We start from the raw sequence: 144,179 nt of genomic DNA, 5'->3' as shown, positions 1-144,179 counted from the left end.
CTAAAATTAATACATTATTTTACTCATTTATTCATTCCTTCTGTGTCCATTTCTACTAGAATATAAGTTCTGTGAGGGCAGAATCTTGATTACTATATCTTCAGTGCTTGAACAGTGTTCAACAAAAATGTGTGTTCTTAAATGAACGTTGTACGAATTAATTAATTCATGAATATAAATTACCATTCACTTCTTAAATTATTGTAGTATTACTTCTATCCACACTACTCTAGAGGTAGTACTCTGGCAAAGTTTACCATCATCTCTTGGATATTTCTGTTAGATTTATGTTTCTCAAATGTCTTACTCTCTCTGAGACCAAAATCGGTGTCAAAGGACCAGAAGCCACTAGTGAGTGTCCTGTTCTTTGGATCGGAGGCCTGGGTTATTGGCCCTGCCACAACACATCTCGACATCTCTGTGCTCTCCGGACACGGCGTGGACTGGGAGGCCTGTATGGGACTCTTTTTCTGCCACAGTGATATCTTCACCTATGTTTTACTTCATTGACTCCATTATAATTTTTCCCCAGAAGCATGAAATTCTAGACTCTTGAAGCCAGGGGGAATTGCAAATTCTAGGAAAACAAGCTGTACTCAACTTCATGACTTGTTATTTTCCCCAGCAATATAAAATGGCAATCTTTCCAGGTATTTCCAAGTCCTGTTCTGTAATACTCCTAATAAGGTACCTTTTGTTTTTCATTCACATATATAATCATTTCCTATAATAAATACTCAATAATTATTTCTTGAATAAATTAATTAATTTTAAATATTTATTAAGCATGTATATTGTATAGATACTTGAAATAGGACAATGGCAAAAAAGGACAAAAATCCCTGATCTAATAGAATAAACGACATTTTCTATAGATGTATACCTGTATGTGTAAGTGAACCTTAGCTCATTAGATTTCGAATATCTCAGTCTTACTGAGCTGAGTGACTCTGTCTCTGATCACAGCTTCCTCTGAATCACTAATTTGTCCAAATCTTATGGCCATTATAGGCAATTTGTACCTAAACATTGCTTAAAGAGATATTTTTTTACCAAAAATTCCATAACGATAATTTCTGCCATATTAAACTATATTTGCATGGGATATTGCCAAATACTGATGATTGAATAAGCATAGAAGAAATGCTTTTGCAATTGGAATTCCCACAACTGCCATTTGAATATCAGTAGAACAAGATTTGAAAACAAAACAGCATAAAACATTTGAAACATTTTATCCACTTTTAAAATGGTTAATAGCTTTTGAAAATAATGAACTTCTTGATATAATTCATAAACTTCATAATTTCCTATGAGATTTTATTTTGTACCAACACAGGTGAAAGCAGCTATATGATTTTTAATATATTTTAAAATAAGTTCTATGGAATTGCTACAGAGAATGCTAAGGCTAATTGGAAGGTCCCATAATCAACAATCAAATATAGTCAATCCTTTGCTGTGAGGCAGCATTAGACTTTTATAAGTTTAGCAGAACCATTTTTTTTTCCTACTACAAAATCCTTTGCTGCAATGACTTGCCATTAGTTTTAAATGAAGAAGTACCAGTATAATTTTTAAGGTAAAAGAAAAAAGTATAATAGTAGCTAACATTAGTCAAACACCTCTAGTACATTAAGAACTTTTCTTACTTTGCTAGTGGCTTTCTTACTTTTTTTAGTGCTTTTCTTACTTTAGAGAATAGCCTATGGAGGAAAAAAAAAAGATTCAGATTTGGCTTTGCTTCTTCCTAGCTGTGTAACTTTGGGAAGGTTTCATTGGTAAAGTGGAGGTAATAAGGACTTTAAATAATTGTTTTGATAATTCTGTAGGATGTCTACAAGGCACAGTGGTATACACACAGTTGGTACCCAACACTTTTCTAATTATTTTTAATGAACCTTAAAGTAGGGTATTATTTATCCTTATTATAGATAAAGAGACTGAAGGGCAGAAACATTAGGTAATAGAATCAAGCAAACACAGCTACTAAGTAAGAAAGTTGAAATTCTAACTCTAAATATTTCCAGTCCCCAAAGCTGCCTTCAATTACAAGAATTGAGTCATTTTTTACCACCTAATCTGAAAGGTAGAATGGGAGGTCACTTAGATTTAACTAGTCTGATTTGAAATGGTAAATTTTTAGTGACCAATGAATTCAAACCTAGTCTAACACTAAACACTTCTAGAGTCCCCAGATAAGTCAGCCATACTTGCCACTGACACATTGTGTTATAGGAATTGTACACATACACATGCACATGTTTAACATTGGGCCCCCACATGTGTTTAGTCACTTAATTTCCTTCGTTATGCTTTTAAATAAAACATTTTCCACATCATATTCAAATTGGAATATAAAGTTCACTTAGTTACTTATATATTTTTAATGATACTAAAGACTGATAACTCTAGAAATGATGGTTTTTATGCACATATGGAAGTAAAACATTCATCAGGTGGCGGGCAGGTGGCGGGGTGAAGGGGGTGTGGAAGTTCACACCTGATGGGTGTGGTGCGCACTGTCTGGGGGATGGACAGGCTTGTAGCCATGGCTCAGGCAGTATGCTACCACAGCATCTGTACCCCCATAATATTCTGAAATTTTTTTAAAAATGTTTTTTCATGCATTTAATCTTTTAATTTTAAATTGGCTCACTTTCAGAATACATTGTGTCTTATTTATAATATACTGAATGTTTTTCTTCAAATATTATTGTAGGCAATTTAGAGATCTCTCTTTTGGTTTTAACCCATATGAAAAGAAAGCAGTATATTATGCTACCAAATTTTTAATACAAAAGATGAGTAAGGGCCGGGCTCGGTGGCTCACACCTGTAATCCTAGCACTCTGGGAGGCCGAGGCGGGTGGATTGCTCAAGGTCAGGAGTTCGAAACCAGCCTGAGCAAGAGTGAGACCCTGTGTCTACTATAAATAGAAAGAAATTAATTGGCCAATTAATATATATAGAAAAAATAATTAGCCGGGCATGGTGGCGCATGCCTGTAGTCCCAGCTACTCGGGAGGCTGAGGCAGAAGGACTGCTTGAGCCCAGGAGTTTGAGGTTCCTGTGAGCAAGGCTGATGCCACGGCACTCACTCTAGCCTGGGCAACAAAGCAAGACTCTGTCTCAAAAAAAAAAAAAAAAAAAAGATGAGTAAGAATCCTCATCAATCTTCCTGTCCCAGTAGTTCATTATAATAGTTTTCTACTTGGTTCACTAGTGACCCCATGTATTCATTTTTAAATTGAAATTTGAATCCTTCATATTAAATCATTTTAATAGTATAATTTTTTTCCTTTGGAGATTAAAGAACACAACTCTTGACTCAGTTGAAACAAATAATTCTCTTAATGAGAAGATACACTCAGCCACAGTATTTCTTTGATTCTTTTCGGTACAAGTATGTTAATTAGAAATGAGTCTAAGGCAGCAGGAGGAGTTGATATCCAATTTAATTACATTTCCTTGAAATAATAGCAGTGGGTAGCTGATACACTGTATTCTCTTAGACAAGCATTAAGAACAGTTTTGTATTATTAAGAATTTAAGATAGCACAAGTAATAGTTTAACTTGCATTAGATACATCTTTCCAGGTTTATTTTTTAAATTGAAGCATGGTAAGAATAACATTCCTTCAGAATTTGTCTGTGTTTAAAACTTTTTCAGAAAATGAGAAAAATCTTTGTTAAAACCACAGGGAATTTAACACACAAAAAAATAGAGTAGTAAATAAAGCAGCATCTTATTTTAGCACTGATTAGAAAAATAATCTTGAAACATCTTAAAAGTCTTAAGGAGATTAATTTAAGAGTTGTTGCTTAAACAGGTGCTAATATAATTATGTTTTCATATGTCCAAATATTACATATATTCTGAATTGCATTTAGATTGCATTTGAGCAAGTTACCTAAGGTTTATACTCACCTATGAAAGTTTTTTAATATCTGAATGTCATTGGAATATATCTAGTTCAGTGTCCTTAATTTGATTTTGTAAAACTTTATGGGCTCTCTATACTGTGGCTGTGGAGCCAGCATTTGGGGCAGTTAGTACAAAGTCTGTTTCTCCGATATACTTCCAAAGAAATTGTAAGGATATAATTCCATTAGATGAATTAAATTCCTTTCTGATTAAATGATCTAGGATAGATTTTGTAAACTGTAAAGATCCATACTTTATAGAAACCTAAATACTCTCTGATATGGGAATAGTTGAATGAACTGTGGTATAATTATTCTGTGGCATGCAATGTAATATTACAAATACTGTATTAAAGTTATATGTATTGATGTGCATACAGGAAATATATTATTATGTTAACAAATGATTTGTAAAACAATAATTGTTTTTAATTAAAAATAGCAGTGTCAACAAAGCTACAAAGCTGCGTGTGTGTGTGTGTGTGTGTGTGTGTGTGTTTGGAAGGATTCTCACTTTTATTTTAATAACGAGTTCTTCTGGATAGAGAAGTGCCTATTGAAGATTATGAAAAAAGCGCATGAAAAATTTAGATTTTTTCCTCTAAAGTTGTATGTTATTTTTTACAGTACAGTCACACAAAATACTATTTGTGTTTAGTAACTTAAATATTTACTATTTCATGAGAGATGTCATATTGTACACACCTCTTGCCATCCTTCTAGGTCTTCCTTTATTTCTCTCCCAAATCATTTTTTTCACCTGTTTCATTGTTAAATAGTTTGACCTCCTTCTCTAGAGGCTTGTCACCGACACCCTTAGATAGCCCATAAACACTCAGCGAAGAAATACAGGTTTACCACGGCATTTTCTCAGCAAAAGTGTTTCTCCCACTAACAGGAAGCCTCTTAATATTTTAGGCCACATGATAAGAGAGTAAAACTCTTCCAGCGGACAGTGGTGAGCGAAGAATTTAAGATACAACCACTTAAAAGTTATATCTTTAATTCAATCAATATAAAAGTTAAGTAAATTCTCTGGATCAAGACGAAGTTATATTAGTGTGTATCTACCACTGCCAGGGATTTCTTCAAGGCTCAACTCTGTTGTTCATAACTGCATTGTCAGCATGCTGATCAGTGCTTGGCACATGATTGGTTCATAATAAATATCTAATAATAAACTCTTGAATAAATTATTGCCTTTTGTGCCAAGGTATTTTTTTCAGATCGATCACTTTCTGTGAGATGCTTCACTTATGAACTGATTAAGCACCCAGAGTTTTCCATGTAGTGCTGTGCCTGAATCACAGTCGTGCCTTCCAGCTATATAATGAATGAATGAATGAATTGATGGACAAATAGATGGAGTATCGGTTGATGAATGTTTCTTATAACTAGATCTTTATACTATTCCATTTAAAACTGATATAAAACTACCAAAGAGAACGTTTTTGCTGCCAAGCATCTAACCTCATGTTATATTTATTTCATTCAACTTTTTTAGTAACTTAAGTAAAATTAATTTTTTATTAGAAAACTCTCTTATATGTATTTATTTTTGGTAAAAAATACTATTTTACTATGGCATAGATAAAAATAGTATTTGTATTGAGCCTTAATGATGATGGCAACTTTGACTTATTTCATTGTTGAATAAGGCTCTATAGAGAAATTATTATTGAACTTGCTCATAAATTTATGCTACTTTTAAGTCTTAGAAAATGTTGTGATTACAACGTAACAAACTAATTTTTCCACAAAAATGTTACATGTTTTTAAAAAGAAAGAAATTTTGGAAATATAATGCTTTTTTATTATTAGTTTGCCTTTTGCATAGTGGGCCCATAATCTTTTAAATTTCAGAGGCATCCATGTACCTCTAAGGAACTACTGGATGGCTATCAGATAGTTCAAGAGTACAAAATTCAGTATTCAGGAACTTGGAATCTATATAGACAAATGGTTGGAAGTCTGACCTTGGTAAAACTATATGCAATTTTTTCCCTACTCATGCCCTAAGGGACATTTAATTTTATTACAATCCAGACAAATATCATGATTGATCAGGAATTAGGAGATAATAGATAGAAAATATCTGTCAGAAAGGGAGGAATGCTTGAATAACCCTTTAATACTGTAGGTTATGGGGAAAGGAAAGAAGTTGGAGATAGGAGAAGCAGGAGGTGACCATGTCACTGGTTGTCTTGTCTTTCTGAAGTAGAGCCCTCCATGACTTGATCTTTTAGATAGATTGAGGGAAACTGAATGCAGAAGTGTTTTGAACCCTGGGAGGAGATGATCAGCAGGGAGTAAGTGAGCACAAACACGGTGTGAGGAGGTACTGAATGTATCTGTGGTGGAGGAAGATGATCAGCCAGACTAACCTTAATTACTTCCATGTGACACTGCAGGGACTGAGCCTTTTCTTCTAATTTATTGTGAAGCAGAAAAGAAGAGGTTATATTAAATATTACCGAGAATCTGGTTAGAGGCACGCAATGGCCTTGCATTTAAATACTTGAGGGCAGGCTGTCTAGACTTGACACTCACAGTCAGACCCCAGAGCATCCCAAAAAGCAGAATAACAAAAACAGTCTGAGTTTCCCAGCCATAAACTGCAGGTGCAGAAAACAATAGGATTCCCAGGACAGAAGGACGCTACCCACACCCAGTGAACTCCAGATGGCACTCTCCCGGAGAGGTCTCCCTGTGCGCAGCGGAGTCCAGCACTAGAGATGCAGGGAGACACACTGTAGGACAGAGGACAGGGAGGACGGACTCTGATCCCATCCTTTTACTTTATTTCTGTGTATCTTTAAATGAGAATATATGTTAAAGCTAGGAGAACCTGAGATACTATTAAATGATAAATGCACACAGTGGGATAATTAGGTCACTTAGAATAAACTACCACTTCTTTGTGCATCTGAGTAGCACTATTAGAAAATTTCCAATTTCACTGTAAAAATGATGATAAAAATACATTACTTTAAATAAATAAATATTTGGTTTTACAATCACAGTTTTTTGTCTGTGTATGTGTTTAAGTAGACCCTACGTACAGCCTCGTGGATAAGAAAATTCTTTGGTTTCAAGTAAATTTAGTAATTATAAAACAGAAGAAAATAGATACAAAAAGCTCTTTATGATAGAAGATAGTAATCGTAGTAAATATCAAATATACAAAAAATTTAAAGAAAATCAATGATTATGGTTCCAAATGTATATATTTAAATTTATAGCAGCAAAACTGCCATTTTAAACATGAAAGACTTACAAAATAACATTGTTTTAATGCATAACTTATAGATGTAGTTTTGTTCTATAGTTTTGTTATGTAATTTGAGACAAACAAGCATAATGGGAAAATACACTCTGGAGCTAGAGTGATCGACTCAGTCCCTTAGTAGTTGTGTGAACTTGGTCATTAACTAAATTTTTTTTCTTCAATTTCCCCATTTGTGAAGCAGTAACAGTACATACCTCACTGGATTATTTTGTGGTCCAAAATTAAAAATTATTCTAAGCTAAGTAAAGTGATGAGAATGGTATCTGGCACATTGAAAGCACTATACGAGGCTTGACTTTTATTATCTTCAACCAGTGGTCAGAAGATATAGTCCATAGCCAACAAAGGATAATGCAAACTTCTGAAATATTAATTTCATAATCATGCATATTTACATATCCTTTCTCATTTCTGACCTTAGAAATATTAAAATTCTAATTTTATATGTAGAATCACCAGGCCAGTGCATTATCGTCCCAATTTAAATTTTCTTCTAAGTGCTTTTGGCTCTGAGTTTTGAAGCAACTTATTAAAAAATAATTAAAAAATTATAGAAATTTTTGATAAGCTGTGCTACCTGTTTTCCGGAATGATTATTAAATATATTACTTAGAATTCCTCAAGAAGATTGTGAAATATTCCCATGCATATGGTGCTGATTAAAAGGTAACATATGCTTTCATCTTTAGCTTAGAGGTTTTATAAATACAGCGCATAATAACGGGCAGAATCTGGAAACTGATGCTCATTGCGGCATAGACAAACTCACATGTCTCTAATAATTAAAAGTTGGCAAATTCATATTTTAAAAACATTTCGAAGCAGAGACTCTGTTTGATTTTGATGGTATAGAAATGCTTCTCTTACCTTCAGGGCTATGTTTGGCTAAAATATATTCATTAACTTAATACTGAAAATTGGCCTCCGCTGTGACTGCTTCTGCCTCTGCTACAGAAGAAGGAAGCGGAAGAGAGCGTCGCTTCTGCTGAACCAGTCGGGACAGTTAGATGGCCTATGACACCATAGTTGCTTACGACACCATAGATCCTTACGACACCATAGTTGCTTACGACACCATAGATCCCTTACGACATCATAGATCCTTACGACACCATAGTTGCTTACGACACCATAGTTGCTTACGACACCATAGATCCTTACGACACCATAGATCCTTACGACACCATAGTTGCTTACGACACCATAGATCCCTTACGACACCATAGATCCTTACGACACCATAGTTGCTTACGACACCATAGTTGCTTACGACACCATAGATCCTTAGGACACCATAGTTGCTTACGACATCATAGATGCTTGAGGTCTCCCGAAGAGCTGAGGCCACGAAAACTCATAAATGAACAGGATCCATTAAGTAAGAAGCCCTCCTAGGAGAGAAGAGACCGAAACTGCTTTTAGCCGTGGTAGAGCAAAAGGAGAAGAAAAGCCTTGGTCGATGAGGGTAATAAAAAATAGGAGGGTTTCTGAAGAGTTTGATGTTTTAGCGAGGACGGGGGTGAGGATTTAGGGTCTGCGGGCAGGGCGCGGAGTCTGCACTCGGCTCTTCCGCGGCGGGAGGGGCAGGTGCGGCACCGGCGGGAGGAGACTGGGAGGAGACGGGACAATGGCCCCTGCCCGAGGGAGGGCGCGAGGAGACAGCCGACGGCCCCTGCCCGAGGGAGGGCGCGAGGAGACGGCCTACAGCCCCTGCCCGAGGGAGGGCGCGAGGAGACTGGACAATGGCCCCTGCCTGCGGGAGGGCGCGAGGAGACGGCCTACGGCCCCTGCCCGAGGGAGGGCGTGAGGAGACGGGACAATGGCCCCTGCTCGAAGGAGGGCGGGAGGAGACGGCCCACGGCCTCTGCCCGAGGGAGGCGCAGCCACGTGGGCGACCCCAGGCATGCGCAGGGCATGGCAGAGGCTGCTGCAGCAGGGATGAGTTAGCCTTGCAGAGAAAATCCCTAAGTTACAGGCGCAGGGGTTTCTGCTGAACTCTCAGGGTAGACAGAAGAAATGCGAAAAAGTCTTGAGGCCCTCTGGGGCCCACAGAGCCATATGACTGCCGGGGCTGGACGTGGACCGGGAGATCTGGGAGAACGCAGGCAGGCAGGACTGCTCCTGGCTGAGACAGGGTAGGAGAATTAAGAGGGCCCTCCACGCCCCCTAGGTCTGAGCACAAAGACGTAGCCTCTTGGACTTAAGGGTAGGTCAGGAGGACAGACAGACTCCAAAATTCACACGTTGAGGTTTGGTTCTCTGGGCCTTCTGAAGTGTAAGGGCAGAGCAGGAAAGCTGAGAGCACCCCCGCGGCACTCGGATATTGAACTTTGCTGAAGGCTCTAATGCATTAGCCCTAAATGCATTTGGAGCCGGTGGTGAAATAAATCATGATAAGCAAAAGGAAGTCCAGGTGCAGCTCCTCTAACAGAGTAAGTTGACTCAGCCATTTACACTAACACCTTATAGAAAAGGGAGTTTCTCTTTTTGTAATACAACTAAAGTTTTATTTAGTCTCTGTTATTCTTTTAAACCAGTTCCACTCCCATGATAAACCATTAATCCATTAATCTATGAATGGACTAATCATGAGTGCAAAATCTTGAACCAGTCACCTCTTAAAGACCTCACCTTTAAATACTGGGGCTTAAGTTTCCAACAGATGAAATTTACAGGACATATTCAAACCATAGAACCAGCCTTTCAAGATTTTATTCATAAAATATTTATCATGCACCTGTTCTGAGCTGGTATCTGTTATTAGTGCCAGTTTATCACCACTTATGTTATAATTTGAAGACGAAAATTTTCTCTCTTAAGAAAGCTGTTATCTAGGTTAATTTTGTGCCCTTTTTTATTCTTGTTCATTTCTTCCTTTTAACACATTTTTAGAATTTTAATACTTTTTAGGATTTTAAAATGTTATTAATTGATTATTTAAATTGTTGTATCTGTGGTATATAATGTATTTTAGGATGGAATTATATTAATCACTTGAATATCTTCATATTCTTCCCATTTTTCTTGATATTTGTCCATTCATGTTGGACTGTTCTTACTGATATATAGCCAAAAAAAATCCAAATGGTTCATGTCACGGAAAAGTGTGTACATACATATAAATACACACACACCCCAAGTCTAAAAACTGAAATAAAAGAATAAAACAAAAAGTGAACTTAGTCTATAAATGCAATTCACCTCATAAATAAAAACAAGAACAAAGACCACATGATTCTGTCAATAGATGCAGAAAAAGCATTTGACAAAGCCCAACACACCTTTATGCTAAAAACTCTTAACAAAATAGGCATAGATGGCTCATACCTTAGATATATCAAATCCATTTATGACAAACCCACTGCTAATATCATTCTGAATGGGGAAAAATTGAAATCATGACAAGGAGACCCACTATCTCCTCTTCTGTTCAACTTAGTGCTCAAAGTCCTAGCTATAGCAATCAGGCAAGAAAGGGGTATTAAGGGCATCCAAGTGGGGGCAGGTGAGATCAAACTCTCGCTCTTAGCCGATGATATGATATTACACCTAGAAAACCCCATGAATTCATCCAAGAGACTCCTAGTTTGATAAATGAATTAGGTAAAATTTCAGGTTACAAAATCGATATACACAAATCAGAAGCATTCATATATTCCAAGAACCATCAAGTAGAAACTCAAATTGAAAATGCAATACCCTTTACTATAGCCCCAAAGAAAATTAAATATTTAGGAGTATATACCAAATGAAAGATATGAAAGATTTATATAAGGAGAACTACAGAACACTAAAAACAGAAATTACAGATGATGTCAGCAGATGGAAAAATCTATCTTGTTCATGGATTGGTAGAATCAATATCATTAAAATGTCAATATTACCTAAAGTGATCTACAGAATTAATGCAATCCCCATCAAAGTACCACCAGCATTCCTTACAGATCTAGAAAGAATAATTCTTCACTTTGTTTGGAACCAGAGAAAACCTCGTAAAGACAAAGCAATCTTAAGTAAAACAATCTTAAGTAAAAAAAAAACAAGCTGGGAGGCATCAGTCTTCCTGACTTCAAGCTGTGCTATAAAGCAATAATAGTAAAATCAGCCTGTGACTGGCACAAGAACAGAAGCATCGATGTTTGGAATAGAACTGAGATTCCAGAGCTGAAACCATCTGCATACAGTAACCTAATCTTTGATAAAGCAGACAAAAATATACAATGGGGAAAAGAATCTGTCTTCAATAAATGGTGCTGGGAAAACTGGATAGCTACACGCAGATGATTGAATCAAGATTCCTACCTCACACCTCTCACAAAAATTCCCTCAAGATAGATAACAGATTTAAACCTAAGGCATGAAGCCTTAAGAATCCTAGAAGAAAATGTTGGGAAAACCCTATCAGACATTGGTCTAGGCAAATAATTTTTGAGGAAGACCTCCAAGGCAATCGCTGCAGCATAAAAAATAAATGGGATCTGATCAAATTAAAAAGTTTTTGTACAGCCAAGGAAACTGTCATTAAAACAAGTAGACAACTCACAGAATGGGAGAAAATATTTGCTCTCTACACTTCTGATAAAAGTCTAATAACAAGAATTTATCTAGAACTCATAAGAATTAATGAGAAAACATCAAACAACCCCATCAAGAAATGGGCAATGGAAATGAACAGAAACTTCTCCAAAGAAGACAGAATAATGGCCTGCAAACATATTAAAAAATGCTCAACATCTCTAATCATTAGAGAAATGCAAATCAAAACCACAATGAGATACCACCTAAACCCAGTGAGAATGTCCTGTATCAAGAAATCCCAAAACAACAAATGCTGGTGAGGATGTGGAGAGACAGGAATACTCTTACACTGCTGGTAGGACTGTGAATTAGTGCAACCTTTGTGGAAAAGAATTTGGAGATACCACAAACAGAAATAGAAATACCATTCAACCCAGCAATAGCATTGTTAGGCATCTACCCAAAAGAGCATAAGACATTCTATAATAAAGACATCTGCACCCAAATGTTTATGGCAGCACAATTCACTATTGCAAGGACATGGAAACAACCCAAGTGCCTGTCAATTCATGAGTGGATAATCAAAATTTGGTATTTGCTCCCAATGGAATATTACTAAATTCTAAGAAATGACAGTGAGCTACCACTGTTTATGCTGACCTGGAGTAAGCTTAAGCCCGTTATCCAAAGTGAGGGGACACAAGATCAGGAAAATGGGCTCCACATGTACTCTCCATCAAATTGGTACTGACTGATTAAAACTATGGTGCTCAAATGGTGGGAGTGCTCACCAGGAATTCAGGGGTGGGAGGAAACCCACATCTTAGGAATATGGAGAGCATTGTGGAGGGGGTGAGCTTACCTCTAACCCTAGAGAGAGGCAAAGATATAAAATGTAACCAAAATGTCAAAGAAAACCAAAACGTTTATGGGGTGGTGGGCAGGTGGGAGGGGAAAGAGGGGATGGGTGTATACTTACATGAGTGTGATGCGTACCACCTAGAAGATGGACACGCTTGAAGCTTTGCGGGGTGGGGGGTCGACAAGGGCAATATAGGTAACCTTAACAATATTTGTGCCCCCATAATATGATGAAATAAAAAGAGAAAAGTGAACTTAATGAATTTACAGGTTACTGGAACAATTTTATTATGTATTAATGCATAAGTACATGCTATATTAAAAATTTCAAATAAAGAATCCTAAATATAGTTTTGCAAAATAAGAAATAAAACATTAAAATAAAATTCTTTATACTGATCAATTCCCTTGTGAAACAATGAATTTATTACTGATAATGAATTTCTGATATTAGTTGCATTTTTATTACATTTTTAGCCATATATTGCTTTTCTTCCAATTAAGTGGGAAATGTATAGGAAGACAAAGAGGTTTCTTATATTCTTGGAAATTATCTAAATATACAAAAGCAAGGGAATGATTGATAAATGTATCTTTAGCTCACATATTTCCTGATTCATTGATAAGACCAAGCTTTGTGTGTCTGTTCAAATCTCTGTTCTGTTCCCAAAGATTTACCATCCTGATTTGGGGCTATCTCATGTGTGTGAGTTTCAGAGGTTAGGCTGAGATTTTGCAGATAGTTCAAATGTCAATTCAGCTCTCAAAGCCTTGTTGTGCTGATTTGTATCTATCCAGAGAATGTGTGATTTAAACATTGGGCTGGGAATTTTATGAGTTTCTGGACAGAAAAGCTGGGTTCTGTTTTCAGACTCTCCCTCCTGTAGTATTTCTTCCACATACAGCACTCTAGCCTGTCCTAGCTTTTTTCATTGTTCCCTCGGACAGAAAGATCTAGTTCAGACTTTTTCAGACTTTTTCAACAGGGGGCTAGTTCACTGTCTCTTAGACAGTTGGAGGGTCCAGCTGCTTGGCAGAAAGTAAGGTTGTGAGACCAACTTTCATGTCTGCTCTTCAAAATTACCCATACCTATTATTTTGGAATTTGAGCAGCTGCTATCTCTTCTGAAAATTGAATAAACACATCTGTCTAGGAAAGCTGCTAGATTCAAACAACAACAAAGTTTCTGTTAGAGTAAATGTTTAAAAATAGATTATATCCTATTGCTGCTACAGCTCTATCAGGTACTCTCACATAATTTACTTCTTTAACTAGAAAAAAATTTTTACTGAGGTTAACGCACATTCTTATGCTTTGTAATTCATTACTGAAGGGAACGAAAAATAATAGAATTATTTATTAGTTGAGTTTCTAATTTTTAAGTGGGAATGGCATAGTCAAATATAAATTAATGATTAGACTTCCAAAAAAAGATTTTTTTAAAACTTACTGATGGCAGTAGTTCTGGCATCCTGTATTTGGACACTGTTCTTAGATATTTTGAGCTAGCAAAATATTTTAAAACACACAGCAGTAATAATCAGTATTGATTGAATTATTCATGTTTATTCCCAGGATGCAGATAGGGAGAGTAGCATGGCATCAATAAATACAGGATATGATTCTATTTTGGTTATCCTCTGAAGGTCATCCTGCAAGTCTGTAACAATTTTCTCACTAATTCTCCCTTTACTTAAATGTTACATCCCTTGTGTTGGGTAAGTGGGTGTGTAATTGATTTTAGTTTGTTATAACATCACACATTGACTTCTCTGCTTTTCTCATTCAGAGACCTTTTATCTTTATTTATTTTATAGTTTATCAACACTCATGCCCTTAAATTGAATATATTATGTATATAAATTTACAATTGTTAGAATCAAAATAGCACTGCCATTTTATGTTGTATAGAATGTGATAATGAAATGAAGGAATTTTCTTTTTTCTATGAAAACAACACTATTTTCAGAAAAAAACTTTAAAAATAGAAACAGTCTTACAGTTACAAATAAAAGCATATTAGAGTGAATGAGATATTTGTAACTTTTGAAGGATTCTTTTATTCCTAAAATATAGCAGTTAATTATGTCATAAAGAAAATAAATAGTATTAACAGCAAAGTATCCTTATCTAGAAAATGATCAGGTCTGTAGGCTCCTGTATTAGTTTGCCATGGCTACAGTAACAGAGTGCCACAAACTGAGTGTCTTAAATAAGAGAAATTTGTTGCCTCACTTCTAGCCTTCTGTGTGCTGAAGGTGCAAGACCAAGGTGTCAGCAGGCTGCTTCCTTCCGGAGGGCTGTGAGGGAGAAACTGCTGCCAATCTGTCTCAGCTTTTGGGGGTTTGCTGGCAAAGGCTCGCATTCCTTAGCTTGTGCGTGCTTCCGCCATTCTCTGCCTTATTGTCAAGTGCTGTTCTCCCGGCATGCAGGCCTCTGTGTGGAAATGTCCTCTTTCATAAGAGGACAAGACATAGCAGCTTACGTTGCACCCTAATGAGTTCATTTCAAATTGATTACCTCTGGAAAACCCCTCTGTCAAGTAAGTAAGTAAGCAAGTAAGTTCACATGCTCGGGTACTGGCAGTTAAGACTGTAAATATTGGGTGGGGAGTTTGGGGAAAAACAATTCAAGCACTAAGATTTCAAAATAGAACCGCATATCAGGGGCCATGCTAGCTGGAAATTTATTTATTAGTCATTCCCTTGCTTTTGTACATTTTAGGTAATTTCCAAGAATATAGCAACCCATTTTGGTTTGTCTTTCTATTCAGTTCCTACTTGTTTTGGGGAAAAAATATACTGCTGAAAATTTAATAATGCAAATTATTTAGTTCTATAAGTGCTTATTTCAATATAAGAATAATTCTTTTTTTTGTCTTTCATTTAAATAACAAATATTTCTGAGTACTCTGGGCAAACAGACTTTCATTTAATTAAGAAGAATTCAAAGGGGTCCACTTACTGGTGTGTTGCTGTCTCTGGATTTCTGTTTGACCATAATTCATTTCTGTTTAACATAATAATAGGTAAGGATTTACTATTACCATTTTTTAATTGCTTTCTGACTGATTGTAGTTTCTTTGTTTCATTCTTTCTATCTTGTTCTCCTCTATATTTTATTTTATTATTTTTTTTTGAGAAAGAGTCTCGCTTTGTTGCCCAGGCTAGAGTGAGTGCCATGGCGTCAGCCTAGCTCACAGCAACCTCAATCTCCTGGCTCAAGCAATCCTCCTGCCTCAGCCTCCCAAGTAGCTGGGACTACAGGCATTTGCCACCATGTCCGGCTAATTTTTTGTATATATTTCTTTCTATTTATAATTAATTTCTTTCTATTTATAGTAGAGACGGGGTCTTGCTCTTGCTCAGGCTGGTTTCGAACTCCTGACCTCGAGCAATCCGCCCGCCTCGGCCTCCCAGAGAGCTAGGATTACAGGCGTGAGCCACCGCGCCCGGCCTTTGTTCTCCTCTTTGTAATTTGATTTTTTTTTTCAGTAATGGTATGCTTTGATTTCTTTCTCTTTATCTAGTATAGGTTTTTGTTTGGTGGTTACCATGAGTTTTACTTAACTATCTTATTGTTGTAATAATCTATGTTAAGTTGATAATAACTTAACTTTGATTGCATACAAAAATTCTACATTTTAACATCTCCACCACATTTTATGTTATCGATGTCACGATTTACTTCTTTTATTTATTATGTTCCCACTACCAAATTATTATAGTTCTAGTTATTTTAAATACTTTTGTCTTTTTAATACTAAAGGTAAAGATGATTTGTGCACTATCATTATAGTTTTAGAGTATTTTGAATTTTAATATATTTTTACCTTTGAAGTGAGTTTTATACTTTGAAATGCATTCATGTTGTTAGTTAGCATCCTTTTTGTTTTGACTTGGAGAACTCCTTTAGCATTTCTTGTAAGGCAGTTCTAATGGTGATGAACTTCCACACTTTGTTTGCCTAGGAGAGTTTCATTATATATTTAGCAAGATAGACTGCATGCTTGATAATAAAATAGATCTCCATAAATTTAAGAGGCTTGAAAACATAGAGACTATGGGTTTTTACCACAACAAAATTAAAAATCTACAACAATATAATATCTGGGAAAATTCAAATATCTGGAAATTAGACAATATATTTTAAAATAATTCACAAGTCAAAAATGAAATAAAAATGATTATTTCAGGATATTATGGAGGTACAAATGTTGTACAAAATGTACAACATTTTGGTTACAGGTTACAACTTTGCCTCACTCAAGCCAGGGCTAGAGGCATGCCCTTAAAATGCTCAACATCTCTAATCATGAGGGAAATGCAAATTAAAAAGTGATATTAAAAGATTTTTTTAAGTGAATGGCAAAAAAAAAAAAAAATTCACTGAATATAGGGAAAGAAAGCAGTTCATAGAGGGAAACTTTAAATACTAGCTTTAATGCTTTTGAAGCCAGTGACCTAAGGACCTGCATTAAGAAGGTAGTGAAAGAAAAGCAAAATGAACCCAAATATGTGGAAGGAAGGAAATAATAAATATAAGAATATAACTCAATTTTTAAAAAGCACATGGACAATAGAGAAAGTTAATAAACCTAAGAGTGGGTTCTTTGAAAAGCTTGACAAAATTTACACACTCCTCAAAACACTGACCAAACAATAAAGAGAACACAAATCAATAACATCATAAATAAAAAAACAAGGCTATCACAACAGAGAGAGTGAGTGCAGTATAATTATTAAAATAGCTTTGACTTCAAGAGCAGGATATTTTTAGATTTGATGAACCCAGAACAGTTTTTTTGAGCCTTTAGTTTGTCATACTATTGGTTATAAAAATTATTTTCTTCTTTAAATCCTCTTAAAGGTTATTTTCAGATCAAACAAATCAATCAAATCATGCTATTTGCGTTTATTTCCATTTTTCTTCCACAGACTGATTCAGTATATTTTTAAATATGCATATTATTTAATGACTCTCAGCTGTCCACTTTAACAAATTGTTTGCTAGTTTAAAATATGAATAATATGCATTCACATCATTTTACTTTTGCCCTAAAAAATGTTAACTCCTATTTAAGAATAATATCAACATTAAATCAGGTTATAAACTTTTGGAATGCCTCCCTCATCTCCTCTGTCTTATGTCCACTAATTAATTACCTCTGAGACCCATCAAACACTAAGCTGTATCCAACCCTCTATATTTATTCCTAGAGATAAAACTATTCAGAATCCTTATAAATTCTCCTTCCCTGGGATACTGAACTAGACTACCCAGATGTAGATCTTTAGGGTTTTATTAAGAGACAGGGTCTTCCTTTGTCACCCAGGCTAGAGAGCAGTGGCATGATCAGCTCGCTGCAGACTTGAGCTCCTGGGCTTCAGCAATCCTGTCACCTCCTGAGTAGCTGGATATACATGGGCATACCACAACACCAAGCTAATTTATTATGATTGTCATTATTATTTTAGATATGGGATCTTGCTGTATCATCCAGGCTGGTCTTAAGTGATCCTCTTGCCTTGGCCTCGCATGTAGCTGTTGTTACAGGTAGGTGGGAGCCATGGCACCTAGCTGGATTTTTATTTATTTTCTTTCTCAAGTAGAAGGCAAATCCCTTCAAAAAGCCTTAATATTTGTAAATTATGGCATAACCAATAGTAAATAAATAAAATTATTTTTAGTTTATCCATGTGTTTAGAGACTTGTGTTTAGAAAATGACAAAATCTTCTAATTTGAAAAGCAAACATTTATTGAATAACATTTAATCTTTAAATATTGTTCTATGCCTATGACCTTTTCACAGTATAAGAATTGTAACTTCTCTTTGTTTTATTTGTGCTCTTCCATGATATTGTGCTAAATGTATCTCAAGAGAAGAAATTCATAAAATCTCAAATTGCCTCTAACCCAAAAGAGCACAGTTCAGCCTGTCCCACCTTATATTCTTTATTAAAGATGAAACCCTGTTGCCCTGGCCACAAACAATCAGGTCAATGATTCATGTAGCTGTCAAGACAATTATATATCAGCTTGCTAAAAGAAAGAAACCAACCAACTCGAATGTGTGAAGTGAATACTTTCCAAATGTGTTAGTCTTTGCTGAGTAGTGCAACTATGAATTATAAGTGAAGAATCTGCTATTTAAGCTTGCTTCTTTGTATGTTAAGTTTATATTTTAGCTTTGTTAGATGCAAACAATAAATCTTAGAACATCTCAAACCCAGGATTTCTAAGTGAGTGAGAAAGTGACTTTCTATACTACCCTTATGCTACTTTTTTCTGGATTTAAACCAAGATGCCAGAAGGTGTTATTATTTTCTTACACTTGATATACTTCTGGTTATCTATCCATCACACAGTAGCTTCCTCATTTGTGTAGAATGTTCCTGGCCCACAAAAAAGTATTTTCACTGGAGTCAAAATTGGATTTAATAATTATGTGTGTTTATATTAAAATTATATAATGCTTATTATTGTTAGTATAACTGAAGTCACGATCAGAAATACTTGAAATAGCTGAGAACATCTGAGACTAAGAGGCCTCATTCAGAATCTGATACTCTTGCTGAACTGCATCAGTGAGGTAGGTATCTGGAAGGATAGATGAGGGTAATTGAATAGGTACATACATAATGATTCACGGTAACGTTTTCTAGATATGTATATATATGCCAGCCATTGTGTTAGATGCTTTATATTCAGTACATGGAATCCCCACTGCAGACTCTGGAAGTGGCACTATTTTTATCTGAGAGAGGCATGGCAACTTGCCCATGACCATAATTATGGTAACATTGGAACAAGTGTGCAAGTGTACTAACCCTCACATGGACTGACTTCAAAGGTGATAATCCTAATTTCATATCTACATATCCATGCACTATCTTCATCAGAAGCAACTAGGTGCTCATTAAAAATACATATTCTTGGTATCCATATCAGATATTAAGTGCTTCAGTCTTTGAGTTCCAGTTTGGAAGTATAAGTACCTAACAAGTAACAAGAATCTCAGGTGATTTTGATACCGAGATTTGTAGTAAGGTATGTTGGTTCTAGACAATGAGACAGGATATCAAAACTAAGAAGGGAGGCTTCAAAGGTGTGTAGAGAAATAAAGCAGTGCAATTTTCATTTGAAAAAGGCTCTATGAGAGAATCACTTGGGGGACTTTTAAGAAGCACCCATGTCGCAGCTATACCCAAGACCCGTTATATCTGAGTCCTGCACGTCTGTACCTTAAAAATGCTCCCCAGATGATTTTTAATGAGAAACCAGGTTTTTCACTAGCATAAAACTCTAAATATTTTTGGAAGAGTTTCTATTATTAAATGTGATCCTTTCAAAAAAATTTACAACAGTCCCTCTCGTCTTGTCCGTTACACCAGCAGCGGGTCCCGCGGGCGGGTCGGAGCGGCGGCCGCTGTTCCCGCGACGGTCGCTGGCACGGCGAGTGCAGTCCACGCGGCCGGCAGGCTTATTGCTGTTTAGCAAAATGACGCCAGTTAATCACGATAAACTTTATTTTCCTATCTGACTTTTGAGGGTGTAAGAATAAATGATCTTTAATTAATGTTTCCTCACAAAGATTCTCACTATAATTTCTTGTCATTGCACAAATTCCTGATAAGATGATGGTATATTTTACAAATGGAAAAGTCAGATTAAAAGCAAAGATTGATCTAAGAATTTTTAGATAAACTAAGCTTCATCACCACAGCAAAACCACTTCCTGCTCTCAAATAAACACACGTGCCTACATCCAGGACACACAGGCCTTGAAATGAGCCATCCTAGTTGACTGCAAGTTACCAAAATGTTTTCTGTCCTCTCCTTAGAAGTTATAAAGAACATTTATTGTTTATTTTAAAAATTATGTATTTTCCTCATGAGGGAAGGAGGGAGAAGTAGGAAAAAGTAATGTAAGGCAGCAAAATATACTTTAGAAATTATGTCTTTATTTAGAAACTCAGTGTTAAGGCATATGAAATGAGTAAACAAAGTATGTAAGAAATTATTCAAAATAATTTGGTTCTACCATACTTTACTGAAAAGTCTGGCAGGTACTCTGTTTCACTGATTCCTTTCTAGAAAACTGCTAGAACTCTTAAAGAAATAAAATTACCCTTTTAGATAAATATTTATGTGCATAATTAATGCAATATGACTGTGAATGGAAAAATATCATAGACTTCCTTTTTACTTCAATAACTTAGAATATTTACACCTTAGTTTTCTAAATGTATTTTGCTACCTGAAATGGCTGCAATTGCTATATTATTATATTTGCAAAGTAGATAATAAAACTTAATGTTGAATCTTAGACTATTGATACTTTAAAATAATCAGAGGCTAGAAAACTTATATAATTTTTGAATTTATTAAGTATTGCAACATTATTGGACCTGTTTCATAGAATGGTTATGTCCAGAGCCTCCCTAGAGGAAAATCAGTCTTTCTCCGTAGGCAACCATCATCACTCCAGAGTGACTGCTTATAACAAATGCTTTTCTGAATCTCTTGCTGTGGAAAGGACCAGCAATACCAAAGTTATCTGCTGACTTGCAATTTTTTCCAAAGATATATGAAATTCTCCATTATTAAACTGAAGTTAAAATTACTTTCACAAAAATACTTAGTAGTTTCCTTTGCAAGGGAAAAGGTAGCAACAGACCTCATATTTTCAGAGTTGAAGATGATATTAAAGTTCAGTTTCAAAATTTGTTAAACAAAATTTAAGGACAGTTTTTAAAAATCTGGTTTTAAAAAGCAAATGAGTATAAGGCTTTAGCAAATTCTTTCTGGGAAAACATTCATCAATTAAGATAATATTCAAATATTTTCCTCTATTTTCCATAATGCTATTTATGTTTTCATTGTTTTGGTCAATTCTCAAAAGAAATCAATCACTACTTGGCAGTTTCAATGTATTATGTATTGCATATTTTCAACTGATTTTAGTTCTTTGGATGAATTTCAAGAGAAATAAGGCATTATTAATTGATCTACATATAACTGAATTATCAATTCCTTTTTTAGTGTCCAACCTATCATTATATAACATGCATAGTTTACTACCATATACAAATGTTTCATTGTTTCTTTCTAATCATCACCTGCAACCTGATATTCAGGTGTCCTAGTTTTGTATGAGCCTTTACATTTGATCAGTAGGGACACACTTTTAGGAGACAATTGACTATGATTTGCAACAGAATGAGTTTAAACTATCAAATAGGAAATAACACATCATTGATGAGACTGATTATATTTGTTGTTAAATGAACTGGTTGAAGCTACCTCAGCAAAATCCCTGATTTTAAACGTATATATAAAATGCAACTAAATATTTGTTAACTATAATATTTACATACCAGTAGCAGATTTAAGTACACTATTTAGTGGTAGCTAATATAATCTCACCCAACACAATCATCTATGTAATTAATTTAGCTCTTAACTTATTTTTACTTTATGATAGTCTATACATGAACTAGTTAATACATTATAATGGTAGAAAATATTAAAAGTATGAAAAGATATATACAGAAAAGTTTCCCTTATAGTTTTGCCTTCCATCAACCCAGTTCCATCTTCCTTTACACCTTGGTGATCAGTGAGCCTAGCATTTTGGGGGGAATGACTCCTTAAGAACATTTGCTGCTATTCTTTGGCACTGTCTGTTTAGATTTTTCTGTCTCTATATATGAGATTTATGGAATATATCTCCATATATGTGGTTTCATTTTGGCTTCTTTTTCCAAGGTTGGAGATCTTTTTCCCTCTTACTACAAGGAAAAATATTCCAAGACCTAAGTGGATGTCTGAAACTGTGAATAGCATTATATACTACATACTACCCTATGTATACTATGTTTTTTCCTATACTTATATATGTATGATAAAGTTTAATTCAAACATTAGGCACAATAAGAGATTAACGACAATGGTAATAAAATAGAATAATTCGGTAAAATAAGGGTGATCTGGACACAAGCATTGTGATACCACAGTAGCCCATCAATAACTGGGAGGGCTACCAAGTGACTACTGGGTGGAGCGTGCACAGTGCGCATGTGCCGGACCAAAGGCTGACTCACGTCCCGGGGGGATGGAGCACAGCAAGTGCGATCTCAGCACGCTCCTCAGAGCAATATGCGGTTTAAAACTTTTCAATGGTTTGTTTCTGTAATTTTCCGTTTAATATTTTTGGACTGAGTGCAACTATTTGAAACTGTGCAAAGCAAAACTTCAGATGGGGGTGGAAGGACTAATATATCTTATATACAGAAGAGAGTTGGCTTAGCTTTGTGACCCACACTGAATATTTTTTTCTCTTTAACACAAGAGGTAAGCCCTTTACATTGTCCATATGGCAGAAGTTGTTTGTCATAGCTGTTGTCATGTTGTTTTGTCATCTTCTAACTGCTATCAGGCTCGGTAAAAAGTCTTTCACTGGTGAGTCACCTAGTACTTTACTTCTTAAGCCAGTTATCTTTTTTTTCTTCACATGAGCATTTGTAAAATTAGTTTATGTCTTTAGCAATATTTTATTTCTGCTTTTAAACTTATCTTTTAAGATTTTTATTTTTACTATTAATTTCATAAAAGTATTGCCTGATTTGTTAGCTTTACATAACATTCCTTTAGTCTAAGTTGTTATACGTAAAGAATTAATAAATATATTATCCTTACTACTGTCTTTTTCCTTCTTTTATCTCTAATTTTATTACTGTGGTTAAGAAAACAACATTTATATTCGTCCTCGCTAGTCCTAAATTCCGTGATTGCATAGTCACATCTGGAGAGCGAGATTCAGGCTCTAGAGAAATTGCAGGTTTGGTTTCAGACCACCGCAATAAATGGAACTCTGAAATAAAGCCAGTCACACAAACTTTGATTTCCGAGTGCATATAAAGTTATATTTGCCCTACGTTGCAGTCTATTGTTTAATAGCATTATGTATAAATATGTGCATACCTTCAGTTAAAAATAATTATTGCTAAGGAATGCTAACAATCATTTTCACCTACAGGAAGTCGTAATCTTTTTATTGGTGGAGAGTCTTGCTTCGATGTTGATGTAGCCATCAACGGCTCATCACCACTCATCATCGTGGTGGCTGCTGAAGTTTGGGATGACTGTGACAATTTCCTAAAATAAGACAAAGAAATTTGTTATATTGGTTAACTCTCCTTCCATGAAAGATTTCCCTGTAGCATGTGATGCTGTCTGATAGCATTTTATTCACAATAGAACTACTTTCGAAATTGGAGTCAATCCTTCAAACACTACTGCTGCTTTATCACTTTTATGTAGTATTCTAAATCATTTATTGTCACTTTAAAAAGTTAACATCTTCATTAAGAGTAGATTCCACTTCAAGAAACCACTTTCTTTGCTCATCCTAAGAGGTAACTCCTCATCTGTTCAAGTTTTATCACGAGACTGCAGCAATTCAGTTACATCTTCAGGCTCCACTTCTACTTCTAGTTTTCTTGCTATTTCCACCACACCCACAGTGACTTTCCTCCACCAAAGTCTTGAACCTCACAAAGCCATGCTTAAAGGTTGGAATCAACTTCTTCCGAACTCCTGTTTGGTGACATTTTGACTTCCTTCTATGAATCACAAATGTTCTTAATGACATCTAGAATGCTGAATACTTTCCAGATTTTCAATGTACTTTGCCCAGATGCATTAGAGGAATACTATCTATGACAGTATAGCATTATGAAATGTATTTCTTAAGTAATAAGACTCGAAAGTCAAAATTAGTTCTTGATCCATGGGCTGCAGAATGGATATTGTGTTGGCAAGTATGAAAACATTATTCTTCTCCTTGTACATTTCCATCAGAGCTCTTGGGTGACCAGGTGCATTGTCAATGAGCAGTAATATTTTAAAAAGATTTTTTTTCTCTTGAGAAGTGGGTATCTACAGTAGTAGTAAATATTTAGTAAACCATGCTGGAAATAGATATGCTTTCATCTAGGCTACTAGTTCCATTTATAAAGCACAGGTAGAGTAAAATTAGCATATTTCTTAAGGACCCTGGGATTTTCAATATGGTAAATTAACATTGCCTTTAATTTTAAATCACCAGCTGTATTAGCCCCTAACAAGAGAGACAGCCTATTCTTTGAAGCTTGAAGGCAGGCATTGACTTTTCCCTAGCTATGACAGTCCTAGATGGCATCTTCTTCAAATAGAAGGTGATTTTTCTGTATTTAAAAATCTTTCCTTTACTGTAGCCATTTTCATCAATTACTTTGGCTAAATCTTCTGGACAACTTGTTGCAGATCTGTTTTGCACTTTTATGATATGCTGATGATTTTTTCCTTAAACCTCATGAACTAACCTCTGCTGGAGTCAAACTTTTCTTCTGCAGCTTTCCTATCTTTCTTAGCCTCTATAGAATTTGAGGAGAGTAAGGGCCTTGCTCTGGACAAGGCTTTGGCTCTAGCAAATGTGGCTGGTTTGACCTGCAGTGTAGACCACTCAGACTCTCTCCATATAAGCCATCAGACTGTTTCACTTTCTTACCATTGTTGTGCCCACTGGAGTAGCACTATTAATTTTTTTCAAGAATGTTTTCTTTGCATCACAGCTTGGCTAACTGTTTGGAGCAAGATGCCTGGCTTTAGGCCTATCTTGGCTTTCAACAAACCTTTCTTATTGAACTTAAATAATTTCTAACTTTTGATTTGAAGAGAGAGGTGTGTAACTCTTCCTTTCACCGGAATACTTAGAAGCCACTGTTGTGTTATTCATTGACCTACATTCAGTATTGTCTCTGAGGGAATAGTGAGGCCCAAGGAGAGGGAGATGTACGGGAGAATGCCCAGCTGGTAGAGCAGTCAAAACACAGAACTTAGGAATTAAGTTCACTGTCTTATATGGGCATGGTTTGTGGGTTCCTGAAACAATTGCAATAGTAACATGGAAAGTAACTGATCACATATCACCATAACAGATATAATAAAAACAAAATGTTTTAAACATGGCAAAACTTACCAAAATTTAACACAGAGACATGAAATAAGCACATGCTGTTGGAAAAATGTCACAAGTTGACTTCCTGGTGGCAGGGTGGCCACAAACCTTCAATGTGTAACAATTGCAGTATCTGCCAAGCACAATAAAAGAAAGCACAATTAAGGGAGGCATGCCTGTATATTTAATACCCACTCTTAGTTCTGGTATAACAATTTTCCTCATCATCTTTCTTGAAATCTGTACTCTTATTATTTCCTAGAGAAGGATGAAAAGGAAAAATATTTTCTGAATTTGTATATACCTTAGTGTTTGGCCAGTGTCTTTGTTCCTTAAAGATGTTTTATTGGGTTATAGTTTATTTTTCTAAAGGCTACATAAATGTTATTCATCAATGTTCTAGCATTAAATGGAGAAATCTGAACCTAGAATGATTTTTGTCTGTGAAATTGATTTGATTTTCCTCCTTAGATACTGAAAAAACCTTTACTTTATATTTAAAATAGGTCTCAGTAGAATATCTTTGCATTAACTATTTTTTTTATTTATTCAGGGTATTATGGGGGTACAAACATTTTGGTTAAAACATGCACCACATGTACTTGCATTAACTATTAAATCTCAAAATTCCCTATACTATAGTGGTTTCTTTCAGTATGTAGCACTAACTAATCTTTTATTTTAGATAATTTTGTATTGAATTATAGCTTGATTTTCTTCATTGGAGACTGTTTTTTGCATATGTTGGCTCTTTTGTATATTGTTCTACAATTTCCTTTCTGGTATTTATTAACACTGCATTTAAATTTTTATTTCTTCTTTCCTTTGATTCATTTCATTGATTCCCTTTTTATCTTTCTTTCATTTTTTTCTTCTATTTCTATTATTGAATCCCTTGCTTTGATTTCCATAGTGACAATTATTCTTTCCTTTTTTTTCAATTCGATGTTTTTGTAACTATTTTTTTTTTAGGTATTTCATACTTTATTTCTGTCAGCTCATATTTTATCTGCTTCTGTTTTCTTCATTGCTTACCTGAATTCTCAGAATTCTCCCTTGTGATATTTATAGAGCCACTTACTTTGTAAATTATATTTAAGTTCAAAACAAAATATCTGTTAACCATATTTTGGACATTTTTTTTTGGTAAGTGTTCTTCAAAGAAGTGTGATTTCTTTTGGGGATGTTGAAACAGCTGCCCAAAGTGATTTACAGATTCAATACACTCCCCATCAAAATACCAATGTCATATTTCACAAATCTAGAAAAAAAATAATTCTATGCCTCATTTGGCAGCAAAAGAGAGCCTGAGCAGCCAAAGCAATCTTAAACACTTCGGTTACAGCTCTCACCGGCTATGAAACCTTGCCCACAGCTGGCACTCACAGTCCGCACAATAGCTTGTGCTGTGCATTGACGACCAATCCGTTTTGCTCTTGTGTAATGAGGAAAGCTTTAAAGCACTGACAGCTTGTTTTACTTTACAGGCAGATTTACTTGTAATTTAAATCACAATGGGTAACATATACATATATGTTTTCATTACATTATTTTTAAATGTTCACAATTTTATTTTGATAAATGAAAAATTAGAAAAGTCATATCACGGCTGTCAGCTAAAGTCGCTGTGCGTGTTCATCTGTGACTATTGACTATAGTCGATGTTCATACTGAAGTGGTTTAGCAGAAAAGAACAAATATGGAGGCATTACATTACCTGACCACAAATTATGCTATAAAGCTTTAGTAACCAAGACAGCATAGTATTGGTATAAAAGGAGAAACATAGACCAAAATAGTGAACCCAGAAATAAAACCATCTACCTACAGTAGATGGTTTTATTTACAACCAACTTATCTTCAACAAAGTAGACAATAATACACACTGGGGAAAGGAAGCCCTATTCAATAAATGGTGCTGGGAAAACTGGATAGCCACATGCAGATGAATGAAACAGGACCCCTGTCTCACACAATATACAAAAATTAATTCAAGATGGATAAAATGCCTAAATGTAAGGCATGAAACCATAACAATTCTAGAAGAAAACATAGGAAAAACACTTCTGGACATCAGCCTAGGCAAATAATTTATGGCTAAGAACCCAAAGGTAAATACAACAACAAAATAAATAAATGGGACTTAATTAAATTAAAAAGCTTTTGCACAGCAAAAGAATTAATCTACAGAATTAATAGACAACTTACAGAGTGGGAGAAAATATTTTAAAACTATACATCCAATAAGGGCTAATATCCAGAGTCTACAATGAACTCAAAAAAATCAGCAAGAAGAAAACAACCTTATTAAAAGTGGGCAAAATACATGAACACATTTTTTTTCAAAAGAAGATAGATAAATGGCCAAAAAATATGTTAAAAATGCTCAACATCACTAATCATCAGGGAAATGCAAACTAAAACCGCAGTGTGATACCACCTTACCCCTATCAGAATGGCCATTTCTGAAAAGTCATAAAACAATAGATCTTGGTGCAGATGTGGTGAAAACAGAACATTTATACAGTATTGGTGAGAATGTAAATTAGTACAACCCTTTTGGAAAACAATATGGAGATTCCTCAAAGAAATAAATGTAGACTTACCATTTGATCTATCAATCCCACTACTGGATGTCTATCCAAATGAAAAGAAGTGATTTTATCAAAAAGGTACCTGCATTCAAATGTTTGTACAATTTGCAATTACAAAGATGTGGAAACAACCTAAGTGCCCATAAATTCATGGATGCATAAAGAAAATGTGTGTGTGTATATACACCATGAAGTACTACTCTGCCATTAAAAGGAATGAACCAATGTGTTTTTCAGCAACTTGGTTGGAAACAAAGACTGTTATCCTAAGTGAAGTATCTCAGGAATGGAAAAAAAAAAAAAAACAGCACATACAGTCTCTAATAATCAGGAGCTAAACAATGGGCACACAGGAGCAAAAAGAGATGTAAAAGATATTGGAAACCAAAAAGGGGACAAGGTGGGAGGTGTTGAATGGTAAAAATCCACCTATTGAGTACAATGAACACTATTCTGGTGATGGGAGCAATAAAAGTTTCAACTTAAGCATTATACAAGGTAGCCCCTTAATATTTTGAAATTTAGATTCTGTGAAGAGACTCCTGGAATTGATAAATATTCAGCAAAGTCTCAGGTTACAAAATCAATGTACATAAATCAGGACTCCTATACACCAACAACAGTCAAGCGGAGAATCAAATAAAAAAAATCAATACCTTTCACAATAGCTACAAAGAAAATAAAATACTAGAAATACATTTAACCAAGGAGATGAAAGAACTCTACAAAGAGAACTACGAATCACTGAGGAAGGAAATTGCAGATGATGTAAACAAATTGAAAAACCTATTATGCTCATGGATGGGCAGAATCAACATTGTTAAAATGTTTATACTACTCAAAGTTATTTACATATTTAATTAAATCCCCATCAAAATACCAATGTCATTTTTCACAAATCTAGAAAAAATAATTCTATGCTTCATATGGAACCAGAAAAGAGCCCTAACAGCCAAAGCAAACTTCTGCAAAGGGAACAAATCTGGAGGCATCACTTAGCAAACTTTAAGCTATACTACAAGGCTACAGTAACCAAAACAGCATGTTAATGGCACAAAAATAGACAGATCAATGGAACAAAACAGAGAACCCAGGTATAAAACCATCCACATATTGCCATCTGATCTTTGACAAAGTAGACGGCAATATACACATGGTGCTGGGAAAATTGGATAGCTACACGTGGAAGATTGAATCATATCTCTCACCACTCACAAAAATTAATTCAAAATGGATAACAGACATAAATGTAAGACATGAAACCCTAAAAATGATAGAAGAAAATGTTGGTAGATATCGGCTTAGGCAAAGAATTTATGAAGAAGACCCCAACATTCAGAGCAACAACAAAAATAAATAAACAGGAATTGATTAAATTAAAAAGCTTCTGCACAGCCAAGGAAACAATCAACAGAGCAAATAAACAACCTACAGAATGGGAGAGAACATTCACATGCTACACATCTGATAAAAGGTAAGTGAACAGAATCTACAAAGAACTCAACCAAATTAGCAAGAAAATAAATCAAATAACTATTAAAAAGTGGGCAAAAGACATGAACAGAAGATTTTTAAAAGACGATAGATTAATGACCAATAAAAATATGAAAAATGTTGAATGTCACTAATCATCAGAAAAACGCAAATTAAAACAACAATGAGAAATCACCTAACCCCAATGAGAATGGCGTTTATCAAAATGTCCCAAAATAATAGATGCTGGTGTGGATGCAGAGAGAAAGTGCTTGTACACTGCTGGTGGGACTGCAAACTAGTGCAACTTCTGTGGAAAATAGTATGCAGATTCCTCAAAAAACTGAAAGTATACCTATCATTTGGTCCAGCAATTCCACTACTGTATATTTACCCAAAGGAAAAAACGTGATTTTATCAAAAAGACACCTGCACTAGACTGTTTATTGCAGCAAATTCACAATCACAAAGATGTGGAATCAACCCAAGTGCCCATTAAATCATTAGTGGATTAATAAAATGTAGAATATGTACATAAGAGAGTACTACTCAGCCACTCACAAAAAAACGAATTAATATCTTTTGCAACAATCTGGATGGAACTGGAGACCATCCTAAGTGAAATATTGTAAGAATGGAAAAACAAACACCTCATATACTCAATATTTAATTGGAACTAACCTACTAGCACTCATGTGCACAAGCGGCCATAAAACTCAATGGAAATCATACAGGTGAGGGGGGGAGGAGTGGATGGGCAAAACCATAACTAATGGGTACAATGTATACTATCTGGGTGATGGGCACATTTATAACTTTGACTGGAGAGTATAAAAGCAATCCATGTAACCAAAACATTTGTATTCCCATGATATTCTGAAATTAAAAAAAAATATTTTAAACAAAGAAATGAAAAATTAATAAATAAAGTTAAATGTTAAAATATAATTTTCTGATTTCTTTTTAATTTTTCATATAATATTCTTCTAAGTGTGCTGTGTGACTTCCTTTTTGGTACTCATATTTGACTGTGGAAATTTTCCTGGGTAAGCCATTATGCCAAGATTCCTTAGAGATAGTGCTTTCCTCCAGGCTATCTGGTATTCATAACCCACAGTGTCTCTTCTCATTTGATGCCTCAAATGCAGATGACTTCATCAAAATATTTTTTATTTTGCAATAGCTTGATTCTCTAGCTCCTCTCAGACTCTGAAGACAATTCAATCTACCCGTTTGTATACCTTTTACTATAAACAGTAAATAAATATTTTGTACATGGGTGTCTTCTCTGTATCTTTAGTATGTTTATTTTTGCTAGTGTTTTCTGAGATTCTCATATTTGTTCTTCCCTTACCTCACTCTGTGTGTGTGTGTGTTTTTTTTTTTTTACTTCCTTTCCCATTGTTTCTACCATCTTTTAGTTGTGACACATTAAAACTACAGATTGTATGGGTTGACTATTACCTAGATACACCAAAAATATAATGTGTATTTTTTTATATTTTTATTTTGGTTATATTTTTATGCATTAAAAGTACTTCCAAAATGTTGAATTTTGAATCCATGTCCCTGTTGAAAATCAAGAAATGTAGTATTAATAATATTTGTTGTACACATGAGGCAATTAGAGCATATAGAATTTAAGCCATATGCACCACATTAGGCAATCAGTAAGGAGCAGAACTAGGATTCTACTAAAGGAATCTGGTCCCAGAAACCACACTCATGGACATATACAATATTTCTGTAAAGATCAAATATGATTCTAGTTCTAGGTTAAAATGATTACTCTAAGTAATGCAACATATTTTTCTGAAAGGAAATAGAAAATATTCATACAGACTATAATTTATTTCAAGAATTCTCTCATTTCTCATACTTGGAAATTGCATTAATATGCAGTCATTGAATGTTACACAAACTAGAAAAACTAGCTATATATATGAATATATACCTACATTTTAAATTTGTATTTTATATAAATTTAAATTTTTTGACAAAATATTAAATGCACTTATCTTTTGGCAATGGATAAATATTGTTTAAATGTGGTTTCAAAGGAAATACATTTTGTTTTTACTCAGGTATCATTTTTATAGCCCTACTGATAACCTAGTCTTTTTATTTTGCTCATTTTTTCATTGAGAAAAAAATATCACTAAAGTTTTTTTTTCTGTTTATCATTTTCTACATGTTATGTTCTCTCTCTGTTCTATTATTCAATTTCTTTTTCAACTCTTTCTCTTCTATGTGTTCTAAAAAGCTGATTGAGAATTCTGTCACAAGTTTATGCTATTTCTTTTAAAAACTCACTCCTTTTTTAGTGTTTACATTTGTAGCTACTAGGAGAATGTCTTTCCATTTATTGCCTTTGATATTAAAGAATAAAACTTCTGTTTATTTCACTTTACTGTTACTTTTTTTCTTCTTTATTACTTTTGAATGGATGTCACCTACGGGCTCTGTGAGGCAACTTTACATTTTTTTTTATTTCCTATATCTCATTCTACTATGACAGTTTACTTTCTTATGCTTTGCAATAGAACTTTCCTATAATCAAATACAGAATAAGTAAGTTGCAAACATTATTTTATACTTTTTAAAATAAATAGTAATGAATATTTTGAATTTTTAAAAAACTTACACTCATATTTCTTATTTTGCTTTCTATAGTTAAATGTATTATGGAGTGACAGAAAACTCAGTGGGATTTCTTTAACATAAGGTCTTTTTAAAAAATAAATGTTAGATTCAATCAACTTTAAACAGCTTGACTAAATATTAACCACTTTGGGACCAGCGTCCACTGTAGGTGACAGCCACAGATGAATGCGCACAGCGACTGTAGCCGACAGCCGTGATCTGAAGGCACACAGCCAAGAGTCAACTTTAGCCGACAGCTGTGATGTGACTTTTCTAATTTTTCATTTATCAAAATAAAATTGTGAAAATTTAAAAATAACGTAATGAAAACATATATGTCTATGTTACCTATTCTGATTTACGTGACAAGTAAAGCTGCCTGTAAAGTAAAACAAGCTTTCAGTGCTTTCAAGCTTTCCTCATCGCACAAGAGCAAAACAGACTCATCAAGGCGCAGCGCAGACCCCCGTGCGGACTGTGCGTGCGGCTGTGGGCGCGGTGCCATGACCGTGAGCGCCTACCGAAGTGGTAAACAATTGACCAGATTTTGTTAGCTCAATGTACATGCTAAATCTTCTTAAAGACATTTTCATTTCTGGTTCATCTTTCCTAAAAATGAAACTCCTACTAGCAGCATTGGTTTATGTATTTTTCTACTTGTTTATAATATTTCATATATAAGTAAATTTATGGGCATTTATTGAAACCTTAAAATCTGTACCCCCATAATATGCCAAAATAAAAAAAAATTAAAAAAAAATAAATAAAACATTATCCATCATAAAAAAAACATTGTTATTCTCAAATTCCACAAAAGTATAATTTATAATAATTTAGCTACTTTTGTCTAAGTCATTACAAAATTAATTATTATTATTGAAAATGTCACAAATGCCATTACTAAAACAATCATGTATATTTATTCAGTTTGTGTGTAGAACATTTTGGGGGGGTTGGAATTATAAGAGAGTTAGAATTTACACTGAGATAATTTATGCATATTTAGTGGTAAATGATTCTTTATAAGGAAAACTCATGCATATTAAAACTGATAGTGTAGAATCCCCATAAGACATATATGATGCCTCACATATAGCCATTCAGAAAAAGTGAATTTTGATCTAGATTTCTGAGGTAAAGGAAAGATTCAAGACTGTTTTAACTTAATGATAACCAATCTTGTATTTTCCCTATGACAGTAAATTCATTACGAATAATAATCATTATAAACCATTTTATTTTAGAAATAAATCTTCAGTCATTATTAAGTTAAATTTCTAAAATTGGGTAGATGCATTATTTTATTAAATCTTAATCACTTAAAGATTTATTTCTTGTGGTAGTAATTGCATTGGGGTAAGTGAAGTTTCAGCTATTATTTCAGAAATCATATTATTAGCATGCACTGCCATTTCTGACTGGAATACTAGGCTTCACTACACTTTTTTTAAAAAAACGAAACAAGATATTTTCAATTAGTATATGGTTTGCCTGTCTTTGTCTAATAGTATTAATTAAGCAGTTAATATGACTAGCTCCTTAATATATTTTTTAAATAAGTATTTTTCAAGATGAAAAAGTGAAATAATAAATTTTAAATTTAAGCTTGGCATTTAAAGAGTTACTCACTATGATCAAGTGGGATTTTTCCCTGGGACATAAGGATGCAAATCAATAAACATGATTCACCATATTAACAGAATGAAGGACAAAAGCCATATGATCACCTCAATAGATGCAGAAAAAGAACTGGACAAAATTCAACATCCTTTCACAATAAACACTCTCAACAAAATAGGCATAGAAGCAATGTTCCTTAAACACAGCAAAGTTCATAGATGACACCCACAGCTAACATCATGCTCATCAGTGAAATTCTAAAAGCTTTTCCTCTAAGATCATTAGCAAGACAAGGGTTCTCACTCTCAATGCTTCTGTTGACATAGTACTGGAAGTCTGAGAAAGAGTAATTAGACAATTTAAAAAAGGCATCAAATAGGAATGGAAAAAGGGAAATTGTCTGTTTGCTGAGGATACGATCTTATTTATTTATCTATTTTTTGAGACAGAGTCTCACTTTGTTGCCCAGGCTAGAGTGAGTGTCATGGTGTCAGCCTGGCTCACAGCAACCTCAAACTCCTGGGCTCAAGCGATCCTTCTGCCTCAGCCTTCCGAGTAGCTGGGACTACAGGCATTTGCCACCATGCCCAGCTAATTTTTTCTATATATGTATTAGTTGGCCAATTAATTTCTTTCTATTTATAGTAGAGATGGGGTCTCGCTCTTGCTCAGGTTGGTTTCAAACTCCTAAGCTCAAACGATCCACCCACCTGGGCCTCCCAGAGAGCTAGGATTACAGGCGTGAGCCACCGTGCCCGGATGAGGATACGATCTTATATATGGAAAATCCTGAAGACTTGTAAAAGAAAATAAAGTTTCTGAACCCTCTAAATTTATTATGCCAAGGGAGAAATTAAACCTTAGAAACTAGGTCATGTAGCATATTTGCAATTCTGCTCCTTAGATTATAGATTAACTCTCTTCCTCATTCTTGTTCTGGAAATAACTAGGAGAGACCAGAGACAAAACCTCTCCCCCTTCTAATGGCCAATCTTTGTTATAGATTAATGCCCTCTTTTATTGTCCTATTCCTAACTCAGAACAGATGGCATCCAAGATCCCATGACTATTACATCTTCAGTTTGGAAGGCTAACTATACCTTTCCCAAAAGAAATAGACTACTTCAACTAATCAGATAGTTGTAACTATGCATTTAGCCTGACATAGAAAGATGTTGAAATTCTGTTAAGTTTGTCTAAACTTTGTCTACATAAATGATCCAAAACTTCTATATTTTAGAACACTGACTTCCATTCCTTGGAATTTGTGCTTTCTGAGCAGCCCATTCTCAAATTTTGCACTTGAATAAACTCTCTTTAAATAGGTTCTGATTATTTTAATTATTTTAGGTTGGTAGACTCCACCAAAAATTTATTAGAAATGATAAAGGACTTCAAGCTGTACTATAAAGCAATAATAGTTAAATCAACCTGGGATTGCCACAAGAACAGAAGCATTGATATTTGAAATAGAACTGAGATTCCAGAAATGAAATCATCTGCATATGGTAACCTAATCTTGATAAAGCAGACAAAAATATACAATGGTGGAAAGAACCTTTCTTCAACAAATGGTGCTGAGAAAACTGGATAGCTACATGCAGAAGATTGAATCAGGATCCCTACCTCTCACCTCTCACAAAAAATTCACTCAAGATGAATAACAGATTTAATCCTAAGGCATGAAACCTTAAGACTCCTAGAGAAGATGTTGGGAAAAGCCTATCAGATGTTGGCCTAGGCAAAGGATTCTTGAGGAAGACCTCCAAGGAAATCACCTCAGCATCAAGGAAACTATCATTAGAGCAAATAGACAACCCACAGAATGGGAAAAAAATATTTTCTCTCTACACTTCTGATAAAGGTCTAATAACAAGAATCTAGAACTCAAAAGAATTAACAAGAAAAAAATCAAACAACCCCATCAAGAAAAGGGCAACAGAAATAAACAGAAACTTCTCCAAAGAAGACAGAATAATGGCCTGCAAACGTATAAACAATGCTTGACATCTCTAATCATTAGAGAAATGCAAATCAAAACCACAATGAGATACCACCTAACCCCAGTGAGAATGGCCTGTATCAAGAAATCTCAAAACGACAAATGCTGGTAAGGATGTGGAGAGACAGGAACATTCTTACACTGTTGATGGGACTGTGAATTATTGCAACCTCTGTGGAAAAGAATTTGGAGATACCTCAAAGAGCTAAAAATAGAAATACCATTTGATCCAGCAATAGCACTATTAAGCATCTACCCAAAAGAGCATAAGACATTCTATTATAAAGATATCTGCAACCGAATGTTTATGGCAGCACAATTCACTATTGCAAGGACATGGAAACAACCCAAGTGCCTATCAATTCATGAGTGGATAATTAAAATTTTGTATATGTTTACAATGGAATATTACTCAATTCTAAGAAGTGACAGTGAGCTAGCACCGCTTATATTATCCTGGATTGAGCTTAAGCCCATTATCCGAAGTGAGGTGACACAAGATCGGAAGAATGGGCTCCACATGTACTCTCCATCAAATTGGTACTGACTGATTTAAACTATGGTGCTCAAATGGTGGTAGTGTTCTCCAGGGATTGGGTGGGGGAGACTCACATTTTATGGATGTGGTGAGCATTGTGGAGGGGAAGGGCATACCTCTAACCCTTCCTAGGAGAGGCAAAGATATAAAACGTAACCAAAATGTCAAAAAAAACCCCAAAATTTATTGGGTGTCGGGGAGGGGGGAGGAGGGGATGGGTGTATACTTACATGATGAGTGCAAAGTGCACCACCTGGGGGATGGACAGGCTGGGAGCTCTGACTCAGCAGGGGGTGGGGGTGGCAAGGGCAAAATATGTAACCTTAACAATATTTGTATCCTCATAATATGATGAAATTAAAAATAATGATAAAGGAATTCAGTAAAGTGTCAGGATATAAAATCAACTAACAAAGAGCAGTAGCGTGTCTATACACTAACAATGAACTAGCTGAGAAAGAAATTGAGAAAACTTTTTCATTTACAATGACATCAAAAAATACCAGAGTAAATTTATCCAATGAAGTAAAATATCTATATACTGAAAACTATAAAATATTGATAAAATAAATTGAAGTAACAAATAAATGGAAAGATATAACATATTTGTTCATTAAAAGATTTAATATTGGTACAATATACTATGCAAAGTGATCTACAGATTCAGCATAATCCTATCAAAATTCCAATTTTTTTTTCCATAGAAACAGAAATAAAATCCTAATATTTGTATGGAACACAAAAGACTGAATAACCAAAGCCCTCTTGACTAAAAAGAACAAAGATGAGGACATCATACTATCAGATTTTAAAGATATTACAAAGCTATACAACCAAAACAGCATGGCACTGGCATAAAAGCAGATACATCAACCAATAGAATAAAAATAAAGAGCCTGGAAATAAACCTACATATCTATAGTCAATTGATTTTTGACAAAGGTGCCAAAAACACACAATGGAGAAAAGGCAGTCTCTTCCATAAGTGGTGTTGAGAAAACTAGATATTCACATGCAGAAGAATAAAAATAGATTTATTTCACCCCTTGCATAAGAATCAATTCCAAATGGATTAAATACTTAAATATAAGACATGATACTGTATAAGTACTAGAAGAAAACATAGGGGAAAAGCTCCATGACATTGGTATAGGTAGTGGTTTTTGAGTGTGACCCCAAAAGCACAGGCAAAAGTAAATGAATAGGATTACATTAAACTAAAAAGCTCTATATACCAAAGGAAACAATTATCATAGTGAAGGTACAATCCACTGATTGAGAGAAAATATTTATAAATCATTCATCGAATATGAGACTAACATCCAAATTATATAAGGAACTCAATCTACAAAATAACAAGAAAACAAATAACTCTAATTTAAAACATAGGCAGTCTGTGAAATTAAATAAATAAATAAATAGGCAAAAGACCTGAATAGGCATTTATCAAAAGAAGATATATAAATGGCCAGCAGGTATATGAAAAAATGCTCAATATCTCTAATCATAAGAGAAATACAATTTAAAACCACCAATGAGATATCACCTTATACCTGTTAGATTGGCTATTATCAAAAAGATGAAAGATAATAAGTGTTGTCAAGACTGGGGAGAAAAGTAAAGTCTTGTACACTATTGTGGTATTGTAAATTAGTATAGGCATTTTGTAAAACAATATGGAATTTCCTCAAAAAACTAAAAATAGGATTATCATATAATCCAGCAATCCTACTTCTGGTTATATACCCAAAGGATTTGAAATAAGTATGTTGAAGAAATGTCTGTATCCCATGTTCATTGCAACATTATTCACAATAACTAGGATACAAAATCAACTTAAGTGTCTATGAACAGATAAGTAGATTTCTAAAATGTGATATAGCTACATAATAGAATACTATTCATCATTTAAAAATGCAGGAAATTAGGTCATTTGTGACAACATGGATGAACCTAGAAACATTATTATGCTAAGTGAAATGAGCCAGGCACAGAGATAAATGCTGTATGACCTCACTTATAGATTAAATCTAAGGAAGTTTAACTCATAGAAGTAGAGAGTAGAATAACAGTTACCAGAGTCTGAGGGATGCGGGGAACTTGGACAGGAGTGAGGCTGGTCCAGGGCACAGTGTTTCAGCTAGACATGAGGAGTGAGCTGGGGTCTACTGCACAGCAGGGGCTGTAGTTAATGATAATGTACATATATTTCAAAATAGCTGAAAGATTGCATTTTAAATCTTCTCACTACAAAGAAATGATAAATCTTAGAGATGATGTTGATTAACTTAATTTGATCATCCACAATGTGTACATGTATCAAAACACCACATTGTACCCCACAAATATATGCAACTGTTATTTGTAAATTTAAAATAAAACCTTAAAAAATAAATTTGTCCTTGGAAATAATATACATATATATTTTATATGTGTGTATATACATATATATAAACATGTTACTTAAAGATATGTATTATTTCAAAGATAAAAACTTTTATTGATAGTTTGAATAATAAATACAGCCCAGTGTAGCATAAATAAGTTGGAAAGCCATATGATTAACTTACTAATAATGCAGCATAAAAATGAATGAATGGAAATGTGAATAAAAATTTATAGAATTTAGAGAATCAATTCATAAATCTGAATGTCTTCATAGGGGGAGTTTAGGCAGAAAGAATGAAAAAAGTAAAAAGGTAAAGAACCACTGTAAGGAATGGTACAGGGAAATTTCACATAATTGAAGAAAAACATGTATTAAAATTAAGAGTCCACTAAGTGCCAAGAAAAGCAAATTAAACACTTCCCATTAAAGGCTTGCAGAAAAAAAAAAAGATATGTGCAAATAAGAATCACAAATTTAATTATCAAATTCAGATGCTAAAACTCAATAGAATATCTTTGTTTTGTTGAGAGAAAATTACACTGAAAAGACATGCCATGTAAAACAAAAATTTGAAGTAAGGTAAAGATGTTCTAAATCATTCTAGGACCCAGAAGTTTCACTACTCACAGAGATTTAACAAAAAGAATTGGCTGTATGTATACTACAAGTAAAAATAATCCAGGATAATATAGAGTAAAAGAAGCAATTAAAAATATAAAGAACAAAACATACAATAAAGTAGCAGGAAAAATTGTAAATATATTTGTATTTACATTATATGAGAGTCACTGAGTATATTGATTAGTGTGTTTTTTATGTTTTCTATCTCCCTCACCCCTCCCAAAGGCCCCAGATTGATCCAATCTGACAAACAAATAAATGACATCAAATACAATTGTAAAGTTATATATCATTTAAAAGAAATAATTAAACATGTCAACTGTATATTTTTCATTTAAGTACAAAAAAGGCCTAAATGATATACACAGGATCTCATTTCTTGCTTTTTCAGTGCTCCCATTCTGTTTCTTTGGGGTTGTCTCCACTCTCCGCTGTAACCTCCTCACATGGCCCCAACACGATCTCACAACTCCTGAGGGTAATTGTGCCTTTTTAACATACAAAAAGAAAATCTCATTCTTTTAATCCAAAATCTTATTATTCCTACCAGTCCTCTTTTTTATTTTGAGCCATCTCTGAATCAATCACATAAACCTCTCTGACTCCATCTTTACAGGTAGAGGTAGGGTCAACCCCACCCAAACCACAGGCATGACATCTTTGGGGTATTGTTGGATAGGATGAAGGGCATAATGGATATGGGGAGACACCCACCAGAATGTACTAGTAGACTCAACTATTAAAGATAGAGACTCTCAGGGTGGATTAAAAATACTGAAATCAGGACTGTGTTTTTTATAAGAGAAATACGTGATCACTATGCGTCAATTATGTGAACTCACAATAGAGAACAATGTACTAAGCCGATGATAGCTGAGAACAGGAGATGTGATAATACTAACCAATTAGAGAATAACTCTAATCATAAAATTCAAAACATTATCAGGAAAAAGAGATAGTTCATATTGATAAGTGGAATCCAGGAAGTAGATGTAATAATACTAAATCTTCATCACCACAAACAGTTTAAAAACTCATGAGGCCTAATCTCATAATCTTCTATATCATTATTTATATAAATTAAAAAAATATATATATATATAAAAGTAAAAAAACTCAAGATCATTTCTCATTTTCTGCATCTAATCACTGCAAGGCTCTGGCAAATTTGACACCCCAAGTCTACCACTGTATACTTGCTTTCCACATTGTTTACTTTATTTTCCACCATGATATTTATAATAATCTCACAATCCATACATTTACATATTTGCTTGTCTGATTCACTTCATTAGAATATAAATTGCATTCCTAATTGCTAGAAAAGTGCCTGCCTTTTGATACACAACAATAAATATTTGCTAAATAAAAGAATAAATAAAACAGAAACTAAGCCGGGCGCGGTGGCTCAAGCCTGTAATCCTAGCACTCTGGGAGGCTGAGGCGGGCGGATTGCTCGAGGTCGGGAGTTCGAAACCAGCCTGAGCGAGACCCCGTCTCTACTAAAAATAGAAAGAAATTAATTGACCAACTAAAAGTATATATACAAAAAAATTAGCTGGGCATGGTGGTGCATGCCTGTAGTCCCAGCTACTTGGGAGGCTGAGGCAGGAGGACCACTTGAGCCCAGGAGTTTGAGGTTGCTGTGAGCTACGCCACGGCACTCACTCTAGCCTGGGCAACAAAAGTGAGACTCTGTCTCAAAAAAAAAAAAAAAAAAAAAAAAAAAAACAGAAACTAAAGTAAGAATATAGGAAATTTGAATTAAACAATGCAAAATTTACTTAGAAAGATAGATTCTTTTCAAACAAATTATTCAAATATTGATCATATATTAAGCTAAATAGGAAATATTAGCAAATTCCAAAAGTTACCATTTAGGGCATATTTACTGACCATTGTATAATAAATTTATAAATCAACAAAAATGACAATTTCTGTAGCCTCTAATTGATAAGAATAGAAAATTTTTTATGTTATATTTAAGAGGAAAAAATAAAAATTATATACTACTTAGAATTGAAGGTCAATGAGAGAAATATCAAAACCTATGACATAACAACAAACTGGTACTCAACATTAAATGCATTTATTACAAATAAAAATATTTCAATTTTAATTGAATTACATAAAGAAAAGAAGAATGATGTAAATAAATAAAAAATAATAGAGGGATAATATAACAAAGGTAAAAGCAGCTGACAAGATATCATGACAGGCATACAGTGAAGTTCACAAGTAGAACAAATGCTAGTGCTTTCAAAATGCCAGAAAAATCAAACAAATTTGATAAGTATAATTAAGGAAATTATAGAGAAGCAGGTAATACACCACCAAGGGACATATTAAAGGGGTTACCTAATTTTAGATCCAGAGGAGATTTACAAAATTATAAGTGACTACTAAGGACAATCCTTTTGAAATAAATGTGAAAAAGAATATATGATGATATTTTATGAAAAAAATTCAAATATTGGTTAACATATAACAAGAAACAGAACACTTGCATAAACCAATAGTAAGAAAAAAGTTCAAATTGTACATTAAATATTTCCACATTTATTTCTTGGCCCCTAACAAAGGACCAATCCAAAACTTTTCCGGGCCCAGTTAAAAACAAAACATAAAAGCACCAATAAATTGATGTTATTTTTAAGCTAATAAATTTGCAGTTATTCAGCAAAAGAAGATAAATAAATCCTCTATGCCTTATTTTTTCACTTGTAAAATGAGGATAATAGTAGTATATTTCTCATTAAGTTGATTGCTGTGAAGATTGTGTGAGTAAATCAATATAAAGCACTTGAGAAGTGCTTAGCAGCACACAATGCTTGATGGGGTAAACACCATATAAATAATAGATTTGTAAAGACTTTAAAGTTTTTTTCTGTTTTATTTTGTTGTTGTTTTTGCTTTTCTTTAACTTTATAATCTAGTTGATAATCGTTTTTGAATAGGATCTGAGGCAGGGATACATTTTTCCTCCCTCCCTCCCATTCTTTCTTCCATGGGGAATCAACTGTGCAGTCACCATTAGTTGAAAATTCCATCCTCTCCTCAGTGATTGGAAATACTGTCTCTTTCATAAGTAAAGTATGTATACATGAGTGAGGCTATTTCTCTGCTCTCTCTTGTGTTCCATTGATTTATATCTCTTTTCTTATACTGATAACTCAACCATTAACAAAAATCTTATTATCTGACAAGGAAAATTCCATTATCTTACTCTTCATCAGTTTTTCTTATCATTATTTTTCTTTTGGAAGAATAAGATATGTATGTCATACCCATTAGTTAAGCTAATGTAACTTTTTACGTGTCTGCACAGCAGGGTAACCATCATCCAGACCAAGATAGAGAATATTTTTATGCATATACCTGATACATATTCCAAGTTTATAAAACTTTTCCCCATTGCAAAGGCAACCATTATTTTTTTCTAAAACATGAATTGTTTTTCTTGTTTTCGAAACTTTGTATTTATATGTATTTCTTATAGTTTTGTTTGTATGTTTTTATTCTTTCGTGTAATACAATATTTTTGAGACTCATCCATTTATTGTGTGCTACATTAATTAGTTTTTGTAAATTGCTAAATGATAACCCATTGTGTGACTATCCTACAGTTTGTTAATCAATTTACCTGTTAATAGGTATTTAGATTGTTTCTAGTTTTTTACTATTTTAAATAATCGACACTAGGAACATTCTCCTACAGCCACTTTTGTTGGCATATGCACTCATTTATCTTGGATATACACATAAAAAGGGAATCACTGAACCATAAAATATGCATATATTTAATCAGAAACTTCTAAACAGTTGTCCAAAATTGTTATATAATTTTACATTCCTAGCAGCAATGTATGAAAATTTAATTTTCTTTGTATTTACATAAATATTTAACATAGGAAGTCATTTAATTTGTAATCATTCTGTTTTGTTTTAGCCAGTTCTTTCATTATAGCTTTTAATTTGTTTTTTTCTGAGATCAACTTTTTATATATTTATTGGTCATTTTTGAATATCTTTTTAATGAAATATCTCATTAGGTATTTGGCCCATTTTTAAGTTGAGTTCATTTTCTTTTTCTTACTGAATATGATTTATTGTATATATGTACATACATATTTTATATAATTTATAAATATATAACATATAATTCATAAATTTATATAGCTTATAAATTATGTATAGAAATTATATAATGTATAAATTTATAGTGCTGCATATGATATTGAAATAAAAGGCTTCATGCAAAAAAAGTTAGGAAGTCATTGATATATTTAATTCACATTTATTGAGCATATAATGACTGATGACACAAACGTTTGTTGAGCACTGACTCCCGGCACTGTACCAGGCATTGAGAATAAAGCAGAACAGAACATAAATGTAATTTCTGGTCCCATGGTGCATGGGATAACAGACAATAAACAAAAAAACAAAAATTAATACATAATTTTAATTAGCATATGTGCTTAAACAAACAAAAAATGTATAGGCTGCTCTTAGAGTGATTAACAAGCTAATGTACCCTAGTAAGAGAGGTCAAGGACAATGTTTCTAACAAAACACAGTTTAAGGTACAGCCTAATCTATGCCAAAAAACAAATATGGCACAACACTCAAGTTTTATGAGGTCCACCAGAAAGGCAAACACTAAACACGTAGTTACGGCAGGGTATGATTACCGTTGTGATAGCCGGGAGGCTCTGTGCATTAGGCAGACACATGGGAGCGCCCAGTGATGTCGTTTAGGTAGAACTTGTGTTGGAGGAAATGCTACCACACTGTGCTGAAAAGGATTTCAGACATTTTAGAGACAATTTCTAAATGTTGAATTTTTATTCTTATTTTACCTTTTTATTTTGCTGATTCATTTCCTCTATATTTAGAAAATCTCATGGTACTTAAACTTTAGGTGTCTAGTATTATCTTCATGGTTCATTAATACCTCACAACAAAAACTACGAATCCCTGGGCTCCAGCACCATGCTGTGATTGCATTTAATGGACTTTGTGAGGGCAAACCGCCAACTAAACAGGTCACTGTTAAAGCAATACAAATGGATTTAATATAAATTTTAATGAAATTGATTGATTTACTTTAGGGTTTTTGCATAATTAGGGGCATGTTTGTGTCAATGTCATCATGTATTTTTGAACAATTCCAGAATTCTTACATTTAAGAGCCTCTATTTGAATTCCATTTAGACCCAAACTTTGCATGCATACAACATACAAGATAAATTAGGTCCTGAATTAATCACCTGGGTAATGCACAGCTATTACCTTTTTTCACATAATCATCAGAAACAGCCTCAATTTCCTTTTTTGAAGCCTAAGATGATTAATTGTATTTTCGTGACTTGAAAACGTAAAATATTTTCTGTTATGGAGATTGACATTATTGCAGTTTTAAGGCTGTGCTCCTTCCCTTTGTCTGGAAACTCTTTAATTCAATAATGCCAATTGAGAGTAGCTTTTAAAGTGTCCTTTGCTCCTTGCTAAACTTTGTTTTATATCTAGCAGAATGCTTGCTTTTGGAAGCAATATTTTTATTATGTCAGATTTCAAATTGTAAGTGTATTTTCATCTAATCACATACCAGAGTGGAGTTAGTGGAATTAATTTTAAATGAAGAGAATCTTCCTGTTCAAAATAGATAGAACTACTTCCTAAATTTAACAATATTTTGAAAATATCAGATATTTTTCTAATTTCTTGAAGAATAAGATATTTTTGTTCAAGGCCTATGGAATAGCTTTGGGGGGAATAAATAAAATACATTTTCTCAATTTCAAATGTCTGTTCTTTAATTTAAACCATTAAAGTATAATAATCTTGCAACATAATTATGATTTCTTTGGTTACTTCTATTTTCTGTGTACTTTACATAAATTTTGAAAGCTGACACTATTTTGCTATTTAAAGTAAGGAACGTATAAAGCCCTGTTGTTATTTATAAATGATTTGTTTTTATGACTCAATGTCAAATAATTTCTTATATTACTTTTGTTTGAGTTAGCCACAAATAAATATATGGAAATATTATTCAGGAAAATTGACCTGAATTAAAGTATCTCTCTGTTTACCCTATCTGGGCCTGTGCAACCACACATAAACAGAGAAAGCAGCTGCAGGGAGTCACAAGTAGAATATTTTTAATTCCAATTTCAGCAGCCAGAGGAATGTCTTGAAGTGTTAGATCAGAAGACATCACTGAGGAAGGAATGTTGGAAGGCAAACAATACCCTTCCCACAGAACATGGACAACAAAACTGCTTAACGCTCAGTTCAGATTGAAATGTGTAATGCAAACAGAAGGGGCATTAAATAATTTAAAAGAGAGAAGCATCAGGAAGGAAAGACTCTTCCTTATTATTGAAGTGAGTTTACTCTGTTTTTTAAATCGTAATAAGTGGACATTGAGCACAGCAGAGAAAAAGGCCTGTGTCTACTGCAGCCAGAACAATTGCAAACGATGCGCACGCCAGAGGGGCTTGCTAAATGATAAAACAGATCTCAGGTGAGAAAGATATATCAGATACAGATGAAGAAGCACTCATTTCACAATCTAAATACACAGAAACATTATCAATTTTTGATCAGGAGGCCACACTTGGAGATGATATGCAGAATGGTTACAGGCAGAGACTGGAATCTACCTGCTGATGTCCAAATCCAGGCTTATCCACTTAGAGTCCTGAGCTGTTTCGTAGGAAATCCGATGCATACATTAGTTATCTTTATTCTTTTTCAAATTAGGTTTACATATGTCTAAGATGATGTGCATACCATACATCTGAGAAGATGTCTACCCCATATTGTGCACCCAGATTCTGGCGTGTGGTAGGCAAACACATGCTGGTTGGTAAATAAATAGATGGGTTATATTTATAATTTTTCATTAGATGAGATTTTATATTTATACCTATTGAATTTTAGTCATTCTAGGTATTTGTCCTTTTATTTTTAAATTTAGTAAAATAATCTATTAATCTAGCACATTATTCCAGTCTTAGTTCCCATCGTGTATATAGATCATATCTACTCGCATTTCCATATATATAATTTCAACTGTTATTTTTGGTCTTAGTTCACCAAAAATGCCCTCCTTTCTACTCATTCTGCCCCCAAAATTCTATATATCTTTCATGTAAAAATCTCATGTACTCTCTCATTACTGAACACTCATTTCCAAGTAATAATAATTATAATAACATTAAGATTGGATGTGAAGTCACTTTAAAATGCAATACTTTCCTCTCACTTCACATTAAGTGTAATTATCCCTTTCTTTAAGCAAAAAAGTAATGTGAAACATATGATTTAAATAGACTTTCTAGCTTATTAGTTTGTATTTGTTCTGGGCATTTTCATTACATAGCATTTATTGCCACATAATAGTATATACATCTTTTTTTTTCTAGCACTACTTTTCGCCTGCCACTCTGGCCTGTAAGTTCTACCAGGGTAGAAATATTTGGGTTCACTAAAATGAATTAGTGAACCAAATACTTAGAAAAAAGCCTGCCACATTCCCAGTATTCAGCAAATATTTTTTTGAGAAAAATTATCTGAGCCTCCTGCCTAAAGAACTCTTAATTCGTAAATGGGATCCTTGAATGCAATTAGGTGCTTATATATAGTCATACTGTGCTTGCAGTGGCGACCTAATTGTCATCATATCCAATGTTACTGCTCATATAGACTGCAATTCTTCCTTGCAATAACCATACCCCCTGTTGTTTTTAAAAAACAAGGTCCAGAGCTGAACAGTATTACATTATAAAGCTGCTCAATTCTAAAGATAAAATGGACTCTGGTTTTATGCTACAAGTTTTTACCCTTCAAATCTGTAAAATGAGAGACATTCTTATTATTCATATTCTTATTTTGTAAAGCAAACTTGTTTTTATTTTTTGTCAATGGTTTTTTGGAGTTGTCACTATACATTCTAATTTGACAAAATTTTATATAAATGATAATAAAGGAATGATATATATTTTCCCACATTTCAGTGTTAAGATAATTTAAGGAAATATGGGCAACTATTATAGGACTGGAACTTTAAAGAGGAGATCAGAGGTGTGAGTATTGTGGTATAATATTTGCCAGATCACTTGAGATCTCATTAAAATAAGTATAATTATATGATAATAATTATTTTATTCATTCATATTGAGGTATAATAAGTGCATTGTAGGTAAAATTTCCCTTTTATAAAGAGAGATGAACAAGAAAGTCAAGAGGTGTACAATCAAGGATACAGGGTAGGTTATTGATTTGAGATTTAATTCATACCATTTTATTAATAACTTTAAATATTTCCACATTCTCAATTAAACATGAATCATCACGATTGATGAAAAATTTTAAGTTTTTTTTTAAAATGTGAAGATCTTTACTGAAGCTCATTTCTAGGATGTTGTCATTTCAAATACACAGTCAAAAAACCAAGATGCTGTGAAGCCTCCAAAATATGTCTGTGTTGGACTCCAAACCTCTGTCTGTCTAGGGTTCCCAAGAAAATTTCAAAGTAATTTAGGTGTTTACAAACATCTTTTTTTTCTAAGACTTACAATTCTGACATTGCTTAGCCTCTCTTTCTCACAGAATTGGGTTGGTTGATAAGTTAATATTATTCCTATGCCATGCTACATTTGAAGTTAGACAATTCAAATCCATAAAAACTTTGTTTTTTCAAATATTTATAATAAATTTATTGACATTAATTATTGAGTATAGAGATAAGAGGATGGTCATTTTATTTTTTACTTTGGCAATTATGCCCAATAAAATTTACATTTGTAATTATTATAATATTAATATAAGCAAAACTTTGTTTTTTCAAATATTTACACTAAATTGTTTGACATTAAATATTAGATTCTATCATTCTCTTGAGTAAATTCTTTGGTGGTTGGAACTTAGAATTATTTTCTGAGTATATCACATTTATATGTTGGATTTTTCTGAAACAAATTTATCTTTTTCTGTATGTTATCATATCTTCTAATTTTCTGAAAAGTTTTAGCCTTGTCCTGGGGTTTGTTTTATTTTTTCTATATCATGATTTTTATCTTGAGACAATTATTAGCTTTGTCAAGGATATCAATGGCAAAAACATCAACAAGCAGTTAAGCTCTGATGATTTTGATACATAAAGTTATTTTTTGTAAATTATTTTACTTCTTTTTTATATTTGGCAACTTGTTTTATAAAATTCACACATTGTTACTTTTAGCAAGACTGTCCTCAGGAATATTTTGGTTTCTAAGAGGCTATTTTGATAATTTTTTGAGAGGCTTTCACAAAGCACATACATAAAATATTTTGTGATATTATATGTCTTAATATGTACTGACTTTGCCATAAAATATCCTTAACTTTTATCATTATCTATTCCAGTGTATCTCATAATGCTCAATAGCCATGCATAAAGCATCTGACAATTATGCTGTTTGAAATCTAGCTTGAAAGATTGCAATTTAAATAATTAGGAAGTTGGTGACATATTTTTCTTGCATGTCATTTAAAAATTTATTCTCCCAACTACTAAAACACATTTCTGAAAAGTACTATAATTTATTGCTACCAACATATACCATGTGTGTCATTTCTGATTCTATTAAAACAGAGATTTGAGTTAGTCACTCATAAAATATTCTTATATACAGATTCTGTGCAAATGCAATGTTTACTTTGATAGAATGAGACAAGTGATGTTAGTATATTGTCTATTGGATCTGATGTACAATAAATCAGATGAAAGATTAGCTCACATACCATGCTGCAAGAAAATGACAACCAAATTTGGAGAGTCTTGGGCTTCATGAAAAATTGATTGTTTCTCTAGATTCAAATATGTGAAAATAATTGTTTTGAACTCAAGGAAGGAAAAAATGGCGGAATAGGGCTGACTTCTTGGCTCTCGGCTCTTGGGGTGAGCAGTGAAGAGGACAGACGACCACACGGAGCCATCTGCACCTACTCTGGAGCAGCTTCGCAGGACTGCAGAGAGACACGGGGATATGGAGATTGTGGACAACAATTAAAGGTGAACTGAAATTCTTGTGGGGAGTAGGAAGTAAATGTGGGGAGTAGGAAGTAAAGTAGGGAGGGGGCGCACCCACACATCAGCCGCCCCACGTGCTGGCCAGAGGAGGCATCCTTCTCCCCCACACAGGGAGACGATCCCTTCCACACTGGTCCCCACACCCACGCAGGCAGGGAGCTGCCTGAAGTTGATGGGAGGTGGCAACATGGGCAGACGAGCGGTTTGGAGGGGAGTCTGGAGGAGACAGCATTGTGAATTCTACACAGTGCCCGGCTGAGGCAGTGGGGAGTGCAGGAAGGGTCTGAACCCAGCACTCGTTCCTTAGCCCCGCTGCCCGCCCCGCGGCTTGGAGACGCTGTGCAGAGCTGCAGGAGGCAGAGGCGTTCTCTGGGCTTCCCCAGTGCCCCAAACCAGCTGAACTGTTCCTGCTTCAGGTGTGGCAGCCTATCAAGCCCACAGTGCCACTGAATTGGTAGTGAGTAAGAAGAAGGACCCAGCTCTGTGCCCGCTCCCCCTCTCTGCTGCCCTACCCCCCGCGGCTTGGAGAAGCTGTGGAGTACGGTGCTGAAGGAGTTTGCCAGGCATCCCCACTACCCTAAACCAGACAAACTCTTCAAGCGGCTGGAGAAGGCATCTCTCTGAACTGCCAGAGCCCCACTGAACCAGTAGTGGGAGAGGAAAGGGTCCAAACAGCCACTTCCAAGCACCGCCACACTGCCCCAAAGCTTGGAGACACCACGGAGGGCCATGCTGGAAGCATTTCTCGGGCACCTCTTCTACCCTAAACTGGCTAATCTGTTTGGGCCTCTGGAGAAACCAACTTGTTGAGCTCCCAGCGCTGCACTGAAGCAGAAGCAAGTGGGAGAGGGCCCGAACCCAGTAGCTGCTTCCCAGCTCCACCGAGCCTCTCCTTAGCATGAAAATGCTGGGGAGGGCTCCCCTGGTAGTAAACTCAGTCTTCCCCTCTGCCCTAACTGGGCAAGTGGCCTTGGAAGCTGAATTTATAAGGGTGGAAAGTTGAGAGTGGTGCTTTGTTCGGCAGCTATCTCACAAGTTTGAACCTGAGTGGTATCTCACTGCACTCAGTGGTTGGCATTCTGTGCCCAGAGAGTAGAGTCTGTCTTAGCAAGGCATAGAAGCAAAGGAGGCTGCTATTTCTGAGGACTCAAAGAACCCTTGTGAGAGATGACACACGACCAGAACACATCCTCCCCAGGTCTTCCAAGGATCATTCCTTTGGAACCCAAGAACTCAGCTTATAATCGACTTCCAGCACCTCTGGTCCTCAACAAAGTATCCAGATGAGGAATAACCAGTGAAAAACATCAGGAACCATGAAAGATCAGAGAGAAAAGTCACCTCCAAAAGAAAATACTAATTCTCCACCAACTGACACCAACTTAAATGATATGATGAAACTAACAGAGGAAGAATTCCGAATATGGATTGTTAGAAAGCTCAACGGAATCGATGAGAAAATAGATTCGCAACATAGAGAAACCACAAGAACAATCCAGGAAATGAATGAAAAATTCTCTAAAGATATAGAAGTAATTCAGAGAAACCAAGAAGAAATTCTGGCAAGGAAGGAAACATTCAAGGAACTCCATAATACAGTAGAAAGCCTCAAAAACAGGATAGATCATCCTGAGGAAAGAATCTCAGAGCTTGAAGATTATACCTACATGCTAAACAAATCAGAGCAAGAAAGGGTGCACAGAAACAAGAGACAAGATCAAAGCTTACAGGAAGTATGGGATTATGTTAAAAAGTCGAACCTCAGAATGATTGGCATTCCAGAAGGGGAAGAGGAACATTCACAAGGGTTGGAAAACTTATTTTACGGCATACTGGAGGAAAATATGCTGGGCCTAGCTAGAAATCTGGATATCCAAATTCAAGAAGTGCACAGAACTCCTGGGAGACACAATGTGAATAGGCAATCGCCTCATCATGTGGTTATTAAGCTGACCAAAGTAAATGTGAAAGAAGCAATCCTCCATACAGCAAGGCGTAAACAACAAACAACTTATAAAGGAAAGCCTATAAGACTAACCACAGACTTCTCCTGAAACCTTATAGCCAGGAGGGAGTGGGTGCCTATCCTTAATCTTCTAAAGCAGAACAAAGCCCAATCTAGAATTCTTTATCCGGCAAAATTAAGTTTCATCTATGAGGGTGATAAAATACTTCTCAGACAAGCAATCACTGAAGGACTATGCAAAGACCAGACCAGCACTACAGGAAGTTCTCAGACCTGACTTCCACAGTCAACAGGGCAGTAGACACTCCTCAAAATGAAATTCTCAAAGAATTAAAGTCTAGATCTCGAACTACATGATGGCTCATGCTCTAATCAAACCAACAGGATTTCACCCATCAATATGAATGGAAATCTTCCTCCAATTTCAATCATCTCAATAAACATCAATGGTTTAAACTGTCCTCTGAAGAGACATAGGCTGGCAGAGTGGATAAAATTCCACAAGCCTAGTATTTGCTGTCTACAGGAAACACATCTAAACCATAAAGATGCCGCCCAGCTGAAGATCAAGGGATGGAAAAGTATCATCCAGGCAAATGGAAGTCAAAAGGAAGCAGGGGTTGCTATATTATTCACAGACATCATTAGATTTAAATTAACAAAAATAAAAAATTATAAAAATGGCCACTTTATAACGGTGTAAGGTAAGATCCAACAAGAAGATCTAAACATTCTTAATATTTATGCTCCCAATGCAGGAGCACCCAATTACATAAAGCAAACCTTGTCTGAGCTAAATACCACCCTAAACAATATTGCCATAGTAACAGGGGACTTCAATACACCAGTAAATGAACTGGATAGATCCTCCAAACAGAAATTAAGTAAAGAAATAAGGGACCTAAACAAAGCTATTGACCAAAAAAGGTCTGATAGATCTATACAGAACATTTCACCCAAATAAAGTTGAATTTACATTCTTCTCAGCAGCCCATGGATCCTTCTCAAAAATTGATCACATACTAGGCCACAAAGCAGATCTCAAAAAATTCAAGAAAATAAAAATAATACCTGTGTCTTCTCTGACCATAGTGGTATAAAATTAGAGTTCAACTCTAACAGAAATACACATCACATCACTAAGTCATGGAAACTAAACAACCTACTGTTGAATAACTATTGGGTCAAGAAAGAAATTCAGAGGGAAATCAAGAATTTCTTCGAACAAAACGACAATGGAGCCACATCTTACCAAAACCTTTGGGATACAGAAAAAGCATATCTGAGAGGAAAACTAACAGCAATATATGCTCACATCCAAAAAACAGAAAGATTAGACATCAACAACCTAATGAATAGACTCAAGGAATTGGAAAAAGAAGAGCAAACCAATTCCAATCCTAGCAGAAGAACAGAAATATCTAAGATCAAAGCTCAACTAAATGAAATGGAGAATAAGAGAATAATATGGAAGATCAACAAAACTAAAAGTTGGTTTTTTGAAAAGACCAAAAAATTTGACAGCCCTCTGTCTAGCCTGACGAGAACTCAAAGGGAAAGGACTCTAATAACCTCAATAAGAAATGAAAAAGGAGAGATCACAACAGACTCCACAGAAATACAAAACATTATGTTTCAGTACTATAGAAATCTATATGCCCCAAAACTACAGAATAAAGACCAAATGGACAGATTCCTGGAATCACACAACCTCCCTAAGTTCACCCAGGAGGAAAATGAATTCTTGAACTGATCAATCACAAGATCAGAAATTGAAGAAGTAATTAAAAACGTCCCCAAACGGAAAAGTCCCGGGCCAGATGGCTACATTACAGAGTTCTAGCAAACATTCAAAGATGAACTCATATTTATACTACAGAAATTATTCCACACCATTGAGAAGATTGGTATTCTTCCTAACTCATTCATTCTATGAAGCCAATATCACCTTGATACCAAAGCCAGGAAAGGATGCAACAAAAAAAGAAAATTACAGACAAATATCCCTCATGAATATAGATGCAAAAATCCTAAACAAAATTTTAGGAAATAGAATTCAGCAGCACATTAAAAAAATAATTCACCATGACCAAGTGGGGTTTATTCCTGGCATGCAAGGCTGATTCAACATACGAGAGTCTATAAATGCAATCCACTTTATAAATAAAGTCAAGAACAAAGACCATATGATTCTGTCAATAGATGCAGAAAAAGCATTTGATAAAGTCCAACATACCTTTATAATAAAAACTCTTAACAAAATAGGCATAGATGGCCCATACCTTAAATTTATCAAATCCATCTATGACAAACTAATGGCTAACATCATTCTAAATGGGGAAAAATTGAAATCATTCCCCCTTCGAACAAGAAATAGACAAGGATGCCCACTTTCTCCCCTCTTATTCAACATAGTGCTAGAAGCCTTAGCTATAGCAATCAGGCATGAAAGGGGTATTAAGGGCAGCCAAGTTGGGTCAGATGAGATCAAACTCTCACTCTTCGCCAATGATATGATATTATATCTAGAAAACCCCAAAGACTCATCCAAGAAACTCCTAGATCTGATAAATGAATTGGGTAAAGTTTCAGGGTATAAAATCAATATACACTAATCAGAAGCATTCATATATGCCAAAAACCATCAAGCAGAAACTCAAATCAAAAATGTAATACCCTTTACTATAGCTCCAAAGAAAATTAAATACCTAGGAGTATATCTAATGAGAGATACAAAAGATTTATACAAGGAGAACTACGAAACACTAAAAAAAGGAATTGCAGATGATTTAAACAGATGGAAATATCTACCATGCTCATGGCTTGGTAGAATCAATATTGTTAAAATGTCAATATTACCTAAGGTGATCTACAAAATCAATGCAATCACCATCAAAATACCACCAGCATTCTTTACAGATCTAGAAAAAATAATTCTTCACTTTGTATGGAACCAGAGAAAACCACGTGTAGCCAAAGCAATCTTAAGTAAAAAGAACAAACTGGGAGGGATCAGTCTTCCTGACTTCAAGCTGTACTATAAGGCAATAATAGTAAAATCTGCCTGGTACTGGCAGAAGAACAGAAACATCGATATCTGGAATAAAACAGAAACATCAATATTTGGAATAGATCTGAGATTCCAGAGATTAAACCATCTGTATACGGTAACTTAATCTTTGATAAAGCAGACAAAAATATACTAGGGGGAAAAGATTCTCTCTTCAATAAATGGTGCTGGGAAAACTGGTTAGCAACATGCAGAAGAGCAAATCAGGACCCCAACCTCTCACCCCTCACAAAAATTCACTCAAGATTGATAACAGACCTAAACCTGAGGCATGAAACTTTAAGAGTCGTAGAAGAAGATGTTGCAAAATCTCTATCAGATATTGGTCTAGGCAAATAATTCATGAGGAAGACCCCCAAGGCAATCGCTGCCACATCAAAAATAAACAAATGGGATCTGATCAAATTAAAAAGTTTCTGCACTGCCAAAGAAATGATCATTAGAGCAAATAGACAATCCACAGAATGGGAGAAAATATTTGCTCTCTATACTTTCGATAAAGGTCTAATAATAAAAATCTATCTAGAACTTAAAAGAATAATCAAGAAAAAAATCAAACAACCCCATCAAGAAATGGGCAATGGAAATGAACAGAAACTTCTCCAAAGAAGACAGAATAATTGCCTGTAGACATATAAAAATACGTTCAACATCTCTAATCATTAGAGAAATGTAAATCAAAACCACAAGATACCACCTAACCCCAGTGAGAATGGCCTGTATCAAGAAATCCCCAAATGACAAATGGTGGTGAGGATGTGGAGAGACAGGAACACTCTTACACTGCTGGTGGGACTGGAAATTAGTGCAACCTTTGTGTAAAAGAATTTGGAGATACCTCCAACAACTAGAAATAGGAATACCATTTGACCCAGCAATTGCATTGTTGGGCATCTACCCAAAAGAACATAAGTCACTCTATTATAAAGACATCTGCACCTGAATGTTTATAGCAGCACAATTCACTATTGCACGGACATGGAAACTACCCAAATGCCTGTCAATTCATGAGTGGATAACTGAAATGTGGTATATGCTCCCAATGGAATATTACTCAATCCTAAGAAATAATAGTGAGCTAGCACCATTTATGCTATCCTGGATTAAGGTTAAGCCTATAATAGAAAGTGGGACGACACAAGACCTGGAAAATGGGCTACACATCTACTCGCCATCAAATTGTTAATGACAGAATAAAACTATGGTGATCTAAAAATTGTAGTGTTCACCAGGTATTTGTGGGGGGAGATCCACATCTTAAGGATGAGATGAGCATTGTAGGGGTAAGGATTACCTCTATACCTTTTTAGGGAAAGGCAAAGATACACACTGTAACCAAAATGTCTAAAAAACAGTCTGTTTTTGGAGGTGAACAGGTAGAAGGGGGAGAAGGGGAAGAGTACGCACTTGAATGGCAGGTGCGGTGCGCACCACTTGGAGGCTGGGCACGCTAGAAGCTCTGGCAGAGCAGGGTGGGGAGGGGTGCAGGGGCCAGATATGTAACCCTAACAATATTTGTGCCTGCAGAATTTGAGATAATAAAAAATTAAAAAAAACTAACTCAAGAAAAAAAATAATTGTTTTAATCAGACTTAACTATAATTTGCAATTCTTAATTTTGTGACATTGAATACATCTATGATTGAAAAAGAAGTAATATACTTTCGTTTTTCAAGAGAAGCCTAAGCATTATTTTTGTATCCTAAGTATCCAAAGACAATACATTTAGTAGCATAGGTAATCATACAATAAGACTGAGTGGGAAAAGGCAAACACAATACAGTTTTAAAATTATAAGCATTTATTACAGGTTTAATAGGACTAAATGTCAATATACTGAGTAAACTTTTAGTATTATTGGATTTAAATATCAGTATATAGGATGTATACTACACTTCCATTTATTAAAGGTCCCCAGTAACTTATGTTTTATACTGGTTTAAAGTCATAGAGAAAAATGTGACTTGAAAGAGAAGGGGGGGTGGGGGAGACAGAGCCAGTCAAGTAATGTGATGCCTACAACTTTGTTCTTTTGCTCAGGATTGCTTTTGTTCTTTGGGGGCTTTTGTTGTCCTATATAAATTTTAGGATTGTTTTCTCTATTTCTTTGAAGAATATTATTGGTATTTTGTTAGGTATTACATTGTGTCTGTAAAGTACATCAGTTAGAATTGCAATTTTAACAATATTAATTCTTCCAATCCGTAAGCATGGAATATCTTTCTATTTTTATTTGTCTTCTTCAATTTATTTCATCAGTGTTTTATAGTTTCCTTTATAGAGATCGTTTGCCTCTTTGGTTAAATTGATTTCTGGGTATTTTATATTCTTTGTGGCTATTGTAAATGGGATTGCTTTCTTGATTTGTTTTTCAGATTGTTCACTGTTGGTGTCTATAAACGCTATTGATCATTGTATGTTGATTTGTATCCTACAACTTCACTGGATTTGTTAATCAGTTATAACAGTGTTTTTTATACTTAGAAAACTTTATGTTCTGGGAACAAGACTAATTTGACTTCTTCCTTTCTAATTTGGATGTCCTTTATTTCTTTCTATTGCCTAATTGCTCTGGCCAGGACTTCCAGTATTATGTTGAATAAAAACAGTGAATGTGGCTATTCTTGTCTTGTTCTAGATATTGGAGGAAAGGCTTTCAATTATTTACCATTCTATACAATATCAGCTGTGGGTTTGTCATATATGGCCTTTCTTATTTTGAGAAATTTTCTTTCTATATCTGATTTGTTGAGGGTTTTTTTAATCATAACAAGATGTTGAATCTTATTGAATCACTTTTTACCACCTATTGAAATGATCATATAGTTTTTTTCTTGCTTCTGGTATTGTGATGTATCACATTTATTGATTTGTGTATGTTGAACCATCCTTGCATCCCTAGGATAGATCCTACATGATCCTGGTGAATGATGTTTTGTAATATGTTGTTGGATTCCATTTGCTAGTATTTTGTTGAGGATTTTAGCATCTATGATAGTGATATTGGCCTATAGTTTTGGGTATATAAGCCCCCAAACTGTGATTGTAATGGGATGTCATTTTCTGTGATTTATGTTATCTGGGTGTGCTTAACCCAATTCACACAAGCTGTTTAAGATCAGAGAATTTTCTCCTACTGGTTCCAAAAAGAGAAGTCAAAGATATTTGGTGCATAGGAAGGCTTCAACACCAGGAGGTTTTTCATTGCCGAGATGGAGGAGGCCACATGGCAAGAGAGCACTTAAACCCTGAAATCAATCCCAGCTTTACAGCCAGCAAGACAACTGGGGCCTCAGTCCTATAACCACAGAAATGATTTTTATCAGTAACTTAAAAAAGCTTTGGAGTGGATCTTTCCCCAGTCCCAGATGAGAGTGCAGCAGGCTAATAACTTGATTTCTACTTTATGAGACCCCGAACTCAGTTAAACTGAGGTAGATTGAAGACTCACAGAAACTGGAAACTGAGATGATAAATTAGTGTTGTTTTAAGTTGCTAAGTTTTTTCCCAAAATTTACAAAAAAAAAAAAAAAAAAAAAAAAAAAGAAGAGCTAATACAGACACTCAGTGTTTCCACTGTCCTTTAAATCATTAGACTTCTCTAATACAGAGTCATAGTCACATCCATTTTAGTCAATGGGACTGATTTTTAACAATTTTGAAAGTGAAAATGGAGAGAAGGGACCACACATTCTTTTCTCAAAGAATACTAACAAATTAACTCACATGATTAGGTAAGCAGAGGGGGACTCTGGCAAACATTGCCTATTCTGTGGTCTAGTTTTAAAGCCCCCCACACACATCACCTCATGAGCAGTGGTTGAGTCTTCCATCACATTTGCATCATGAAAGGGTCTGATGAAAGCCCCTAAAAGGTGGATATTGATTGTGAATTTCAAGTAGCAGTTTTTCAGCTCCAAATTAGTCACAAGATTTTATGTTGTTTGATTTCTTATATAAGTTTTAGAAAATTATAAGTATCTACAAAAATACTGTTTGCCCCACTTTCTTTCCTCTTCATCTGGTACTATAATCCTTTCTGAGATGATTGCATTGTATCTCCTAGATCTCTTACTCTTGTTTTAATATTTTTATCTCATTAGTTTGTCTCCTTCTACTTTATTCTGATTATGTTCTTCCACTTATTTACCAATGTAATAATTTTATTCAGCTGTATCTAGTTGGTGTTAAACCCATACAGTAAGCCTTTAATTTCAGTTATTGTATTTTTCAGTTTTACCTTTGAATTGATTTGGTTTCCATTCCTTATCCGAGATTATGATCCTGTCTTTTACATTTTGGAAATGATTAAGCATAACATTTTAAAATCTATGTTTGAAAGCCTCATTATTTGAACTCTTTGTGGATCTATTTCTATTCTCTATTATTTCTTATATGTTTATATGATAATTGTCTCTTGTCTTATATGTACATCCTTATTGTTTTACTAAATGGCAACTTTTGTGAATAAATGAGGACATCAAATGATGTTATCTCCCTCAAGAGAAGATTCAGTTTTCATGCTGATATACCCAAATCACCTTAATCCAGATATAGAGATTAAAATGATTCAAAGCTGGATTTACTTTCTGTATTTACATGTTTGATTTTGGTTAACTCTAAGCTGCAGCATCACCTGTTGGAGTCCCAACAGGACTCAGAGTGTAGGTAGAAAGATTTCCATTGCATAAACACATATTTTGGCAGCCCACAACCCTCAATTTTGTTCCCCCCTTGTCCCAGGACATTGTTAGTCTCTCAAAACCTCTCCTCTGATCCTTACACTTTCAACTGTCTCTTCCTGAATTGTCAGAGAACACTATGAGAAATGCATTACAATCCTTATCTCACATCTCTAAGTTTCCTTGTACTTCTAGTTCAGATCTTGAGCAATATATTTTTTTTATCTTTTTACAGATTTTCTAGTTTGTTATGAGATTTGGATTGCTTAGTCTGTCATTATCAGAGCAAAATTCATCTGGCTTGCACTCTCTCTGTCTTTCTTATGTATACATATATTAATATATATATATATACACACACACATATGCTTATTTTGTGGTTCTAATATATGTTTAATCAGGAGTTGAATGGAAGTTCATAAACTTTTACTGTTCAATTTTGACTGGAGTGATAGGTTGCTAAACATTTTTGATAGAATGATAGAATCTCTTGCTTATTTGAAAACTCTACTCCTTGTACACATCTCAAGGGTCTTGATATATTTGAAATTAAGTTTTTTTAAAGTAACTCATTTAATTAGGAAACTTGGAGTTCATAGTGGTTGATTACTATGTGTAAAATTTATTTGGAACTTAGAGTGTATTTTGATTTAACTTGATTTTACTTTTGAGTATTTTTTCTTAATGTATTAAATATTTTTAATTTCAGACATTGTGCATTGCTAATTATTTTTTTCTTTTTTTGTAAATTTCAGAATATAATGGGGTACAAATGTATTGCTAATTATATTTTCCAAAACATGTTGAAAAGAAAGGCAAGATTTCCTTCTTTCATAATTTGGTAATAAACATAGAATAATATTTTGAATATATAAATTCTCAAATAGAAAATAATGTCAACTCCATTTTTACAGATTCACATATGTGATTAATGGCTGTCTATAATATAATAGTAGTGTTACCAAAAACAAGTTTGAAAGTAAAAAAAATTGTGTATCTTAGAGCAAACCCTTAAAATGCTTAAAAGAAAAAGATTTGACAACTGTATTGAGAATCAACATTTAAATTATATATCGAGTAAGATAACTTGTTTAGCAATTTTTTTAAAGCTTAATTTCTTAATAATATTGAATAGATGAATGGGAAAATTCTGTATGGCTGTATAATTTTAACTTATTATTTTATGACAAAAAGCTATCATAAGATATTATTTTTTATGGAAATTTAAGTTGATATACCTCAAGGATTGTGACAGCCAAACCATGCTGGTGATAATCTTCTGCTATTCAATATAGCATATAGAATATATATGTTTATGAATGTTTATTCATATATGTTATATTTTTTTCCAGGAAGTACTTATTGAAATCATGTGTTAAAAAGTTAATGTTAAAATCCTTTCTGAGGTACAGAAATGACCCACTTCTAATTTTATAATAAGTAATTCTCTTTTAATGTATAAAAACTTTAATACTTATCTTGTGACTCAGAACACAATACTATATATATATTATATATTTTATTTAAAAAACACAAAATCATAGGGTTTTAGCATTCTTTTGTGAATTTAAATTTAAATTGTTATGTTGAAGGTGTTTATGTTGAATACCTTGAATTGTGTAATAACGTTAATGTTGCTTTCCTTTATTATTTTGTTGTTGGTCCATGAGATGAGACTGGAGGATTGTTGTTAGTTGTTTTAGTTTTGTTTTGAAGTAGGTTTTGGGTACAGCTGGAGATTTTTTTTTTTTCTTTTGAGACAGAGTCTCAGTGTGTTGCCTGAGCTAGAGTGCCATGGCATCAGCCTGGCTCACAGCAACCTCAAACTCCTGGGCTCAAGCGATCCTCCTGCCTCAGCCTCCTGAGTAGATGAGACTACAAGCATGTGCCACCATGCCTAGCTAATTTTTTCTATATATTTTTACTTGGCCAATTAATTTCTTTCTGTTTTTAGTAGAAACAGGTCTTGTTATTGCTCAGGCTGGTTTCGAACTCCTGAGCTCAAATGATCTGCCCGCGTCGGCTTCACAGATTGCTAGGATTACAGGTGTGAGCCACTGCAGCCGGTACAGGCTGGAGATTTTTAAATGCATATATATAATATCATTGTCCTATAGGAGCTTACAATGTCAATTTATTTGATGATATAAGGTGTAAAAGTGATTTCTCTGAAATAAAACCTTCTTAGTTACTCAAAATAAAATCATTTTGCAACAACAACATTTTGTTTCCAGAATATGATATTTCAAAAATCACATGATAGCTCTGGCTTTTATAAGTGATAGGAGTTATGGTATAGCATCAAAGAATTTAGAACAGGAAAGTTTGTAGTCCTAATATTCAAAGTCATTTTGGGCTGAGAGAATAATGTGGGAGGTATACCTAGACAGGTATGTTCAGCAAATATATTTTTGCTTCTCTCATATGAGCAAAGACAGGAAGTGGTTTAAGATTATAGATCAGATAATTTGTATTTTATTTGAATAAAATCACTTTTTTTATGAAATGTGATTTCAGAAAATAATTTAAGAAAATTTTTGGTATGGTTATAAGTAATTTACCCATTTGTTTTTGTGATAATATACAGAGGTTAAAATTTTGATCCTTATGGATACACTATATTTCTTCTAATATGTAGTCTGGACTGACAATCACTCCCTTCATTCATCTTCCAAACTTAAGTACTTTTAATCATAAAATGAAACAGATACAGTATATATACCAGTGGATTGGTGCAAATACATTACTCATGGACAAGCAAGTAAAGGTAGTTCAAGTAGAATATTGCAATGTTGAATACTCAGAAAATAAAGTGTATTCATGTAATATCAATTTATAATCATTGATATTGGTGTTATCTATGTCCTGCAATTTATAGTTCATAGAATAGTATTTCCTCTGCTAGATGCTATTTTATTAAGCAATTTTAATTAGGGGTAAAAAAATATTAAAATTGTATGGAAAAAATTAGAGGCCACAGGTTATAAATATATCTCTTATTTTATAAGAATCCAAGGCTAGTTGTGTTTGTCATTTGAAAACTCTAAGAATGTTTCATAAAAATAATATTTATGAGATAAATATGTATGTTAATCAGAAGTTTTATATTTTATTAGCAGTAATTTTTATTAAGTCAAGAAAACCTAATATGAAGCAACTTATCTCCTTCTGAGAAATAGGCTTTTAAAAATAGATTCATGTTGTGCTATCAAGTTTGGTTAGCAATGTTATAAACATTTCTCCAGTCCAAAAAGAAAAAATGCCCTTAGAAAAAAAACCCTAATAGAAATGAGGATCATTTTTGTGGCACTCTTTTATGTATCATGTTCATGCAAAGAAAATTCACCTTGAACACAGAAATATATGTAGCAAGATGAGTTCAATCAGCCCTACAAAGATAATTTTGAAATTCCCCAAAGGTGTCATGCCCTTATTGCTTAGAAATTCTATTCATCGGAAAACTAGGCTTTTTGTTAAAAAGGGGGATTTGTTATAATTTGTTTTATTTTAAAGTACAATTATATTTTATACTCTTGTATACTAAAACTTATTTAAAATTTGTATCTGTATGACATTGGATACATATAAAACTAAATGCCTTTCTGCTTAAGGTAAGCGTTTATTTTTTGACAGTTTTATTGAAGTTTAGTTGACATATAAAGAATTGCACATATTTAATGTGTACAGTGTCATGAATTTGGTCACAAACACCCATGATGCCATCATCACAATCAAGATAATCGACTTCCCCACACCTTCCAAAACTTCATTGTGTCCTTTTGTTTTTTGTAGTAAGAAAACTTAACATGACATCTACTCTCTTGACAAATTTTGAAGTACACAATTCCATATTGCTAATTACAGACCCCGTGTTGTAGAGCAGATCTCTAGAGCTTATTGTTCTTGCACTACTGCCACTTTATACCCTTTAAACAACTCCCCATTTTGCCCACTGCACAGCCCCTGTCAATCACTATTCTATTCTCTGCTCGTTTGACTATTATAGATGCCCATATGGGTGGGATGCAGTATTTGTCCTTCTGTGATTGGCACATTTTAGTATAATGTCCTTCATGTTCATCCATGTTTTCATATTTGGCAAGATGTTCTTCTTTTTTAAGGCTGAAATTTCGTTGAATGTACATATCATATTTTCTTTATCCATTCATCTGTTGATGGACATTTAGGTTAATTCTATTCCTTGGCTGTTGTGAATAGTGCTTCAATGAACATGGCAGTGCAGATATGCCTTTGAAATACTGATTTCAATTATTTTAGATATGTACCTAAAAATGGGATTGCTGGATCATATGGAAGTTATACTTTTAGCATTTTGAGGAACTTCCATACTGTTTTCCATAGTTCTCACACCATTTTACATTTACACTAACAGTTTACAGGGTTCCAATTTTTTCACATCCTCAGTAATACTTGTTATCCTTTAAAAACAAAATTGCCATCTTGACAGGTAGGAGGTGATTTTCCTGTAGTTTTGATTTTCATTTACCAAATGATTGTTGAGCATCTTTTCATATGCCGTGTTTCCCCAAAAATAAGACCTACCCATAAAATAAGCCCTAGCAGGATTTTTAAGCATTTGAGCAATATAAGCCCTACCCCGAAAATAAAACCTAGTGATGGGCGTGGCTACGCAGCGTATCTGCACAACCCATGCATTTCATCTTTGAGCGGTAAAGAAGACTAGCAGCCCTTCCCATCTGCCCCATGAGAGCTCTATTGCTTGGCATGAGAAATTGGGGCCAATGGTTCGAAAGGAAATAGAGTTGCAAAAAATTCAGGATGGAATTCGGGGTTTGGAGAGTTATGATGACGTTCCAGAAGAAGATGACTTAACTATATTTGAATAAATGTAGATTGTTGTACTGTACTTAAAAAAAAATCTCCTGAAAAACAACACACCCCCTAGGGTGTATTCTTAAGGAAAAATAAATATAAGACCCTCTCTTATTTTCGGGGAAACATGGTACTTGTTGGCTATTCGTACATCTTCTTTGGAGAAATGTCTGTTCAGGTTCCTTCACCCTTTTTTTAATCAGTCAGTTGGCATTGTTATTTGGTACCTCTTTCCCTCATTTAACCTAAACCTTTTCAAATATATATTATTTTATTAATTTTATTTTTAATTGGCATATCACAGTTACATGCATTTATAGGATAAAATGTGATTTTTTGATGTCTGCATATAAAAAAATAATGTGGAATGATTAAATCAGGTTTATTAATATATCCATCACCTCACTCATAATTTTTTGTAGTCTTTATTGTAGGAATTCCTTTTATATTTTAGAATTGAATCCCATGTCAGATATATGATCTTCAAATACTTCTCCCATTCTATAGGTTGCTTTTTAATTCTATTGATTGCTTCCTTTGCCATGCAGAAGCTTTTTAGTTTAATGTAATCCTATTTGTCTATTTTTGCTTTTGTTGTCTGTGCTTTTGCTGTTATATTCAGGAAATCACTGCCAAGATCAAGTCACAGAGGTTTCCCCCTGTGTTTTCTTCTAGGAGTTTTACAGTTTCAGGTCTTATATTAATATTTAAATCTTTAATATGTTTTAAATTTTTCTGTGTATGCTGTAAAATAAAGGTCAAATTTCCTTTGTTTACTTGTGATATTCGATTTTCCCAATGTCTTTGTTGAAGAGGCTATCCTTTGCCCTTTGCTTATTCTTGGCACTCATTGACCAGATATGTGTGTGTTTATTTCTGGGTTCTACATTCTGTTCCATTGGTCTATATGATTGTCTTTATGCCAGTCTCACACTGTTTTAATTACTGAAACTTTGTAATACATTTTTAAATTAGAAAGTCTAATGCCTCTCGCTGTGTTCTTTCTCAAGATTGCTTTGACTAATCTGAGTCTTTTTTGTTTCCATATGAATTTTATAATTGCTTTTCTATTTTTGTAAAAGAATGGCACTAGACATTTGATGGGGATAGTATTGAATCTGTAGATTCCTTTGGGTAGTATGGACACTTTATCTAGTCTTCTTCTAATTCATGAAGATGGAAGTTTTTCCATTTATTTATGGCCTTAATTTCTTCCATCAGTGTACATATCTTTCACATCCTCGGTTAAGTTTATTCCTAAGTATTTGATTGTTTTTGATGCTATTTGTGTGGCGTTGTCTTCTTAATTTCCTTTTCATACGGTTGGTTTGTATATAGTAATGCAACTGATTTTGTGTGTTGATTTTGAATCCTGAAACCTTACTAAATACATTTGTTAGTTCTAAGGAGTCTTTAGAGTGGTTCAACATATGCAAATCAATATCAATAAATGTGATATAACATATTAACAGAATGAAGGATAAAATAACATGATTATCTCAGTAAGTGCAGAAAAAGAATTTGACAAAATTCAATACTTTTTCATGATAAAAACACTCAACAAACTAGGTTTAAATTCCTCAATATAATAAAGGCCATATATGACAAGCCTATGGCAAACATTGTCCTTAATAGTGAAAATGAAAGCTTTTTCTCTAAGATAAGGAACAAGGAAAAGATATCTGATTTCACCACTTCTATTCATAGTGCTAGATGGTCCAGGCAGAATAATTAGGCAAGAAAAATAAATTATAAAATCAGGAAAGAAGAAATAAAATTTGCTCTCTTTGTAAATGACATGATCCTATATGCAAACAGTCATTTAAGCAAAAGACAAGATTCTACAACTTCTATTCATCATATTACAAAGAGCACTGAATTGTGATTTATCCTTTAATCCCTTCTTTTCTTTATAAAGCATGTATTGAGTCCACACTCTCTGTGCTGGACTCTGTGGCAGGCAAGGAAGATGCAGAGACAGATGGGTGAATATAATAGATATCTAATCTCAAGAGTCTGCTGCCCTTTATAAAGCATTGGGCACATAGACAAAAATAATAGACATCAAAATATCACATGCACCCTATAAAGATATACAATGTTTATGTACCCATAATAATTAAAAACTAAAAAATAGAAAGCACTAAATGCAGTTTTGAAAATGTTATTCATAGGCTGTGTTTGAGAGGAGGGCCGCTTATCTGAGATATGACCATGGAGAAAAGCTTACTAATAGAGATGTGGCTTGAGAGGATTAAAAGACATTATTCCATAAGTGGGCATACCTTGTGAAAGTTACGGAGTCAGGAAAAATGTTTGGATTTTAAGAAGACCCACTGGATTTGTCAATGGGTTAATAGAGTGATGAGTGCAATAGAGTGGTATATTAGATATATTGGAAAATCAGAATCAAGAGCAAATATACACAATGACTATTCGAATAAGGATGTGGTGGGAGATAAGGAAAACGAGATAAAAATATTTCAAGTTGATTTTCTATTAAATGTTGTTGCTTATTTATTTTTAATAAGAGAAAGACTTGAAATTATTTATATGCATTGGGAAAGGAGCCAGTAAAGAATTGATAAGTTTGAAAATCCACAAGAGGAAGCATGTAACTCATAGAGTAAGACTCTGGAAGCAAAGAAGAAAGATAGAATAAGGATAACAGTGTAAATAATGATCATCCTGGGATTGCTGAGGAAAAAACAAAAAGATGGGTGTAGAAAAACAGATACATTTGTAAAGTGAGTGGAAAGTATATTGAAGGAGAACACTCTGTATACTGTTAATTTTCTAAATGAAATAAATTCAAAAAAGTAATATCATTTGTTGGAGAGAAAGAGTTATAGGCATTAAGAAACTTTATTAACCTGATGAGAGTTGGGTAAATGCAATTCAATCATGAGATGAGGAGAGCAGGCCAGGCGTGGTGGCTCACACCTGTAATCCTAGCACTTTGGGAGGCTGAGGCTAGAGACTAGCCTGGGCAACACAGCAAGACACTGTCTCGAAAAAAAAAAAAAAAGCTAAAGCTAAGTTAAAGTAATAACAGATGAGGCCAAGGCACAGCTAAAGTTAGGGATCAAGGTTTTTATTGGCATTCATTTGCACAGTTATTTAATGTTCTACATCAAAAGTTCACCATATTTTCTATGTATCTATATACATGCAGTTCATTTGTAGTATTGTAGCATTGAGAAAGTGTTTATGCTTTGCCAGTTTGTGTAAGATTATAGATAGTAGGATTATAGAGCACAGGTAGGTTATCTGAAGTGAGAATAATAAAGAGTAAGGGAAAATAGGGAGGCAAGGCCAGGACTGGTCCACTGATAAAAAAATACGGAAAGAGTTAGAAGGACTGGGCAAAAGCCATATGTGAAGAAATAATCTAGTATTTATCAAAGATGAGTACATTATTTAATTTTGTTACTATAGTTTTTATTAAAATTTCTAGGCAAGGAGTTTTATTTGTTTATTTGTTTATGGAATATGCGATCTATATTAGGTTGTTTTTTTAAAAATTTTTAACTATTAGCAATCTAGTCTCTTTCCTAATATGCCTATAAAACCTGAAGAATTACCAAAAAGTCATTAAAATGTTCCCAAGGAACTGAGATAATGTGTAATTATCTATTTTTATGTGACCTTGAATATGGAGAAGCAATAAAACAAAACATGAAAAGATAATTGTGTTTCTTTGCCAGATGAATATTGAGGAGTGTGGGGAAAAAAGTGGCATTTTGAGGAGATAAGGTCTGTGCAGCCGGTTTCTCTAACGGTCATTGGACGGGCTTTGTGAAAGGGAGGAGCCTGGCAGTGCGAATGAATTAGCACGCTTCCAAAATCATTCAGTGCTGCTTTCTCATTATACAATGTCTTTCAAACATTACAAACTTGTATTTTATATAGGACCATCATTACTGTTTTAATGGAAACTAATAAAAATAGTGTATTTAGAAAATAGAAACTGCAGTTAAAAAACACCATTAAATATGTTAATAACAAATTCTTATCCTAAGTAGCACATTGATCTGATCCGCAGCAGCATATTGAGAAAGCATATTAATTCATTGTATTAAAGGCACTTTTATGGAAATTCCTAATGAAAAGCAAAACAACTACATTTCATTTTGACTGTCGGGGCTTCATAAATGATAGCTATTTTGTAGTTCAGTGAACTGGTGTTAAAGGACAACAACAACAAAGAAATCAAATGGAAGAAAATCAAAAGAAAATAATTTGGTTTCTAGAATAATTTAAGCATCTGTTTCTGATACAAAAATTAAGTCTGTTCTTACTCAAAAGCACATTAGCTTAATTTTGCATTCATGTTTTCTTTTCTAAACCAAGACACACTTAACTTTCTTTTGCATAATGAGGACACATTTTGTTTGCAGTTATAGTCAACATCTATATTTTTATGCTGATGTCACTAAAAATAAAATATGATTATTTTTCCAGTATCTCACGGTTTATTGATGCATAATAAACCTTTGTTCAAAGTAAAATCTGACAGATTTATATTATATTTAATATAATATATAGTGTTGACTTTTAAATGTAAAAATATATGTTTACAAATATTCCTTTTGTCCTACATATGTTGATTTAGTGATAATGGGAAATTCTCAAGAATAGAATCAACACAGCAAGATGTGAAACAAATCTAGGATCAGATTTCACTTTGTAGCACAATTGCTATAAAAGCTTTTACTTAAATAACACAGAATATATGGATTTATTTTCTTGGAATGACATTTTATTACTAAATGACTAGATTTTAAAAATAACGTGTACACAAGTTAAAAAACCAAACTGTACATAAGCGTTACAATTAAGTAAAAAATTTTAGTGTCTTATTATATCTATAATTTTGTTTAAGAGATTATAATTTTTTACCCATTTTTTATTTTGGTACTCATGATACCATCATGATAGGAAATATCAAGCTTATTCCTCTTTTTTAATTGTAACTTACAGACAGAATTTTCTGATCTCTATAAAAAATAAAAATTTCTTTCACTTACAATATCTCAACTTTTTTCTCAATACTAAGCAACTTATGGAAATCCTCCTATTGATTACCATCAAGATTTAAAACACTGTCCTCCACTATGCACTTCTAGATGAATCAACTTTTAAAATATTTTGACTATTCATTTTAGATGAGGAAAATAGTGCCTCTTTACAATTTCTCCTTTTTTCTGCCAATCTCCTAATTCTCTCAGCCATACTCTTACTTTTAATTTCAAAATGCTTAAATTTTTAAAAAATAATCTTTTGCAGTACAACTTAAACTTCTATGATATCTCTAGGTTAATTTTTAAAAATTCAAAAAAATAATAGTGTTAATAACATCAAATAATTCTGACTGGATATCATAGAGAAAAATGTATTCTAATATTACTAAATATGTGGTTCTGTGGAGCAAGAATCCTCACACAGAATGAAGTGGTTTTCGAGCAAGGGCACTTTTATGCATCATTACATACAGAAGAGTATCAAACATCAGGTTAAACATTACACCAGACTCTGTGACATCAGTCTATATAATGTACTATTTAATATAATAGAAACTAAATAAAATAGGAACTGAACAAATATTTGCAAACTAAAATTACATTCTACAAAAGTGAAGTGTCACAATGATTTGATAATCTTTCGGGCATATTGGTTTGTGATTCACAGTAGGATTGTAAAAAATAGCTCTCCACTCACACTCTGTGGCAGTTCCATGAGTTGGCTGGGCTTTACAGTCCTCCATTCTTTCAGTGGGAGGGTTATGATAAGTTTAGATTCCCTCGGAGTGGTGATATACTTGTCAATCCCAAAAAGTGGAACTCCTACTTGTCATGGGCCCTTATTTTCATATCTTAGTTAGTTTGCTTTCTGAGACCTTACTGTAAACATTTACCACCCAAATTCGGTGGACAGTTAGACTTGTTTCAGTCTTAAAAGTTCAAGATCAGCCTGGAAAGCATAGTGAGACCCTGTCTGTATGAAAAAAAATGTATAGAAAAACTAAAGCTGTGCATGGTGGCACACACCTGTAGTCCCAGCTATTCAGGAGGGAGGCTGAGGTGAGAGGATGATTGTCTTAGCCCAGGAGTTCAAGGTTATGGTGAGCTAGGATTACACCACTGCAATCACTGTGGCTGACAGAACAAGATTTAAAAAGAAAACGCTCTCATGTTATAGAACAATAAAAAATAAAGATCTTTACCTGGAAAGCATGCTACTGTGTGTCTGTCAGAGCTTTCTGGTTTAGCTGCAACTCACCATCAATGGAAGCAATCATTGTCTTTACTTTTTGCTCTGGTTTGAAAGTGTCCCCCAAAATACCTGGGAATATACTTAACCTAGGAGGTGAAAGAAATCGTAGAGGACACAAACCAATGGAGAAACCTATCTTGCTCATGTATCCATAGAATTAACATTGGTAAAATGTCCAAACTATCCAAAGTGATCTACAGATTTAATACAATTCCCATGAAAATACCAACATGATATTTCACAGATTTAGAAAAATTAATTCTATGCTCTGTTTGAAACCAGAAAAGAGCCTGAGATGCTCAAGAAATCTTAAGCATAAAGAACAAATCTGGAGGAATGATGTTACTGGACTTAAAGCTAGACTACAAGGCTATAGTAACCAAAACAATATTGTATTGGTACAAAAATAGACACATAGACCAATGGAATAGAATAGAGAACACAAGTATAAAACCATCTACCAACGGCCAACTGCTCTTTGAAAAATCAGACAACAGTGCACTAGGGAAAAGCAGCCCTATTCGATAAAGGGTACTAGAAAAACTGGATAGTCACATGCAGAACAATAAAACAGGACCCCTATTTCTTGCCACTCACAAAAATTAATTCAAGATGGATAAAAGACTTGAATGTAAGGCATGAAACCATACAAATTCTAGGAAAAAAAATGCAGAAAAAACTCTTCTAGATATCTCCTTAATACTTTGAAATAAATAAATAAATAAATGAAACTGAGTGTACACAAGGTAAATTTAGCATGTTAGTTCCAAAGTGGGCATTTTCCATTAATAAAATTAAAAATAACAACAACAAAAAAAGCAACATGCTTTCAGCCAAGAGATTGCTCTCCACTAAAGAAATAATAATCAAATTATAAATTATTTCTTCTACTAAAAGAGATCTCGCAGATGAATGCTTGTTTAGTTTTGGTTATGAAACAATGGGTGAATTACTAAAATAAAGTTAGCAGTGTGTTCAGTTTAATTATAACAACAACAAAAAAAGCAAAAAAGCCTGTTCTGTTATGGAAAACATCTTGAAATTTGGTGGTTTGTGCATGACTATGAAGTGATGATCTCCCACAATGGATCCTGGAGCTAGACTGCTGGATTTGAATTCTAGCTACACCATTTAAGTGAGCAAGTTCCTTAACTTCTCATTTTTTCCTCATCTCTAAAATGATGTAACAATAAACTTACTACACAGGATTAATCTAATAATATAATAAAGTAATGCATGTAATGTGCCTATTAGAATTGTGCTCATTTTATTAAAAGTTATATATTAATTAACTATAATTATTATGATGCTTTCTATTATTTCATCAATATTGTATTTTTTTATTATGTTTGCTAAATTGCTTGAATTTTGTTCATATTTTCTTGAAATTTTGCAATGAATTTTTTCTTGTTGCTCAGAATTGCATATTATGATTACAGTCATCAAGACTTTTCATCAGATCAAATTAGTAAATATGGATAACATTTCATTAGTTTCTTTTGAAGGGCAATGGTTAATATTTGAGGTTTCATCCATGACCATATCCAACTCCCAGATATCCCAGAAAGTTATATGAGTTATATATATATTAATATATGCCTGTAGCCTTTGTTTATTTACTCTACTTACCCTATTTTCCATAGAGTGATATAGATGTAACTCCTTGGAGTTTATATTCATTATTTCAAATTCTCTCATTTCTCATGAAAAATAATTTAAAAATTCTAGCAGTTCAATATGTTGTTGGTTTTTTTCAATCAAGTTTTGATGGTATCTAAGTTTCAAATCTTAATATAATTTTTCTATAATTCAATTCTACATTCTTTTAAAAGAGCTATCGTAGCTGCTTTATGATTTTTTAGATTACAATGTTAAAGTATTATTACTGACATTTTTGGAAATTATACAAATTAATACAATATGATAATGATGCAATCTTACCAGTTAGAAATAGCTATAATTAACATTTTGGTAAAGTTCATTTCAGTCTTGTTTATTAACATTTTTAAAGCATGCTAAGCCTATATTGGATATTGATTTGCTTTTATCAATTAGATAACAATTTCTAATGAATAAATTTTATTGCATTACATGTAAATTCCTATTATATTTTGTTATATTTTTAGGTGGTTTCCAAAATTTTTTTATTGGGAACGATACTTAACTCTGCATAACAGGAGTGTCACATTGCATCTCAATAATTAGATCCATACACCCATTAATTAATGTTTACTTAGCTTGGCAATATGTGTATAGAATTATTTATTCAGAACTCCCCAGGACAGCAAAAAAAGAATGTGAAGTAATTGGTACCAACTTAGAAGAGTTCTCCTGGTGCTATTTATTGCCATGGAAATATATTGGCCTCAACACTTAGATGTCAGCATTTTGCACAAGGTGAACCTTATTGAAAGTAAGGAGCATTATTGCAACAACTTACCCTCACTATGCAAGCCTCAAATACACCCTACAATAAATAAGATATTCAATTGATTAAGACATATTAGTATGTAACTCATTCAGTTTACCAGGATGTACCTCTCCATACTATACTTACATATCTGGTTAATACCCGTGGTTGCCATTGTGAATTTCATAGTCCTCCTCTACTAACCATCTTATATTTTAAATTAGAACTTAATATTATTAAATATGATATGTTTCATATAATGAACAAAATTTCTATTAATAAAAACATTAATAGAAAAACACGTATTTATTTATAATTCAATTTGAAAATAATGTTCTCCCCTTGCCTTCCAGGGAGATAACTACCATCAGGATACTCTGATCTTTGTTATTATTGTGGACCTATATTCACATTTACTATATAAGTTTAGCAAATATTAATAACTGTAATAGTTCTCCTTTCTTTACTTTATTGACTTTTTTTAGACTTTGCAAAAGTTTGCAATATAAGTTTAAAACATACTATTTCAATTTTTCCTCAAGCTTTATTTCCATATTATTTGGCTTTTATGAAAATGTCCACAGAACACCCATACATTTTCTTATTTGTGGCACTTTGTATTAATAGCCAAAAATGAAAACTGAGGCAGTTCTTATTTGTTTTCATATGGTATTTGAGAAAAATGAGAATTTCAGAAGTTCTATAATTTACCCAAGTATCAAAATTAATAAATTATACAATTGGGATTTATGCTTACATTTCTCTGCTTAAAATCCCTCACACCCAATTTACTGCTGCTTATTAGTATTTTATAGTAACTTATAAATTACCCTATCGCTTATGGTGTCTTTTTAGGAGGACTGGAACTTTAGACAACTTTATATGCCATGGTTGCATATTACCTGCTTTAAAAGATGCTTCATAAATGTTGCTTCCTTCCACCTGATCATCACATAAATGAATGGCCTTCTCATGCTTTATGTTCAAATGCTAAAGAGACTAATAATGCTACTAATTAGAATAGAACAATCAAGTCACTCAGGAGTTCAACTTTGCTCGATAATAGACAGAATGTTTTGATTTGAGTTGACAGACACTATCTGTCTTAATAGAGTCAAACTCTTTGGAATGGGAGGAAAAGTTGTACAGCCATTTTTAAGACACATTTTTATAAATTTCACATAGGAAACATAAAAATTATTCTTTAAAAATTTTATTAAAAAGAAACAACAACCCATAAGCTGTTTCTATATGATAAAAGCACATCAGTTAGAATGTAAAACCACATCTACAGTAGAATTGTTGAATCAAAAGGCAAACAAGGGGAGACATAAAACTCTTATCTTTCAGATCAGAGACTAATCAGGAGAAAGAATACCAAAAACACATTTAGAATCTTTACTCAGAAAAGTAACTGAGAATAAAGAGAGAAAGCCAGCTGTCTAAGATGAAACGTGTAAGATGAATACAATCATGTAAAAGTAGATGGATAGCTAATGGATAATTATTGGTAAGTGATTCTAACTGATACATGTTAAAATATTCATTTTCACATAAATATAAAATTTATTGAAAATGCAGAAAGACATCATGAAAATAATTCCTGTGATGAAACATTCTTTTAAAATAATTATACTTTATTGTAGAGTTTAGGGAGGTGTATATCTTCCTAATTTGTATAACTCTTAAATGGTAGATCAAGGATTTAATCACTGAGGTTAAAGCCTCAAACTTGGGCTCATAATTAGTAGATTAATTACTACAGAGATTTTCTCTGTGTAACCATTTTTTTCATTTGGCCAAATGTCTAGTTATGTACTTCTCTAAACAAATAACCACAGTGTACCCAGAGGTAGGCAGCTTACCAAAGAGTGATTAATTCACCCTATTTGGACCACTTCATATCCTCAATGTTAATGCAGTAGCAGAAATCATCACATGTATGTCTTTTGCCAACTCAATTTCCTATGATATTAATATAATTATGGTACATAGTAAGTCTGCAATATATATAAGAAAATAATTATATAATATTTTATGTATATTATATAGGAAGCAACATTGCCTTTATTCTGAGAAGGAAATTTTTGCTTTTCTTTCTTATATGGAAAATATCTAATATAATATTTGTTAAATGAATAAATAGCATACTTGTTAGTTGAAGAAACATAAACATCTAAATCACTTTTATGATATAATTTGGATATTCTTCATGTTAAACAATGCATATTTTCTACAGAGTAAGAAGAAAAAAATATTTAAAAAAAGAAAAAAATGAAACAGAGGCTAGGAATAGAATAATATAAAAAATAAAGTTCTATGAAATGTTAATGACCATTGTAGTTCACTTCAAGCCACTAGACTGAACTCTAACTTAAACTAATTAACAGATGCAAATATTGAGACTGCTGTTACTTGAAGCTGTGTATGGGAGAATCTGTGTGACTCCCTTCTCCTCATGTGTGATTTGTGGGTAGCAGCTGTCATAACAGTAAAAGCACCAAGAGCTATTTAATTACATAGCTGCTTCTGGCCACTGGAACTAATGGAAAGTTAGACTGTGGCTAAAGCTGTAATGAAAGTATTAGCATCTTTGTGCAGCGACATGAAAGGAGCCGTGGTTTTATTGTGTTAACAACCCTTAGATCTTCTCTACTTGGGCATTTCTTGCTCCTGTAATTAGGGAACAAGTTATTTTTCCTGGTGCTGATAGATTTCTTCATATTCAACAAATGTTTATTGCTTTAGGGAAGTGAAATCAGAGAAGGGATTAATCCAAAAGCACAAACTTCTTACCCTTACATGTAACTCTGATACTGACCATGACATTAGCTCTGCGCTGGTCTGAATGTTCATGTCTTTCCAAAATTAATATCCTCAGCCCTAATGTGACAGTATTAGGAGGCGGGGCCTTGGGGAGGGGTAGGTCATGGGAGCAGAGCCCTCACGCATGGCATCAGTGTGGCCTGAGTGGCCTGAGAGAGACCTCTCACTCCTTCTGGCACATGGGGTTGGAGCGAGAAGTCGGCTATCTGGGATGAAGTGGGCCCACCCGACACTGAGTCTGCTGCCATGCTGTTGGACTCCCCAGCCAGCCTCCAGAACTGTGACAACCACATTTCTGTTGTTTCTAAGCCACTCATTTTATGGGACTTTGTTGCAGCAGTCCAAATGGACTAAGTCAAACTAACTAAATTTCCAAAGAAATCCCTGGAGAAAATTGTAAACCAAGCTGTAAACAAAGCCCCAATATAAACTCTGTCCCTGAATGTAAAGTTGAAAAGACTTCAAAATCTGTTAACCCATCTGTCAGATTGTCCTAACATGATTTACAATATATTTAGTCAAAGTGTGTCCAGGCAAATGGAAAGACTATTGTTTTTAAGCTATGTCTATTGATAAAATCTTCATTATAATAAATATTATCCATTTAGTGGCATTGTTAAAACCTGGAGAGCCTTATATGTACATACATTTGCACATACATGTGTATGTGTGTACATACATATGCACACACATGTGCACACATATATGTGCATATGTGTGCACACATATGCGTGCATACGTGTGTGCACATATGTGTACACATGCCGTATGTATGTACACATACAGCATATGTGTACATACAAAACACATATGCTATTTTCGGTGAATTAATTTGTTGGAACTAATTTGTTTTAGTGATTATTACTGAAGATATCAAAACCACAAATGAATACATGCAAGATGAAGACAATTTAATAAGTAATTATAACAATATTATTTAGTCTTCTGTAAAATTGGAAATAAATATCATAGATTCTTGAGCTAAATTCATTTGGTGAAGTATCTTGACTCCTATAACAGAAGAGTATCATTATTTCTATTAAGACATGTCTAAAATAAAATAGGAAATCAATTTAGTTGCATGAGGTTGACTATGAAAAGTGAAGCAACAGGCTTTATGCAATTCATGAACTGGAAAATCCTGTTCCAGTTGCAGAGTAATGAAAGGCTATGAACTAATTCAAGGTGAATTCCTAGGGAAACAGCCCTTGTCATTTCATGGAAGCCAATGAGTTAATCACTGTTTCACATTTGTTTACTTTGGTCATATCAGTGGTTCTCAAATTTTAGTTGTGCAGCAAAATCACTTGGAGTGCTCATTAAAACTGGGCTCCACCCCAGAGTGTCTGCTAGAGTAGGTTCAGGATGTGATGCTAGAATTTGGCAGTTTTAACTCATTCCCAGCTGGCGCTAATACTACTCATCCAAGGACTGCACTTTTAGGATCACTGGTCTAAATCACTCTCCTAAAATTTACATGAGCACAAGAATCACCTGTAGCACATATTAACCCCATAGCTTCTGCCCTGTACAGTCTCTTCCATTACCATGATTTATATTTTTTTTCTAAATACCGCAAGTGATTTTTATAATGATTATAAGTAAGATTATGAAAATTAGTTTAAATACCTGAACGGAGAAGAGGTGACAAAGAGGTGGCTGGCTCTGTTTGTCACAGCTACACACGTCCGCAGCCACTGAAGCACAGGAGGCAGCACTTGCATGATGCTGACTCCTTTACAGATTGGACCCTCATCATTTCCCCGTAGGCCTGCATTTCTGTCACGGCAGAGCTATGGGTTGTTATAAATGCTTACATAAAAGTTACTTAGGAATTCAGTCCTTGGAACTCAGTAGTCAAAATAACTGCTGTAATTCTTACTCATCTTTAAAGACAGAAGGTTCTTGTTTTGGAAAAGGGTGACTAAGTTTGATGTTTTTAATTAAAAAAGTATTCAATTAATAAATTGGAATTTTTATCAAGAGGAGACATATTTTAGTGCAGTCTTTATTATAAGAGATTCTTTAGACAACCATTAGCTACAACTGTTGAAATTGTTTTCATGATTCACATATCTTTCTTTAATATCAATAGAGCACCTTTGCAAAATATTCTAAACAGTGCAACTGCATCATCTCAGTCTTAAATATCTAGATTCTTATGTATTTTTCTGTTTCTGATATGTATTGAAATAAATATATGATGAACAATGATTGTTTTGAAAAAATTCAAAGTTCAAAATATAAAATGGTACTTACATATTATGTAACTTGAAGGTATATTTTATTTCCCCTTGATATGTGAGAACTAAATGCCAATTGAGGAAGAAATTACTGCCCTAAAATCCTCATAAAAATGCAATAAGATAGAGGATTTGAAACTGATTTTAGAAGATTTATGGATGACAAACTGAAAAGAATAGTATAAAGTGTCATTAAATATTTCTATCGAAAGGTTCAAAATATTATATTTATATTTCCTTTTAGAGAAACTCCTGAGCTTCATGTTTCTAACAGCTAGTATGTAATTCTTACATTTTTGTCTTTCCTACACTTCACAATCTATAGTTCCTGAAGCAATATCAAAGTGGACAAATGGTAAGCATACTCAGATATGACTCTCACACAATGCTGTGCAAGGCAAGCTAAGTGTATTTTCTGTGTAAATGCAATATTTTTATAGCCCCTACAAGAGTAAGTACTCCACAGTATAATACCATTTTTCTATAAGAAAAGTGTTAGTTTCTGAAGGAAATTTTTCTTAATTCTTAGGAATGTCATTAGAGTCAGCAAACAATGTTACATAAGGGTGAATATCCATTTCCAGTAAAATAGCGGAATTACAAAACTAGGGGGAAAATCTGAACAGAGCATCAATTCAACCATATAACCTAGAGCACTTGAAATACAAGTGTTTCATAGAGGTGAATGTTTTAGAAATAGGAGAGGTTTATTTATGGATATTTTTAACTGATGGAAACATGGCTAAATGGCTTGCCTGTCAAGTTTTTATAATTAATCTGAGAATGAGAACTCTAATACATTAAAAACAAAGTAATGTACAAAAATAAGGAATTTAAATCTTCAGATGAGTAATGTTACTAAGCATTAAAGATAACCTTTGATTTATTGAATCTTATATTTTATTTCAATGGACATTTACTAAAACATACATTTTTGTTGCTTACAGAAACAGTATATATTGAATACCATTCATACCCTTAAAATATTTCATTATTATCGTTTTGTAGAAGTGTTAACAATGTTTCTCTGAACATGGTATGCAAGAACAGCTCTTGTATCTTCTTGGATTAAGTAAGAAAATGACTTTAAAGCATAATTGAATTGAAATCTATCTTCAGTCGTAATGGAGTTCTGTGTCACCAGAAACTGGACACAGGATGAGAGACCAAGTGTGTCAGCAGGAACAGGACTGCAGCCCTCGGAGAAGAGAGGCTCGCAAAGTGAGGGCTGTGATGGCCCTCTTCTCTCCCTGTGGGAAAACTGCAAAGCAGAGAAGTGGAATCTGAGCAGATAATGGTGGTTCTGCCAAGCTGAGGCAGAAATAAGAATTATAGAGTAGCTGCAGATTATCTTTTTTTCCTTCATATCAGTAACAGATTTGGGAAATTGTATACTACATCTATGAATATCCTACATAGCTAATGTTTTTGGAAATTTACATTGAAAATTTCTTATCAGTAATCATCTTTCTGGATAGATTATAATTTCATATGAGGTCCCATTGTTAAGAAGTTGCTCTTCTCCAATCTTCTCGAAGGAGCAGCTTTCTCCTCTTTGTACGTGGAAGTTGGTGTGTGCTTTGAATCCCATGTGTGTTCTTTCGTTATCTGAGCTGGTAGTCCTCTCTCCAACACAGATTAAACAAGTTTGAAGTGATTTCTGTTTTTGTATCTCTTAGTATGTATTACTTAACTGTTATTGTAAAATTTATGCTATTTATTGATAATTCTACTTCTACTTCTTGCTCTTGAGCTTATCTGAGACTGGAGATTTGTGAACTTCTGAACATTTTGTTAGACAGAAAGTTGCTGTCTACCAAACCTATGCCCTGAACCTGCCTTAATTCCAGGAAATATGTCTATTGGCACAACTTATTATTTGTGCAGCCTGACAAAATAGCATGCCTGAATAAGGAATCCCAAGATTTTATCATTCCTTCTCTTGGCTAGTTTTCTTTTTCTATTTTTTCTCTATTTTTTTACTGATATTATACACTCCATAAATATTTTCTATATAAATGAATCACAAACATCAGACCTAACACAGGCTCTTCTGTTCTCATTTTCTATTACTTCCCTGTCTTATATTTATTTCTCTCATTATCTATTTCTTCTGTTTAAGTTTTACATCCTTATTTTGAAATAGATTTTCTGCTATATAGTAGATCTAGATTAGTTTTCTGTTAAGTGGTGGGAAGGCAGAGTGGCAATGATCAACCTTGGAGTCCACTTTGACTGGGAAGACAGTAGTCCTGGTTATAAGCAGGAGGTGTGAGTGGAATCAGGAAGTGCCTATCGCTACTGCAGAGCCTGTTAGAGGCATAAACACACTGCAGATTCCCACCTGTACACACTCCATCTTCCATGTGACTTACTCTTCTCACAACTGCTTCCTCCTGTCTGCTCTCACTGGTCCTTACTGTCATATTGGAAATCTCCCCGAGCCCTTGAATCTCAAGTGTTGTAGTGTTAAAAGTGAAAAGTACTCATACAGATATATTTACAAGATAACTCAGAAGAAAGTGGATGAATTTTTGGATGCTTTATAATTATGTATTAATGGTTACTACAGCTAGTGTTGAAATAAAGATGCAAAAAAAAGCAGTGGAACAACTGTTGTTTAATCTGAAGTTCCTTCATGAGAAGCGTGAGAAGATATCTTTAACTCATGGAGACCAGTTGTAAATATAGTAGCACAAAAAAGGATTAATTTTTCATTAAAATACCTTTGTATTTCCTCTGTTTTACAGCAAAGACTATAACCATTGAAGTTCAAAATACCGCATTTTATAAAAGAAATTTCTATTTTAGAGTCATTTTCAAAATTTTTATCTAATTTCTTTCTTAAGTCTATACTCAATCTGCTCCTGACTTCCATATTGAAACACATAGAGCTATAAAAAGAATTAGTGGCAACAGTAAAATTACTTGGAACATCTCTGTATTCTGGTCACTATCACTGGCAGTTGTTGGTTAAAGATGTAGGATATGTGCTGACACATGTGGCGTTAGACCACAGGACATAATACATATTAGGTAGAATATGCTTTAGCCAGAGAGAGAACTTGGAATGTGGTGGTCAGGGCACAACCAGTGGTTCATAACTTGATCACTGAAAGATTCCATCTATTACATTGAATCATTAGAACAGGTATCCCACCAAGGAAAAAATACAAAGGGAAGTGCTAGGAAGAAATGGATCAGGAACCTGAGCACTGCCATGAAGTTCTTCTAAGGGAGTGATTTCAGAAGACAGAAATATATGAGAATAAAAAAAGAAAACAGAAAGGGAAGATGTGATTCCTTCCATATTCTCTGGCTCGTATGGCTGCTTTTAGTCCTTTGGTGAGGAAAAGGAGGATTTCTTTTTTTTTTTTTTTTTTTTTATTTTGGCATACTATGGGGGTACAGATGTCAAGGTTTTAATAAATGCCCATTTCCCCCCTCCCCCCAAAAGTCTGAGTCTCCATCATGACCATCCCCCAGATGGTGCACATCTCACTCATTATGCATGTATATACCCGCCCCCCTCCCCCCTCCCACCTCCCCAATACCCTATTACTGTAGCACCTGTGTGTCCACTTAGGTGCTACTCAGTTAATACCAGTTTGCTGGAGAATATGTCTGGTGCTTGTTTTTCCATTCTTGGGATACTTCACTTAGTAGTATGGGTTCCAGCTCTAACCAGGAAAGTATAAGATGTGCTATATCACCGTTGTTTCTTAGAGCTGAATAGTACTCCATGGTATACATATACCACATTTTATTAATCCATTCTTGGATTGATGGGCACTTGGGCTGTTTCCACAGCCTTGCAATTATGAATTGTGCTGCTATAAACATTCGAGTGCAGGTGTCTTTTTTGTAGAGTGTCACTGGATCATTTGGGTAGATGCCCAGCAATGGGATTGTTGGATCAAATGGTATATTCACTTGTATCGCTTTAAGGTATCTCCATATTGCTTTCCACAGAGGTTGAACTAGTTTGCAGTCCCACCAGCAGTGTAGGAGTGTTCCTCTCTCTCCACAACCACGCCAGCATTTGTTATTTGGAGACTTTTTGATAAAGGCCATTCTCACTGGAGTTAAGTGATATCTCATTGTAGTTTTGATTTGCATTTCCCTGATGATTAGGGATGGTGAGCATTTTTTCATATGTTTGTTGGCCATTCTTATGTCTTCTTTAGAAAAGTTTCTTTTCATGTCCTTTGCCCACTTTTTAATAGGGTTATTTGATTTTTTCTTGCTGATTTTCGTGAGTTCTAAGTATATTCTAGTTATCAGTCCTTTATCGGATACATAGGATGCAAAAATTTTCTCCCATTCTGTAGGTTGTCTGCCTACCTTCATGACTGTTTCTTTGGCTGTGCAGAAGCTTTGTAGTTTCATCATGTCCCATCTATTTATTTTTGTTGCTGCTTTGATTGCCTTTGGGGATTTCTTCATAAACTCTTTGCCTAGGCCGATGTCTAGGAGAGTGTTTCCAACATTTTCCTCTAGAATTCTAATGGTTTCATACCTGAGATTTAAGTCTGTTATCCAGCGTGAGTTGATTTTTGTGAGAGGTGAAAGGTGTGGGTCCTGTTTTAACTTTCTACAAGTGGCTATCCAGTTTTCCCAGCACCATTTATTGAAAAGGGATTCTTTTCCCCAGCGTATGTTTTTGTCTACTTTGTCAAAGATTAGATGGCTATATGAGGATGGTTTTATATCCGGATTCTCACATCTGTTCCACTGGTCAATAATCCTATTTTTGTGCCAATACCAGATTGTTTTAATTACTACAGCTTTGTAGTATAGTTTGATATCTGGCATATTAATGCCTCCCAATTTGTTTTTGTTGCCTAGAATTGCTCTTGATATTCGGGGTCTTCTTTGGTTCCATACAAAGCGTAAAATTATTTTTTCTATATCTGTGAAGAATGCTGATGGGATTTTAATAGGTATTGCATTGAATCTGTAGATCAGTTTGGGTAGTATAGACATTTTAATGATGTTGAGTCTGCCAATCCACGAGCATGGAATGGATTTCCATCTGTTTACATCCTCTGCTATTTCCTTCCTCAGTGTTTCATAGTTCTCCCTATAGAGGTCTTTTACCTCCTTGGTTAAGTATACTCCCAGGTACTTTAATTTCTTTGTTGCTATTGTGAAGGGTATTGAGTCTTTAATTTGGTTTTCGATTTGATTGTTGTTGGCATATACGAATGCCTCTGATTTCTGTGTATTGATTTTGTATCCTGAGACTTTGCTAAATTCATTGATCAGTTCCAGAAGTTTCCTGGTTGAATCTTTGGGGTTTTCTAGATATAATATCATATCATCAGCAAACAGTGAAAGTTTGATCTCTTCTGCCCCTATTTGGATACCTTTAATTCCACTTTCCTGTCTGATTGCTGTAGCCAGGACTTCCAGTACTATGTTGAATAGAAGTGGAGATAGTGGGCAGCCTTGTCTGGTTCCGGTTCTAAGTGGGAATGCTTTCAGTTTTTTCCCCATTCCGTATGATGTTAGCTATGGGTCTGTCATAAATGGCTTGTATCATTTTTAGATATGTCCCTTCTATGCCTATTTTCTTGAGTGTTCGTATCATGAAAGGGTGTTGAATTTTGTCAAAAGCTTTTTCTGCATCTATTGAGAGAATCATGTGGTCTTTGTTTTTGCTTCTGTTTATGTGGTGAATTGCATTTATAGATTTGCGTATGTTGAACCATCCCTGCATTCCTGGGATGAAGCCCACTTGGTCATGATGGATTATTTTTTTGATAAGCGTCTGGATTCGGTTAGCTAAGATTTTGTTGAAAATTTTTGCATCTATATTCATTAGGGATATTGGTCTGTAGTTTTCTTTTTTTGTTGGATTCTTTCCTGGTTTTGGTATCAGAGTAATATTCGCTTCATAAAAGGTGTCAGGGAGGTTTCCATTCGAAAAGGAGGATTTCTTTTAGAGTTTTTGCTTTGTTCACTCCTGAAGCAGTTCTGGGACTTGATCCTACCCCCTTATCAGAAGAGGAAAAGTGAGAAAAACAGTTGTGAAACAGAAAACTTTACGGGTCATTATTTTACATTTCTCTTTCATCCATCATTCACCTGTTGTTAACTTTTCATAGTCCTCAGATAGTTACTGTTCATATTATGTTATGAGTTTTTAGTAGTAACAACTGGGAGAGACAGTTTATAGGAATCTTTCTCCATTTTGCCTGGCAAAGCTGCCAACCCCAATATTAATATACCTAATACAATAGGATTCATATAATACAGCAATGCTAACAAGAACATAAAAACATTATTATTGAATGCTATTATAAAAACTAAATGGAGAAAAATAAAACTGAATTTCTAATGTGTGCCTATACCAAGGTGAACTCTGGATAAGACCTGACTGTGACCTATAAATCTGTGAATAGTACAGACAGTGAGGGTGATACCATTATGTCATAGAGCAAGAAAATATTCGTGTATACCCCGAAGTACAAGCCATAAAATAACAACAAAGAAAAGACGAATTCATGTTCAATAAAACAAAGCACATCATGGATGGAATTACCAGGAATTGAAACTTTTTGAGAAAATGTTCGTATTATGTAAAACTGAGAAAGAATTGGAGTATACGAGGGACTACTGAAAATCAACTAGAAAAAGACTAGACCCCCAGTAGACAAGTAGTAGAAATAGTTTGCAGAAGGTGAACCCCAGAGAGCAAAAAATCTTATGAAGAGATGCTCAAATTAATTTATAATCAGAGCAAGAGAAAATAAAATAACAATAGACATTCTTTATGTTATTGGACTAGCAAAGATTAAAAATGTGAAGAATTAAGTATTTAGGAACCTGTATGCTCTACTGATGGAACTGAGAACACAGATTCAAGAAGACATACTGGAAACCAATCTAGCAGTATTTTGTCAAATTAAAAATATGCATAATTTATTCCATTACTCAATATATGTTTCAAAGAAATTCTAACACTCGTCTGTAAAAGGACGTATAAAGGATACACAATGTGGCATTCTTTGTGACATTGGTAAGTTGCAGTCAATCTATTTGTCCGTTATTAGTAGAGTGTATCAGTTACACACAGAACATATGAAAAATGGATTGTTATGTAGTGGTTAGAAGAAACAGATTCAATGTACTCATGCAAGATGAATGAAGCATTGAAATATTTGAGAAAAATAAGATATATAAAATATTTATATATTTATATAAATATCACATATGTCTGATATATATTATTTTATATGTAAAATTAAAACTATATACATAAATTTAAAAGTTAACACATCCCAAAGTAATACTCATACATATAAAGTAATATATTCAAACTATTAGAATTATTGCCTTTGGGGACATGAGGGTCATTGGGAAGAAAGCACAGAACAAATATATATAGAAATGTCTTAATAAAATAAAAAGTTGCACACTATTTAATGCTTTCCATTGAATTCTGAAGTATAGTTAGCTCAACCATCAATATTTAAAATGCACAAGAAAACAACAACAGAACCAATGTTCTCATGCTATGGTGATATAATATTTTTGAGAATACAAGGTAATGACAGGTGGTTAACTTTGCTTAGGTAACTCTTGCTAACCTTTTTAAGAAAATTTTTGGTCTGTGTTTTGAAAAATAAAAAGTTCACCATTAATGTAAGGGGAAATATTCTAGAAAGAAGTATTGGAATAATATCCTGGTTTTATTCCTGTTTTGTGGCCTTTCTACATAAATTGATGGCATTATGCTGCTTGGATGCAGTGAGTGAGAACTAGCAACTATTCTAGATGCACTGATAGGGCATTTGTGCGAAAGATGGTGGGAAATGAGTCCAACAAGCATGCAGGGCCCTTCTGCAGCAGTGGATTTTCTAGGTATCCAGGGATATGGGGCTGTGGAGCTGTCTTTCCCAGATAAAGGATAAACTATTGCAACTAGCCCCTGTTGTTTTCATTTTTTTTTTCCTTGCCTTCCTGTGAGTTATTTGAACATTTTTGGCAGTGGGCTCAATTTATTTACAGTATTGGTGAGTTTATCACCTTGTATATTTTCATCATGGCTGCTTTGGGTATTACAGTATATAAATGTGACTTATAACAATGCATTAGTAACATTTACCACTTAATGTGGAGTGAAATGTGGAGGCCTGACTTCCATTTAGATACTTTTACTTTTCCTACTTTTAAATATCAATCTTGAGTATCAGATAGTGTAAAGCTTTTTTGTTTCAATCGTCAAATATGATTATAAAACTCATACAGGTTAGCATATGTATTCCTATTTCTACTATTTCCATTGTTCTTCATTTTCTCTTCATTGGTGATATAAGTTAACTTATTCATCATATACTTTCTGTTTGAAGGGAAATGGGATAAATTCTATAGCTTTCCTTAATCAGGGGATGTTTTTATTGCCCGTTCATTACTAAAAGATAGTTTCATTGGCTGTAGTAGAATTTACCATTGACTTCTTTCCCTCCCTCTCCCACCTGAACACTTGAAAAATATTGTGTCATTTCCCTCTGGCTTCCATGATAGTAGATCAGAATTTTGCTATCATTCCAGTTGGTATTTTTCTATGAGTGATATAGTCTTTCTGGCTGCTTTTAAGATTATTTTTCTTTGTCTTCAGTTTTTAAAAGTATATCTGTAATTTCTCTTGGTATGAACTTTTTTGGCTTATAATGTTTGTAGTCTGCTTAACTTTTTGGCTGTAGTCTTATGTCTTTTGCCAAATTTTGGAGGGTTTTTTTTTCCCCCATTATTTTTTCAAATATTTTTCAGCCCAACTCTCTGTCTTTTTTCATTGTGGAATTCCAGTGATACCAAGCTTGGCTCTTTTGTTATTCTCTGGGCCCTGAGGCTCTGTTCATTTTTTAGCCTATACTATTTTCTCTGTTTTTCAGATTAGAGAACTATATTTTTTTTGTCCTTAGTTCTCTAATTTTTATCCTCAGTCATCCCCACTCTATTCAAAATTCCATAAGAATTTTATGTTTTAATATTTATATCTATGATTTCCATTTCCTTTTTATAACATAATAGTTAAGATATATTATTTTTAAATTTCTTTTGTAAAGATTTTATTTTCCTTAGGCTATTTTTGTGAAAAATTTAATGTGTATAATTTGATAAACTTGTACATATATGTACACATGTAATACTATCATCACAGGCTATAGAATAAATATATCCTCACCTCCAAAAATTTCATTTCCCCTTCTTTGTCATAATAATGCAACACAAGATCTAGCCTCTTAAATTCTGAAGTGCACAATACCATAATAACTGTAGGCACTATCTTGTACAACAGATCTCTAGAACTTATTAATCTTTCATAACTGAAATGTTTACCCATTAGAGAACAATTCCCCATTTTCCACTTCCCCAAGCCCTGAAAAACACAGTTGTATCCTTCGCTTCTATGAGTTTGACTATTTTGGATGCCTCAGATGAGTGGAATCATACATTTGTCTTTCTGAGATTTGCTTCTTTTACTTAGCAAAATGTCTTCCAGTTTCATCTGTGTTGTAACATATAACAGGATTCCTTCCATTTTCAATACTGAGAAATATTCCATTGTATTTATATACCCTCTTCATCTACTTATCTGTTGATGGACATTTGGGTTGTTTCTATATCCTGGTTATTGTGACTAACGCTGCAATGAATAGGGAGTGCAGACATCTCTTTGGGGTCTGATTTTAATTATTTTGGACAAACAGCCAGAATGGAATTACTGGTAGTTCTATTATATGGTAGTTCTATTTTTATTTTTTTGAATGTTCTGCATACTGTTTTCCATAATGGCTATATCATTTTACATTCCCACCAACAGTGTACAAATGTTACAATTTCTCCACATCCTCTCCCAACATTTGCTATTTATTTACTTATTTATTTGATAATAACCATCCTAACATGTGGGGGAGTGATACTTATTATGATTTTGATTTGCATTTACCTGATGAGTAGTGATGGTGAGCACCTTTTGATGTACCTGGTTGACAATTGTATGCTTTCTTTGGAGAAATGTCTATTCAGGTCTTTTGACCATTTTTTTCAATTGTGTTATTTGTTTTCTTACTATTGTTTCAGTTTCTTCTACATTTTATAAATTAGCCCTCATCAGTTATATGGTTTGAAAATATTTTCTCTCATTCTATAGGTTTTCTTTTCATTTTGTAGATTGTTTGCTGTGCAGAAACTTTTTGGTTATTATAGTCCTACTTGTTTATTTTTCCTTTTGTTTTCTGTACTTTTAGTGTCATATTCAAGAAATCATTGCCAAGACCAATGTCAAGAAGATTTCTCCTGTTTTCTCCTAGAAGTGGTATGGTTTCCAGTCTTACATTTACGTTATTAATCTATTTTGAGTTTATTTTTGTATGTGGTGCCAGGTAGGGGTCTACTTTCAGTCCTTTGCACGTATGTTTCTAGTTTTCCCAGCATCTTTTATTGAAGAGCTGTTCGTTCCCTTTTGTGTATGCTTGGCACCTTTGGCAAATACGGTTGACGTATTTATATGGGTTCATTTCAAGGCTCTCTATTCTTCACCAATAGTCTTTAAGTTTGTTTTTATGCCAATACCATACTATTTTGATTACTGTAGCTTTGTAATATATTTTGAAATCAGGAAGTGTGATGCCTAGAGATTTGATCTTTTTTCTTAAGATTACATCTGCTTTTCTGGGTCTTTTGTAGTTTTGTGTGAATTCTTGGATTTTTTTTCCTGTATCTGTAAAAATGTGCCATTGAGATTTTGATAGGGTTATTATTGAATCTGTAGGTCAATTTGAGTATGTATGGAGATTTTAACAATAGTAAATCTTTCAACGCATAAATACAACATAGTTTTCATTTATTTATGTCTATTTATTTATTTATTGAGACAGAGTCTCAGTGTGTTGCCCGGGCTAGAGTGCTGTGGCATCAGCCTAGCTCACAGGAATTTCAAACTCCTGAGCTCAAGCGATCCTCCTGCCTCAGCCTCCTGAGTAGCTGGGACTACAGGCATGCATCACCATGCCCAGCTAATTTTTTCTGTATAGTTTAGTTGGCCAATTAATTTGTTTCTATTTATAGTATAGACGGGGTCTTGCTCTTACTCAACCTGGTCTCAAACTCCTGACCTTGAGCGATCCACCGTCCTTGGCCTCCCAGAGTACTAGGATTACAGGCGTGAGCCACCACACCTGGCAATACGTTATTTATTTATTTTATTTTTAGTAGAGATGGGGTCTGGGGTCTCCCTCTTGCTCAAAGGCTGGTTTCAAACTCCTGAGCTCAAAAGATCCGCCCACCTCAGCCTCCCAGAATGCTAGGATTACAAGCGTGAGCCACTGCACCCGGCCCCATATTTATGTCTTCTTTAATTTCTTTCATATTCACTTTTATTTTTATTTCGCCATATTATGGGAGTACAGATTTTAAAGTTTCAATAAATGCCCGTTTCCCCCCCTCCCCCAAAAAGTCTGAGTCTCCATCATGACCATCCCCCAGATGGTGCACATCTCACTCATTATGTATGTATATACCCGCCCCCCTCCCACCTGTCCAATACCCTATTACTGTAGTACCTATGTGTCCACTTAGGTGCTACTCAGTTAATACCAGTTTGCTGGAGAATATATCTGGTGCTTGTTTTTCCATTCTTGGGATACTTCACTTAGTAGTATGGGTTCCAGCTCTAACCAGGAAAATATAAGATGTGCTATATCACCGTTGTTTCTTAGAGCTGAATAGTACTCCATGGTATACATATACCACATTTTATTAATCCATTCTTGGATTGATGGGCACTTGGGCTGTTTCCACAGCCTTGCAATTATGAATTGTGCTGCTATAAACATTCGAGTGCAGGTGTCTTTTTTGTAGAGTGTCATTGGATCATTTGGGTAGATGCCCAGCAATGGGATTGCTGGATCAAATGGTAGATTCACTTGTATCGCTTTAAGGTATCTCCATATTGCTTTCCACAGAGGTTGAACTAGTTTGCAGTCCCACCAGCAGTGTAGGAGTGTTCCTCTCTCTCCGCAACCATGCCAGCATTTATTGTTTGGAGATTTTTTGATAAAGGCCATTCTCACTGGGGTTAAGTGATATCTCATTGTGATTTTGATTTGCATTTCCCTGATGATTAGAGATGTTGAGCATTTCTTCATATGTTTGTTGGCCATTCTTCTGTCTTCTTTAGAAAAATTTCTGTTCAAGTCCTTTGCCCACTTTTTAATGGGGTTATTTGATTTTTTCTTCCTGATTTTCGTGAGTTCTAAGTATATTCTAGTTATTAGTCCCTTATCGGATGCATAGGATGCAAAAATTTTCTCCCATTCTGTAGGTTGTCTGTTTACTTTCATGACTATTTCTTTGGCTGTGCAGAAGCTTTGTTGTTTGATCATGTCCCATTTATTTATTTTTGTTGCTGCTGTGATTGCCTTTGGCGACTTCTTCATAAACTCTTTGCCCAGGCCAATGTCTAGGAGAGTGTTTCCAACTTTTTCCTCTAGAATTCTAATAGTTTCATACCTTAGGTTTAAGTCTGTTATCCAGCGTGAGTTGGTTTTTGTGAGAGGTGAAAGGTGTGGGTCCTGTTTTAGCCTTCTACAGGTGGCTATCCAGTTTTCCCAGCACCATTTATTGAAGAGGGATTCTTTTCCCCAGCATATGTTTTTGTCTGCTTTGTCAAAGATTAGATGGCTATATGAGGATGGTTTTATATCAGGATTCTCACATCTGTTCCACTGGTCAATATTCCTATTTTTGTGCCAATACCATATTGTTTTAATTACTACAGCTTTGTAGTATAGTTTGATATCTGGCATATTAATGCCTCCCATTTTGTTTTTGTTGCCTAGAATTGCTCTTGATATTCGGGGTCTTCTTTGGTTCCATACGAAGTGTAAAATTATTTTTTCTATATCTGTGAAGAATGCTGATGGGATTTTAATAGGTATTGCATTGAATCTGTAGATCAGTTTGGGTAGTATAGACATTTTGAAGATACTGAGTCTGCCGATCCACGAGCATGGTATGGATTTCCATCTGTTTACATCCTCTGCTATTTCCTTCCTCAGTGTTTCATAGTTCTCCCTGTAGAGGTCTTTTACCTCCTTGGTTAAGTATATTCCTAGGTACTTTAATTTCTTTGTTGCTATTGTGAAGGGAATTGAGTCTTTGATTTGGTTCTCAATTAGATTGTTCTTGGCGTAAATGAATGCCTCTGATTTCTGTGTATTGATTTTGTATCCTGAGACTTTACTAAATGCATTGATCAGTTCCAGGAGTTTCATGGTTGAATCCTTGGGGTTTTCTAGATACAATATCATATCATCAGCAAACAGTGAAAGTTTGATCTCTTCTGCCCCTATTTGGATACCTTTGATTCCATTTTCCTGTCTGATTGCTGTAGCCAAGACTTCCAGCACTATGTTGAACAGAAGTGGAGATAGTGGGCAGCCTTGTCTGGTTCCAGTTCTAAGTGGGAATGATTTCAATTTTTCCCCATTCAGTATGATGTTGGCTATGGGTCTGTCATATATGGCTTGTATCATTTTTAGGTATGTCCCTTCTATGCCTATTTTCTTCAGTGTTCGTATCATGAAAGGATGTTGAATTTTGTCAAAAGCTTTTTCTGCATCTATTGAAAGAATCATGTGGTCTTTGTTTTTGCTTCTGTTTATGTGGTGAATTGCATTTATAGATTTACGTATGTTGAACCATCCCTGCATCCCTGGGATGAAGCCCACTTGGTCGTGGTCGATTATTTTTTTGATAAGTGTCTGGATTCGGTTAGCTAAGATTTTGTTGAAAATTTTTGCATCTATATTCATTAGGGATATTGGTCTGTAGTTTTCTTTATTTGTTGCATCCTTTCTTGGTTTTGGTATCAGAGTAATATTCGCTTCATAAAAGGTGTTGGGGAGGTTTCGTTCTTCTCGATGTTGTGGAATAGTTTCTGCAAGATAGGTACTAGTTCTTCTTTGTAAGTGTGGTAAAATTTGGGTATGAAGCCATCTGGACCAGGACTTTTCTTTTTAGGGAGATTTTTAATTGCTGTTTCTATTTCAGCTGTTGAGATTGGTCTGTTCAGGGAATCTATTTCTTCCTGGTTGAGCTGAGGGAGGCTGTGTGTTTCTAGAAATTTGTCCATTTCCTCCACATTTTCTAGTTTGTGTGCATAAAGATTTTTGTAGTATTCATAAATTGTATCTTGTATCTCTTTGGGATCAGTTGTGATATCTCCTTTTTTATTCCTGATGGAGTTTATTAGAGATTTCTCTTTTCTGCTTTTCGTTAGCTTAGCCAATGGTGTGTCAATTTTGTTTATTTTTTCAAAGAACCAACTTTTTGTTTTATTAATCTTCTGAATAGCTTCCCTGTTTTCAATTTTGTTTAGTTCTGATTTGATCTTGTTGATTTCACTTCTTCTGCTGGGTTTGGGGTTGGTCTGTTCTTCTTTTTTCAGCTCTTTGAGTCGTTTCATTAGATTGTCTAATTGTGATCTTCTTGACTTTTGGTTATAGGCATTTATGGAGATAAACTTTCCTCTCAGAATTGATTTAGCTGTGTCCCAGAGGAGTTGATAACTTGTCTCTCCATTGTTGTATTCTTGATAGAACTTTTTTATTTCCGTCGTGATTACTTCATTTGCGAAGTAATCATTTAGTAGGAGGTTGTTTAATTTCCACGTTTTTGTGTAGAAATGTGAGTTTCTGTTAGGGTTGATTTCTACTTTTATTCCACTGTGATCTGAGAAGGTACATGGTATGATTTCTATTTTTTTAAATTTCTTGAGATTTTCTTTGTGTCCTAGGATATGGTCAATCTTAGAGAATGTCCCGTGAGCTGATGAGAAGAACGTATATTCAGTGGATTTTGGGTAGAATGTTCTGTAGATGTCTGTCAGACCCAATTGTTCTAGAGTTTTGTTTAAGTACACTATTTCTTTATTAATTTTCTGTTTGGAGGATCTGTCTCGTGCCGTCAGTGGGGTGTTGAAATCTCCGGCGATTATGGAGTTGCTATTAATCCATTTGCTTAGCTCCAGTAAGGTTTGCTTTATGAATCTGGGTGCACCTAAGTTGGGTGCATATATATTTAAAATTGTTATCTCTTCTTGTTGGACTGTGCCCTTCACCATTATATAATGACCTTCTTTGTCTTTGACTGCTTTGTTGGTTTAAAAACTAAATCGTCTGAAATTAGAACTGCCACACCAGCCTTCTTTTGGCTTCTATTTGCTTGGAATATTGATCTCCACCCTTTTATTTTTAGTCTATATGCATCCTTGCAGGTTAGATGTGTTTCCTGAAGACAGCATATACTTGGCCTGTATTTTCTTATCCATTCAGCCAGCCTATGTCTCTTGAGTGGAGAGTTTAAGCCATTCACATTTATTGAGAGAACTGATAGGTAAGGTGGATTACTGATCATTCTGTTGGGTTGGATCTTGTTGCTATGATTTCTGTCTTGAGCCATTGTAATATCTGGCCTTTAATATCTTTGGGTTTTGATTGTTTTTATATTCGTGGGTTATTATTATGATGTTCCGTGCGTAACACTGTTTTAAGTACTTCTTGTAGGGCTGGTCTTGTCTTGGTGAATTCTCTGAGCCTTTACTTGTCTGAGAATGTTTTTATTTCTCCTTCATATATGAAGCTTAGTTTTGCAGGCAATAATATTCTAGGCTGGGCATTGTTTTGTTTCAAAAGAGTGAGAATGGGGCCCCAATCTCTCCTTGCTTCTAAAGTCTCATTAGAGAAGTCTGATGTTATTCGAATTGTCTTTCCCTTGTATGTTACTTGCTTCTTTTGTCTTACAGCTCTTAGAAGGGCCTCTTTAGTTGATACTTTGGTCAGTCTGATGACTGCATGTCGTGACGTCTTCCTGTTTGCATTGAATCTCCCAGGGGTCCTCTGAGCTTCTTGAACTTGTATATCAAGATTTTGAGCAAGGCTTGGGAAATTTTCCTCTATTATATCTTCAAACAGCTTGTCCAACCCTTGAGTGTTGTCTTCTTCCCCTTCTTGGAACCCTATGACCCTCACATTAGGTTTCTTCACATAATCCCAGAACTCATGTAGGCTTTGCTCTTTTCTCTTGTTTCTCTGCTCTATTTCTGTGACTGATTTATTTAATTGGAGGGTGTTATCTTCAAGCTCTGAGATTCTTTCTTCTGTTTGATCTACCCTGTTCTTGAGACTTTCCACTGTATTTTGTAGTTCCTTGAATTGATTCTTCATTTCCAGGAGTTCGGTTACACTTTTCTTCATTGTGTCTATTTCTTTTCCCATATCCTGGAGGCTTTTTGTGGTTTCTTTGTGTTGGTCATTGAGTTGTTGTTGCAGCTGGGTGAGTGTTCTTATGATCCACATACGAAATTCCTCTTCTGTCATATTGGTTGCCTGATTTTGGTTGGTGTCCGTTTCTAGGGGGCTGGTGCTCCTCTTTGGGGGTGTGTTTTCCGTTTGGTTCTTCATATTTCCTGAGTTCTTTCGCTGATTTCTTCCCATGTCGATCAGTTGTTGTTTCTTTCCTTAAGTTATTGTTTGGGTATTCACACACCTTGTTTAGTTTCTGAGGCGTTAGGTGGTGTCTGTGGGTGAAATTGGACCACTCCCTGTATGTTGAGTCAGTGGGTGCCGTGGAAAGGCTGTGCAAGATGCCGTCCCTGTCAGTAGGTGGCGTTTGCTTGGAGGAACAGGCTATACTGTTGATTTTGTGTCCTGTTAACAGCTCTTGTTCTGGGCGGAGTTGGGTTGGGTAAGCCTGCCCTCAGGCAGTTAGCAGGGGTCCAAGTTCTGTTCTCTGCTTCCAGGGAAAGCTGTCAGGGCGGGGCTGGAATGGTCCTGCTCAGCCAGAAAGTCTGTGCGTGGGGGTGGGGCTGTCTGAGACCCGCAGTCTGGAGCGGGCCTCACTTCTTTCCACCCTCTCCAACTCCACAGCTACTCCTGTGCCTCTGCCAGCAGGCCAGACCACAGCCACTAGGCCTCCCCGGACTGTGATGTCGGCGGGGAGGTTCCCTGGATAGGAACACCACCTGGGTTGGGCGCACGGCCTCCTCCTGGGAGAAGGGTTGCCCTCTAGGACGCCCATCTGCCCCTGGAGGCACACACACCTCAGTAGGCTATTCACGTATAACCCTTCTGTGCCCCGGGCAATGCTAGCCCTTGGCGCAGGTGATCTGGTCTGCAGGTCCGACCTCTGGGTCCCAGAGTTCAAACTGTATCCCCACCAGGGAGAGGATTTCTGGTCCCAATTCACCCACAGGGAGTCCAAGCTGGGTCTATGTCTCTCAGCCTCTGAATCGGCACTGTTCTCCTGTCTGAATTCCCCTGAGTCAGGTTTAGGCTCCCAAATGGGAAGGTCCCGTTCCCTGGAGGTGCCTCTGGCTGTTGGCTGTATTGTCTCTCTGGGCCGCCGCGGGTAGGGTCAGCGGAGGGGAGTAGGAGGCAATATGGCGCCTGCCTCGCGGCTCGGGTCTGTGCACATGGAGGTGCCCGGAGGAAGTTGGGAACCTGGCGCCACATCTGCTACAGGCTCACCACTGGCTGGCGGCGGCGGTCTCTGGCTGGCTGCCGCAGGTCTCTTCACCCGCTGGGGAGCCCACCAGCAGTCCCAAATGCAGGGGAGGGGAAACAGCAAATCCACCTACCCTTGCCGCTGGTCTCCGGGCTGCTCCGGTGGTCTCAGCCTCCAGTTCTCCTCTGCAGCCTCCTCCCGTGGAGTCTCCCGGGGTCTCAGGTACCCCTCCTTCCGGCCCTTGTCCGCTGTATGCTCATCTTCTTGCTTCTGTCCTCTAATTTCTGCTAGAATCTGTCTTTTCTGCAGAGACCCTCTGTCTGGCGGTGTTATTCGTCCGCCATCTTGCTCCGCCCCCCCATATTCACTTTTAATGATAAAAATGCTCAACAAAGGAGGCATAGAAGTAATTGACTTCAAAATAGTAAAGGCCACCTATGGCAAGCCCATATCCAATATCACACGTAACAGTGTGAAACTAAAAGCTTTACCTTGAAGATCAAAAACAAAACAAGAACATCTACACTCTAGTTCTATTCAGTATAGCACTGGGAGTTCTTGCTAGAGTAATTTGGCAAGAAAAAAGAAATAAGAGACATCCAAATTGGAAAGATGGAAGTAAAATTATCTGTTTACAAATGATATACTCTTAGATATACTCCTGAAAGATCATTAGTATTTAAAGAAATCTGTTTAAATATTTTTCTCCCCATCTAAAAATATACACGGGTTATTGTCTACTGCAAAATAGCCTTTCAAGAGTCTTAATAATAAGCATTATCAGAAATTCTAATTCTGGCAAAAATAGGAAACAGGGACCAGAATTATTCTTGACTGAAATAATATTTTTAAAAAGGTAAAATATATGATATAAGGGTATTCAAGCCAATGAACATCAAACAATAAAGAAGAGTGAGTGATCCTTGAAATACAGGTAACAAATCATGGTAAGGAGCACAACTCCCCAGCTGACTGTCTTGAAGGATTCTCCAGGCTATGGTGGAGGGAGAACGCACCTAGGCAGGGCTCAGAGTGAGGATTTGACATACGAATTTTGTGGGACACAATTCAGCTCATAAAATAGAGAGGAAACATAACAAGAAGAAAACAAAAAATAGACATCACACACAAAGGAACAAAAGGCAGAGAATCACACAACAGAAACAAAGCAAGCAAAGATATAGTAGAGCAAGACTATTATAATATTAAAAGAAAATGCAAAGCAAATAAACATAATCAACCTAGAATTCTGTGCTCATCAAAATATCATTAAAAATTGACAAAAGGTATTTTATCAAAAGAATAAAAGCTTAAATAATTTATCACTGGAATACCCATACTCTAAGAAATGATAAAGTTCTTCAAGCTAAAGGAAAAAGTGTTGGGATATATATAATGGAATGAAGTGGCCCAGAAGTGGCAATATAAGATATATACATATATATGATACATGTCATGATATGTATCATATATATGATATATATGATTTTATTGTATCATTTAAATCTCTTTTAAAAGTGAATAACTACAGACTGTAGACAATGTATTCTGGGATTTATAACAAATTGGAAAGAAAATGTATGCCAATAAAACCTACCTGAGGGTACAGTGAACACTGTCTGGTGGTGGGCACACTTACAGCCCTGGCTCAAGCATAACAAAATCGATCCATGTAACCAAAAACATTTGTACCCCAATAATATTTGGAAATTAGAAAACAAAACAAATTTTTAAAAATGTAATAGGCAAGAGTAAACTCAGGAATAACAGATATGTTTGGTACTGGGCATGGGATATGTATGCCCAAAGTCATAAAGTTGAACACTTTAAATAAGGTAAGTGGAGTTTATTTTTACAATTTATAAAATGATTTTAATTTCTTTTCAAGAAAAATGTATAGAGCCACATTGCCCACGAATGTCACATGTACCAATGAAAGGTAGTTAAACGTTATCTGTAAAATAATGCCAGTTTCATACTTAATCTTAAAAAGCCTCACAAATTGTTAATCACAATCATCTGTGTACAGATATTTAGGTGGTTAGTGTAGATGATGTGATATATTTATTAAGCCCTGTGAGCAACATTAACAACAATTATTCTCTTCATGTTAATAAAACATTCGTGTTTGATGTTAAAATAATTTCATTATCAAGATGAATAATAGGATTGACTTTGACAACTTTCTTAATTACAGATTTTGACAGGAAGCCAAAACTAATTAGAATTTCATTTTTTAAAAATGAATACACTGTTTGTAATCAGCTAAACGTCCCTCAATTAAATCAGAGTTCTAATATTGCCCATGCTGTCATTTTAATTACTGAATAATACATGCAGAAAAATAAGTATTTATGTTAATTTTAAAATAGGACTTTTAATATGACTACTTTATATGCGAATTTTTGATAGTCTATTGCAATTTTTGCTATATATGACAGATGTATAATTATCTTTAGCATTTATGCTACATTTAAATTTTTGAAAATTAAACTTTTCTACTTATTTCTGAAATAGCAGTGTTTTAATCTCTATAGAAATAGGACATTAGAATAATCGCAACGAAAACCAGAAGCTTTTTCTTATGTCCCCCAAGTTTGATCTGTGGAGCACAAGTTAACAATGCTTCCAATTTGCACCCCTCCCCCAACCCCACCTTGTAGAACCTAGCGTTCTAGTTCACTTCAAATTGTTGACTTCTGGGCTTGGTTTTGGGAGAAACTGCTTGAGCAGAGTCATTCCAATGTGTTCCTTTTGTCCCTGCCAACAGCTAGGTGGCGTTTCGTCTGCCCTATCAGTAACTGAGAATGGGAATAGTTCCTCTTGGGGGCCTCAGCAGTTGTAAATAACCTTTCTAAGAGTGCTTTGTATGCCATTGGTATTATATTCCTTTTATTGGAAGCCCGGCATTAACTTGCATGTCCCTGAAAAAACAATGACTTGCACCTTAAAGTTAATCATAAGACTCCTTCCAGGGTTTAAGGAGATACTATGTTGGTCATGGAAGCCATGCAGGTTAGACAGTATCAGCTGAATTATCCTTCTTATAGTCCATGGTAGAGTCTGGGTGACCTTTATGTATCCTGCTACACCTGAATTAATACCTTGGTCCAGGTAGAAAAATGAATACAAAAATGTAAACAGAATGCGACCTGGCTTTCTGAAGTAGACACTATTAGCTTTATGGAGTTTATCCAACTGGGAATGTGAGGCACAAGGCCGAAGTCAATATTGCATTTTGCTGGTAGAAATCCTGTTGATAGTAGGTTTAGTTAAATGCTCATAAGACAAATCAAATTGATTTGGCCCCAGGCCCTGTCAGTCAGAATAATCGGAGTAAGAGTGGCTGGCAGATGGTTTGCACGTGATAAAATTTATCAGTAGTTAAATGGTATAGAAATGAAAGTTGGGAATTATTAGGAGATAATTCTCCATGTGTCTTTTTCATTTCTGTACGACTCGTATCATGTTGTGCTGGCTGGACTGTCTTTTCAGGTATATCTGCATAACAAACCACACTGAAGGATGGTGTCTCATGTCAGGGTGGAGGACACATGGATTTCCTGAGACATGTGATAAAGCTAAGGTGTCCTTCCAGGGCAAAGATTAGGCAGGCTTGCAAGCACCCTGCTTGATTTGAGGTCTCCAATACTGTGCCCTGAGCAATAAAGTCCTTTGCATCTGATCCTGGAGTCTCATGTCCCTTGCCAGAATTATGGAATTTTGTCACGGTAGCTATTTATTTTGCAACCAGGGTAAAAAAAAATCTCAAGTATTTCACATTTCTTGGCAACCTTCCCATATTCTGCAATCACAGCATCAGTTCCTGAGGATCAGACTGGTGATCCCTTGCACAATGAGACCACAGTGACTGGGAAGCAGCCATAGCTATCTACATTTAATTGCTTGTTTGTCTCATTTCATGGAAGCAACCCCCGTAGGCATCCAGAGACTTTTTCACAAAGCCGAGGTTCTTATCACCATTTCCGGCGCGTGTAGTCACTCTAGTAAATAGTTTTAAGTCCCAGCGGGGGAAGGATGGAAAAGTCATTACAGCATTTATTTGCCATGACTTTTCAAAAGTAGGGTCCTTTTCTCCTGGGGACTTGGTCGTCTTGTTAGTTAATCAATTCAAAGTGTGATAACTGATTCAGATCTGAATTAGCATAAAGTTTGTGCCTTTAAATTCAGGTGGCAACCGAACATCCAGCCTTTTTTCCTTTGTGTAGATTAAGAAATCCCTTTTGCTATTTGCTTAACTATCTCTTAGGGAAGCCATATTCTATTAACCATCCCCAGAGACTGGTGAAGCTTCAGTCATCGGCTGGCAACTCAGATCTTGCCATTCCTTAGAATAATTGCAGACAACTTGCTTCTGATGATTAACCACTGTAATTATACCTCCTTTATGCCATACCCTTTGCTACGTAGATGTTCAGTGATTCTATAACAGTGTCTCCTACCAAGTGGCCTGTAGACAGCACCCCTTACTTTGCTTCTCAATAATGCCAGTTACCAGTAATGGTACCAGTGCCAGTAATGGTGTCTTCAATGCTCTCCTGAAAATCATGGTCAGTTGGTAGGTTCTTGATGTTACATGATATATCCACTATAACATGTTGTGTTTTGAAAGTTTTCTGAACATTTTTTTAACTTGCCACAATAGTTGTGTTATTTCTGTTTTACTTACTGTGGACCGTTACCTTCTCTAAACTTCCTAGGGCGTTCCTAGCAGTGTGATCTCACTGTCTTCTGGCATCCTTACCAGGGTGTTTATTCTCTTCACTGCAGATTGCTCCCACGTTGATAAAATTCACCAAATTTATGTTCTGCCCCTCTTGTTCTAGCTTGTAGCAGATCCATTCTCTCCCAGATCTTGTCAGTATATGTGGACTAAGTCCTGTAGATCCTTAAAGATATGGTGCCATTCCTCCTTTAGCTGGCACAGCACTTTCTTTGCCAGATTATGTTGTGACAGTCCTGGTTGTTGATCTCATAGCCAGGAGGGGAGGAGGCACAGATCTATCTCCAAGGAGGCATGTTCTCTTGAAAGGCTGAAGAGTGGGCCACTTCTGAAGATCCTATGAGTGAAGGAAGTCTGGGATTTCAAGATTTACCTCTACCCCAATGTCTTGAGGTCATGTCTCAGGATCCAAGCCCTTTCAAATTAGAACCCTTACATTGGCATAGCAAACTTTCTGGGTTTAAGAATTTTAACTTAATCTTCAGCTCCACTGCTTCCAAGGTAGATTTGTGATAGAATGTGCCAGTCTTATGTCAGCCTGGCATTAAAGATATGCAACCTAAAGTACGAATAGGGGATAGGAGCCAGAGCCACACACTAGTAGGAACTTCAAGAGACAGAGTTTAAATTTAAGCTCCTGGTAATGGGCCTGGTAATCAGAGTCCAAGATAAATGGGGTTATAGAAAATAAATTTGATTCCCCTCCAGATTTTGTAGATGTAAAATTTAGGGGGTTGGGAGGGAAGGTTATATAGATGCAGTCGGTAATTAGAAGAAGATGGAGAGACTTCATCGATGAGGCCTCCTAGCCCAGACACTGAGCTACTCATTGTAGTAGTTTTCTTCCAACATGAAAAGAAAGAATAAGGTAAAATTACAGCACCAGCCAGTTTCCAAATATTGGGCCCGCAGGGACAAAGAAGAAGCCCTTCCCTTTCTTTCTGGCTCCATTGCTCTCCTCTTCCTCCTTCCCTGCCTGCGGGTGTGGCTGGTCCTTGTCTTAGTCTCTTGTCCCGCTTGCTTCTGCGGTGCCTGGGGGACAGGGCAGCAGCTCACAAGGTCCCTGGGGATGACAGTACAAAAGGGTAGGCATGGTGTGTAGAGACTGCGACTGAGTTACACTGGACAGGCAAGGGATTAAAGAGCGTTGTCTCTAATCCCTGCTCTTTTGCAGATTGGAAGTTTTTGTGTCCAGATGGCATCTCACCAGTCTGGACAGAAGGACACTTCAGGCAGCCAGTGGCTCGCGGCCAACGCGGCCCACTGATGACAACTGAGGTGGGGACAACGCAGAACCTGGCTAATCGAGATCCATGTGCTGCCGGGGAATCTACTGCCACATCAGGAAGAGTGACGACTATGATGATTTTCATTGAGACATCAGGAAGAAAGTGGATGTGGGCCTTGGGAGAAGATGTGAGAGAAGGCTAGAGACTTTAAAGGAACAAGAACTTGATTTATAGTCCATTCATTGCTGTATTGAAAATAATTAAATGGAATCTATCCCTTATTTGATCAAAAGTAGGATGTGGATAACAGTGTTTTAAGATGAAAACATGTACATTTAAACAATATTAGCAATTAGATTAAATGTTCATATTAAAACCTAGAGAGTTAGAAATGTATTTCCTTTATTTTTAAATTGAATTTCCCTCAGGAAAAAGTTAAGAACAATAAAGTCAGTAATTGCATGAACATTTCCTTTTAATGTCATAAGGGCTGTTGAATTCATAAAACTGGGTTACCTTTCTGAATCTCAGAGCATAATATGGATATAAACATGATTGTTTTCTACCTCACTGAATATACATAAACTAACCATATATTACTAATTTAAGTGACTATTCTCATAAAGCAATTTCCTTTCAACATTTTTTAGTTGGAGCATTTCCTAAAAATAGGATTCTAGAATCTTATATAAGTTTAAGAAAAGAATATATGATGATTTAAAGAAAATTGTCACTGTAACTTTTCTATGCTTCAATGTGTTTAGAGACACAAATACTGCTGCATTGCCATTGCCTAGTGTTCTGTACAGTCCCCTGCTGTACAGGCTTGTGGGCTGGGAGCAATAGGCTGCAGCATATAGCCCCGGTCTGCAGTGGGCTGCACCATCTAGGTTGTGTGAGTGCACCGCATGATGTTCACACGATGACAGCATCACCTAACAACACAATCATCAGAATATCCCTGCCATTCTGCGACACATGGCTACATACAGCATATAAAACTTTAGATTAAAGTCAGACATTGTGACTGAAATTTATAGAGACTCTGGATGATGCTTTAAATTTCTCTAGAGAGAAATCACCTTTTTCTTTGTAAAATGGATAGAGTAGGGAGTGAGCCGACTGAAGCCTGATTCGCAGCTTTCAGCAGTCTGTTTTCTTCTGGTTCATCTCTGGACTTCTGCAGCTCTCCTGAAAGTTTTAACTGAGTCGTGTGTATTAGAGACCCGCCAGCCAAGCAGGCTGAACTCTGATCCTTGTCTTCTCACACCTCAAGACTTCCAAAAACAACAATAGTTTTAGAAAATTTCTGCCTGGCTTCAGAGTCTCTTACCCTAGACTGCTTGAAAATTCAAAAACTTTGGGAGGAAATCTGGTATAATTTTGAGCTTATTTCTCTATCTTTCTTCTTACTGAAATCCTTATCCCTCAGGTCTAACTTTTTTTTTCTCTGCAGCTGTGTAAAGCACTTTGCCAAGTGCTACCCCTCTTCACAGAAATCCCCTGCCAGCCGTCCATGGAACTGCACAATCGCGCCGGAATCGGTGGCTACCTGGCAGGAAGACTTTGCGGCAGCCAGTCAGCCTCCTCTCTGAGGGGTCCCTGTGCTTGTGATCTGTTCCGGCTCGAGTCCTGCTGTGTCCACAGCTCACCAATGTCTTCAAATGGTGTTTTGTTTTGTTTTGTTTTATGTTTATGCGAATTGTCTGGTTTTGCTTAGTGGAAGAATTGGTCATGCACAAGTGACTCAAACTCACTATATGATAAACTGTTAAGTCCCAGAAGAGAGTAAACTCTATAGGATTGATTTGAGGGCATGGACACTCACAAGCACTCTGAACATACATTTAATTATTAAAATGAGTGTTCATTTTTATTCTAGAGGTAGAATTATTGTTAATTTTAATTTATTGAATATTATATTCCTGTAATTCTCCAGATTTTAAATAATGGAAATGGAAAACTATCCTCAGCAGAAACGAACCTAAATAGTACAGGAGTACTCTTTGTTATGGGATGTGTATGAATATCATGAAAATCAGATGAAGAAATATATTTATTTGGAGTTGTTAAGCTATCCTTTTATAATGCAGGGGCAAAATAACTGCATTTAAGGAGAACAATACATTTTGTTTTAATCTATCAAAAATAGATTTAAAATTATATAGCATTTTACAATAGTGACTTTATTACAAAGTGTTGTGTATTTTGTTTGTCTGGTTTTTCCTTAAAGGTTATATTATTATATATAATTAACTAGAGTTAGCATGAACTCTCTAAAGACCATGCTTCTTGTTCCTTTGGAGAAAAAGACTTGTGTCCCTGATATTTTTAGCTAATACATTTTTGGTTATGAACAGTTGAGATTCTTACAAGATTGCTTCCTTAATAATGCATTAATTTGAACCCACTGATAAAATTTTCATAAGATAATTATTTGGTAAATGAATAGATTTGAACGCATTTAAGACTATTGTAAATCTTTGTGTTCTTAATCACTGTAAGTGCATCCTTTAAAGAACTTCCAAAGTGAAGATGTTTTGTTTCTTGATGTTCCTTGGTTTTTGGTTAGTATAGATTGACAGTTCTATACTGTTGGTGTGTATATATATATTTTATGTAAATGCTGTTGTGGTGCTTTCAGTTTCAACGATGCAAAAATTAACATTATGTAATGTGTTTTCAGAGTACTATATATAAAAAGTAGTGACAGAAAAATTATTATTATTTTAAAGCTTCTTTATTCATTTGAGAGAAAATGAAATTATATTCTACATTAAAATGTCTCTAGATATCTAGGAGTTTTCAACTTTGTTGAAAGAACATAACAAGTACATAATATTATTTAGACTGTTTTCATTATTGTTTAGTGGCATTGTTGCTAATGGGCTTATAAGTAATGATCAATATAATGAAAACATCCTTTGTCTTAGATCTGGGACACTACAAAGTTCAGTTAATAATAATTTATGCAGTGAATGAAAAACACAAGCAACATTTTCTTGTTACTAGGCCATTTTTCATTTTTTTTAGATGAGCAAGAGTAGCTTTAAAGGATTTCCAAAATGCATAATAGTTCTAGAAGCAAATTAGGTCATGATAAATAAATGAGAATTCTGGTATACTTAAGTTTTGAAAGGAAAAAATAATTCTTTATCCTAGGTTTTTAGAGGAAAGGCAGATAATGATGAGTATTTTTGGAAGATGATATTACATCATGATCACAATTATTAAAAACTGAACATGATAATGGGTGACAGTCTAACATCAGGGATGAGATGACCTTGGCACAAATCCCAGCTCTACCATTAACTAGCAGCATTATTTTGAAAAAGTTACTGTGTCTCAGTTTCCTTATCTTTACAAATGAGGAGATAATAGCATTATTGATAGGGTTCGTGTTCTTATTAAATTATTTTGCATGAGGTACTTTAAACAGAACTATAGAAATTTTTGCAATTTTTCTCATTGAAATTAAATATTTGAAATAATTTATGAGGAGGACAAGGAACATATTCACATTTACAGTTTATTTGGAAGAAGTAACAAACTTTCAACTGATGATTATGACTAAAAATCCATTTTTAAGTTGGTGCTGGAAACAAGCATTTATAGTAGCCCACAGTGTCATAGTGTTTGCCTTTTAAAATGTTAAGAATCAATCATAAGAGAGACATTATTTTTCTTCTCATAATTAGTATTTTATATGAAGTTTTACTCTGTTAGGGGAGTTAATGTCTTCACCATAGGATATGAATAGAAAAGCTATGTTGTCATTGTTTTAAAAACAAGCAATTCAAGCAGGCTCCTATAACCTTTTGACTTATCATATCAATTTTGAGCACTTACTCATTTTTGTCTCAGCAGGTTATTCCAGAGTGATCTTGTACTACCCTTGTCCGCCCACTTGGAACAGCAATTTCTCCAAGAAGCCTTGTTTTCTGTAAGTAGAGAATAATATTTAGAAACCATGATCTGGGTATTAGTTTTTGTTTTTTTTCTATTGCTAGGATGTCAATGCCTCTAGGCTATTTTAGCAGATGTGTATTTATATGTATTTTAATTGTTTTATTGATACATATATTTGTAAATATTTATGGGGTGCATGTGATAGTTTGATACACACATAGAATGTGTAGCAATCAAGTCAGGATATTTAGGATATTCATCACATCAAGCATCTGTCGTTTCTCTGTCTTGGGAACATTTCAAATTCTTTCTTCTAGCTCTTTTTATATATACAACCCATTATTATTTACTATAGTCACCCTACTGGCCCACTGAACATTGGAACTTATTCCTGCTATCTAATTTTATGTTTGTAGCCATTAATCTACCTTAATTTATCTCCCCTTCCCCAGCTTCCCAGCCCCTGGTAGCCACCATTCTACTCTCTGCCACCATGAGACCCACTTTTCCAGCTCCCATGTATGAGTGAGAACATGCAATATTTGTCTTTCTGTGCCCAGCTTATTTCACTTAGTCTAATCTATCGGTTTATATGTATACATCAAAAACCATAGATACATATTAAAGCCCTCCAATTCCAATCTAATAACACAAGGTTTATTCTAGAAATCTCTTTTTCATATTTTTAATTTCTTTGCCCATCAGTAAGAAACATATCTCCCATTATCTCTATTCTTATTTGCTTAATATTAGAATACAAATGAAGTACCTGATTCACTAACCCAAACCACTATGGAAAATGAACCTACTATTAAGAGCTACACGTAAGTTTACAGTTCTTTGATCTTTAGGCTAAAGCACAAGCACTTTACAAGTCTCTGTTTCTGCGGCATTTGCTTATGTATGCTGGTTAAAGAAACACAGATCAGTGTAAATGGGAAGGAAATTTCACAGGTACATCCATACTCAGAAGCATGATGCAATTTGGGACGGTACTGCTGCAACTATCTAGCACAACGTGCAACGGGACCCAGTGATTTCCAATGCTTCACATGCAATGTGCTGTCATTCCCTTTGAAGATCGTTAAAGATTTATTTAATCTAAGGCCGGGCGCTGTGGCTCACGCCTGTAATCCTAGCTCTTGGGAGGCCGAGGCGGGTGGATTGCTCAAGGTCAGGAGTTCAAAACCAGCCTGAGCAAGAGCGAGACCCCGTCTCTACTATAAATAGAAAGAAATTAATTGGCCAACTGATCTATATATAAAAAATTAGCCGGGCATGGTGGCGCATGCCTGTAGTCCCAGCTACTCGGGAGGCTGAGGCAGGAGGATCGCTTGAGCCCAGGAGTTTGAGGTTGCTGTGAGCTAGGCTGACGCCACGGCACTCACTCTAGCCTGGACAACAAAGCGAGACTCTGTCTCAAAAAAAAAAAAAGATTTATTTAATCTAGTTTTATCTAATGCTAGCATTAGGGTCACAATAAATGATTTTGTGAGCACATCAAGTTTGGATATAGGTGAGGCACTTCTGATGAAGCTGCTTTTCATTCAAAGATCTAAGAAGTGCAGAGACAAGCCCCGCAGCGCACGCACGCCCGCACAGTGGTCTCCACGGAAGGCGGCGTTCTAGGCGGCCCTCAGAGCCCACCGCCTGGGACACATGCTCTAATCAATCTCTCTCAGTGTGGGTGGGACCTGTGACTGTGAGGACCAGTATATCTTGTGATTAAGTTAGGTTGGTTTTCAGTTAATCAAAGGGGAGATTACTCTGAGTGAGTCTGATCTAAACAGGTTAGACTTTTTGAAGAATGAGAAGCATCAGAAATATGTGTTCCTGCTATCCTAGAACGAAGTCAGTTTGTAAAAAGGACCACATGGCAGGAAATGAACATTGGACTCTAGGAGTGAAGTTGTTCATCCTGTGACCAGAAGAAACTGAGTTCTGCCAGCAAACCATGATCTTGGAAGAGATACCTGAGCCTCAGATGAAATCACAGCCCTGGCCAACATCTTGAATTTAGCCTGGTTAGGTGCTGAGCAGAGGACTCAGCTTGCTGGCATGCCCAGACTCCTAATGCACAGGCAGTAGGAGAGAACAAATCTGATTTGTGTTAAGGCAAAAAGTTTGTGGAAATTTGTAATGTGACAATAGAACAGTAATCCACATTGCCATTCAAAAAGTGGGAAGAACAGGAGGGACAGAGTGCTAATTGGTCCAGAGAAATTCTGAAATCTAGGCACATGTTTCTAGCCGCTGTAATCTAGGAGCAATGAATGGCCTTTGATTATGTCCCACGTTTGCTTCCTGAGAATAGTTCCTTAGCCCAACTTTCTCCATAGCTCTTGGTTCCAACTTTTGGATTCTTCTTTATTTTTTATGGCAGGGTTTATGTTTTCGGTAAAGCAACCTTCTTGGTCTACAGTATGCATTTCAAAAGTGGAGCCAAGAAGCCTCTTTTAATTTTGAATTTCTTTAGTCCCTTAGAGTCCACACTGGTAGGATTTTTAATAGCATCCTTATTTAAATAACTTTCTTAATTTTTTATGATTTGGGAGAGATTCATTACATGCTTCAAAGTCACGTTCATAATTCACTTTATGACAGACCTCTCTCCTTCAGGAGTATCAAGCTAATGTGTGACAATATTCATATGATTTTTAGGAGCCATTTTGTCAAACTGAGATGATTTATCAGGCATAGACGTAAATCTTTCTGAGGTCTGAAGGGTGAGGCCTTACTACCACACTTTTGCTTTGATCTTTACCCTGAGGCCACTTACAAGTTTTAGAGACCTGCTATGCAACATAGTGCCTATATTAACATACAACATTGTGCACTTAAAAGTTCGTTAGGAGGATAGAGCTCATTCTGAGTATTCTTACCACAAACAGGGGCCACACAGGGAACCTTTGGAGATAATCGTGATATTTCTTACCCTGATTGTGCCATGGTATCATGGCTATATGCATCTGTTCAGACTCATGAATCTGTACACAGTAAATATATTCAGTTATTTGTATATCAATTATACCTCAAGAAAGCTGTTTAAAAATCATTGTCAGATGGAGAGACTGAAGATGAAAAGCTTTATTTTTCCACTGAATTCATGACAATTCCATTTTTTCCTTCATATTACCCTTGAAAATTGAGTAGTTCTTTTTTTTCTCCTTTCTTTGTTCTCATCCCTCATCATGCATAGCCAGAGGAGCCTTACAGATGTCCTTAGCCAGGTCCACCAGTCGGCCAGGCGCAGTCGCTGTGTCCCGGCATCCTGCTGTGGAGGTCGCGCTGCCCAGTTGTCGTGGGTCCTCAGCTCTCCCGCCGCCAGCAGTGGGAGCCTCACAGCCTTTGCAGCCCTGACATCAGGCCTCCTCACTGCTTCTCTCCGCTCCTGTCAGTCTCTTCACTTTTCTTCCAGCCTCCACCTGCTGACTGACCTCAAAGCAGAGTCAAACGTTAACTTTTGTTATGGGGGCACTCCAGGGTACTTTTTCTATTTCAGATGTGCGTTTGTAATTACACACATATGCACTACACACACACACCAAAACGTAGTGGCTTAAAATACCAACAATGTTATTTTCTAGAGATTCTGTGGATCAGCAGTTGGGCTGGGCTCAATTGGGCGTTTCTGTCGCTGCTGTCTGCAGGAAGCTGCCATGCAGCTGCAGTCGAATGGCGCCTCATTTGCGGCCACACGGCCTGAGATGGCCTCGCTTGCATAGTAGGTGGTTCACACTGTTACCTGAGCAAATGTCCACAGATGACTAGCCTGGACTTCTTTACCTGTTGGAAGTATTATTAGAGTGTAAGCCCCAGTGCAAAAGAATTTTTTTATGTCTTTGCTTATTTTACATTCATGTTTGTCCTATTGATCAAAGCAAGTCATATGGTCAAACTTGGAATCAATGTGGAGGTGACTACACAGGGCATGTTTACAGTAGACATGGGGAGATTTGTTGAGATTCATTACTCTGGCAACTTTTATAATCTGTGAACAAATAGAAATATTCTCTAATGCTAAGTTCATGAAACAAAACTTTGTGGCTCTCAACCCCACCATTATTTAAATTTTTTGGTATCATGCCTGGTTTTGCTATGTGTCAATACAAATTGGACCATCTGTTTATTCTCAAAAAGGTCACCTCTGTTACAAAATTTTACCTTCTATACCCTATTAAGTCTGGTCAGAAATTTTCCCTGATTTCCTACCAGTCTACATTATTGAGATTCAGCAATGGTCTCATCTGACTCACATGAATTTCTGGAGGGACTCATTTTCCTTTATGTGATATTCTGATCCCACTGTGCTCTCTTCTCTCTGCTCCCCTCAGGTGCCTGCAGAGCGGTTTTCCATGAAAAGAGAGACACTCTACAATTTGAAGTTAAAATAATGATTGTGAATGATCTCTTCACCCAAATAATTCATATTCTAATTAGAAAGGAAGCCTTCTAAACAGCTTAGCATTGTATTAACCCTAATTTAACTTAAAGGACCATGGTTTTGAACAAGTAAGCTTGAAAGTATTCTTTCTTCTTTTTGCCATCATTTCCTAACAAAAATTATGAGCTACTGGCATATTTATGAGATTAATTTTTAAATTTAATCAGTCTAAGTAGTCCATGTCCCCAAGGGATTTAAAACTGAGACAGAATAAAGGAGACACTCTTATCTTTAGTGGTGTAGATGTTAGGGAACAATCCCTGCAATTCTAATAGTGCATCCACTCCATGCTGAGTGAAGATTGTAGTTTAAAGATGTAGAGAGAACAAGGGAGGAATAAAGAAAAAAGAAAAAATGACATTTGAGTTGTTCTGTCAATTCTAGGGGTTATTTTTTCCTAGATACATTTACTAATAATTAACCTCTTTTTATAAGTATATAGAGATATATTTTTCTATATAACTTGCAATGAACATTATTCGTGATTAACATGAAACCCTAATTAAACCATTGACTCCAGAGAAAAAGAATTCCGCTAGGACTATAGCAAAGAAAGTTCAATTGAAATTATACCCAAAATTATTACCCAAAATTGACATAATTTTCTTGTGGTATGTAAAAGGTTTATGTTTTCCTATAGAATGTTCACTTTCATACCTTTCTACAAAATTCACCATTCTCCTCTTCCATGCTATCTGCCTTTTGTTTGGTGTCCCTCATGCTAATCACTAATTCTGCTTTTAAGGATTTATGTCTTACTTTGATCTAGACATTATACTTAGACCTAGGGAACAGTTATTGGCATGCTATCTTTTCTTTGCTCAAAGAGTTTTTTGTCTACTTCAGGAAAAGAGACAGTCAATTAGAATGCGATGCTATGAAAGCTGATGAGGGAACTTCCTGGGGTAATGGAAATCTTCTGTATTTTGCAAGTATACAAATAAAGCTCATAGAACTCCACAAATAAAATTGAAGCATTTTATTGTATATAAGTTATGCCACAATAAAAATTCTTTGTAATGAGATGCAATAATAGGAGTCAATGATAAGGAAAAATGTATTTGCTTGATTGTACAGTTTTGCACCGATTTCTTCTTATTTTCACTTTATACCCATCCTGATAACTTCTAGTTTGCCTTGCAATTATATATATATATATATAATTTATTTATTTTTTTATTTCTTTTCTAAAGGTTTCTTACTGTTGCCTTCACCAAATTCTAGCTACAGACTTAAATTTCATAAAATATTCTTCTGGATAAGAAAAGTCATAAGACTGTTAATAAGCATGAGGCTAAGTGTCACAACAAAAGTTTTCTTAGTGAATTCTACAATATGCCTGACTATAAGGAAAATTCACTAAAAATGAAAACTAGGAAAAACTAGTAAAATTAGTGAATTATTCTGGGAAATATTATAGGAAATTGTTGATAAGCAGTAAATGGAGACTCTCAGGAAATAAGAATCAGAAAAACCATAGAGCTTAAACACATATACACATACATACCTCATTCTGCAAATGTTTAAACTTCAACTTGGGTTTTCTGCATTTTTGTTTTTGATCTATTTAACACATAATCTTTTATGGATTTTTTTCTTGATCTTTCTTTTAATAAAGGAAATATAACTTAGTATAAAATAAAGTAACTCCAAGTTAAAACTAGAGCAATTTTACCACCATCTGGAAAGTGACCCTGTCTGTGACCCTCAGAGTTACACTTTGCTGCGCTCCATGCTCTTTGATGTGAGTTAGACCCTCACACCAGGATGTGATTTATATGCAGAAAAATGATATCCACATCTCTCTAGGGGTGATCTTCCTTTGGTTAGTTACATGTTTCTTTAGTGAAAATTTCAATAAAATAAGTATACAATACTTACATATTTATTTTCCAAATAATTGTTAGATGCAGATTTCAACTATCAAATTCTTGGCAAGATGTTTTCAGAACTTAGATTTTAATTTTAGTTATTAAAACATCATTGACATCTACAACATTATTTAAATAAAGTACTTTATATTTTATTATATTTATATAGCATGGTTTTAAACATGTATTTATTTCTCAGAATACCATTACTTCAAAAAATCCATTAGTGGGTTTATTGGAACTTTTAAAATAAGTTATGTATGTGGAAATATATTTTTTAAATGACTACATTGAACTGGCAAATGCAGGCCTTCCTGTTCTCATTTTCCAATGCTAGCCTTTGCTTTAGGCAATTTAGAAGTGTCTAAGCCTGTCAAAATTTAAAAGAATAACAAGATGAATGAATTGGATTTTCAGTTCATCCAAGACAGCAACTGATTTTGGAAACATTTCATAGATTTAGGTATGTAAGAATAGCTTTTGACAGGTGTTTTTCTTCTTCATAAGCAATCATCCTGAAATTAAAACTTGTCCCTAAAGAACTGTGATGCTTACAATATTTCCATTTTTTAAACTTTAGAATAAATTTGAACAAAATAATATTATTTGTAAATTATTATAAAATAATTACCACACAGATTCCATTACTTTGTTCTTAATTTCTAATTAGAAAAATATTTTTAACTGAGTATTGTTCCATATTTTCTGATTGAACTCACAAAATGTATATATTAGGCAATTGATTTATTAAATCAGATTTGCCTATGCCTTTACTATTATAATTTGGCAAAGTAGTTTACTTAAAATATCTTTATTAAGAAAATGCAAAGTAATATCAAAATACAACAGAATTTCTCTCCCAAATTACTGTTATGTAGAAGAAAAAATAGATTTTCTAAAGAATGAATGCTTCAGTTTACTTTAAAGTCTGTCCTTTGGGAGCTTTTAGAAATCAGTGCAACAGGGAGAATAAAAAGTAAACTGTGAAATGGAACAATTTTATGTAGCTGGATAAACCAATCACTTTTCAAGTGATTGGGTGAAGGGTTATTTTAATATGTTTAAATCAACACTATTATAGAATTAAGAACAGGCTAAAGGTGGTTTTATTTTATTTTAAATGGGCAAATAATGATTTTTAAATAGTCCTTTTTGCTTTTGAGCAAGTACTGATTTGCAAATGTATTGAATACATGCAATTCTTAGTTGTATATATTCTTCTATGTTGGGCAATGTTGCAGATTTTTTGGTTAATGTCATCAGTGTTTCCAGCACCTATCACTGTGACAAGCCACCCTAAAATTGAATGAACTAAATAAATCATTTTATTATTCTTAGGGATTCTGTGAGTTAGAGATTCAGAAGGGGTGCAGTGAGGACAGCTCTTCTCACATTTACAACACCGGAGGCCTCAGCTGGAAGACTTGGCTGACCCTTTCTGAGCATGGCATGAATAGCTGAATTGAAATACTGGGAGCTGGAGGGTTCACTTCCAAGGTGGCTCCTACTGGGGTGGCTTAGGATGGGGGCCGTTGCCTGGAGTATTCCAGCAAACAGAGAGGAAGTCGAACATCATATATGACAAAGCTCCGCGTCCAGCTTCCACAGTGCTTGCTGGAACTCCTTCTCTAGGAATGGTTCCTCTTGGAGCTCTGAGTGATCAACACTCCATTCTGTGCTGTCTGTCTGCCTAACTTAATTATTGGTGTAGCTCCAACATTGCGGTATTTTAACATTGTTATGCATTCTTATCCCCAAATAGTTATTATTCTCTCTTTTTTTCTTCTTAAAAAGTGTTTTTGCCAGACATGAAAATTTTCCATGGAATTTCTTTTTGAAGAAAATATCTGTTCATTAAATACTTATCTTAAAATCTTCTTTTTAGTTTATTTCATTGTATAAATTTTATCATTTCACTTTAATTTCAAAATTTCCTTTTTGACAGATAAGAGTTGAATATTTTAAAATAAGAAGAACATATTTATTGTATGTCCTTTTGGATGCTAAATATCAGGGATTAGGAGATACTGCACCTGTTACCTTTTTGCAAAACTTTGTGATGGCAAAACAGAAGCAAAGTAGATATTACCCAAGATTCTTCTATAGGAAGTGTTCAGATATGGAATTTCATAGAGATAAGTCAGTTTCATTTAATATGTTAAGTTAATAGATAATTTATAAAAATAATGCTTATAGACTCATTTTAAAAGGACAAATGACATGAAATAGATAATTTAACAAGAAACTCCAATGCAAGTGATTATAAATATGATTTTACATGTAATATAATTAAATGATATGTGAAAAAGATTCATTTCTCCCTGATCCAGATCTAACTATTTAGTTCTCTTAATTGATCTGATTTACTCTAAAGCATTTTACTAATTGTAGAGAAATCAATTTCATCTGCTAAAGATATATTTTCCTGACACCAATGGTTTTCCTTCCATTTCCTCGTATCTTCTTATAAAGTCCTCTTTATTTTCCTAACCTAAAAACTACTCTTCCTTCAAATGCTAGCTCCTCTCATCTACTCTGACCTTGTCTTGCTTAAAATATATCAAAGGTTTCTCTGTCTTCTGAATTAATAAAGTATACATTGCATGTACTGCTTTTGACATATATAATCTGATAATTGTTATTTCTCTGTTTTTTGCAAACATACTGCCCCTTTTGTGGGGAGAAAAGTGATTTGAATTCCATATTCTAAGAAGGTGTAATGCATATATTGAACACTTTATAATAGTGAATTATTTCTGTCAAGACCTACAAATCATAAACTATTTCTAAAACTCATATTTAAAAATTATATATAGAAAGAGTTCATCTAAAATTCTTAATTACCATTTTTTTGAAATTTACAATAATTATAGATACATAAAATTGAAATGATGCATAAAACTGATTTGATGACCATCAAAATGATGACTTGAGTGGATATACATTTGGTTTCCATTTTTTTAACCCATATAATGACAGCAAACACACATAAAAGTAAATTTCTCTATTATTTATAAGAGAAAAAAATAATTCTTTATACAAGGAAAGATTTTAATAAATTCCTAGAAGAAAGAGACCAGGAGGGTGATAATGAATGGCACCGATCCATTCAGAGCCTGAAACACGCTCATGAAGGGGCGACAGTGAGGGAATCCCTAATCTAACCAGTATGTCTTCTGAGTCTTCACATTTGAAATTTGGAAGTAAAGTGAGGGGCAGAAGAGGGGAGTGGGTCTCAAAATACATCAGTAGACTAAAGATGCGTCCCTGGAAAACTACGCCAGTATGGCCCTTTGTCCATTACATTTCAATATTTGTTTTTAGCCATGCTCTTATATTTTTTGCTTTTTTGCCATTAAACTGAGTATCTTTCATTTCTTATTTTTCTGCTACGGCACTGTGCTATACCTGCTTAGCATGTGTGCATTCTCCTCTCTCTTAAACACACATGCACATAAACACACACAGTCTTTGTTGACTTGCTTAGGTCTCCACTTTAAGTCCAACACACTAAACCCAATGCTGGTGAAACTGACTGCTCATGGCTCGTAGCCCTCAGATGCAGGGGCTGCCTCAGCAGGTGTATGTCCCCTCGGAGTGGGCAGCGCGTGGCTAATAATGAGCTGGGACACGAAGGCACAGCCCTCTCTTGCAGTTCAATTCAACTCTGAAGTGCCAGTCCAGTTTCAGTGTTCCTCATAAGATTGGAAAAGGCCTCATTTGTAAACTTAGTTTATAAATGTCCAAATCTCACCTCCTAGAAAGCATATTACCCAATAGCACTCCACAATAAACCCTTAAAAAACAAATCATCATCATTCTAAGATTTTTCTTCATCTAAGGTGGCTCTCAGAAATGTTGCCTCAGGGCCAGTGGGGTCTCAAAGTTTTCTGAGGACCCCAGTGGGGTCTTCAGAAAACTTGCAAGGTCAAAATTACTTTTTTAATAGTGCTAAGCGTTTATATGCCTCTTTCACTCTTAGCTTTCCCATGTGTACAGTGGAGTTTTCCAGAAGGTGTCTGACATATGGTGACATTATTGTTCTGATGATAAATGGAATGTTTCCTTTTATATACTTCTGTTTTCTAAAATATTATCAAAGTTAGTAGGTTTAGGGTATAACCTGTGCTTTTGCGGAGATTAACTCTGTTTTCAATATTTCAATTTTAATCTATCTATCAGTTATCTATCTGGCATATCTACTGTAATCCCTGTAACATCGTCATTATCCAATATCTTATCATTTTGAAACTCCAAAATTTTCCTGTTGCCTTATTTCACAAAAATATTTTAATAGATTTTTCGCAAACAATTTCAAAAATCTTATGTAAAACTCATTACTTTTATATTTATTAATAACTCATTCAAATAAAAAATGTATTTATAAAATATTTTACTTATATTTAAGGATGTATCATTGGCTTAATAAAAGATTAGAAAAGTCATTGTCTCAATATACAGCTGTACCACCCACATGTAAAAATGCTGAGGAAAAAGATGAAACTGACACATCAAAGAATTCTCTGATGAATAGAAGAAAGAAGCTGTAAAAATTGAAAATGAGGAAAAAAATTATGAAAAATGTAGCTTCCCTTGTCTTTGTAAATATTAATAATTTACCGGATTGTGTCTTATGCAACAAGATATATTTGCATAGTATATGATGCTAGTTAAGTTTATTATTCAGTATTTAAAAAATAAAATACAAATACAAATGTTATGTGAGCTCTTACATTTGGTAAGAGCTTACACAGCTCTTATGTGTAAGATTTGGTAAGCTCTTACACAGCCAGCAATTGTTTGTTACGTCTTTTCAACCAGAAATGAAGAAGCCAGAGAAGCATTTCGCAGGGCCAGTTGTCATTGGCTAGAGAAGCAACACAAGCGCTGAGAGACTAATAACGTGTTGTGCAGTTGACAATACTGAAAGTATGCGGAATGAACAATCAATAAAGCAAATCATGGCACTGCCTTTGTTCAGTAATACAGTAACTTGTCAAATTAAAGATTTAGCTACAAACAGTAAGTTAATATCGGACCTGTGGATGAATTTAAAATTGTGTCTGGACTTGCTATTTTGCTTGCTTCCATTCAGTGTCTGTCCCAAATGTGTGTGTGTGTGTGTGTGTGTGTGTGTGTGTGTGTGTGTTTGTGTGTGTGTGAATGCTCAGCAACGATAATAAAAAGGAGTACTGACATAATGAAATGTTGAGTACTTCTTAAATCTCCTGATTTATTTTCAAACAACTCTGTTAACATTTGCTCTGGTGGTGCTAAAGCTTTTGGTGCCGCAGCACAAAGCGAGGGCAGTGACCCCACTGTTAGTAGCTGCTGTATTCTTTGCTGCCACACATTGACTGATTTTTTAAAAATTCCAATTTTACTTAAGAATGTCCTTAAAGAGAATGAATATTATTGAATTTTATTGAGCACTTGTGAGTATATGACTATTTTTTATAAATTAGGATATACTTTAAAATAACTAAAAGAGTGGAATTGGAATGTCCTTAACACAAAAAAAGAACTACATGAGTTTATTTTTTAACGTGTACTGAGATTTAATTGATATACCATAAACTGGATATATTTAGGGCATGAAATTCAATAAGTTTTGACATATGTATACACCCATGAAGCCATCATTACAATCAAGATAATGAAGAAATCTATCAGACTCAAAAGGCTACCTATGCTTCTGTGTAACCAGGCTCTCCTGCCTCTCCATGCTACCTGTCCCACTCCCTAATTTCTGTAGTAAAGGAATGATTTACTTTACTATAGTGTAGCTTGTGTTTTCCACAATTTTATGTAAAGACAATCATAGGGTATATGCTTTGACCTTTTTTGCACTGCATAATTTTCATAATCATCCATGTTGTGTGCATCAACATTTCATTTCATTTTATTACTGAATACCATTCCTTTGTATGTTTATACTATACTTTGTTTATCCATACACCTGTAATGGCCATTTGATTATTTAAAAAAATTTCACAGTTACATATAGAGTTATGAAAATTTGTATACAAGATTTGGTGGGACATATGCTTTCATTTTTCCTGGGTAAATACTTGGAAGGTGAATGCTAGGTCACACAGTAGGTGTGAGCTTAACGTTTTAGAACACTGCCAAACTGTTATTTGCAAATGATTGTATAATTCTTACATTCACATTAGCAATGTATAAGACTTCTGCATTGTCTTATAAGTCCTCTGCATTGTCACGAACACTTGTTATAAGTCCTTTCAAATTTAGACATTCAAGTAGGTGTTTAGGGATATCACATATTATACTTTTAATTTGCATATTGCTAATGAATATTGATGTTGAGTATCTTTCCATGTACTCATTTGCCATCTGTGTATCTTCTCTGATGAAGTATCTGCTCAAATTACTATTTTTTATTTGATGGTTTTGTTTCTTAAAGCAAATTTTGAGAGCTTTTAATATATTCTAAATACGTCTTTCATCAGATGAGTGATTTGAAAATATTTTCTCTCAGTCTGTCTTGCCTTTCATCTTATTAATAATGTATTTTATTTAAAAATTATTTTAAATTATGGGTACATAATAGTTGTATACATTTATAGGATACAAGTGATGTTTTGATGACAGGTATACAATATGAGTTAATAAAACTGGTGTTATTGGGGTATCCATAGAATTTTTTAATTTTGATGCAGGCAATTATATATTTTTCTTCTTTAAGAAACTTCCTCTTTGCAGGCCATCAATTAGTGCCATCTGCAGATTTAAACTGGGCCATTCTCAATCTGGTGGGGGCTGACAATCACCACTGCCTGCAAGTGCAGGTGGAGCTGTGCTTAAGCTGTCACCCACCAACAAGCATTGTCACCCAAAGATCTGAGTGGGGTAGCCCTCAAGCTGGCTGTAGAAAGCACCCATGGATGTGGACAAGGCTGCACTGAAGTCAGCACCAAAGAACAAACACTGTTACTTGGAGATCTGAGTGGGACAGCTCTTAAGCTGGCTGGAGCAGACAATCATTGGGGCCCTAGGACATGTGTAGGGAAGCACTCAAGGGCCCACAAGCTGAAAGACGTCACCACCCATGTATCTGAGTGGGTCAGCACCAAAGCCAGCAAGGGCTGACAATCACAGCTGCTGATAGAACTAGGTGTAGCATTCATTCACTCTGCAACACAGGGGCTGAAAGTGACAACCAGAGGGGAAAAGTGAGACAGGAGATGAAGGAGAGCAGCAGTATTAAATGCTCACAGTGCATTCACACATCTTATGCTAGGTCATTTTTTTCAGAGTGGGGGACATACGTGTGCCATGCAAGGACCTCCCCTACTTAGGAGAGTTCCCGGCTCATGAGAACAGGTGAACTGTAAACTTATCTGTCTTGAGCTGTGAGAAGAGGTGTCAGATGAGAAGGAAACAAAATAAGAACTCTTGGCAACATGAAAAACAAGCTGTTTCAAAAACCCTGAAGGATCTCCAGCAATAGACTCCAACCTAAAGAAAATTGTCGAAATGTCAGAGATGGAATTCTGTATATGGATGGCAAATAAGATGAATGGGATTGAAGAGAAAGTTGAAAATCAACACAAAGAAGCCCCCAAAATTTTAAGACATGAATAAAAAATGAAAAACTTGCTAAATAGAGAACATAGAAAATATATAGCAGAACTTAGAAAAATGAAAGAGTCATTCAGGAAATTTCAAAATACAGCAGAAATATTCAACAACAGGTTAGACTATTTAGAAGGGAAAAAATCATATCTTGAAGACAAGGCTTTTGAAATAACCCAGTCAGTAAAAGATACAGAAAAAAAAAAAAAAAAGAAGAAGAATTAGCAATCACTCAGAGAGATATGGGACCATACATTGTGGGACAATAAAAGAATCTTAGGTATCCCTGAGGGAGAAGATGAAAAAGCAAAAAGCATGGTAAACCTATTTGAAGAAATGATTGAGGAAAACTTTCTTACTATCCCCAGAGATTCAGATATCCAGATACAAGATGGTAATCAAACACTGGAAAGATTTATAGCAAATAGAACATCTCCAAGACACAGAGTCGTCAACTTAGCCAAAGTCAAAATAAAGAAGAAAATTCTACAAGTTGCAAGATGAAAGCAACAACTAACCTACAAAGGAAAACCCAGCAGGGCAACAGCAGGACCTTATATGGCAGAAGGGACTGGGGCCCAATGTTTAGTCCTCTTAAACAGAATAACTGCCAGCCAAGAGTTTTATATCCCACAGATTAAGTTTTATCAATTATGAAAAAATAAAGACTTTTCCAGACAAGCAAACACTAAGGGAATTTGTCACAACTAGACCTTTCCTTCAGGAAATGCTTAAAATTGCACTATACAGGGAACAGCATAATAGATACCCACCAGTGTAAAAACAACCGAAAGTTAAAGCACACAGCTCTTATACAACAATAACACAAGAGGGAGAACAAAACAACAAGGTATTACCCAACATGATGAACAGAACTGTACCCCATATATCAATACTAACATTGAATGTGAATGGTCTTAATACTGAACTTAAAAGACACAGACTGGCTGAATGGATGAAAAAGCATAAACCAAGTATACACTATCTCCAACAAACCGATCTCTCTCTCAAGAACACGCAAAGACTCAAGGTAATAGTATGGAAAAAATATTTCACACCAATGGAAATTAAAAAAGAGCAGGTGTAGCCATTTTCATAGCAAATAAAATAGACTTTAAATCAAAAATTGTAAAAAAAAAGATAAAGATGTTCATTATTTAATGGTAAAGGGAGCAATTCAATAAGAAGGCATAACAATCCTAATTATATATGCATCTAATGCCAGAACTCCTACGTTCATGAAACAAATACTACTAGACATAAGCATAGAAATAAACAGTAGCATAATAATTGCAAGAGGCTTCAACACCCCAGTGACAGAACTAGACAGATAACTGAAGCTGAAAATCAATAAAGAGACACTGGACGTAAACAGGACTCTAGAACAAATAGACCTAACAGACATTTATAGAACATGGTACCCCCAAACTATTGAAAAGACTTTCTTCTCATGAACACATAGGACATGTTCCAAGACTGATCATAACTTAGGTCACAAAATAAGTCTTAGAAAATTAAAGAAAAATAGAAATCATGCCATACATCTTGTCAGACCAGAGTGGAATACATTTAGAAATCAATTTCAATAGAATCAAATCTCCACAAAGTCATGGAAACTAAACAACCTACTGATGAATGATCCTTTGGTCAATGATGCAATTAAGATGCAAATAAAATGATTCCTCAAACCAAATGACAGAGGGGACACCAGGTTTCAAAATCTATAGGAAACAACAAAAGCAAACTTAAGAGGAATTTCATAGATTTAAATGCCTATATCAAAAAGATAGGATAAAAATTATCAATGTTATATCTCAAGTAATTATAAAAAGAAGATCACAGAAAACCAAAATCAGCAGAAAAAAAGAAATAACAAATTTCAGAGCACAACTAAGCAAAAGGAAGGGAAAAAAAAAACAATATAAAGGATCAATGTAACAAAAAGGTGTTTCTTTGAGAAGATGAATGAAATCAATAGACCACTAGCCAAATTAACCAGAAATAGGAGAGAAAGGACTCAAATAAGCTCAATCAGAAATGAAAAAAGATACATTACAACTGATAACATAGAAATACTAAATATCATCTGTGAATACTTCAAAAAACTTTATACATACAAACTAGAAAACCTAGAGGAAATGGATACATTTCTGGAAACACATAACCTCCCAGGCCTGTATCAGGAAGAAATAGAAATCCTGAACAGATCAATAATGAGCAGCAAGATTGAACCAGTAATGGAAAACAAACAAAATAATCCTGGGACCAGATGAATTCCCAGCCAAAATCTACCAGACCTACAAAGAACTGGTATATATTCTACAGAAACTAATAAATAGCATTGAGAAGGAAGGAATCCTTCCTAAATAATTCTATGAAGCCAATATCATCTTGATAGCAGGCCAGAAAAGGACACAACAAAAAGATAAAACTACATACCAATATTTTATAAATAGAGATGCAAAAATCCTCAGCAAAATAGTAGGAAACCAATTCAACAGCACATCAAAAAGATACTTTGCCATGGCCAAGTGGATTTCATCCATGCAAGAATGGTTCAACATACACCAAGTAATAAATGTGATTCATCATATAAACAGAAATAAAAACAAAGATGATATGATCATCTCAATAGATACAGAAAGTATTCAATAAAATCCAGCACCCTTTTATGATAAAAACCCTGAACAAAAAAACCCCTTCTATAAGTATAGAAGGAACAACCCTCAAATTATAAAATCCATATACAACAAACCCACAGTCAACATCATAATAGACAGGGAAATGTTGAATGCATTTTCTCTAATAACTGGAACAAGAGTGCCCATTGTCACCACATCTAATCAACATAGTAATGGAAGTCCTAGCCAGAGCAGTCAGGCAAGAGAAAGAAATAAAGAATATCCAAACCAGGAAAGAGGAGGTCAAATTATCCCTGTTTGCTGAAGATAAGATCTTGTACCCTGAAGATTCCACCAAAAGACTTCTAGATTGAAACTCAGCAAAGTTTCAAGTTACAAAATAATGTACCCAAATAAGTAGCATTTCTATATACTAATTATCATCAAGCTGAGAGTCAAATCAAGGACTTAGTACCATTTACAACAGCTAGAAAGAGAATAAAATGCCCAGGAATATATTTAACTAAAGAGGTGAAAAGTCTGTACATGGAAAACTACAAAATAATGATGAAAGAAATCATATATGTCACAAACAAATGGAAAAACATCCCTATGCTCATGGATTGGTAGAATTAACATTGTTCAAATGTCCATATGGACCAAAGTGTTTAACAGATTCCACCCAATCCTCATCAAAATACCAATGTCATATTTTCCAGATCTGGAATAAATAAACCTAAACTTTGTTTACAACCTAAAATGAGCCTGAGTAGCCAAAGCAATCTTAAACAAAAAGAACAAATCTGGAGGCATCACATTATCTGATTTCCAGTTATGCTGCAAGTCTATATTAACCAAAACAACATGGTAGTGTCATAAAATTAGAGACATAAATTAATGGAACAGAACCCAGAAATAAAACCATTTACCTACAGCCATCTGATCTTTGACAAAGCAGACAACAACATGCACTGGAGAAATGAAGCCGCATTGAAGAATGGTCCTGGAAAAGCTGGATAGTCACATGCAGATGAATGAAACAGGACACCTATCTCTTGCCATATACAAAAATTAATTCAAGATTGATGAAAGACTTAAATGTAACACATGAAACATAAAAATTCTAAAACTAAAAATTAAAAAAAAAACCTCTTTAGGCAATATAAATTCCTAGGCAAAGTTAAATACAACAATAATAAAATAAATAGAATGGACTTAAATTAAAAATACTTATTCACAGGAAATAATCAACAGAGAAAATACAGAAAGAGAGAAAATATTTGCCAACTATGTATTTGTTCAAGGTCTAATATCCAGAATCTACAAAGAACTCAAAAAAATCAGCAAGGAAAAAAAACAAGCCATTAGAAAGGGGCAAAAGACATTAACATAATTTTTTTTCCAAAAAGATAGACTAATGGCCAGCAAACATATGAAAAAATGCTCAACATCACTAGTCATCAAGGAAATCCAAATTAAAATCACATGAGGTATCACCTTACCTCTGTCAGAATGGCCATTACTAAGAGTCAAAAAATGGTAGATGCTGGCATGGATGCAGAGAGAAAGGAGCACTTATACACTGTTGGTGGGAATGCAAATTGGTACAACCTCTATGGAAAACATGTATGGAGATTCCGCAAAGAAATAAATGTAGACTTACCATTCAATCCAGCAATCCCACTACTGAGTATCTTATCTACCAAATGTAAAGAAGTCATTTTATCAAAAAGACAATTGCACACAAGTGATTACTGCAGCACAATTTACAATTGCAAAGATGTGGAATCAACCTAAGTGACCATCAATTCATGAATTGATAAAGAAAATGTGATGTAAATATACCATGGAGTACCATTCAGCCATAAAAAGTATAACAATAGCTTTCAGCAACTTGAATAGAACTAAAGACCATTATCCTAAATGAAGTATCTCAGGAATGGAAAAACAAACAATCCATGCACTCACTAATAAATGGGAAGTAAAAGACAGGTGCACATGTACACAAAGAGATGTAAAGTACATTGAAAACCAAGAAGGGGTGAGTTGGAGGAGGGCGAGGATTATAAACTTACTTATCAGGCACAATGAACACTGTTTTTAGGCACACCAAAAGCTGTGACTTAAGCATTACACAAGGATGCATGTAACAAAAACATTTGTACCCCTTTAATATTTTTAAATTAAAAAAATAACTAGATAAATAATATAGACAAAAGCAAAACTACCACTTGATATATTTTGGTATGGTATCAAATAAGAATAGCTAAAATGATCAAACATTGCTATAAAATACTATAAGATTATAATCTCTTCATATGCTTCAAACAAAACGTGTTTGATGCAGAAGCAGATGCAAGAATTCAGGAGTCTTCTATTAAGCTTGACATCAAAGTGATTTGCAAAAAAATAATTCAAGGCCAATGATCTATTATTTTTTGGCTTCAGAAAATGCAATTGTCTTTTATAAAATATATTTTATATTAGTACGTGGTAGACTTATTATTGTTTTAAGAAAATTTATACATACATATTTTTAAAGGTTTATTCAGTTCAATTTTCCAATACAGTAAGTATTAATAGATATGCTCCACACAAACAAATTTAATTTTGGTGTCAATAGTTTACAGATGTAAAGGATTCTAAGACTTTATATCATATTAGTGTTTAATATGAGACAAATAACAACAAACATATGGAATGATGTTATCTTTGTTTCCCTTCTCATGGGGAAATTGTTTCTCAGATAAGTCAATAGTTTGTTCAATGTTATGCATCCAGAATATGGTAGAACTTGAAATTTGACCAGGACTTCGATTTATGAAATGGTTTTGGAGAATAATGGGAACTAAAATGTATAAAGGAAAAATAGATTTAAAATAAAAGAAATGGTGTATTGGAATCTGATCATGAGGAAGATGAAGGAGAATAATAAGATCATGTATTAGACCCTATTTTTTTATGTAAAGTTATTTCAGTAAATTTCTGTACTTTATTTCTATACCTATTCTGCTGTACTTTCTGGAAGATTTTATTTTTAGTGTTGTTATGATTTCAAAATTATTGTTTATTTTATTTTGTTATTTTTAGATTTTACCTTCACAGTTTCTTTGAGAGAACTTAAGGCACAGTATCATTTGTTTGAAGTTACTGATTGCTGAAGGAAATTGTAAAGGGCCTTTTTCTTTTTGATTACTTTGTTATTTATTTTCTTCTATCAATTCATCTTTTCTTTAAGTATTCTCTTTCCATCTGGCAAACTAAGTGCTCTTAGTTTCTGAGAGCTCAGTAGAGCAGGTGTCTGGAAAATTGACAATTCCTTCTTCAAACTTCATCTTTCAACATTATTTTCTTAATCGGTTTAAATCTTATTTCATTGCTTTGATATTCTTTTTAGCTTGCGGATTCATAACTCATCATTCATAATTTATTAAAAGAAAAAATGATAAAATGATTTCTGCTTCTTGCAAATGTATATATTTTGATACATATTTTAGGTAATGTGCCTTTTCTGAAATAAATATGATTTGGGGGCGGCATTATAATTATCATAAATCTTGCAATTTTCTCATGGATTCTATCATTCATTATGCTTGCTTTTTGTAAAATTTTCTTTAAAGTCTATTGCATTAAAAATATATATTGAGCTCTTACTGAATACCAGACACCAATCAAGCATTAGGGAAATCATAGTGCAAGTGGCGATGTCTCTACTTTGAAAGGGCTACATTCAAATAATGATAGGCAAAATAATTTATAATAAAAAATTAATTGGACAAATAGGGTCATTGAAGATAATAATAATTATGAAATATCTAAAATATATCTAAATGACAATAAGTTGTTCTTTTATAGCTACAAAGCCTCACTGAGAAATTTTAACATGAAAGTACTAAAAAGTAAACAATGTGAGAATCCACGGAAGGGGAAGAAAACTCCCCAGTCAGTGGGGACCACAGGGCAAAGATGCACACACAGAGCTGTGCGGAGCACGGTGGGCCAGGACATGAGATGGCAGGTACAGAACTGCAGGCAGCAAAAACAGGGGTTATTGTTTAAACTATTGTCGGACATGTCTATAGCAAACACATTCAGAATTGTCCCATAGAAATAAATTAAAATAAAAAAGAAGTAGTACAATTTCAAGGATGCTCCTGTGAGCCTCTGCTTATTTTTATGGTATTTTGACATGACTTACAATTTATTATAATTGTTTTTACTTCTTAGAGATACTTTTTTCTATTAATTTTCAGTAACATTTAACCATCAGCATATCTTTTGAGTTTATTAATTTTTTAATATTATGATAACACATTTTAATATTCATTCCTCAATGCAGTTAATTTATTCTCTTAAGAAAGGTGAGACTATTTAGAGTTTAAAATTGATGAGTCTATGACACATTTCCTGCAATTTTAAGCTTAAGCTTCAAGTTATATTTGATTCTTCAGTAAGCGGGTGTGCCCCTTTTAAATGTACTTATCACTTGAAAACATTCCACATTTTCTTTTTATTTTTAATATAGTTTCCAGGGTAACCATAGCTGTTTCTTGATATTTTTCCTTAAAAAAGGAGCCATGTCATTTTAGACAGATATGGTAGGGAACATAGTTTCCCAATCTCTCCATATATTTTCTTTTTATTATTATGATTATTTAACATAAAAATAATTTTAAAATTTTCAATATATAATACAAACTTTTCTTGCCCTTGGGTTTGCATGTCTTCATTCTCTTTGCTTCATGTTGCCATAATGTAAATATTAAATAACTACCTGATTTTATTACTTAAGCAACAGTCATTCTACTATTAGAGTTTTGTGGTGAGAAAATTTACTGCCTATGTGAATTAGAAACCTTGAATCAAGCTACATAATGAGTAGTTATATAAATTATTGGCAAAGCTTGTAGCAATTGTGATAATTTCTGCTAGAATACTCTGAATATGTAAGAGTCGAGCTATGTAATACGCTGTCTGCAAGTCTAAACTTTTAAACTTTGAAATGGCTGTCCTGTTTCAAGATGTTCCTTTTATCTGAATAATTTACCCATTTCAGCTAATTTTAGCTAAATTGTGAATCCCTCTTTTTTTAAGAAAACATATTATAAAGGAGAAATGCTACTTGATTGTCTAATATGTTTTATTTTTATGAATGGAACTTGATTTTATTTAGAGTGGCAAAGTCCCAGCTTTTCTAGGAAATAAAAGTTGCTAATGAGCTATAAAAGGATGTTAGTTTTCAGGGATTCTAGAAAACCTTTATAAAAAGTTTTAACTCAACTGTGACTGTGAGGTACACCTGTCTGCTCTTCTCCTTTTCTTCTTACGTAGGTTCTATAGGTGATGGTCTCATGCCTCAGCAGCCATAATGGGCCATGCTGTACTTTGAACCTAAGAACCTTGAGCTAAAGATGGCCAGAAATAAAGATAAGAAACTGAGCTCCTTAAGTAATTAGGAATCTTCATAGCAGGCCTATACTACTTACCTCTCTGGACTTCATGATATGTAGAATAAAATAAACTTTTAGGCATTGATTACATCAGTAGGTTTTCTGTTATATTCTTCCGTATATAATTCATGTACCATGTATAATGAAGCTAGTCATTTAGCATGCATGTTTTTGTATTCACCATCTGCAATTAGTATTAATAATTCTCCGAGCTTTATTTTATGTTTGTAAAGCTACTTTACTAGCTACTTTAAACCTTTTCCTTAGACCCTCACAACAATTCTATGAAGTATGTTATTATCTCCACTGGGCAGATAAGAGCACCAAGCATTAGAGTGGTTAAGAGTGCTCGCACAGCCACAGGCCGCTGAGCTGCAGAGCTGGCATTCGAATCCGCCCAGCTTACCTCAGGGGTCGCACTCCTACCTCATGGCTTCGCATGCTACAGTGGTTTGAACACGTCCTCTAAATGTCGTGTGTTAGAAACTTAATCCTAGAGTCGTATGTTGGCTGGAGGTGGGGCCGTTGGGAGGTAATTAGAATTAGTTAACGTCATCAGGGCAGGGCTTTCATCATGGCACTGGTGGCTTTAAAGGAAGAGGAATAGAGACCTGAAGTGGCAGTATGTTCCTGTTCTCATACCAGGTAGCGCCTCGCCAAGTGATGACAGAGGTCGACGGCCCTCATCAGATGCCAGTCTCGGCATTTTTGACCTCTCACCTCCAGAACTGTAAGAAATGAATTCCTTCTTATAAATTACTCTATCTGTGATATTGTATTGTAGCAACAAAAATGATCTTAGACATATGCCTTCTAGATAGCTTTAGATCTGTGGTTGAAAATGAGACCCCAAATGGAGTTTGTGAAAAAACATTTTCTTGCTAAAGAGAACTAGCTAAAAGCTGAATTAATAAGATCACAATCGTATGTAACTTTACTTAACAGCATATTATTTAATTAACTGGTTTAACAAATATTTATGGTTGTTTGTTTAAACCACTGTGATTCAAGAAAAGTCATTGATGAGAGACAATCGATTGGAAGAGGTAAGTATGGAGATTAACTTTTAAAAATGTGCTTCTCCCTTGATGCTACTTTCTTTGCCAGAAGAATCTGCCAGCATAGGGTCCATACTCCAGAGATGCTCACAGCTAAACCGTTAGACCCAAACCTTTAGTTTGAATACCTGGCTTATAATTTAGTATAAAATTTATTGATTTTTATCTGAATATAAAAGTAGTAGTAACAATTATAGCTAACCCAGTAGTGCCTTTTCTAATTTTCCAGACTGCTTTTCTTGTGATAATGTATAAAGAAGCACAACTGAATCAGACCGATCCTTTGATAGCAATTTTTGAACAGGTTTTTTTCTTTTTATTAAATAAGCTGTGTAACTTAGAATCCTACAGAAAGATTATAAGTCATAACCAACATACCAGTGTTCCACAGCATGTAGTTTGGAAAAAGAGTTCTTATATGTAATCCTACCAGCTGAGTCCTTGAAAAAAATTGGTTGTGAGTTATTAGTTTTATGCAAAAACCTAAAACTCTTGGGAATTAGTGTCTAAGAAGACTAAACTGATGTTCTTTTAAAAATTACCAAGTTCATTAAATAAGTGGTGGGCAGGCGGGAGTGGGGAGGAGGAAAGGGGTGTACGCTTCCCTAAGGCGTGAGGTGCACACCACCAGTGGACTGCGCATATCGGGGGAGGGAGGGGGCCGCGGCAATATTTGTAACCCTAACAATATTTGTACCTCCATAATATGATGAAATAAAAGAAAAAAAATTACCAAGTTCAGAAATTTAAACAGAGCATTTCAAGGAAACACTTGTTGCATGAGCTAGTCATCTTATTTCTCATGCTGCTGGGATTTGTGTTGGTTTGGTGACATTTGGTATTTGTAGATTGGAAAATTGAACTTGTATATGTGTGATTTTAGTGTTCATGTGTGTGTGTCCCCCTTGTGTTCTGTATCCATTACACACTAGTGTTCTTTGTCATATATAGAATAATTTAGACCTCTACATTAGTATTCCATGTATTAGTATTAACAAGGCAACACTCACTAATTCCTCACAACTACATTTTAATGATTAAATGTGCAAAATAGTTTTAAATCATAGAAAATATCATATTACTAATTGGATCTTATTTAAATTTTAAAAAGAGAATATTAATATTCTTCTATACCCTTTGACATATTTTTTACAAAAGTCCTTTTGAAACAATATTTATATATAACATTCCTAATTGTAATTTGAAAATTAAGCCAATAATTAGAAACATATTCTGATAATTCAAAGTCAAGTTTGAAACTGTTAATTTCAGTCCAGTGAATAAATTATTTCTTTAAAAATATGTATATTCTAACCAAACAGGTACTGCTATAATCTGCTTATTATTTATGTGGTGATAAAGCTGAGTGACTGTTTTATTATGTACCATAATATAAAGAGGCATTTGTTTTTAAAACCTCATTCTAAGAAATTAACTTTCACTAGTTAATTAAATTCGTGACCTGACAAACTCTGAAATATCTCATCAAATAGTCTCTAAATTACATTGACCACTTTCTGTTAAGAATAAAGGATTTTTACACTAATCAATAATGTAGTACTTCTTCCACTTTCAGTTAAATCTTTTTATCTTCTCTGATTAATAGGACTATGTTTAATAAGACATAGATAATCAGGGTATTTAGAGTTGACAAAGCCTTTAAGAAGCTAGCAGTAAAAGTGCTTAATACAAAATTTAATTTAATTTTTAAAAAAGAGAAAAATATAAAACAAAAATAATCACTTTATTTCAGCCTAACTTGATTATCCTGGTAATATGAAATTCAACCCTGTTTAAATATATAAAATAAGAATAAATAGAAGACATTGCTATATGCAGTGTTACCCCCATCCAGTGTACCCCCATCCAGTGTGCACTACACTGCACATAGCAATAAATGTGTAGCTATAGCATATAGCTATAAATGCGGTTGGAGAAGAATTATAGCCTTCTTATTCATCTAATCTATTTTTGTGAAGTTCATTCATATCATTGACTTTGTTAGTGTTTCTTGCAAAAACTCTTGACTTATTAATTAAAATGTAAGCTCTGGAACTCAAAGGCTTTTTCCTACTCTTCTCAACAATTAGTCAGTGCGTAGATTAATTCCTATCATAAAGCTGTATCTGTAGATGTGGTTACTCTAATTGAATTAAGAGTTTATATGATCCTCTTTTAACTACATTATTTTTCACATAGGTGTTTTCTGTAAAATGATTAGTGCTTATTTCGATTGAGTTTTTGGATAAATTTTATTTTAATAAACAATGTCTTTCTAATCAATAATGAGACAGTGGATTTGTAAATAATAGATTGCAAGATTTCTTCCACATTCAACTGTCATTATAACACTGGGACTACAGTTACCCAGACATTTCAAAATAGAGTGAAACTCAAGTAAATGATATTACCTTATTTGGCTCAACATAGCCTAGGAGTAAACTTAGGTTTATCCACATATAATTTTTCTGATCAATCCCTGCTACTTAGCTGTATGACTTAAGACCAATATTTTAGTTTAAGTTCAGGGGCCTAAAAAAAAAAAGATTTCTAGATCTGCAAAAAATGATGTTGGTATTTTAATAAGGATTGTATTGAATCTGTCGATCACTTTGGGTTGTATAGACTTTTCAACAATGTTGATTCTGCTGCACCATGAGCATGGTATTGTTTTCCCCCTGTTTATGTCCTCTGCTATTTCCTTCCTCAGTGTTTCCTAGTTCTCCCTATAGAGGTCTTTCACCTCCTTAGTTAAATATATTCCTAGATATTTCATTTTCTTTATTGCTATTGTGAACTTTATTGAGTCTTTGCCTTAGTTGTCAGATTAACTGTTGTTGGCGTATGGGAATGCTACTTATTTCTGTATATTGATTTTGTAACTGGAGACTTAGCTGAATTTATCAATTCCAGTAATCTCATGGCAGAATCTTTGGAGTTTTCTAGATATAAAATCATATCATCAGCAAAGAGTAATAGTTTGACACCTTCTGCTCCCATTTGGATACCCTTGATTTCCTTCCCTTGTCTAATTCTTCTGTCTAGGACTTCTACACTATGTTGAATAATAGAGGGCAACTTTGTCTGGTTTCAGCTCTAAGTGGGAATGCTTTCAATTTTTCCCCATTCAATAAGATGATGACTGTGGGTATGTCATATATGGCCTTTATCATTTTGAGGTAAGCCCCATCTATGCCTATTTTGTTAAGGGTTCTTATTATAAAAGGGTGATGAATTTTGTTGAATGGTTTTCTGCATCTATTGAGAGGATCATATGGTCTTTGTTTTTGCTTCTATTTATGTGCCAAATAACATTTATAGATTTTCATATGTTGAACCATCCATTCATCTCTGGGATGAAGCCCACTTGATCATGATGGATTATTTTTTTTTTGATAAGCACTTGAATTAGGTTTGCTAGGATTTTGTTGAGAATTTTGCATCTATATGCATAAGGGATATTGATCTGTAGTGTTCTTTTTTGTTGTGTCTTTTCCTGGTTTTGGTATTAGAGTGACGTTAGCTTCATAATATGTGATGGGGAGGATTCCGTCCTTCTTTATGTTGAGGAATAATTTCTGCAGGATGGGCACCAGTTCTTTGTAGGTCTGGAAAAATCTGGATGTGAATCCATCTTGTCTGGAATTTTATATTTAGGAATGTTTTTTATTGCTGCTTCAATTTCAGTACTTGATATTGGTCTGTTCAGGAATTCTATTTTTTCCTGATTGAGCCAAAGATGCTGTGTATTTCTAAGAATGTGTCCATTTCCTACACATTTTCAAGTTTATGTGCATAGAGGTTTGTATAGTATTCATGGTAATATTAGTAATGATGCATATAATATGGATAAGTGAAATAAATGACAAAAATATCATAAGAGGCAGGAGAGAAAATTTGTTAAAAGTATCTGCACTATCTAGGGAATTGTACAGTGTTAATTGAAAGTGAACTTACATTAGTTAAAAATGTGTATTGAAAACTCTGTGGCAACAACTAACAATTTTTTTAAACTATAGTTGATATGCTGATAGGGAAGATAAATAGTATTGTATATAATGCTCAGTTAAAACCAGAGAAGGCAGACAAAGAGACAGGAAAAGAAACAACAAAGAAATAGAGCAAATATAAGTCGGTTACAGAAGTGGTAGATATTGACCAAAATTTATTTATAATCATTTAAAATGTGAGTGGACCATATGCTGCAATTAAATACAGAATTGTCAAGATGGTTTTTTTAAAATACCTAACTACATGATGTCTACATGAAACCTTTAAATATAAAGATTCAATTAGATCAAAATAATGGGATGGAAAAAGATACAGTGTGCTATTATGGACTGTTTGTATCCATGGTATTAGTTGGAATTTCTTCTTTTTCATTCTATATTGAGCTTATTAGAGTCTTTTCTGCTTCTAGTTAATCTAGCAAGAGACATGTCAATTTCGTTTATTTTTTAAAAGAACCAAATGTTTTCTTTTATTAATCTTCTGTATAGTTTCTTTGTTATTGATTTCATTTAGTGCTGCTTTATCTTTGTCATTTATTTTCTTCTGCTGTGTTTGGGGCTGGTTCGCTCATCCTTTTCCAGTTCTTTGAGATGATTCATTAGATTGTTTATTTGTGATCTTTCTGTCTTTTGTATGTAGGTATTTGTAGATATAAATTTTCCTCTCATGGCTGCTTTAGCTATGTCACACAGATTTTGACAATTTGTGTCTCCTTTATCATTTTAGTTGAAAGAATCATTTGATTTCATCTTAATTTTCTCCTTAACCCAATAATTGTTGAGCAGAGGTTGTTTAGTTTCCATGTCTTTGTGTAGAGATAAGAGTTTCTGTTGGAGTTGATTTCTAATTTTATTCCACGGTGGTCCGAGAAGATGAATGGTATAATTTCTATTTTTTAAACTTGTTGAGACATGTTTTTTGGCTTAGGATATGGTCAATCTTAGAGAATGTCCTATGAGGTGATGAGAAAAAAATGTATGTTCAGCAGTTTGGGGAAATTTTTATATAAATGCCAGGCCCATTTGTTCTAGAGTTATGTATAACTCCATTGTTTCTTTGTTTATTTTATGCTTGGAGGATCTGTCTATGCTTTGTATGGAACCAGAGAAGGCCCCATATAGTAAAAGCAATCTTAAGCAAAAAGAACAAACTGGAAAACATCAATTTACCAGAATTCAAGGTATACTACAAGGTTATATTGACTAAAGCAGCATTGGAATAGCACAAGAACAGAGACATAGATCAATGGAACAGAACTGAGAACCCAGTTCTAAAGCCATCCTCATAACTATTTAGTCTTTGACAATGCAGACAAAAACATACACTGGGGGAAAAGAATCCTTATTCAATAAATGGTGCTGGGAAAACTGGATAGCCACATGTAGAAGACTGAAACAGGATCCACACCTTTCACCTCTCACAAAAGTCAACTCACAGTGGATAATAGACTTAAACCTAAGGCATGAAACTATAAGAATTCTAGAAGAAAATGTTGGAAAAACTCTAATAGACATTGGCTTAGGTAAATAATTTATATAGGAGACCTCAAAGGCGATCACAGAAACTACAAAAATAAATAAATGGGGCCTGATCAAATTAAAAGGCTTCTGCATGGCCAAGGAAACTATCATGAGAGCAAACAGACAACCTACAGAATGGAAAAATATGTTTGCATGCTACTTATACAATAAAGGGCTGATAACTAGAATCTATATAGAACTCAGGAAAGTCAGCAAGAAAAAATAAAAGAATCCCATTAAAAAGTGGGCAAAGTACATGAACAGAAACTTTTCAAAAGAAGACAGAAGAATGGCCAACAAACATTTGAAAAATGCTCAACATCTTTAATCATCAGAGAAATGCAAATCAAAACCACAGTGAGATATCACTTATCTCCAGTGAGAATGGCCTTTATTAAAAAGTCACAAAACAATAAATGTTGGCATGGATGTGGAGAGATAGGAATACTCATACACTGCCAGTGGGACTGCAAACTAGTATGACCTCTGTGGAAAATAATATGGACATCCCTCAAAGAGATACAAATAGAACTACCATTTGATCCAGCAATCCCATTATTGAGAATCTACCCAAAGGAAAAAAAAGACATTCTATAAAAGAAACATCTGCATTTGCTAGTTTACAGCAGCAGAATTCACAATTGCAAACATGTAGAAACAACCCGAGTGCCCATCAATAGAAAAGTGGATTAATCACTGTGATATATGTATACCATAGAATACTACTCAGCCGCAAAAAGTAATGATGCCCTAGCACCTCTTGTATTATTCTGATAGAGCTGGGGGCCATTTTAAGTGAAGTATCACAAGAATGGAAAAAGAAGCACCACATGTACTCATCATTGAATTGGTATTAGCTGATCAACACTTAAGTGCACATATAGTAATAACTTTCATCGGGTGTCTGGCAGGTGAGAGGGGGAGGAGGGGATGAGTATAAACACACATAATGGGTGCAATGTACACCATCTGGGGGATGGACACTTGAAGCTCTGACTTGGGTACGACAAAGGCAATATGTGTAGCCTAAACATTTGTACCTCCATATATGCTGAAATTAACAACAACAAAAAAGGTTAATTGAATAGTTCTCATTATCTTTCTACTTTACATTTTTTATATCAATAAATATTGATGAAATTTATCATTACAAAGAATTGTAGGAAGACTTGCTGATAGAGACTCTCAGAGATACGATATAGAAAGTTAACATGGACCATATCACTAGAATTGGACTTTATTAAGATTAGTGACTTAAATTGGTAAAGAAAATAGTTTTGTTTTTTTTTAACAAGTAAAAGGACAGGCTTTGGGAGATCAAATATGTTTGTCAGGAAGACGTGAAAATAAGTTTTATTTTTGTGTTAAAATAATGATACATAGAAATGTGTCTTAACAATTAATTGAGACAGATACAGTGTAAGATACTCTGTTTAAAATAATTTGATATTTATTATTTCTTAATATTTTGGAGCTCAGATGATACAAGTCCATGGTTATTCTGTATAAATTAAATTAATACTGAGATAGAGTATCTTTTTTTTTAATGGTAGTATATCATCATTTGAAATATTGCCTCTTTTCAAACCTAATGTTACCTTGATATCCCAGAAACCATCCTTTGTTTCACAGCTGTTAATGTTATCTTCACAGTGTGTTTAATTCTGAAACTCTCACCTTATTATTTTTTGTAAAACAGAATAAATGTCTGAGTTCATTGAGCACACAAAGTTTGCATTAAAAATCTGTGGGAATCATTTTTTATGACATTGTAATCTTATTAAATGCTTACTCAGAGAGGCAAATATATTTTATTTAATCACAATGTCATTGTTAAGAAGAAAGCTAAATAAAGCACCTCTTTCATCTCATAACACCTTATAAAAATGACACATATTTCTTATTTTCGAATATTTTGGTTTACTATATTGTTGACTTCCTAGATTTGTATGTAAGTACCTCTACATTGAACATTAATACATTGTATTCATGAGTGTTGTGATTTGTTGTGACTGATTCACTCATTGGCTTGGAGGATTTTTCTTCATAAGAGAAAATGATGTGTCCTTGAAAAATAAATGTGTTTGCTAAAATTTTAAAATTTATATTTTTTCATGAAAATACTATTATCCTGTGATGAGAAAGATTTTTCTGGGAAATTAGCTAAAGGGCGAAAAATACTTCTAGAATCTGCCACTTCTTTCTACTCTTCTCACTCTTTTTAAGCACATCTTACTTTCTGATACTGTGACATGTCCCAGCATGTACAGTCATACGTCACTTAATAATGAGGATACATTTTGACAAATGCGTCAGTAGATGGTTTTGTTGTTGTGCGAACATCACAGAGTACACTTAAACAAACTCAGATGATATAGCCCACTACACACCTAAGCTATATGGTATAGACTATTGCTCCTAGCCTACAAACCTGTACAGAATGTATCAAAACAACAATAGCAATGAAAATTGTTTTGGTTCTGATAGTATAACATACAACTTTTTGTTTCTTTTAAAATTTATTATTATTTAACTTTCAACATTTTAAATTGAGATAGACTCTCCAGTAATATTTACCTGTACAGAAATGTATATTTTGGTGATTTGTCACAAACAAAACGTCTGTACAAACTACCCAAGTCAACAAATGGAACATTAGAAACCCCTCCAAGCCTTGTTGTGTCCCTTTTCCAATAATCACCTCCTCTTATCCCACAAAATTTGCTAACACATATTTATTTTTTATAGTAATCTTTTCCTCACTTTACTTTGTAGTTTTTTTTTTTTCATTTAAGTTTCAATCCCTAAATATGGTCACTTAATTTGGAATGATTTTGAATTCTATACACGTAGAATCATAGAGTAAATATTAAGTCTCAGTTTTTCACTCATTTTTTGTAATTAATCTGTGTTGTTGCCTGAATGTACAGTCTGCTTATCTTCATAGTATTTTACTTTATGGATATACCACTATTTATTTATTCATTCACCTCTTGATGGCAATTACATATATACATATTCTGGCTACTACTAAAACATCTCTCAGTGCACTTGTGTATACAGTGTATACAGTAGATGGTTCAATATTTGTAGTTAATCCAGAAATCAAGACTTCCATCTCAGAACTCCCTTATAATTCTTAAAAATTACTGAAGAACCAAAAAAGCCTCAGTTTATATGGTTTAAATTTATTGCACTTCATATTGACATTGTGATATTGATATTGATACCATATTTGTTATTGATTGCAGTGTTTTACATTTTTTTAGATCCCATTTATGTCTTGCTCTAGTGTCTGATGAAGACAGATGGATTCTTACATCTGCTTCTATATTCAATCTGTTCAAATATTATGAATCATGTAGTCTCTGGGAAACTCCACTTATACACGTGAGATGAGGAGAGTGAAAAAAAAAAATCAGGTCTTAGCATTATGAAAATATTCTTACCTCACAGACTTTATGAAAATGTCTCAGGAACCACCAGTAATCCAAGATCAAACTTTGAGAACTGTGAGACAATGCTCAGGTGGTTTGTGGAGTCGTCGTGCAAGTTTACATCGTTGTTGCCAGTATGTGAGAATTCTTGTCGTTCCACTTTATTTCCCACAGATTTTTTTATCCATTTGTAAATTTTAGTCATCTGATACATATAAAGTAGTATCTGAATCTGGTTTTATAATTTGTATTTTTCTGGTTACCAGTGAAGATCATAAGGTTTTTCAGGTTTATCCCAATTAGGAAATGTTTTTTAGAACTTATTTGTGCAAGTCTTTTGGTCATTTTTATCTTGGACTGTCCACCTTGGCCATATGGATATGTAGGAAATATTGCTTGAAAATTTTTTTCTTTAACCTTAGGTTTAAATAAATTTATTTAGGTTTAAATAATTAGATAAGGTTCCTTTTAGTATTCCCTTGAGGTTCACAAATACACTTAAATTTCTCATTTCATACATTTCCTAAGTTTTGGAAAACGCTCAGGCACTATTTATTAAAACATTGCTTCTGTCCCAGTACTAGAATATATTCACTGTATTTTCTGTATTTTCATATTTATCTTCATACTTCCTTTTCCATACTTTTTTACATACTATCTTCTAGCTGCTGATTTTCTCTTTAGCCTTTATTCTCTTTTTTTTTTTTTTTTATTTTGAAACAGAGTCTCACTTTGTTGCTCCGGCTAGAGTGAGTGCCGTGGTGTCAGCCTAGCTCACAGCAACCTCAAACTCCTGGGCTCAAGCGATTCTCCTGCCTCAGCCTCCCGAGTAGCTGGGACTACAGGCATATACCATTATGCGTGGCTAATAGCTGTTATTCTTTTTTAAAATACACATTTAAGACCATAAATTTTTCTTCTAAAGATGGTTTTAACATCATCTTAAATGTTTTAGCATGTATATTATTATTCAATTTTATCCTATCAATGTATTCATTAATTTTATTTATTATATTCATTTTTATAATTTTGACTTTTATTTTCTATCCTGTATATTCCACTTTATACATATTATTTTGTCTATATTTGATAAATTTAGTATTTAGTGTATTTGTAAATTTATTCATACCTATTTTTCTCTTTTTTCATTCATGTTGCTTTTCACATATTTCTGATTATTTTTATTATTTGACTGATATTATATTTGAAAATATTATCTGTAGAAATTATTTGAAGCCTAGAATTATGTTATTTTCTTTCTAAAAAGTTTTTTCTGGTTTCTGTTAGGTGCACAGAGTCACTGGTAATGAGGCACCGGCTGACTCCCTAGCATTGGCCTGTGTGCTTCCAGTTCACCTGTGCTGTATTTTTCATCTGCTACTTTTTCTTTCTGATGTTCCTGATCCAGAGAACATATTTTGAGTGTCAACTTGCTAGAATAAAACAACACCAATGTGCCCATCACTATGGATGCTGTATTCTACTTGTCTATATTAATTTTTTCTTATAACTAAAATAAATTTTAAGAATGTTTTTCAGAAGATAACTTAATCAAATGTATATTTCCTTTAATTTTTCCAAGACCTTTTAATTGAGTGATATAAACCAAAGCCAATTGTGGATTTTTCAGGAGTTTTGTAGTTTAAGCCTTGCATCTGCTCAACTGGCTGAAGAAGGCTAACTCTCACCTAGCCTTTGTCTCCTAAGCAGTGTGCCAAAATACTATTCCGTTTCCCAAAAAAGGGAGAGCAACAGGTCCTATTCTTGAGAGACCACAAGTGTAAATATCTGTTATAATTAAGGCCCTATTTTAAGGAACCCAAGAAAGATCCTGCTGTTACCACAAAATCTCAACACCTGCTTTGTGAGTCTGGATAAGTGTGAATCTGGCGCATCTAGAAATGTCAACAAGAGAAAACAATTAGTTCCAATGATACTTTCAATAAAACCCAATCACCTGGCAGTCGTAAAACTAGATTTTCTGTCTCAAGAGAAAGAGAAAATTAAGACTGTCATTGAGGAAGCAGCAGGGAACACTTTCATTTACTATGAATTTCTTTCTTTTCTCCCACCTATATTCATGAATTGAGGGATTGTGCTAGAGATCCCACTCAGTCTTTCTCTCCACACATTTTTAAGAATAATTTAAGAGAGAGTGAGACGGTCAACAATCATTTTGGAGGATGAGCCAAGTTTCAGATTGCTGGTAATGTGTTAACTCATTTGACAAACTTCTATAGTTCTCTCCCTCACCTCACCCCTTGTTCCTTTCTTTAAAAAAAAATGAACACCATGCCTCCTTTCAGGCTTATGATGATGCAGCTGATGTTTTAGAGACCATTAGTTCAGCAGGGCATGTTGGTATGAAGGCCCTCCTCTGTAAAGTTGGTACCTTGTATCACTACATTAAAGAATAAGTGAAGACATTTGACAATATACAAGGCTGGTTTTATTTACCCATAGCATCATTATATCTTATGGTAGAGATTGGAATATAAGAGAGATTAACCAGTGTGGTCCCAGTATCCCATTGTATGAATACCTACTAATGTATAAGAAAGCACCTCAAAACTTAGTAGCTTGCTTAACAAATGCTTTATTTAATCATGATTTTATGGGTCAACATTTTGTGGTGGGCTCAGCTGGGTGTTTTCTCAGGTAGTCTTACCTGGAGTCACTATGTGACCACAATCAGCTGGTAGCTACACTGAGAATGGTTAATCTGAGATGCTTCACTTTCATATTTGGCAGTTCACGATGGCTGTTTTCTGGATCAAGTACCTCCAGCAATCTAGCTTGTGTTTCATATCAGCATTCCAAAATAATAAGGCTCAATGAACAATTTCTTTTAAAGTTCTTATATTTCTTTTCCTTTGGGAAAGATACACGAAAGTGGGATTGATGGATTGTATCGTAGTTCTAGTTTTAGTTTTTCAGAAATCTCTATAGTGTTTTCCACATAGGTTGTACTAATTTATATTCCCATCAACAGTGCATAAGAATTATCTTTTCTCTGCATCCTTGCCAACATCTGTTATTGTTTGTATTTTTAATAATAGTCATTCTGATTGGTGTAAGATAATGTCTCGTCGTGGTTGTAATTTGCATTACTCTGATGATTAGTGATATTGAACATTTTGTCATATACTTCTTGGCTATTTGTCTTCTTTTGAAAAATGTCTATTCATTTCCTTAGCCTACATTTTAGTAGGGTTAATTTTGTTTTTCTTGTTATTGTTGCTGAGTTGCTTGAATTCCTCATAAATTCTGGATATTACTTCCCTGTGTGATACATACTTTGCAAATATTTTCTCCAGTTCTGTAGAGTGTCTGTTTGTTGATTATTTATTTTGTTGTGCAAAAGCTTTGTAGTTTAATTAAGTCCCATTTGTTTATTTTTGTTTTTGTTGCCTCTGCTTTCAAGGTCTTAGTAATAGATTCTTTCCCTAGACCAATGTCCAGAAGAGTTTTCCCTTGGTGTAGGTTTCCTTCTAGTATTTTTATGGTTTCAGGTGTTACTTTCAAGTCTTTAATGCATGGTACTGGCATAAAACTAGACACACAGATAAATGGGACAGAATAGAGAACACAGAAATAAAGCCACATGCTTATAACCAACTGATATTTGACAAAGACAAGAATATGCACTAGGGAAAGGACAACCTTTTCAATAAATGGTGCTGGGAAAATTGGATTGCCATATGTAGAAGAATGAAACTAGACCTTTATCTCTCATTCTGTACAAAAATCAATGTGTGATTTAGTGTATGTATTTTCTTTTCTCTACATTCTTGCCAACATCTGTTATTTTCTGTCTTTTTAATAATAACCATTCTGATTGGTGTAAGATAATGTCTCATTGTAGTTTTAATTTGCATTAGTCTAAAGATTAGTGATTTAATGTCTGATTAAAAATCAGATCCCATCAGCCATTATCTATATTAGATAAGTAGCATAATAATGAATTGTCAACTCTTTCATATTGATTCATTTAAACTAATAGATTTCACATGATGAAATATTTATCTACTTAGTAATTCTTGCAGGTTTTTTTTATTATTTTCTTATTTTGAATTAAAGTAAAATATGAGTCATAGTTTATAAATGTTATAATAGTTTTCATGAAGACATTTTGTCAGCCCATTTATATGTTATTTATCTTCATTCATAGAGAGATATATAAATTATTTTTATTAAATATAAATTTTAATTATTTCAGGTGATTGGATTTTGAGTATTTTTTACTTTCTTATTCTGCTCTTCTCTATTACTTGAATCATTTATAGTGATCACATAAACATTTATTATATGAAGAATATAGTTACTACCTTCCTTTATCTATACCACACACATATACACTTCCAGACTGGCTTTTTTTTTTTTTTGGGGGGGGGGGACAGAGTCTCGCTTTGTTGCCCAGGCTAGAGTGAGTGCGGTGGCGTCAGCCTAGCTCACCGCAACCTCAAACTCATGGGATCAAGCAATCCTGCTGCCTCAGCCTCCCGAGTGGCTGGGACTACAGGCATGCGCCACCATGCCCAGCTAATTTTTTCTCTATATATTAGTTGGCCAATTAATTTATTTCTATTTAGAGATGGGGTCTCACTCTTGCTCAGGCTGGTTTCGAACACCTGACCTGGAACAATCTGTTTGCCTCGGCCTCCCAGAATGCTAGGATTACAGGCGTGAGCCACCACGCCCAGCCTGGCTTAATTTTTATAATCCACTCAACTGGAAATGGATAAGAACAGGTAGACTGTTATTTAGATAATAAGACAAATCTGAAGCTTTATAGAAAAAAATGGGCAATATAAGAAGAATTAATCAGCCATACTTCTTAATTTATCATTTAAAATTCTTAGTTTTTTCTAATAGTCTTTTCTAGAAAACTGTCTCAATGGGAGAATCTAAAATACTGTCCAGGATTTATGCATGCATGTACATGCATTATTAGATGAATAATAAAGAAAAAGGTAACAATAATTTAATTGCATGTAAATATTTATAAACATGCCTGCTTTCTTTCTCCACCACCCCTTTATGTGCACATACTTTGTCAGCATTTATTCTAGGAACGCTGCTGTAGTCTCTTGAGTAGTCTTCTGCACCTTCTCAGGTAAGCCTCAGGTAAGACACTGAATAGACCAAATCATAAAAACAATAAGCCATTTTAAGCAGATTATTCTTTTTTATAACATTAACAGAGATAAAATTTTACATTTTTATGTACATATTAGATTAATGCATACCTTCGCATATAGATTGAAATCTCTATAAAATCAGGAATTTTGTCTGTTTTCCTTCATCATTGCTTCTTCAATATGTACTTCATACATTTGAGCATTTAGCAATTAAATTAATAAATTTGAGCACTTTGTTAAATGGATAAGAGATAAACAAACAACAGTAAATTGTGGTGGCATTAAGAAAACTATAAAATTAGGCAGTCATTTTGAAAAATAGAAGAAGTCTTTTGATATAATTGTAATGAAAAAATAATTGAAATATAAATTTTAAACCTATTTTAAGATGAATAATATAATATGCAAGTTAAACAAAAAAGCTAAAAGAAAATATTCTACTAAGAGTATATTTTTAATATAAGACATGAATATTCTGTAAAAAGTTAGGGGATCTACTCTATTAAAAATTAACTAATGTCACTTTAAGTACTAATCTTAAAAAACTTTAAGAAGTTAAACCAATCTTAATTAAGAAACCAGGAGAAAGAGTAAAATTTTATAATCTATATGTGGGTGTAGGTCCAATATGAAGTTATATGTTATAGGGAGGAGTTATAATAATCTCACATTTTAAGAAACTTCTTTGCCCCCAAATAAAACTTAAATACCCATATTTTAATATTCCAAGAAACAGCGGGAGTCACCCTACACGCAGTCTTTTAATGTTAACCTGGTCAGTGCGGAGCTCACCCAGAAAACCCCAGAACGTGCTGTCAAGAGGCAGGGAGGGCTCACCAAATCGGGCTCTCATCCCGTTCCTTCTGAAATCCAGTGAAATAACTGCAAATACACACACCAAGATAAAGATGTTTGGTCATCGCTCAGGACTCTCTCATTAACATCACTTCTTGCACACACGACAATCATTTTTCTGAAAAATATAAATGATAATATATAGATATGTTGTGCTATTCACTAAAAGTTAGGTGTTTAAACTTTCTGAGGACAAGGACCTGCATTGTCATAATAATAAATCTCACTTTGTATAGCTTCTTGTTTATTTCATATCTTTTCACATTATTGCTTAAAGTGGGATATAAACTTAGAAGCAATAAAAATAAATTTAAAAAAATCTCTTTAAATCAGATTTTTTGATATAATGTTTTCTGGGGACATTACTTGAAGTTAAAGAAGTTATAATGACCTGATTAACCAGAATATCATTCTCTGCAGATGAAGCTATTTATGTAGTTCCCTAGGTGTGGAGACACAAGTTACCTGCTGTAATCAAATCACTATTGATGGGAATAATATGCTGAATCAATGGTGCATCAGTAATTGAAGTGCTATTGCAACTTCTTGTAAATCTTGATATAGAAAATGGAGTCGCACTTTTCATACACACATGTGAAAAAAAGATCATAGTGTTTTAGAACCTATGCTAAATGTAATTTTACCAAAATAGATTTTATACTCATTAGAGCTGGGTGGCACATCCAGTCATTCTGGACACATGTGCTGCTATGCTTACATCAGTATGAAATGTTTTCAGAGTAGAATAAACAAAAAAACACCACTTCAGCATCTCCTGGTAATTATAATTACATTACAAAACCAAGATTTCATTTGTAATCCTAATTAGTTTTAGTGGAAAATGGAGTTATGTCACTTGATGAAAATCTATGCTAAAACGTTC

General features: G+C 34.5%; 1 long non-coding RNA gene across 1 annotated transcript; it reads right to left on the bottom strand.

The window, feature by feature from the left end:
• Window positions 1–23,508: 23,508 nt before the first annotated feature.
• LOC105875412 (uncharacterized) lies at window positions 23,509–127,802 on the bottom strand. Its single transcript, XR_012914503.1, has 4 exons — window positions 127,681–127,802; window positions 105,230–105,321; window positions 25,621–25,732; window positions 23,509–23,756 (listed from the first exon to the last, which is right to left on the bottom strand). It is a non-coding gene; the product is annotated as an uncharacterized LOC105875412 (long non-coding RNA).
• Window positions 127,803–144,179: the final 16,377 nt, after the last annotated feature.

The sequence above is a fragment of the Microcebus murinus genome, chromosome 23 (assembly GCF_040939455.1).
Source record: "Microcebus murinus isolate Inina chromosome 23, M.murinus_Inina_mat1.0, whole genome shotgun sequence".
NCBI classification, from domain to species: Eukaryota; Metazoa; Chordata; class Mammalia; order Primates; family Cheirogaleidae; genus Microcebus; species Microcebus murinus.
The sequence above is the reverse complement of the archived record's forward strand: the minus strand, read 5'-3'. Positions and strand labels throughout refer to the sequence as shown.